Genomic DNA, 140,412 nt, shown 5'->3' on the forward strand with positions numbered 1-140,412 from the left:
ATAAATAAAAAATCCCCCAAACCCCCCAAAAATATCCCAAAAATCAAAAAGCCAAGACCACAAAACAAGCAAAAAAATCCCAAATCACACACAAAAAACACAATAAATAAATAAAAAAATCCCCAGAACACCAAAAAAACCCCCATAAAACCAAAAAGGCAAAACCACGAAACAAACGAGAAAACCCAAAACACACACAGAGAAAAACCTCCAAAATTAACAAAAAAAAATCTCCTAAAAAAACCCCTAAAAAATAAAAATAAAAAAAGAAACCAAGAAAACCAAGGAAAATAAAAAAATAAAGAAAAAAAATAAAGAGAAAGAAAAATAAAAACCCAAAGAAAAAGAAACACAAAACAAACAAAAACAAAACAAAAAACCCCCAAAACCAAGAAAACGGAGGCAAATAAAAAAATAAGGAAAAAATAAAGGGAAAGAAGGAAAGACAAACCCCCCCCAGAAACAAACGAACAAACAAACAGAAAAAACCAAACTAAGAAAACCGAGGAAAATAAAAAAAATAAAGAAAAAATAAAGAAAAAAATAAAGAAAAAATAAAGAAAAAAATAAAGAAAAAATAAAGAAAAAATAAAGAAAAAAATAGAGAAAAAAATATAGAGAAAGGAAAAAATCCCACAAAAGATAAAAAAAACCCTAAAGAAACAAAAACAAACAAAAAAAACCCCTAAACCAAGAACACCAAGGAAAAATAAAAAATAAGGAAAAAAAATAAAGGGAAAGAAAAAAATTAAAGGGAAAGAAAAAAAATAAAGGGAAAGGAAAAGAATAAAGGGAAAGAAAAAAATAAAGGGAAGGAAAAAAAATAAAGGGAAAGAAAAAAAAATAAAGGGAAAGAAAAAAAATAAAAGGAAAGAAAAAATTAAAGGAAAGAAAAAATAAAGGGAAAGGAAAAAATAAAGGGAAAGAAAAAAAATGAAGGGAAAGAAAAAAAATAAAGGGAAAGAAAAAATAAAGGGAAAGAAAAAACAAAGGGAAAGAAAAAAATAAAGGGAAAGAAAAAATAAAGGGAAAGAAAAAAAATAAAGGGAAAGAAATAAAAATAAAAGGAAAGAAAAAAAATAAAGGGAAAGGAAAAAAATAAAAGGAAAGAAAAAATAAAAGGAAAGAAAAAAAATGAAGGGAAAGGAAAAAATAAACGGAAAGAAAAAAACAAAGAGAAAGAAAAAAAATAAAGGGAGAGAAAAAAATAAAGGGAAAGAAAAAAAAATAAAGGGAAAGAAAAAATAAAGGGAACGAAATAAAATAAAAGGAAAGAAATAAAAATAAAAGGAAAGAAAAAAAATAAAGGGAAAGGAAAAAAATAAAGGGAAAGAAAAATATAAAAGGAAAATAAAAATTAAGAAAAAAAACAGACCCAAAAATCACGAAAGAGGGAAAAAAAAAAACCCCTGCTGAGGTTTACTCCGCAGACTCCAGATCCCAGTCCAGGCCACATTTTAGGCGGTGTGATTTGTCTGCTCCATCCCCATCCTTCCCTGAGTGTCTGGAATCCCAAAAATAACCCGGGAGCCGCAGGCAGCAGCGCCCCAGCCGGGCCGGGAGCGGCGGGCGGGACCCGGGCGCGCTCCCCGCAGCCCCGGCAGCCTCAGCATGCTCGGCCCCGAGCAGCAAGGTAAGGAAAAGCTTCCCGGAGCTGATGGAAAAAGAGGAGAGAAGCGAGAGAGAATTTTGATGAGGTTGTTTACGGTTCTGTTTGTGCTGAGTAATTGGGGGAGCGCACGCTGGTGTTGTCGGGATGAAGAGAATTCCATGATTTGAGGATTATGTAATAGGGATGAGGGAAGGGAACGCACCCAAAAGCGCTCGGTGGGGCAGGGGAGAGAGGAGCCGGGATTTGGGAATGTGCACTTGGGAATGGAGCTCTGGATAAAGCCGGGCTGGGTAAATCCTCTCCTTTCCCCAGAGGATGGCGGAGATCTCTTCTTGCACCCCAAAACTGCGGCTCGTGCTCTCAGGGCTGCCCGGGAGCCCCTGCGTGAAAAGAAAAGGGATTTTTTTGGGGTTTTAAGGAATAAGCGTGGCTCGTCCCCCTGCAGGAGGGGGATTGGTGGAGATGGAAGCGCACAGGCGCTGCCATCCAATGCTGATCCCAGCCTTTCCCTGCCAATCCAGCGGGAAGCTGACCTTCAACCCTCCCCTCTCTGCTATGCCGAGGCCATCGCAGGGCTGCATTCCCTTTAAAAATCCTATCTGGGGCCAAAGCCCGGCTGGAATCCGGAGGTAAATGCGGATATCGCCGTGCCCCGGGCGGCTCCGGGAGGGGACGGCGCTGCCGGGGCTCCCCACGGCTCCAGGTAGGTGTTGATCCATCCCCACGGCTGGAAAACAGCCCGCAATCCCGCCCGGCTGCTGAATTTGTGCCTGTCATTCTCGTGGTTTTGTTTTGGATACTGCCAGGGAGAGGAGGAGGAGGAGGAGGAGGAGGAGGAGGAGGAGGAGAGGGAGAAAGAGGAGGAGGAGGAGGGTGAGGAATGTTTTGGGCAAACCCTCAGGTCTGCAAACTCCCGACTTTATTCCCCCTCCGCAGCTGGACCAGGGCCTCCATCTTCTGCTATCCCTCCACCCGTGGATTTCTCTTAGTCATAGCCCCGAGGAAAGGGAAAAAAAAATAAAAATAAATCCAAATCAATCCCCTGAAAGCAGCGCTGGGAGCGATTCCCGCGGCACAGGCGGCGTGACGGCAACACCGCTGCCTCTAAATTTAGCCAGCCGTGCCAAAAGCGCCTGCTTCGCATCCCGGGATCGCTCCCGGCCCAGGGATGCAGCATTTTGGAGAGGCTGCAGCCCTTAAGGAGGCACCGGGGGTGTCCTTGAGCCGGGTTCTCGCCGGCAGAGTGAGCGCCGATGTTGAATTGCTGAGCAAACTAATCCCAGCCGCAGCCTGAGCCCGGGGCAGGTTTGGGGCAGGATTTGCTCCGATCCCTCCTGCTCTGCTGGGAAAAGATGAGTGGGAAAGGGAGATGATGGATGGGAGAGGTTGGGGGGTAAGAGGGGACCCGCAGGGGTTTGGGGTGGGAGTTGGGAGGGTTGGGGTTGTGTTTAACGGTTGGAATTGCCCTTGGTGAGGGATTTAGGATTGTCAGCACAAGAGGGATGTGGCAAAGGATGCAACTCATCCATAGCAAACATCTGGCTTCAAAGCAGGAGCTGCTCCTCTCCCAGAATCCCAAAATCATCCAGGTGGGAAAAGCCCTCTGAGATCTTTGGATCCAGCCATTAACCCAGCTCTGCTGGAGCTCCAGGGATGTGGGGATGCTCCAGATGATGCTGGAAAGCACTAGAGCTACCCACAAGATCCCAGATTTTTGGGAATGCAGCCTGGAAATTCCAGAATTCTGTAGATGGAGCAGGCAGAGATGCTGTAATTCCCATAAAAATTGGATTATAGATGTTCCTTCAGGGGTGCAGAAAGCAGCCCTGGGAAACTCTCCAATTAAAATGCCACAAATAGGATTTCATTATTTATATGAAATTATCAATAATCAATGGTTCCCACTAATATTTCTACCATGTTAATTATTTACAAGAGGTTTAGTATTTTGTTACAATTTAAAATATTTTTGTACTAACCTAGAAACAGTATTTTCTGAGCTCTTACAGCCCCAAAAGTGGATGAGGCCCTGTTTGATGGACACAAACAACATATGGGTTTCTTTCTCTTGAATAACTCCTTGTCTTCAGCAGCCAGAAATAATAAGGTTGGGAATTGGTATCATTTGGATCCCTGAATTAAGGCTGGGAGAGGGAGAGATGGAGAATTTGGGGGTGCAGGGTAAAATCAGGCAGGGACGCTGTGACCAGGGGCAGGATTTGCTCCAAATCCTCTGAAATGGAACTTTTGCCACGCAGGAAAATTTTAATTTATTCCCTTCCCCAGGTCATGATTGGAAGCAAAAAAGGAATTATCCTAAAAACCATTTGAATTCCTTTCCCAAGTAAGAGTTTTCATGGAAAACTTTGCAGGAAGAGGCCAGCAGAGGTTTCTCAATGAAGGGTGGGATGCACCAGGCTCTCCCTCCCATTCCCTCCTGGAATTCCTTTCCCACCCTGCCAGCTTTGGGAAGGTTTTTAACCCCCTCAGAGCACAGGTGAATGATTTCAGAGCTGAGGCAGCACCCTGGGGCTCCATGTCTGCAGGATTTTCCATGGATTGGTGTCCTGAGGGCTCCCCAGGAGCTGTTCCCAGCTGGGTGGCGCTGAGGAAGCCACAGGACACGGAGCTGCAGCGGGGGTTTGGTTCCTGTCCTGGTGGAAATGACACCGGGAGAAGGTGAGGGACAATCCCAGCCTGATCCCTGCCCGGCTTCACGGGGGTGGGATGTCCCCAAGGATGTTCCCAAAGATGTCCCCAAGGATGTTCCCAAGGATATCCCCAAGGATGTCCCCAGAGATGTCCCCAGAGATGTCCCCAAGGATGTCCCCAAAGATGTCCCCAGAGATGTCCCCAAGGATGTCCCCAGAGATGTCCCCAAAGATGTCCCCAAAGATGTCCCCAGAGATGTCCCCAAGGATGTCCCCAAAGATGTCCCTAAAGATGTCCCCAAGGATGTCCCCAGAGATGTCCCCAAGGATATCCTCAAAGCTGTCCCCAAGGATGTCCCCAAGGATATCCCCAAGGACGTCCCCAAGGATGTCCCCGAGCTGCTGGCTCCTGCACTGCCGGATTTTCATCCAAAGCCATGGAATTCTGGAATGGTTTGGGTTGGAAGGGCCTAAAGCCCATCCAGTGTCACCCCTGCCATGGGAAGTGACCCTTCCACTGTCCCAGGCTGCTCCAGCCTGGCCTTGGGCACCTCCAGGGGTCCAGGGGCAACCACAGCTGCTCTGGGCACCCTGTGCCAGTCAAAATCCACTGCCACACCAAGCTGGCTGTCTGTCCCTTGAGCAATATCCCAAAGCTCAGAGCAGCACATGGATTAAAACCAGGATCTGGGACAGAGTCTGTGGAATCTGTCGGAGGAACCCTCTGGAAACGGTGATCGTTTCTAAACCTGAACCCAAACTGCCTCAGGCAGGGCTGATGCAGGACCCCTAAATCACCATAAGCTGAGGAAAACACAATTTGAAAATATTTTATATCAGCCAGAGTAACAAAGCTTTAATAATAGCGTTTTTCCTGTAAATTTTAGGTAAAAACCTAAATTCTGGCGGAAGGTAGAACCACATTAATGGGGTTGTGTTGTTTCTGGCCAACTTTCCTGAGCTACCAGACCCTTCTGTATCTCCCTGCCCTAAAAATCCACGCAGGATATCCAGGAACACATCATTCCCCCTCACCCCATCCATCCTGGAGTGAGGGGTGGCACGATTTCCCTCTGTTTTCATGGAAAATCTGATTTTCCTGAGGGGTCTTTGGTCAGAGCTACCTGAGGATCACAACCTGCCCATTTCCATGGATTTCTCTGCTGCTGGACCTGACCCTGAGCTCAGCAGCTGCAGCTGATGCAAGCCCACGATGACACTTGGTTGTATAATTTTTCCTCCCTGTTTTCCCCACCAGCCATTTTCCAGTGCAGACAACACCCAATGCCCAGATTTTCCTCAGGATTTAACCACTTACAGTGAATGGGAAATGATGAATAAACAGCAGTCAGGCCACAAAATATCTGATTTTCACCAAAATACCTGATGGTGAATGGCTGTGCAGCCTCTGATTTTCCCAACATTTTGCAGGCTGGGGACTTCCTGAGCCAGCATTTCCTATTTAATGGCCTCTTATAGATCCACTTCCCATCCCTTTCTCCTCTTTCTTTGTGAACCATGGACATTTTTAGCAGCTCCAGCAGCCCTTGGCAGGCGGCTCCGCAGCTCAGCCTTGCTGAGGAGCCAGGCAAAGCCTTGAATACTCCAAAACCGAGTCCTGGGCTGGGATGAGTAAATCGTGGATCATCCCTGACAGCTTTTTAACGAGACTGAAAGGCAAGAAATAAAAGATGTGCTGAGCCAGCAGTGGAGTTAATGGGTGTGCTCTCACAGGGAGGAAAGGATGGGGGGGAAAAAAACATATTGAGAGTCGAATATTTGTCACATCCTTCGTCATCCTAAGTGTCCATCTGAGAGGGAACACTCCAGCTGCCAGCCAGGCCCTGGGAGCTGGGCTGCCTTCCACTGCAGCAAGGGCTCAAGGATTCCTCAGCTGAAGGTTAAATCGAGTTTAACGTTTAAACCCAGCCCAAATCATCTCAGAACCCACTCTGGTTTTTCTTTAGAGACAAACGAGACAGGCAGAGCCAGTTTGGAAGTTCCTGCATGTTGAGGGGGTTAAGAAGGGCTTGGATCATTTGATGCCCCTCTCTCCAGCGGGATCCCCACAAAAACCATCCCAGTTTTTCCCTGGAACACCACATCCCACACCGGGAATGTGCTTTGCTGCCTGAGGAGGCACTGCTCGCTCGGGGCAGCTCCTCGCTCCAGGCAGGGACACAGCATTCCCTCATCCAGAGGAAGGATCCACACATCCATCCCTGACTCCAAACCCCGCTCCTTTATCCCAGCAGGAGTCTGGGAGCTGCTCTGAGATGGAATTGCTGGCTCTGAACCCACATCCCAGGCTGGATTTGCTGCCACATTCCCAGAGCAGCTCCTGGAGCTGCCCAGGAATGAAGGGGAATGAGAGGGCAGGAAGGGGATCCTTGTCCTGCAGGTCACTGCTCAGAGCTGGCCCTGCCCTGGGAGATGAACTTGGAGGTTTCTCCAAGCCCAAACCATTCCAGGATTCTGGGATTTGGTGGCTCCACACCTGGGCTCGGCCACACCTCCCCCTTGTGCAGGGGGAGTTCAGCATTCCCAGGGGAGAAACTTGGGAACAAACGCTTGGTATGGGCAGTTTTAAAGGTATTGCTCCAGGTATTAAATTAATTTTCAAGCTCTATTAGCAATTCTAACAACTGTCCCCATTTAATTGTGCTCCTGAGGAACTCGAGGTGCAATATTTCACCTGAGCTGTTGAGCTGATGGGAGGAGAGGCGCAGAAAATGGAATTGCACCTCACACCAGTTGGGGTTGATTACAGCTACAAAGAGAGACTTTACCCAGGAGAGGCTGCAGCCCAGACAGAGAAAAACAGCCAGAGGTTGGCAAATCAATTTTTCCCAAGGTCAGGAATGGGGAGAGTTTGTATCTCTTGAGGCTTGAGCAACACAAAATCCTCCTTAGCATGTCCTTAACACCTCCCCAGCCCTGGTGGCCCCTGCCAGCCTCACCCCTCAGCCAGGGCACCTCAGATCTGCCCCTGCTCAATAAAGGAATATTTCTGAGGGGTTCATTCCCTCCTTCTTCCTTTTCACTTTTGAAAGTCCTGTGCAATTCAAAGTTATTTGGTTTTGGTTGGTTTTTTTTTTGTTGTTGTTACAGCATTTTTTTCTGCTGTAGCTCTCCAAAAACCAGAGAAACCACGTGGCCCTGCTTTAGCCCAGCTTACAGGGAGGAGGGAGGGAGAAGGGAATGTTATTTTAAATGTTCTTTTCAGCTAAACTTCCCACTGGATGGGTGCAGCTTCACCCAGAGGATTCCCTAATCCCATCTCCTGGTGTTTGTACAAGCAAGGCTGGCACTCTGAGGTTGTTTCCTGGAGTTGTGGATCACAACTCTGAGGTTGTGACCCCCTGGAGTGGCTGCTCTGTCCCTTTGTGCTTTACAGAACCCCCTTTTTCCAGACTGGAGCTCCAGGCTGGGGTGGTGATTCCTCTGTGATCCCTCAAAAGCTCAGACAAGGAAAGGAATTAAATACAGATTCAACAAGGAGGAGCAATTGTATTTTTTTTCCCCACAAAAAAAACAAACCAAGCTGAGGCAGACAGGCCTTGGCTGGCCAGCAGTGAGGGAGTGGCTGCTGGATTGAGGATTTGGGATTTGCTCCAAGCTGAGCCTCTGGAGCTGATGGATGCAGGGTGGACACCACAGTGATGGGTTTTAGGTTCCTCAGCTCAGCCCCTCCAGAGCAGAAGGGTTTGAGCACTCCTGGAAATGTCACAGAGCCTCCTCCTCCTGTTCTGATGTGTTTGGGCTTTACCTGAGCAAGGAAAACAAACGAAAATTCACCTCCACCCCCACAATTCCCCATTTTTATCCCAGAGCACAGGAATTGTTTTATCCTGGACTGCCTAGGATGGGTGTGATCCCTAGTAAAGACCCTGGAATCCTGGATGGCTTCAAAACCATCTTCTTCCAACCCTCTGCCATGGGCAGGGACACCTCCCACCAGCCCAGGTAGCTCAGAATACACAAAATGTCCCAGAAAATGTGTTTAGTTTTAATTTTATTAACTTGCTGCTTGTTGGTGGCAAGAGGGAGTGGCCCATCCCTGCTGGCCAGTGTTGCAATCCATGAATTGCTCCACCAAAGTATGGAAGGGATAGAAAACACAACCCCAACCTTGAGCTCAGGCTGTTCCTGCTGCTGACAGGGAGCTGCTCATGTCAGCTCAGTTCATTTTTGGTTTGCTGACTGTAAATCTGATTTTTTTTTTTTCTTTTTTCCTGGGGAAATTCTGGGTCACAGATGTACCTTGCCTGCTCCGTGCCACGAAATCTCAGGGGTTACATAAACAATAGCACATGACAAGGTATGGCTGGAGCAGATGTCTGCTGCCCCGGAGTGCTCAGCAGGAAATTTCAGCCAGGTGCCAGAGATATTTCAAGGCTTGGGTGTTGCTACACAAGTGGTTGGAATGAGAGGATCCCAGAATTATTTGGGTTGGGAGGGAACTCAGAGTTCAGCCATGGCAGGGACACCTTCCCCCATCCCAGGGCTCCCAGCCCTGCCCAGCCTGGCCTTGCTGCCATTGCTTTAGGAGCAAAGCTGGGCAATTTCTCGAGCAGAGAGCTTTCCTTTCTGCAAGAGATCAAAGGCATGCTCGCGGCTGCTTGCTGGGCCTTCCTTCCACCTTTAGTTTTCCTTAAATTACAAAGAAATCCACTTAGGAGACTTTAATAGCGCCCATTTCCTTTGGAGCATCCCTCGGTTCCTCTGCTGCGTGCAAAATGAAATCACCACGTGCAAGCCCTGCCTGAAAACCGCATCTGAGCAAGGCACAGCTCATCCCTTGCTCAGGGCCACGCTCTGGCTTGGGCCAGACTCTGTTTTCATGGGAACAGCTAAAAATAGATGGGTGACAACAACAGGAACGGCAGGCACAGGCGGCACAGGCCAGGGCTCGGGATGCTGGTGCCTCACCCCGGCAGGATCCAGCTGCCGGCATCCCCCCGGATCCACACCCGGGGATGCTCCTCAGGATTTTGGGGAGCGCTGAGCCCCCCCCCCCGCTCCCGCAGGCTGCGGAAGGCGCTGACCCTGGGAAGGATCGCACCTTCCTCTTCCTCGCACTCGGTGTCACGGGGAGAGGGAAGGAAAGCGGGGAAGGAAAGCGGGGAAGGAAAGCGGAGCAGGAAAACAGGGAAGGAAAGCGGGGAAGGAAGGCGGGGAAGGAAAGCGGGGAAGGAAAACGGGGAAGGAAAGCGGGGAAGGAAAACGGGGAAGGAAAGCGGGGAAGGAAAGCGGAGCAGGAAAGCGGGGAAGGAAGGCGGGGAAGGAAAGCGGGGAAGGAAAGCGGGGAAGGAAAGCGGGGAAGGAAAGCGGAGCAGGAAAGCGGCACCTGGGGCTGAGCCCAGCCGCTCCTGGCGGGAGCTTCCGGCGCTGCGGGGGGACGGCCCCGCTCCCGGCCCGCCCTTCCCCTCCCCGAGGGGCGGTGGGAGCGCTCGCCCTGCCCTCCCTCCATCCCTCCCTCCATCCCTCCCTCCATCCCTCCCTCCATCCCTCCATCCCTCCCTCCCTCCCTCCCGCGGCGCCGGAGCCGCTCGCCAGCCCGGCTCGCCCATGAGCCTGCTCGGGAATTACCGCAAGAAGCCCGGCGGTGACGGCTATGAATCCTTGCAGCTCGTGGACAGCGGCGCTGAGCGCGGCGGGGCCGGCGCGGGGCCGGCGCGGAGCCCCGGGCGGCAGCAGCAGCAGCAGCCGCAGCCCCGCGGCCACGGCAGCACCATGGACAGCTCAGGTACGGCGGGGCGGGGGCTGGCGACTCACCGGGAGGGCTCGGTGGCCCCGGGGACAACAATAGCGGCCCTTTTGTCCGGGCGCGCCGGGATGGAGAGGGCTCGGTGCCGGCTCCTGCTCGCCCTCCGCGCCGAGAGATAAAGCGTGGAAAGCATGAGGTAAAATGGATGGAGCGCTCTGGGGTCTTTGCTTGAATTCCCACAATTGTCCTGAGTTTTTTTGGGGTTTTTTTTTGTTTTTTTTTTTTCCTCCTCCCGCTCCTCCCTTTCCTCTAAAAGGCACTCATCAAAGTGAGTTGGATTAATTCTGATGGATGATGCGCTGCGCGCACCATTTTTTTTTTTAATCAGGGAGTAAGGGACCAGATGGTCTTTATGGCTGGTAATGGGATAGAGAGCTCTTCACCTCGAAAGGTTGGAATTTGCCTGGATAACCGGGAATGGAGAGGGGCCGTGCTCTGAAGGGATCCCTCTGGTTCTGGTTCCTTACCTGTGCCCATCTCCGGGAGCATCCAGAGCCCTTGCAGGGAACTTCTGGAGCCCGGACTGGAGCAGGGAAACACCCCGGGGGTTTGGAGGGAGCAGGCTGGTCTTACAGCATGGAATCACGGAATCATGGAGCGGTTTGGGTTGGAAAGGACCTTAAATCTCATCCCGTTCCAAACCTCTGCCGTGGCAGGGACACCTCCCACTGTCCCAGGCTGCTCCAGCCTGGCCTTGGGCGCTCCCAGGGATCCAGGGGCAGCCACAGCTGCTCTGGGCACCCTGTGCCAGGGCCTGCCCACCCTCCCAGAGAACAATTCCTTCTGTAAATCTGACCTAAATTCCCCCTCTTTCAGTCTGAACCCTTTTTTCCCTGTCCCATCACTGTAATTCCCAATGAAAACACCTGAGCTGTTCCATGAAAGGCAGGGCTGGACCAGAGGCACCACGAGCACTTCAGATACAGCATTTGTATTGAAAGAGGTTTAACCTGGTTAACCTCTTTCTGAGGGAAAAAAAACCCAATGAGCCATGGCTGGCCTTGAGCAGGGAGAGCCTTATCCTTGATGTTTCCCCCCCCACCATTTTCTATGATGTAACAAAAGTCTTAAAATCCTGGAATGGTTTGGGGTGGAGGGACCCTGAAACTCATCCAGTGCCACCCCCTGCCATGGGTAGGGACACCTCCCACTGTCCCAGGCTGCTCCCAGCCCTGTCCAGCCTCCCTGAACACTTTCAGTCATATTTTCCTCTTCCCCTTTGCCATCTGAATTTGTTTCTTTTAGGCTGCTGTTTGTTTTCCTACAACTTCTTTTTTTATTTTTACTCCTGAACTTCAGAAACGTCTCTGAAATTTGCTGCTCCAACATCTCTGCTGCAATTGCTCATAATCACAGGCTGTGCCAGCAGCTCCTTACTCGCAGTGGGCTGCTGTGTTGGAGTGATTTGGGTTTTTACAGCTGCTGGGATGCTGCAGGCAGGTTAATATCTATCATCAAGGCCATTATCCGGATGGATTTCCTGCCAGGACAGGGACCAGAGGTGGAATGGGAGGTGGTGGTGGCACCCAGGTGTGGGCAGGTGCTGGGGCTCCTCTCCAGCCTCACCCTGAATTCACCTAGAATTTGAGTGCAGCTCAATTTGGTTTTCTGGTTTTGCTGAGCAAAAAAAAAAATAAACCCCAAACAACTCTGCCCATGGACAGCCAGACAATGCCTTTATTTACAGGTTTTCTGCAATATTCAGCCATTTCCACTCTGCAGCTACTCTGATTCTAGCCCAGAGCATTAAATTGTATTAATGGCCTCTACCAGTTTCCAGGATGTTCTTCCCAATCACATGGGCTGGATCAAGGGCTGGCTCTGGGATTTGGGAGCTGATTTTTTAAGGGATCTGTCTCAGCCAGAGTTTTGTTTCAGCTCCCTCTCACTGCCTTGGTTTTCCAGGTGCTCTGAACAACACACCTGGCACTTGAGCAGCAAAAAACCTCAGGTCTTAATGTGGCCTTGCATTCTATTTATAGGATATATATATATATATATATATTTAGTAACCTCTTTATTTAATAAGGGCTGTTTGGTGGTTGTTCCAAAACAAAATTGAAAAGATTTCTGTGTTGAGTGTGATGTTCCAAACCTGAACTCCACACTTGTATCTCTCTTGTTCATCTGAGCACTTCAGGCTGATAAATTCCTAATTTCTCCCAGCTCACTGCAAAGCCATTTTTCTTTGCCAACTATGAAATTACAACAGCTTAAAGAGCCAAATCCACCCCTCAGGTGTGCTTGTGATTCCGAGTGATTTGGTAATTGAAGTTGCTCCTGAATTGGGGGACATGATTTATCTTTCACGCAGGCTGCAGATGGATAATTGGGGACAAGGATTAGGGAGCAGTGTAAGACACAGGCAGGAAAATAAGGTGGTTGGGATTTTGGCTTAATAGGAGCAAGGAAAAAAAACACCACCACCTTTTGTCCATGTTTTGTTGGGTTTTTTGTTTGTTTTTTTAATAGAAAAAAAAATATTATAAATATTTCAGGCTCCTCCCAATGATGCCAAAGTTGAAACTCCCAAGGTGGGCAGTGGCTGAGAATAATTCAGTTGGGAAAAAAGATCTGAATTCCTCAGGGAGGAGAAGGGATTCTCCAGCCCCTTCCCAGCTCCCTCAGGGATTCTCCAGCCCCTTCCCAGCTCCATTCCCTGCCCTGGACACACTCCAGCCCCTCCATGTCCTTGTCATAGCGTCCCAAAAGTGCCCCCAGGGCTGGGGGACTGGGACAGGCAGGGCCCTGCTCCTGCTGCCACATCTCTGGGTGCAGGTAAAGACCATTTCCAATGAAGCTAAAAAGCTGAACAATTAAACCTTTCTCTTCTTTCCCCTCATACTGGATTTCTTCTGCACCTGGGCGTAGGAAAATGCCCATTGCTCTGTGGAATATTTGTGTGTGGGTTCCTAGTGAGCAATTCCACATTGGATGGGTGAGGATTTGTGCTGAAGGCAAAGCACTGGCAATTTTGGGGCAAATTGCTGCTGGTTTCACTAACGGGGCTGTGTTTGTTGTCACCAGCTCCCATGAGCTGAGGAATTGAGCTCCTGTTTGGTTTTTCTATTAATTTCCTTAAACTAATGCGAAGTATTGGATCCTCAAGCATCCTCTCTTAATGCAGATTTACAGCCTCATAAACACCTTCCTGCAAGGAAAATAATCAGTGGTTGCAGCTTTGCTTGAACTCCCAAGTGCTTCTGATTATTGGTTTAATATTTTTTTGGGGCTGGCGTTGCTCGGAGTGAAAAGAAAAAAGAAGCAAAAGCCCGGAACCAGAAGCACAGGGTTGTGCTGGAAGGCAGGAGCTCCTCATGGATGGCAGGGAGCTGGCACAGAGGGGCTCCCAGGGACTCTCTGAATCCTGAACAGAATCCTGGAATTGTTTGGGTTGGACCTTAAAGCCCAGCCATTCCCACCCCAGCCATGGCAGGGACAGCTGCCACTGTCCCAGGCTGCTCCAAACCCATCCAGCCTGGCCTTGGGCACTGCCAGGGATCCAGGGACAGCCACAGCTGCTCTGGGAATTCTATCCCAGGGCTTCCCCATCTTCCCAGCCAGGAATTCCTTCCCAATATCCATCTAAATCTATCCACTTCCAGCTTAAAGCCATTCCCTGTGTCCTGTCCCTGCAGGCCTTGTCCCCAGTCCCTCTCCAGCTCTCCTGGAGCCCCTTCAGGCCCTGCAAGGGGCTCTGAGCTCTCCCTGGAGCTTCTCCTCTCCAGGTGAGCATCCCCAGCTCTCCCAGCCTGGCTCCAGAGGGGCTCCAGCCCTGGAGCAGCTCCAGGGGCTCCTCTGGACTGTGCCAGAGATGGGAGATCCCTGTCCCGGGAATTTCTGTGCAGGATCACAGCACACAGCTCCAGTCTCTGTGCTCCTGTTACCGACCGGCTCCTCCCGCAAACGCCCTGGACTTGGGATGGAGGTTTGGAAATGGATGAAGGGAGGTTCAAAGAGAGACCTGAGCTGAACCTCCCAGGACACGAAACACCACGAGTTCAAAAACCAGATTCCAAGGGAGCATCTACTCAGAGCAGCTTCTGTCTCTCCCTTTTTAAGTTGCTGCAAGTGCTCACCAGATGAGAACCAGGCAGGGAAGAAGCCAATTGATTTGGGTTTTTGCTGTGGCATTCAATTCTGCTTTCTTAGCAGCTGGCTGAGCGTTGAAAGAGGAGGTTCTAGGAAATAAGATGCAAAAGTAAGAGCAAGGATAGTTGTTATGAAAGAAAAAAAAAAAAACCCAACCCTTTCTGTGCTGTTTTGTGGTGTTTATAATCTAGATAAGATAGAAAAGAGCTTTTCAACAGTTGGGGCATAGATTTGTGCTCTGTGCTTCCTCAGGCGGGGTAACCACGAAGGAAAAACGTCTGAAAGAAACCACAAAACCGATGAAATTGAGATTTCTTGAACTGTTTTACACTCACAAACACAACTTCTTGTGCTCTGGTGATTCCTTTTCACTGAGTCAGAAGAGAGACATCTCCATGTCACTGGCACGGGGACAAAGGCCTGGCCTGACAATGTTGTCCTGTGTTCCCCGCTCGCTGCGTTTTCAAACGGGGAGGTTCTGTTTAATGACTCCTTTGTTTGGTTGGTGTGTTTTGGACACTTGAATGATTTGGTGTTGGCAGGAGTCTTGTCTTTTTTTAGTTGTTTTGACAGGGAGGAGAAGCAGAGAGAATGTCGATCAAGTTCAAAGACAGATTTTGTGCTCCGTGCTGGTGGCTCGGGGTCGGGCCTTGCCTGCAGGATGAGTTTTATGAGGGGAAAATTTTAACAAATTAAACAAATGAGGCGGGTTCTGGGTGCTAATTCCCTCCCTCCCTTCTCAATATTCCTATTCTGCTAAAAAAATTGAGTAAAACCCTCTCTTTGTGGAAATCTTCCACATTTTTGGTGCAAGCTGCATTCCTTAGTTTCCATTTCTCAAGCAAAAGCAGAAATACCTTAATTCTTCAACTTCCCATGAAGCTGATGTTCATTCATTCAACTTTCCATGAGCAGCCTCAAATGAACCTTTGGATAAAAAGCCTTGGGCTCATGCAATGTTAGCTCTGGAATTTTATCCCAGCAAAGCACAAAAAGAGGTTCTTGAGCTTCTCTGTTCTGAAGTTTGCTGCTAGAGGCTCTGAGTGCTTCCCACAGGAGGTCAGAATTATGGAATTGCTCATTTTATTTTATGATTTTTATTATAAGAATTTTATTATATGAATTTTATTATATGAATTTTATGGAAAAGCCCTCTCAGGCCATCCAGTCCTTCATCTCCCCAAGTGCCTCATCCACATGGTTTTTAAATCCTTCCAGGGATGTCTTTGCCACGCCTGGAAAACACTTTTGAGGAAGAAATTTTCCCAATATCCAACCTAAACCTTCCCTGTTTTGAGGCATTTTCCATCTTTTCCAGGCCTGGATGGGGCAGCAGCAGCTCCTTGCTGGAAAGCTGCAGTTAAAAAAAGACCCAAATAAGAATCTCATAAGCAACAACTCCCTGCTCGGTTGAATAAATTGTTGAAGAAACCTTGATGCTGGAGATGTTTCTGTGCCTCATGATTGTCTGCTGAGGAGTGAAATATTCTGGCTTTACCCTTTGGATGAGGGCCTGGAGTGACAGGAGAAGGGGGAATATCTGGAATATCCCAGAGGGCAGGGTTAGATGGGATACTGGGAAGGAATTCCTCCCTGCAAAGTGGGGAGACCCTGGAATAGAATTCCCAGATGAGCTGTGGCTGCCCCTGGACCCCTGGAATTGTCCCAGGATGGAGCTTGGAGCAGCCTGGGATGGTGGAAATGTCAGGACGAGTGAAATTTGGGTTTGAGGGTCTCAGCACTGGTTTTATCAAATGATCAGAGCCCCTTCTGCTGCTGCTGTCCTGCAGCTCTGCTCTGCACATGCTTTGCTGCTTATTTTTATGGAATAACACTTCAAGATATCCGTGCTCAGCCTCGTAAGGAACCTGACTCTACCAGGAATCTGGGACAGTGGAGGAGGAGGAGGCGACAGATGGGACTGGTGGCAAAAATTAGGTAAAAAATAATCAGTGTTCAGGGTCTGTGTGAGTCTGAGGAAGTTCCCAAGTACCTTCTGCAGGTTTTCCATGTGAAAATCACTGTTTTAGTTGCCTGTGCTGGTGGTGATTTCTGTCCCAAACCATCACCCAGCGACTGTTAAAACATTGATGTCGTTCTGACACTTGGGCTGTGTCTGATCCGGGACAGGGGGCCAGTGCCTGTAACAGCACCAATGCTTGAGTCTTGGTTTAAAGGTGGTAAAACTCAGCTCTGCAGATGTTTGGGTCTCAGGATGTGATTTTGTGCCCTTAAAACATAATCAGAAGCAGAGACTCACGGGTGATTTGGGGTAGGAGGGGTTTAAAGCCCATCTCAGTCCCATGGGCAGGGACATTCCACCAGCCCAGGCTGTTCCAAGCTCAGGCCCTCAGAGCTCTCCACTCTTGATTCTCCCTGGGTGCAGAGATTTGCTTTGAGGAGCTCCTGGCCAGGCACAGTTCAATCCCTCCTTGGAATCCTCTGCAAGATGGAATGTGGGGAACAGCAGGAGCTGGGAATGCTGAGGGTACCCAGGGATGTGGATTCTCTGCTCTGCCTGGGTGGGTCCCAACACCCCTTCATCCACCATAAACCCTTTCAAGGATGCTCCAACCCTCTCCTTGGAGGAATTTCTGCTCCAGGGCTGCTCCTTCAGCCACTTCCAAGCCTAAGGAAAGCCCATCAGGATGACCTGGAGTTGTAGCAGCCTGGCTTTCTCTCTGAAGGCTGGTGGGGAAGCACGTCCCACATGAGGCAGGCTTTGCTGGCAGTGGGGAACGTGAGCTGTCCTGCTCCTCCACTGGCTGCTGGGGGGGAGAGGCACAAAAAACAGCTTTTTTTTTTGCTGAGTGTTCTTTAAAAACAATCCAGGCTTTGTTGTTGGAGCCACAACAACAGCAGCTCGGCTCCTTTCAGTGTGGGGAACTTTAAAAGGGCGTTTCTGCCCAGACACAGGGCAGCCTCCTCCTTTATTTTAGGGGGTAAAACAAGCAAAACCCCTTCTTTCCCCCCCAAAAATACTTTGTGGGGAGGAGGAAGGCTGCAAAAAGCAGATAAAACCATCTAGAAATGGGGAATTTGGAGCACAAACACAGGAACAAACAAATTTTTTCCCATTGTAGTGCCAGGCTCTTGTGGTACCACTGGAAGAGAATTCAGAGGGGATTTGATTTTATTTTTTGGGAAGGTGGGAGATGAAGCTTTAATGCTTTTCTGTGTGGAATGGGGAGCTGGAATGAGATGCTCTTTCAGATCCCAAACCATTCTGTGATTCCATGATGAGGAACAGGGAATATTTTGATATTTCCTCACTCCACCCCTAACAAAAGCACAGGCAGCAGCTCCCTGAGCAAAAAAAAAAAAAAACCCTCATTTGACACTTAAGATACTGTCACACAAAATCTGGGCAGACTGAGGGAAACTTCCTTCCTTTCCTATGGTTTAATGTCTGTTTTTTGTCTGCCCTTGCCAGGCAAAAAGGTCTGTTCACTCCTGAGTAATCTGGGAAAGGCAGCACTTCGCTGCCGAGCCTCGATTTTCAGGCGTCTTCCTTCCACCTCTCTCTCAGGCTCAGAGTTGCTTCATCAGCATAAATATTCTGACTGGCAGGGTCTTAAATGTCTTTTAAATGCCAGCTGGTTTCCCCCTGGGCTCTCTGGAGAGCTGGAATTCAGGCCCTGTGGTTGGGAGGGTTTGTGGCTTGTCTGGGAGGGCTGCTCAGGAAGATAAGGCCTCCAGCAGTGCAGATTTTTGCAGGAAAATCTTCCAAATCTGGATTTCCAGCAGCCAGCACCTCCCTCAGCTGGTGGCAGGGTGTGACCCTCTGTTGCTGGTTACTCTGGGAGAGCTCTGGGGCTGAAATGTTGCCGTCACTCGAGGTCACACCTGTTCCATCCACCCATTTCTGCCTCCAAACCCCCAGATTTAAAGCAGGATTGCTGTGAATGTCTTTGTTTTTGAGAATAAGCACAAACACTGCTCGTGGCACTGCAGGGGACAGCAGGAGGGGGCATTTCCCTTCTGGATTTGTGGTTTCTTTCCCTGGGTAGGAATGGGTTTCCTGGCCTGCCTAATCCAGACATCTTTGGTTCTGCCACCCTCAGCACATCCTTCTGAGCTCCCCCAGGTCACTGTTCTCTTCCAAAGCTCTCTCTGCCTTGGGAGGAGAAGTTCTCCTGCACATCCTTCTCCTGATCCTCTGTAAAATTAGCACTTCAGTGCTTTAATTAAGATTTCCACACTTCTCCAGCTCCCATCCTGTTCACCAGCAGGCTGGTGCTGCCAGCAGGGGCTCCTTCAGCTGAAATCTCACTGCTGAGGGTGGAGCACGGCAGGAACGCTCTTACCTGACATGTCTGGCTTTTGGAAAGAAGTGCAGGAGCTTGCTGCTGTATTTGGTTTTTCCTTTTCACTCTCTGCATCTCCCTGAAAGGAGGTTGTGGGCAGCTGGGATCGGTCTCTTTTTTCCAGGCAGCAAGTGGCTGAACAAGAGGAGACAGCCTCAAGCTGCACCGAGGAAAATTTAGGTTGGATATTAGGAAAAAGAGTGATAAAGTACTGGAATTGTCTGCCCAGGGAGGTGGTGGGGTCACCATCCCTGGATGTGTTTAAGAAAGGATTGATGTGGAGCTCGGTGCCGTGGTTTAGTTGAGGGGTTGGACTCGATGGTCGTGGAGGTTTCTCCCAGCCTGGTGATGCTGTGCTTGGTGGCTGCTGCAGGTTTATTCTGAACACAGAATGCTCCAACCTGGCCTTGGACACTTCCAGGGAGCCCCAGCTGCTCTGGGAATTCCATTCCAGGGCCTGCCCACCCTGCCAGGGAACAATTCCTGCCCAAGATCCCATCCAGCCCTGCCCTCTGGCACTGGAAGCAGTTTCTTCCTCTACCATCCTTTCTGATTCTCTGCCTTAGGGGACACAGGAAACTCGGAATTGATTCCTGCTGCTTCTCTTAGAAATACAGTGAAAGTCTCGTTCTCTGTTTCTCCTCTCCACTTTTTAAATCTTCAGATTGATTTCTGAAGATTTTAAGTTTTCCATACTCTCAGAGCCCTTCTGTTGCTCTCCTACAGCATTTCCAGCTGTAAGAATTTGCCCAATGCTGTTGAACCTCTGATCCTTTGTCCCTTTTTCCCTGTTCCAAGGTACCACTTTCCTGCCTTCCTTTCCTTTAAAAGCTGACCTGCAGAACCAAAAGTCCCTTTTGAACATCTCCTCCTTCCACCCCTGGCTCTTCCAGCACGGAGTAACATGAAAACAAAACTTTTGAGGGGAGATCAAACACTGATTCCATGCTTGGAAGCCAACAAGCTTCTTTGATTTTTCTCCTTTCTCTTTTTCCTTTCTTTCTTTCTATTTTTTTTTTTTTTTAATTTTTCCTTTTAAAATCATACCCACAGAAAGTTTGGCAATAGGAATATTCCTGTGCCTCGAGGAGGTATCTTGTGTTCTGAAGCTGGCAGAGTGTAGAGGAGATGTGGCCTCCAATTTTACCAGTCTAGGACCTGGATCAGGCGCTTGTGGATCAGAGGAGCATCACTTTCCCAAAGGAATCTCCAGATTTATGGATAGCTCAGCATGGGGGGTGCATTTGCAGTTAAATAATCATTTTATCATGGAATTGTAGAACAGTTTGGGTTGGACATCCCATGGCAGCTGGAAGGGTTTTCCTGAAGGGGAAATCCCTGTGAGGGATGTCCCAGGGGGAAGGGAGAGTCTTTTCCTCACTCCTGAGGAGCTGTGAGAAGGAAATCTGCTGGATGCTGAAGAGCTGATCTTGCTTTGAGCTGTGCTGGGAGGTGAGGGAGCTTAGAACCATGGAATGGCTTTGGTTGGAAGGGACCTTAAAGATCATGGAATCCCAGAATTAATTTGGTTGGAAAAGCCCTCCCAGACCATTGAGCTGTGCCTGATCCTCACCTTGTCTCAGGAAGGCCTGGACACCTCCAGGGATGGGGATCCAACCCTCCCTGGGCAGTGCCAGTGTCTGACTCCCCTTTCCATGGGGAAATTCCTGCTGCTGTCCACCCTGAGCTCCCCTGGCCCAGCCTGAGGCCGTTCCCTCTCCTCCTGTCCCTGTTCCTGGGAGCAGATCCCAAATCCCCCCGGCTGTCCCCTCCTGCCAGGGACTTGTGCAGAGCCAGAAATTCCCCCTGAGCCTCCTTTGCTCCAGGCTGAGCTTTCCCAGCTCCCTCAGGGATTCTCCAGCCCCTTCCCAGCTCCGTCCCCTGCCCTGGACACGCTCCAACCCTTCCGTGTCCTTCTTGTCCTGAGTGGCTCAGAACTGGCCACAGCCCTTGAGAGCCCAGCATGGGGAGAATCCCTTCCCTGCTCCTGCTGCCACCCAATTCCTGTCACAGCCCAGGTGCCACCGGCCTCTTGGCACACCTGGGCACACCTGGGCACACCTGGGCACACCTGGGCACACCTGGGCACACCTGGCTGATGTTCAGTTCCAACCCCCAGTTTAGATATTTTCCCATGTTGTCCTCGCTGTGCTGAGACTGAACATTCAACCTACACAAAGTGCTGAGAGTTGTGAGCCCAGCTGGCAGGAATGAGCCATCCCTCATCCCTGAAAAATCATGGCTTTGAGGAGGAAAACCACTTTTCCTCATGCTCATGGCTGTTACTTGCAAGTAAAAACTTTATAAAAGAAAGGCCTTGTAAAATTAGGCCTTGCTACTCTAGCTAAGCTAGCCTGTTAAACTCCCAAAAGAAAAGAATTATAACAATCAGTTTGCATAATGATCTATTCTCACAAGGAAATAGTTTTCACCTACAAAAATAAAAAGTCTACCCCATAAGAATCCGTAAAGAAAAAATGTAAACTACCTAAAAAGAGAAAAGTTTAATTGCCACACACACTAATCATTGTCATTTAATCATTGCTTAATGAACTACATTTCAGTGGACTGCTAGACAATTCAGTCCAAACCTTCCAATACCATCTGAAAATGATGTGCAATAAAAATTCCACTATTCCACACAAAGAAACAACAGCAGCAGAATCACCAGGGCTGGAAGAGAACTCCAAGATCATCGAGTCCAACCCAGCCCTGACACAACTAAACCATGGCACCCAGTGCCACATCCAGATCTTTTTATAATAAATGGTGACTGCACCACCTCCCCAGGCAGAACATTCCAGTTCTTTATTATTCTTTCTGTGAAAATCTTTTCTCTAGGATCCAACCTGTATTTCCATGGTGCAGCTCGAGGCTGTGTCCTCTCATTCTGTCACTCACAGAGTTCCCAGAATCACCAGCTTGGAAGAGACCTTCAACATCATCGAGTCCAAGCCAGCCCTGACACCACAACCAGACCATGGCACCCAGTGCCACATCCAGATCTTTCCATAAACACATCCAGGGATGGTGACTCCACCACCTCCCCAGGCAGAACATTCCAGTGCTTTATTATTCTATCCATGAAAATCTTTTCCCTGATATCCAACCTGTATTTCCATGGTGCAGCTCGAGGCTGTGTCCTCTCATTCTGTCAGTGCCTGGAGAAGGAGCCCAACCCCAGCTGCCCAAAACCTCCTTTCAGGAGCTGTGGAGAGCCATGAGGTCACCCCTGAGTCTCCTTTTCTCCAGGCTCAACACCCCCAGCTCCCTCAGCTGTTCCTCACAGGGGTTCCAGACCCTTCACCATCCTCGTTGCCTCCTCTGGACGCGCTCAGGCGTCTCGACGTCCTTCCCAAAGCGAGGGGCCAGACCTGGACAAGTCTCAGCTCACTCCTGTCTCCAACGAGGGGATGTGTTTGGGGTGGACAGAGCAGAGGGGTGCTGGGGGTTTGTTCCAGACCGGTGATGTTGGCTTTGCTTTCGTTGCGTTGAAGGTGCCTCGTCACCAGACATGGAGTCCAGCTACGGGGGAGGCCTGCTGGACATGGTGAAAGGAGGAGCAGGGAGGCTCTTCAGCAACCTGAAGGACAACCTGAAGGACACCTTGAAGGACACCTCCTCCAAGGTCATGCAGTCTGTTGCCAGGTACAGCGCACCCAAAGCAGGAAAAAGCGGGAGAGTCCCACTGAACCAGCACGGATTGAGGGAGGAGGGGAAAAGCCCAAATGATTTCTTTGGTTCTGTCTCATAACTGGGGCTTGGCCTCAAGGAAGGGGGGAAAACCAAAGGAAAACAACGTAAACTTCACAGTGAGCATCAGCACCCTAAAATCTGGGAAATCCCTGTGAAAAGCAGAGCACCTGCTCTCCAATTCCTGGAGGATTCCCTGGGGGATCCTTCTAGAGAACCTCCACCTGAATATTTGCTTTGTCACTGGTGTTGATGCCTCTCTTTGCTGTGCTTGCTGGTGTCCCCATCCCTAAATCCACCTTGGAATGGAAGCTTTGGAATGAGGTGACTTTGCTCTGGGGACTCTCCTGCTGTTGTCCCCTGTGCCCAGCTCCAAGGGATAGGGGGCTACAAGAATTTAAGGAAATTTAATGCAAGACCCCAGAGGGTTTGAAGGATCTGCAAAGTTCAAACTTCTGGGGATTTCTCCTGGAAACTGGCACTGAAAATTAACGACAAAAGGGAAAAGGGACCTTTCTTGCAGGTTTTGCATCCAGTTAATTGCATGTGGTGAGAGGGAGGCTGGGTCACTGTCTGCACCTTAAGAATTCGTTTTAAGATGATTTTTTCCTTGCTTGATAGGTAGATTTTTCTGGGCAAACAGTGCTAACGTGCTGCTAAAGTGCCTAAATTCTGTCTCCTGCTTTGTCTCTTAGTTACACCAAGGGAGAGCTGGATATTTCCTACATTACCTCAAGGATCATAGGTAAGCACTTCTCCGTGGAGAAATACAGCCTGTCACATCCCAAACCCCACAAATCCATACAGCCCCACTCATCCTGGCCTCTCCTTGCTTTCCCAGTGATGTCTTTTCCTGCTGAAGGCGTGGAGCTGGGATTCAGGAACCACATCGAGGATGTCAGGACGTTCCTGGACTCCAGGCACCCCGACCACTACACCGTGTTCAACTTGTCACCCAAATATTATCGCAGTGCCAAGTTCCACAACAGGGTGAGTGCCTTCCATGGGGGGAAATTCCCTAGGGAAAGGGGCAGCAGCTCCTGCTGTATCCACAATTGAAGGTGCTTTAGGAGTTAGAGGTGTTTTTAAGCTGCTGGGGTGGGTTTACAGGGATGAAAGAGCTGGAAAGTTCAGGGATAACGTTGGTGTGAGGAGCCTGGGCTGCAGAGAAATAAAGAATAAAACAGAGTTTTATCTCCTACAGAATGTTGGAGCTGCTGAAGGGAAAGAATAAAATGAAAAGCCTTTGGAAGAAATTACCAATAGAAGGAGGGAGATGATTTTCTTGCAGTTGGGCTTTAATCAAGCAGGAAAAGCACGGGATGGAAATGGGATGTGAGGGGCATTGGGGCTCTTGTGACTTTAAAAAGGCACCTGAACCTCCTGGCCCAGTTTCCCTCTCTAAAAGCAGAGCAGCATCAGGAGCACTGCGAGGCTCTGCTTCATTAATGGCTTTTAGAGGAAATCTCTATCAAATGCTGCTGCTGAAATGCAAGATTAGATTTAATCTTTCCAAAAACTTCCTGTTCTTTCCCTCTCCCACAAGGGAGTGCTGTGTTTTGGTGTTGTGGTTTTTAAAAAAAAAATTTCTAGCTTTTTGGTGCTTTCAACCCAAAAAGGCTGCAGCAGTTGTCAGGCTTAACCCTCAGTCAGGGTAAATGAATCTAATCTAAGCCTAATTTAGTTTTAATTTGAGGTGTAGCTGAATTTATCTTCAGAAATTCTGATCACCAGAAACCACTCACTGACACCTGAAGCAAATTTCTCTGTGGCCATCAGCAACCAGACTTCAAAGAGGAGTAAATGAAGGGAAGACTAATTAAGAGATATTAAGAGCTCTGAATCCTCAGTCTTGATTGATTTTGGTGCGTCACTGATGCTGTTTGTGGGTGGAGAAAGATTTGTCTACTTGTGAAAGCCCAGCATTAAAGATCTGTTGCTGTGTGAGCTGGTCATAATTCCTGAATCCTGGGAATTATCTCCCACCCTGCCCAACACCTCAACAAGTGACTTTAAATGTCACTCTCAAAGGACAGCTCAGTGCTTTGGAGCCATTGCCTTGACTCACAAGGGAAGAAAATAAAAAAATTATCTTTTAATAGAATATTTTGTTTTTAAAAAAGCATTAATTTAAGAAGAAATGTTTTTATAATATTTTTTAAAATATTTATTATTTTAATAAAATATTGTGTTTTCAGTTTACGGGCTGGGAATTCCTGATTCCAAGTATTTTTCATGAGAAAGAAGTGTGAACAACACAATACATGAAATAATTCCCAGGCTGAGCTTTATATATCTTACAGAAAATACTGAAGGGTTTTGAAGAAGGTGAAATCCCAGTGAGTTTTCTGCTGGGATGAGGATGTCAGAGGGGCTGCACTGCGATACACACTTGTTCTTTGGCAGGAAAAGCTTTGGAATTCCTGCTTTCTTTAAAACTTTCTGCTCCTAAGACCAAAGTAGGTCACTGTGCTGTGTGGTGCTGCAGGAGGGAGGTGAATCCATGTCCTGCTGGGTCATTTTCCTGCCTGGGTGTGGATGAAGGGCTCAGCAAGCCCCAGGTGCCCAGGAGAGGGGACTGCGAGGGTGCTGAGCCACTGGAAAAGCTTTTCCAGAGATGATGTGGCTGCCCCAAACCTGGAAGTGTGCAAGGATAGAGCTGGGAGCACGCTGGGATGGTGGGAGGTGGCAGGGTGGGAGCAAAATGATCTTTAAAGTGAGAGGAGAGGAGAGGAGAGGAGAGGAGAGGAGAGGAGAGGAGAGGAGAGGAGAGGAGAGGAGAGGAGAGGAGAGGAGAGGAGAGGAGAGGAGAGGAGAGGAGAGGAGAGGAGAGGAGAGGAGAGGAGAGGAGAGGAGAGGAGAGGAGAGGAGAGGAGAGGAGAGGAGAGGAGAGGAGAGGAGAGGAGAGGAGAGGAGAGGAGAGGAGAGGAGAGGAGAGGAGAGGAGAGGAGAGGAGAGGAGAGGAGAGGAGAGGAGAGGAGAGGAGAGGAGAGGAGAGGAGAGGAGAGGAGAGGAGAGGAGAGGAGAGGAGAGGAGAGGAGAGGAGAGGAGAGGAGAGGAGAGGAGAGGAGAGGAGAGGAGAGGAGAGCTCCTGTTGCCCTGAGAGCAGCTTCCAAACACAGAACTCAAATCTAGCACTAAACAAACCCAAACTTCAAAGCCCCTCACGGGTCACATTCCTGGCAGTTGCTGCCCTGCTGCTAAAACCAAACAAGTGCTGAATTCCCAGAGCTGGAGAATTCCAGTTGCTTTTCCCCCAAGGTTGTCTGTGCTGAGTGCTGGTGAGGTTCTGTTTGACAGAAACACCAAGCACACATTTAATTTCCTAATTGCAAACCATCAGGCAGATGTGTAATTAGAGGCAACATAAATATGTAATTATGGACTGGTGGGAAATGTATATTATTTACCAGAGAAGTGATAATAGCTTTTCCAGATGTGTGGCAGGGAGGTCTGCTCAGAAGATTGTCAGGGGAAGGGTCACTGTAGGAATTCTAACAGGGAAAATCAAGGATGTACAACAGAAGGAATGAAACAAACTCTGGAGACAGGAGAAGGGTAAATAGGGAATGGTCACTCCCTGCTCCCCAAACTCTGAGCACTGTTTGATTTGTTCAGTGGCTTCTACAACACAAAGCTACTTTTGCTCACAGCAGGATATTCTGGAGACCAAAACTTTCACAGATCTAAAAACCAATCAGACAAATATCTCATTTGCTGGAATTTGCCAGCTTGGCCTGTCCCTGCATCCCACGGGAGCCTTTGGGATCCCTGCTGGACACGGCACAGCCTGGCAGGGCTCTGGTTGGAATCCCAGTGCCTGTTTCTGCTCCAAGATGTTGTGCAGGTATCAGACAGAACCTTGAGTGCAAGTTTTATAAAACCCGGAGCATTTCCTTCCTCTGAGAGATGAAACAGTTCTGGGGATCATGTGGCTGTTTAAGAACATCTGGGCAAATCATCTCCTTCCTCCCCTGTTCCCATTAAGCAGCAGCCAAATGTCAGCTGAGAGAGAGAGAGAGAGAGAGAGAGAGAGGGAGAGGGAGGGAGGGAGGGAGGGAGCCAATTCTTCAGCTGAGGACAAGCCTCAGGACATTTCTCTTTTAAATTTCTTCTGGCCAGAAATGCCTTTTTTTTTTAAAAAAACACATATTTCAATTAAAACCAGATGAAAGGGAGATGTCTGTCGAGGGCTATTTGATGTGCTGCTTGGGACTGCAAGGACTGAGGAATAAGAACCAGACACACTTCAGGATTTGTGGGGTTTCAGCTCTAAGGAGCCATTCATTTTCCTGGCTCATACATTAATATTCTTTCACAGATTGGATTATTATTATTTTATTTTTTTTTTTAACAGAACTTTCCCTTTCATCAGTTTAATATCTGTCACACAGGGCTTGGAAATCCTGTGGCCCAGAACGATTCAGAACAACAGATGCTCAGAGCCCTGTGCAAATCAGAGCGGTTTTTAGGGACACTTTGTACCAAGGCTTTAGAAATCAATGCGAGACCGGAGCGTTGTGAAGGAGCCCCTCCAGATAATCTGATGTGAAATGTAAATTCTGAAAAATGTGCAGCCAGGAACAACACATCAGCCTGATGTTATTTCATTGAGAAAGCTTTCCTGTCTGCCTCCTCACAACCCACGGCGGGCACGGCGCGGAGTTACGCACGAGGAGGGGTGGAGTAGGCTTCCAGCATGTAACTCCGGGTTGTAAAGGACAAGCAGATTTCTTGGCAGGGAGAATTTGTAGAGCAGGGCTTGTTCAAAGCTGTTTTTGTGGCTGGTGCCATCCCTGCAGGTGTCTGAGTGTAGCTGGCCCGTCCGGCAGGCGCCCAGCCTGCACAACCTCTACGCTGTCTGCAAGAACATGCACAACTGGCTGCAGCAGAACCCCAAAAACGTCTGTGTCATCCACTGCATGGTGAGTGCACCCCACAGCCACCAGCCCGGGGCTGGGGAGTCAGGGTCACGCTGCCCGTGGGGTGTCTGGAGTCTGTGTGTGAGGATGGGTGGGACTGACCCAGAGGAAGGGACATCATCACCCAAAGCTCAGCTGGAAGAGGATCGCTGAATGAGAAGCAGGAATGCAAAGCAACAGAGGTCAAAAATCGTTCTCTAGGAGAGGTTTGAATTTCACCCAGCTTGCTGTGACTTGCACAGGGTGTCCAGAGCAGCTGGGGCTGTCCCTGGATCCCTGGCAGTGCCCAAGGCCAGGCTGGATGGGTTTGGAGCAGCCTGGGACAGTGGGAGGTGTTCCTGCCATGGCTCTGGGTGGGCTCTGAGGTTCCTCCCAACACAAACCATTCTGTGATTCTGTGATTTGCATTTTCATCTAAGGAATGAAAGGAAATGCAGCCTTTAGACTGGAGGGGGCTGGAAATGGGGCAGAAACACAGAGCTGGGAGCTCTGAGCTGTGAGATGGAGATTGTTGAAGGCTCCTGCCATCAGGAGTGGTCAGGCCTGGCTGAAGGACCTGGCTGCCTCTGCTCAGAGGGATATAATCCCCAGGGATTATTCAGCACTGGGCAGTGCTGTGCTGTGTGAGGGCGCTGCGATCCTGGATCACTCCTAATTTACTCCATCCAACCTTTCACATTGACAGCAATGCCCAAAAGCAGAGTTCTGCTTTGCTCCTGGAGCCTAAATTAAACCAGGAGGCTGTCAGCCCTGATCAGCAGAAACTGAGGGGGAATGGAGGAAATGACTGATCTCAAATTGCACAGAGCTCCCACGTGAGCCTGTGCCATTTCTGCCTTGCACAGCACATGGCCAGCGGCTCCGCCACGTAAATTCCCTTCAAACAGAGAGAAGGATGCGCTTGATGCCTCCAATCCTGGAAATCCAACTCAAAAATCCAATTCCTTTCCTGTCCTTTGAGCAATGGATATCAGGATAATGGGATAAAGGACAGGGAGCCTTCCCAACAGCTTTCTAACAAGGCTGCAGAAACCCATCAACATTAGTTGATATGAACCTGAGAGATCTTGTCAGAAACAACTGGCAGGGGCTAAACTTGGGAAAAGCAAACAGTCTGCTCCTGTCAGCAGATTCCTGGGGCCTGGATCAGCTCCAGTAGAGAAAACCCTACAGAAAATGGCTGGAATGCCTAAAAGGTGCCTGAAAAAAAACAATTGCAAGGAGCAAGAGTGGTGAGGTTTGAGGAGTTGTGGATTGCCCATCCCTGGAAGTGTTTGAAGGTGTTTGGAGCCATTTGGGATAGTGGAAGGTGTACATCAGGAACCCAGGATGTTGGGAATACACTGATTTTCTCCTGCTCTTCCTATATTCTTGATCTCTCAATGTGACTCAGCAAACCTTCCCCCATAATCACCTGAAAAAACCCCATCAGGAGCAATCTGTAAGCTCAGAGCTGTGGAGGTGTTTGGGTGAGGGAGCCTGGATTTTTTCTTTGTTTATCTTTTTCCAGGATAAATTTCGATTAGAGGACTGACTGCAGCTGCAGGATGGGTGCACTCTGACCCCTGTGGTCACTTCCAGGCCTATGTTTGAAATAATTATAAAATTACAGTTGGGGAGCAGCCACAAAACACCAACATTTGCAGCCAAAATGTTCTTGTGGGCTTTCCAAACAAGTGTAAACCACCCTCAGCTTTGGCTGCTCCCTGGATTTTATCTTAGCTTTGATTGTTCACTGAAGCCCTGGGTGTTGAACAAATGACACAGAACTCAAAATTCCTCCCCATCTTGTGTTCTCAATCCTAGTCTTTCTGGATAAATGGTATTTTGTGGAGTACATATTCATATATTCAGGAGGAGGTATATATTCTTCAGTTATATTCAGGAGGAGTGGACAGCTGGAATTTAAAGGATCTTTCTGATACAGTTTTTCCTCTCTGTCCCTTTCCTTGCCAGGACGGCCGTGCAGCCTCAGCAGTCCTGGTCAGTGCAATGTTCTGTTTCTGTCACCTCTTCTCTCATCCTGGCCCTGCCATGCAGCTGCTGAACACCAAGAGACCTGGAATTGTACTGTGGCCATCTCACAGGAGGTACAGTAGCCTGGCTCAGCACTGCCAGCTCCGTTCCTCATGCTCAAAGCTGCCCAAAGAGCTGGCAGGTGTGCTGTGACCCCTAGGCTCAGATCCCAGAGTGTTCCTCAGAAATGACTGGGGATCAGGTGCTGGAAGAGCTTGCCCAGAGCAGCTGTGGGATTTCTTTCCTTGGAGATCCTCGCTGGGGCATCACTGCCATCACAAAATCAAGTTCTGAGATGGAGCTGGGAAGCTGCTCGTGCTCTGAGCAGAGAGCAGGCCACCTGCAGACCTTGCAACCCGAATTACTCCGCTATTTTATATTATTATATATATCTGCTCTTTGCAGAGGGTGGGATTAGATGGCTGCTGAAGGCCCTTCCAACCCAACCATCCCATGCTGAAGCTGTGGCTAACAGGGTGAATCCCTCTCCTGTGCCAGCTGCAGGGATGTTGGAGCACATGGAACACTCCCAGTCCTCTGAAATCCACTGGATTTCGAGGCAGATTTTGGGTAGGAAATGAAAGAAATGGAGATTTCAGGCCTGGTTTTCTCTGCCTGCAGGTACATAGGATACATTTGTGACCTAATAGCAGACAAACCTGTCATCCCCCACTGCAAACCGCTCACCATCAAGTCAGTGACCCTCAGCCCCGTCCCCTGCTTCAACAAGCAGCGCAACGGCTGCCGGCCCTTCTGCGACATCCTCAGCGGAGAGACCAGGATCCTCACCACCTCCCAGGAGTATGAGAGGATGAAGTGAGTTCCTGTGAGCCCCTGACCCCCTTGGCAGCTGCATGCAGCCACTTCCACTTTGCTGTGGAATATCTGAGCTGCACTCATGGCCTGGCTGCTGGTAAATGGAGATGTTCTCTGAGAGTTAGTGCCTGGGGGTGAAATAAATGGCCAGAGGGAGTCTGAGGTTGGCAGGAATGGGATAACTGTACACACATCAGGATCTGAGGCTGGAAGGAATGGGATTTACTGCTCAGACATCAGGATTTGAGGTTGGCAGGAACAGGATTTACTGTACAGACATCAGGATCTGAGGTCAGTAGGAATGGGATAACTGCACAGACATCAGGATCTGAGGCTGGCAGGAATGGGATAACTGCACAGACATCAGGATCTGAGGCTGGGAGGAATGGGATAACTGCACAGATATCAGGATCTGAGGTTGGCAGGAATGGGATAACTGCACAGACATCAGGATCTGAGGTTGGCAGGAATGGGATAACTGCACAGACATCAGGATCTGAGGCTGGCAGGAATGGGATAACTGCACACACATCAGGATCTGAGGTTGGCAGGAAGTATGATACCTTCCAGTGCTCTGTCGGTTCCTCCTGTGGAATATTTCTGTCTTAACCAAGCTGAACACTGAACGCTCCTCCTTGCTTGGCCTGGAGGAGGTGAGAGCTTTGATGTGGACACGTGGTGGAAGGGAGCTTAACCCTTCTACCTTTCCTCCTGTTCCCCTCCAAGAGAATACCGTGTGCAGGAAGGGAAGGTCCTGATCCCACTGGGAGCCACCGTCCATGGAGATGTTGTTGTCTCCGTCTACCACATGAGATCCACCATCGGGGGACGCCTCCAAGCCAAAGTAGGAGCTGGTTTCACTTCTCTTGTGGAGGCAGTGTGGGGAACTAAGAGCTGGCTAAACATGGAATCCCCATCATTTCCCTGAGGATTTAGTTGAAACTTATATACTTGAATACTTTGAGTATTCAAGTTGCAGAGTGGGCAGTGAATATTTTCCTCCTCTCTGCTCATTACTGGTGCCCTTTGCTGTGTAAATGACATTTCCCTGAGGCTTCTACTCCAAGTGAAATGGTTTTATGTTTTTATGTTTTTTGGGACACAAACCTGCTTCTCCAATGTATTCAGTGGGAACAGCTTCATTTCATTGCAGAAGTGATCCCAGAAATAAAGAGAAGCAGGGAAAGAAGGCCTGTTCCTCCTGAAGGAAGGTTTTCTGCTGTACAGAGGCTGCAGCAGCAGGGTTGAAGGCAGATGGAAATATTGGGAATACTTGGGAATATTGAGAAGGAAATATTGCCTGTAGAAGATGCAGAATGAATTCAATTATGCAGCCGTTAAGATTAACTTTGTTCAGTCTGGTTCTCTCTGCTTTTTCTTTTTTTCTTTTCAGATGACCAACACACAAATATTCCAAATTCAATTTCATACTGGATTCATAGCCCTGGGAACAACCACTCTCAAATTCACCAAGTGAGTATTTGAAGCTGAACATTGATTAAACCTGTTGCATAAAAACCTGATGAAGGCTGAGGGAGAACAGTCACAGATGAAATATGAAAACCTGAATTTACTGAAAGCCTTTTTATAGCTTTCCAGAAATGTTCTTCCCTTTTAAACTGGACCACTCTTGTCCTCTTTAGGCCTGAGCTGGATGCCTGTGACTCTCCAGACAAATACCCTCAGCTCTTTCATGTTGTACTGGACATAGAAATACAGTCTGCAGACAGACAAACTGAATTAACTCCCCCATGGGAGAACTTCACCACAAAAGACATCAATCCCTCCATTCTCTTCTCCTCCCACCAGGAGCACCAGGACACTCTAGCTCTGGCAGGTAAGAGCTGAACAGATTTATTCCCTTTCCACAATTTCTTCGTGCTGAGCTGGGTTTTGTTTAATTCCACCTCTCTGGTGCTCTGCTGTGCTGCAGGTAGAGGTGCCACGGATTCCCCCCAGGATAACATCAGGAACGTTGGGCAGAGCGCATTCTTCTCCTCTCTCAGCTGGCAAGGTAGGCAAGGCTTGCTCTTTAGAGTCAAATCTGCTCCAAAGAACACAAAAACTCCAGTTCCCCTGCCTGGAGCATGGAGTGAGCCTGAGGGATCCCACTGCAGCACGTTTGCTGTTAGATCACAGAGCTGATCACACCCTGACCTTGCAATGGAGTGGGAGTTCCTTTCCTGCAATGTCCTCTTCAAACTGAGCTCTGTGGGACCATTGTTGATACAGCTCTAGGGTGAACCTTCACCCGAGGCCTCCTTCGTGCTAAAACTTGAAATAAATTAGCCTTGATGAGAAAATTTAGGTTGGTCTTGGCAAAGGAATCATGGGATCTTTTAGGTTGGAAAAGACCTTTAGGGTCATCAAGTCCAACCATTCCCCAGCACTGCCAGGGCCACCACTGACCACATCCCCAAGTGTCACATCCTCCATGGATGGGGACCCCAGCTGTGCCAGGGCTGCAAAACCCTTTTGGGGAAGAAATCTGCCAGCTTTTATTTGAAAAAGCAAAATTATTTTAGCCAAATGCTGCTGTGCTATTCTCAGCTTTCTGTTCTGCTTGTAAGCTGATTTTTACGGGACCTTTGTGATGACCGAACTAACAGCTGCCTAATTTTATTTTCAATCATCATTTAGATCAGAAATCTGACAAAAGTAGCTCTCACCCCACCTCAGAGGATCGAGCAGCGTTGGTGCATGAGGAAAGCGAACAGTCAGATGACGAACTCTTGTCCCTTTCCAGTCAGCACAGTAACGCCAGCGGTGACAAGCCCCACGGGACACCCAAACACAGCAAAAAGCAGCAAGAGCCTCCAGCAGCACCTCCCCCTGAGGACGTGGACCTGCTGGGCCTGGATGGCAGCCCCATGAGCAAGAGCTTTCCCTCGCAGCCCAGCGCTGCCCCCTCTAACTCTGACCTGCTGAATGATTTGTTTGGGGTGGCTGGGCCAAGCTCCCAGAGCCCCGCTGGAGCTGCTGCTGAGGAGGTTTTCCACGTGGGGGGACCCGGATCTGTGCACTCGACCCCGCGGCGCTCGGCGGCTTCGGCGTCCCCGTCGCCGTCCCCGAGGGTAGGAGAAGGTAATGGTGGCTCTGCTGAGCGGGGGGACTTGGGCTTGGAGGATCCCAGGGGGGATCTGCTCTCGGCTACCCCCCTTTCACGGGGGGTCCCAAGGGGCCTCCTCTGCTCTAAGCTGGTGCATCCTCACCAAACCCACCTCTACTGGGGGTTTGGAGGCTCCTCACACCAACAGCCACTGGAGATCCTCAGTTTTGCCCTCATTGTGTGTCCAGTAGTGCACAAGAGTTAAAAAAAAAAAATCCTCTGGGGGTTTGGGTAGACCTACAGCACTATGAGTTGGATTTCTCTTTTAACTTAGGGGGTTTGGAGCTGTGAGAGTAATCCTGGAGTAGGAAATAGAGAGTTTCTGTTTCTTCCAAGACCAGGCTGCAGGAGTGGTTGGATAGGTATTAGGGAGAGGGATCTTTTGAAGGATAAAGTGGAGCAAGTGCAAAGAGAGAGGAGAAGAATCCAAGTTTCAGTGGAAGGAATTGGTCACTTGTACCTGGAGAAGGTTGTCTTGCTGTGGCTGTTGTAGGCTCAGTCTGAGAACTCTCACCCAAGAGGTGCAGCAACAGATCAGGAAAAGATTTAGGGACTGATGAGCTCTGCAGAACCAGAATCACACAGCCCAATTGTCCCAAGGCAGGAGAACAAGGATAAGCGCTTGGGAAATGAAGAGTAGTGACTGAGCAACATAAGGAATGAGCAGCATCATTACCAGAGTGCAGAGCTTCCTTCTACAAAAGATTGTACCTTTCAGGATGCTTCTAACCTTAAAGTTGTTCTGAAGCATCTGAGTGAATTCACAGGAGTTTCTTTTGGCTGAATTTGTTGGGGTTTTACAAGAAAGAGAGAAGCCTAAACAAATTGATCAAAAATGGAATTTGAGAACAACTGGATTTTTGTAACAAGTGATGTAGGAAAGATATCCATTATTTTCTAAAGCTGTTTCTAAAAGTCCTTTTATCCCCAGCATGGATCACCTTTACCAGCCTGAAATTATCCTTAGAGGAAGCAGGAATGGCAGGAATTGCAGCAGGGCAGTAAATCCAAGCTCCAGCCTGTCTTCCCCCCTGTACTGGCAGTTCAAACTCCATCTGAAGTGCCTGAACACTTTAATACTCACTTTGCCTGGCTCTAAATTCAGCCTCTCTCAGGAAATGAGAGATGGGGTCAGTTTGTTGCCATGAACAAGTTATGGGGCTCTTTAGGTGCCCAGAATTTGGGATATTGATGCTCTCCCACAGTCTCAGGCTGTCTCTTATTTGCTACCTGCAGGTATCAGATTTCCTCTCCCCACAGCATTCCCTTTCCCTGGAGCACATTCCTGGTGCAAGTTAATGATTTCGTTTTCTCAAATATGTTTTCACAGCCACTGCCTTTGATCCATTTGGAAGCAGCCCCAAGCAAACCGGTCCAGACCTCCTGGGTTCCTTCCTTGGCTCCTCAGCTGTCCCTGGGGATCCTTTCCTTCAAGCCACAAGAAGCCCTTCACCAACGGTGCACAGCGATCCCTTTCACATGGGTAAGAAAGGGGAGGCTCTTCCAGGGTGTTTAAATAAATGGAAAATGTTGCTTTGAAATAGAAATGGAACCATTAAGTACAGACTGATGCTTCCCATAAAACGACTCTAAACCGCAGGAACCCCACGGAACAGGAAAGAGCTTTTTGTCTCTGGACTTAAAGAATATTCAGCATCTCAAGTGTGGTGGGATGAGCTGAGTTGTGCTCAGGTCTCAGGCTTAATTAATAGGCTATTTATAAAAGTACAAAAAGAGGCCATGAAGAAAGTCTGCCCACATATTCCTGTGGTTCTGAGGTCTCCTTTGAACCAAACTACCGTTAATTGCACTAAACACAGCCGTATTTAGAGAAAACAAACATCTGTTGGTGGTTTTAGTTGCAGGCACCAATTTTCTTTAGCTCCAGTGCTAACCCTAACCAAATTCACAGCTGAATTTGACTGAAGAGAAGGAATTTTCTTCCATTTGTTTAAAAGTTCCCTAATTTCCTCCTCCTCACCCCAAAATTTAACGTGTAGCCCTGTCTGAAACACATTCAGTCATGGATTTGTTTGTGCTTGGTCATCTAACACGGGAGTATCTCCCTGCAAAGTTGGAAGGGATTTTAAAGATCATCCAGTGGATGATCCTGTCATGGGCACCTCCCACATGAGGCTTTTAGAGTTTGTAGGGTCCCAGTGGCTCCTGGTGGGCACTGGGCTGTGCTGGTGTTGCTGGGCTGCTTTGAGATGCTGATATCAATCATTCTCTTCAGCTTCCAGCACTCCAACGGTTTCCATCCAACCAGATGTTTCCAGTGGTTGGGACTGGCCCAATAAAGCAGGTATGTGGCATAAAATTCAGGGTGCTTAGCAAAAAAACCAACAAAACCAAAACCAAAACCTTTAAGGAGCTCTGAGAGGGGAGAGACAGAGGGAAAATGTGACAGCAAAGAACAGGCTTCCTCTAAAGATTTCCATATTAATAAAAATCTGTGTTTGTTTCCCCAAGAGCTCAGAGCAGGACAGGTGAAGGTGTCCAGAGGTTGTTCCATTCCATGCAGAGCCATGGGAAAAATTTGGGAAGTGTCCCAGGATGCCACTAAATGTTTGCACGATTCTTTCTAATGTTGGAAGAGTGTGTATGGCCTCCCAAAGTTGCTTCCTGAAGGCTTCTAGTTCTTAAAATATATCCATGTGTCACAATTCCTCTGGCGGTGCAGACAGTCTGGGAACATTCCTGCTGCTATTCCTAATTGGGAGTGGGAGTGCAACAAGTCTGAGGCTGCTGAGGAACCTGACAATGGTACACTCAATTTTAATAGCAGTCTTCTAATATGTGGCTGAGTGCTGGGGAAGAGCTGCACTCATATCAAACAGGAGGAAAAATGTTCTTTTTTCTTTTATATATATATATATTATTTTTTATTTTTTTTTCTCTTTTTAAGGTGGTCTAGGAATGGGAAGTAAGTCTGCTGCCACCAGTCCTACAGGATCCCTCCACAGCACTCCCACTCATCAGGCTAAACCCCAAACATTGGATCCATTTGCTGATCTGGGAAGTCTTGGAGCGAGTTTAGCAGGTTTGTACCCCTTATTAAAAAAAGGAAAATAATAAATTACCAGCATTCTTTTAGAGAAATAGGCTGAACAGCTTGGTATGTGTGGGGCCTCTCAATCCACCTGCGTGTCAGTGCTGCTGCCAGGCTTTCCCTTCTGCCTGATTCTCTGTAAACTCCCACAAATCCGTGCTTTTCCTGATCCCTGGACAAAAAATGTGCTGGCACCGTGCAGGGAGCTCAGCAGGCTCCACGGATTGTAAAGCACCGACCTCTGATAAGTCCAAACACGCTCTGCCTGAGGATGCTCTGTCTTCTGCTGCTACAGGCCTGGGAGGAGAATTTGGCTCTGCAGAGCTGCTGGGCTTCTTGAGGAATTGCTTCCTTCTAGACTTGAGTAATTTTTCTGCTTTGTGGGAAAAGCTGTGGAATTGATCTGCAATTGATTAGCAGTATTATCTAAAGGTGAGGTATTTGTACCCAGCTACAAAGCTTGACTGCTTAGAAAAGTCTTTTCCCTTTGTTTTGTCATAAAACAATCAGCAAACCCTCAATTCCAATGCTGAAAAGGCACTTCTGAGAAATCATTGAAGCTTTCCTTAAAGCCCAGCATTGTCTGAGTGTGGTAAATAGATTTTTCTTGCCTTTGTTGCTGCCTTCAGCTCTTTGCAAGCCCTTGTGGTTTGGTGTGATGTTTGTTTTCCCCTTTGCGTCAGCCCCAGCATGGGTCTGGAATTAGGTTTCCCAGTTCCCTCTGCTGGATTTCAGGCTGCTCTGCAGGAACAAAATAAAAAGTCTGCCAAGCCCCATGTCAGAGCCACCCAGGTCCTTTTAAAACATGCATTCTTTAGGAGAGCAGAGGGGTTTAAAAACAAACGGCTTGGCATCCCCAGGATATTTAAGCACATTTTTGCTGGTCGTGACTAAATCGAAAGCACTTCATCCAGTTTCCATGACACATTTCCAAGCTGGGAGTTGAGTGTGAAATAATAAAACATCGACCTGTGGGGTACCTCCCACAAACACCACCAGAGCCAGAGGAGCATCCCCTAAAGCAATGAGGTGCTGGGACACATCTCTGTGCATGGTTTTAATCAGCACAGAGTGAGGAGATGTGATTTCAACACCACCAGCTTGCTGTTGGCACTGGCACAGGCTGCCAGGGAGCTTCCTCATCCCTGGAAGTGCTCAGGGCCAGGCTGGATGGGCTCTGAGCAAGCTGGGCTAGTGGAGAGCGTAATGGAACTGGATGAGCTTTAAGGTCCCTCCCAAATTTATTCATTCTGTCATTCTGTGCTGCCACCATCAGCACAGAGCTGTGGCTCCTTGTTAGATACACCCAGCTTTCCCTGTTTCCCTGAGCCACCTCCAACTCCTCAAATCCTCACTCTCATCCTGAAAACTAAAGCCTTCTGACAATGTTTTCATAGTTTTATTACTTTCCCATGGAAGTTCTATAAGCATAAGTTATCACATTTCTTCTAAGAAACGTCTTTTGATGGACGTTTCGCATGACTGGTGTGATTTGGAAGGTGGTAAATTAATTATCCAATCCCTGGTCATTGTCAAGAATTTATAAATCCTGGAGTCAGAGGATGAAGGTTCTTCTTTACCGTTCTAACACTGAGAGGCATTTGTGTGAATAATTTCGTGTCCTTTAGCGACAAACAACCTCGGGGCAAAAAACCACTCTGCAAAAGGATTGCGGCAGAGCCGAAAGCAGATCTTTGGTTGGATCAGTTCCCAAAACTGAATTCCCGGCTGTTGTTCTCCACAGGTGGGCCCTCGTTCGCCAGCAAGCCCACCACGCCGACGGGCATGGGCGGGGGGTTCCCGCCGTCGCCGCAGAAGCCGCCGCCGCAGCCCATGGGGGGCAGCGGGTGGCAGCAGGGCGCGGGCTACGGCTGGCAGGGGGCACAGCCCAAAGGGCAGCCCGGAGTGCCCCACGCCTCCCCACAGAACAAGCCCAACTACAACGTCAGCTTCTCGGCCACAGGGGCGCAAGGAGAGCGCGGCAAAGGACCCGCCAACGTCGGTAAGATGTCGGGATTGAGCATCCTTCGGATGTCGCTTTGGTTCGCGGGTTAGGGCTAAGCGGGTCGGTCACAGGGATTATTTGGTGCTTTGTGCTGTACTAGATGCTGAACTTTGCTGTTCAGGAAATCCTGCATTCCAAATGAGCTTCCAAAATAACCCTGGAAGTGTCCAAGGCCAGGTTGGACACAACCTGGGATACTGGAAGGTGTTCCTGCACATGGCAGGGGGTTGGAACTGGATAAACTTTAAGGTCCCTTCCAACACAAACCATTCTGGGATTCAATACTACTACTACGACTACTATTACTACTACTACTAGTACTACCATCAATGATAACAATAATAATAACAATAAAAATAACAATAACACCTTAAAAATAGCATTAAGTAACATCTTCCATGAGAACCTGCACTTTCATTAGCACTGGGAGATTGTTAATGTGATTAACCGAAGGATGTATCTTTTGTAGAAAGCCAGTGTTAGATGCACCCATGTTATGATAATAATTTCAAATCTTTTTGGTTTTCAAGATTCCAAGCCAAAAGTGTCTGCAGATTTTGAAGATTTATTATCTGGTCAAGGGTTTAATGCTCACAAGGACAAGAAGGGCCCCAAAACAATAGCTGAGATGAGAAAAGAAGAAATGGCAAAGGAGATGGACCCCGAAAAACTAAAAGTAAGCAAAATTCTTGGTGATATTCTCCCAGTCATTCAATGTCCTCAACAGATTTAAAACTCCAAGGTCACATTTCTGTCCTCAACCAGACCACATCAACAATGGCTTGCTCAGTGTCTGGGCTGCAGCTCTTCCACAGCACTCCAGCCCTGATTAGCAGGCACAGCTAATTGAACTAATCCTCTGCCTCATTAATCCTGCCTGCTTTGGAATTCTCTCATCTCTCCTCAATAAATTGCCAAACTGCAGATCTCTTATGAAAGGGAAGGGAATTCAGTCTGTCCTGCTCTGTATGTGATACATGAGACCACAAATTGGAATTACAGAAGGAGAGAGAGCTCAGAGGGAAAGCTGCAGCACAAGCTGAGCAAAGTTCTAGAAAACAGAATGATCCTCTCAAAAATTCCCGGTTTTAGCCTTGTGGGAAGGTCTTAACCTCTGGGAAGTGACAGCAACCACGCTGAACAGCACCATCAACCACAACAGCTGGACAGAGGTCAGGCCATGGAGTGGGCAGGAGTTTTCCCAGCTCCCATTTTTATCCCCACAAAAGCTGTGGAGTCATTGAAGCTCCCAGCTGATTCGGCCTTCCCAATATAATTCTCTTTGCTCTGATGTGTTTTTATTTCATTGGGGAGGCTCAGCCTGGAACTGTAAAATCTATTTATGCTTTGGTTTTCACATTTACATTTTAGCTTAGCTGAGCTTAGTTTAGGTGTGCAATTAACCTTGCTAAAGCACCAGACAGTTAAACACTTAATTTGTCTTTTGACTATTCCATCAAGCATTACTCAGTGTTTTAGCAGGGATGTTGCTCAAAGTCTGTGTTAACTTTCAAGCAGTGATATAAAAATTAATGACAACTAGACAAAGGTTTTCTGAAGGTTTTCTAAAGCATGGAAAGAAATTGAAGATGCTCCTCAGGGACACAGCTATTCAAATGAAGAAACTTTATCCTGGTGGAATATCTAATGAGAGGCATAAATAGAGACTTACCCTCTTTCTGCAGGTCCTGGAGTGGATCGAAGGGAAGGAGAGGAATATCAGGGCGCTGCTGTCCACCATGCACACAGTGCTCTGGGCAGGGGAGACCAAGTGGAAGCCTGTGAGTATGGCAGACCTGGTGACTCCAGAGCAGGTGAAGAAGGTGTACAGGCGGGCTGTGCTCGTCGTTCACCCCGACAAGGTAAGGCCGGGCTGCCTCTGCCTTGGGGGGAAACTGTCGGCATTGATTACGAACTCTTGGATGGGATCGCTGGGTTTATTGGGCAAACAGCTCTGTAGAAAGTGGGAGCTCACGATTTCTGCTGGTTTCTGAGAAGTTGAGAGCTCTGAACTCATCCCTGGAAGTGTTCAAGGCCAGGTTGGAGCAACCTGGGATAGTGGAGGGTGTCCCTGCCCATGGAATCACTTTAAGGTGCCTCCCAACCCAAACCAGCCAGGGGTTTTGTGAAACCACTGCCAGCCCCAAGACTGTGCCTGAAACAGAAATTCAGAGCTTTTGTCACCCTCACTTTGACTCTCAGCTCAGCTGTGCTGCTGGACCACAGTTCCTGCTAAAGGAGATCCAAACCAAACTCCTCCAATGGAACCATCAGGTTGTGTGATTGCCCAGCTCGTGGCTCACACTCTGGCTGCTGCCACTTGCTGACCCGGGAGCAACAGCTCCATCTGGGACACCCCAAGGGGAGGAGGAAGCTTCCACGTGGCAGGGAATGGAGACCCTGAGAGTCTCGAGGCTTGGGAGGATGTGGGCTGCACGAGGTTTGCAGGAATTCTGATTTCATCCAGGAGCTGTGTCAGGTGGCAGCTCTTCCCCTTCCAGGCAGGTAAAATTCCTCTCCCAGTGCCAAGGTTATATTTATTATTTAGGAGGTTACATTTATTATGCCCATGGGACAGGGTTTTATCCCACTCAGAGCTGGGGGTTGTCAGCTCTGAGGAGCAGCCAAGCGAAGAGATTCTTAAGGAAAACAGAACTCCAGAGTCGCTTATTTTTGTCAAGGAAAAAGTGAAAATTCATGGAACTGCTTGGGAATCTGCTCATGTCCCAGCTGTTGTGGTTGGCCTTGGGAGCTCTGATATCGCTCTTCTCTCTCTGTTTTTATTCCAGGCTACTGGGCAGCCATATGAACAATATGCAAAGATGATATTTATGGAGCTAAACGATGCCTGGTCAGAATTTGAAAACCAAGGACAAAAGCCCTTGTATTAGGTACTTTCTCAGCCTCCACTCCAGACCCGTGCTAGTGCTTATATAGTCTCTTGTCACAAATGTCACAGATCAACCAAACTCCGGCTGGAAATTCAGACGTTTCAGAAAACTAAGAGCCTAATACTTATCATGAAGAACACGAGAAAGGTTTCCTAGTGCTTGTCTCCAGAATCCTGAGCTCAGAGGAACTCTGGCCATCTGGCTCACCTTACCAGAGCCACAGGGTTACAGTTTCTGGTAACTTTTCTATTTTAGCTTGGATTCCAGTGGGACAAGAGAGAACACATGCTGGGAAAAGGTGGAATTGGTCTGTCTCCAACAAAGTGTAGCTGGTGAATTTCCTACTTTTATTTTGGTGTGGTGTGATATGGCAACGCTTCAGTTGAGTTCAACAACTGCTGGTGAGGCCCAAACTTCAATGTACATTTTATTTTTCCTGGGTTTGGATTGAATTATCCAGTTGAAGTGCTCAGCTGTGGTTTAGGCACACTCCTAACAGTCACCATCTGCTGCTTAATTGCTCATCTAGTGTAGTCTGGCTGAAAAGAGCCAAAGCTGGATCCCGGGTTGGGTCAGTGAGGCAGCTGCCCGCTGCTTTTGCATTAATGCTGTGCTTCCCCTCACGGTCCCGCAGTGAAATGTGCAGGCAGAATTCCTCAGCAGGCGCTTCGGGAAGCAGGCAACGAGCCCTTGATTCCACAGCCCCTTGCTGGGTTTGTTTAGCGGCAGTTTTGGAGGAAAGGGTGAATCCACCTTGTCCAAGTGAGGAATGAGCACGTGCTGCATTTCCCATGGTCCTCAGCAGCAGCTTGAAACCATCAAACTTAAAACATCAAACCAACAACTTAAAATTGTGCTGGGAAGGTTTAGAAACTTCCCACTTTCTAGGTAACACTTCCCTTCCTGAGGATTCAGAACTTTTTCCCAGCCCACTTGTATCACCTTTATGCCTTCATCAGCTCCAGAGCACTTGGCCAAGGCTCTTGGCAGGCTGAAACCTGTTGCAACTTCATTTTTCAGATCATGGTGTACGAGCTGTCACACAGGCATCCACAGACCAGGTCTGATTTCTGAGGTCACTCCAGTGCAAATTGATTATCTTAAAAGTTTCTATTGGACCAAAGCAATAACATCACAAGGAAATCTCTCTGTTGCTGAAGCTGAAGCAGCTTTCCTAGCTCAAAAGAAATTCAAACTTCACCCCAAATTCCGGTGTTTTTCTGTAGAGTAACTAAAGATAGCAGTTTCTTTACCAATACCTATCTGTATTTGAGGGATACTCAGAAGATGGGTAGGAAATAATGTGTATTTACTGCCTCAGGAACAGGTTGCCATCGGACGTGAGTCTTTAAGGCTGGTGGTTTTCAAGACAATCCACTACTTGTTGCACTTACATTTTCAAGTGGCAAAGCTATTACTGCAAAGACAGTGTGTCAAAGTACATGGCTTTCTGTATAAAACTCATCCTTTTGTTGTACTGGTCCATTATTTACTGCCATTAACTGAAAATGTGAAACCAACACATAGGTCTCCTTTTATATAAAAGACCTTAAGATAATAGTAACAAACTGGATGTTATTTATTAATGTTTTGATCCAGTACGTGCTTGTCTTATTTAAAGAGATAACTGGAATGTGAATCATGTTCCTGTGATTTGTTGGTTTATTGTTTCTCATTGACATTTGTAGATATTGTGACCTATGCCAATATAATAAAAAGGATCTCATTACTATAACGTACTTTTTTTAATGATGAAAACCTCATTAGCTTTGTATCGAGTTTGTCACGGCACATAACTCTGGATACTCATCCATTCACAAAATACAAATCCATCATTAAACTTTACCAAAAAAAAACCCCAACAAACCCACCCCTCTACCCCACTTTAAGCTTTGATTACTTCCATCCCTAATGTTTTTATGGATGCATGAAAGTATTAGGACGTATGTATATCCAAATAGTTAACTAAAAAAAAACCCCATTCTTGTCATATCTGGTAGTGACAGAGGTTATCAATGTTCAGGTTTACTGTTTGACTAAATTATTGTAATTTTTGTAAATACGGTATATACTCGATGAAATTGTGACTGGTCTAAAACATTTGTATATACATTAAAAAGCTCAAATTAACATATTCAGGTATCTTTTGTGCTTGTGACCACGAGGTTCAAGTCCTACATCTGCTCCTGTGTGTGAGGGGTGGCGAGTCCTGGCTGGGTCACTTTTATCATTATCCACAGGTTGCCATTCCAGGTGCTTTTCCCAAATTATTTGGAAACAACTCGGCATTGCTGTTCTTAAGCTACTGCCTTCAGAGACCCACAGCCAAAGAAGTCAGCGAACCCACAGTTTTCAATATTTTTTTAAAGCATTTAGTGGATTAAGCCTATTTTAATAAGCCTTCTGGTTCAAAATTATTTAAAATAATGAAAAATGGGGAAAAAATATGGATCAGGAAAGGGCTGAGGAGGTATCTGAAGGTATCTGGAGGGTTATTGAAAAGGTTGCGCAAAACATCCCTCTAAAACGCTTTTCTTGGGACAAAAATGCTGTTACTGGGTCAAAAAGGTTGTTTTTGAGGAAAAACGCGAAAGGTTCTTGGGGCAAAAAGGCCATCGCTGAATTACACAGGCCATTGTTGAAACAAAAAGGCTTCTCTTGCGTCAAAAATGGGAGCTCCAAAGCGTCATCTCAAAAATCCAGGGCTTGAAAAACACGTCTCTAAAAAAAGCTGTGCCTTTCTTAGTGTGGATTAGCAGAAAGGTGGATGATTTAGGTCCTGAGGTGGCCCTGCTTGAGGCAAACGGGGCCCGGCTCCATTTTTGGGGTGAAAACAGCGCTTTTCAGGAGTAACCACAAAACGGCAGCACCTGAGGGGCGGGAGCTCTTTAAAGCCGTGTTTGTGGATTCAAATCGCGGCTGCGCACAGATAGACGTTTCTTACGCACAGCTATGAATTTAACGCACACACATATACATTTATTACCCCTATAGAGGGCTTATATATCCAACCACACCCGTTTATTTGCGAGGGTTACGTGCTTTAAACCCCACCCCGGCGCCGTCCCCTCACGACGCCCCGCCCCCTGACGCTATCCCCTCACGACGCCCCGCCCCCTGGCGCGAGCGTGGGCGTGGCGGGAAAAGGCGCTCCCGCCCACTGCCCGCCCTTTTAAAGGCTCGGTCACGTGACGAAGGAAAAGGGGCGGGGCCGGAGGGCGGAAGTCGCGGGGTGCCAACGGAGCCCGGACATGGCGGGCGTAAAAGGTACCAGGGGCTTGCCGTGAGGGAGCGCGCCCCGGGCAGCGCCTCCGCGCGGGGGAGAGCGGCCGGGATCGGCGGGGAGGGATGCCCGGCAGCGGGGGAGGTGGTACCCCGGCCCTCGCTGAGGGATGCCCGGCCCCCGGTGAGGCGGTTGCCGGTGCCCCGGGAGGGATGCCCGGTGTGGCGGCCCCGCCTCACCGCCCGGCCTGTGCCGTTGCAGCTCTCGTGGCCCTGTCCTTCAGCGGAGCCATCGGGCTGACGTTCCTCATGCTGGGCTGCGCCCTGGAGTACTACGGGTGAGCGGGCCGGCGCCCTTCCCAAAGCTTGTCCTGTTTAAAATCCATTAATGAAGGCGTTGCTCTCATTTAATGGAGCTGTTGGGCTCCTCCTGCAGCCCCCACCGCGCTCAGCCTCTTGGCACGTGGCAGTTTGTTGTGATTACACATCACTTCCTTGGGCGGTATTTGCATTTCCATTAAAATAAAAAGACTGCAAGCAGCTCTGTGCTGCCTCTGGAAAAGCGGTGCCACCTTGCTAAAGTGCCTATTTTAATCTCACACAAGCATTTCCATTGATTTCCTGTTGGTTTGAACAATCCTCCTCCCACAAGTTTCCATTTGGGATGTCCCCACCCATGGCAGGGGCTGGAACTGGGTGAGCTCTGGGTTCCCTTCCAGCCCTAACTCTTCTGTAATTCCCTCATTTTGTGTCTGTAACGCTTTAAAATTCGGAGGAGGCTTATGATAGCTCTGACACAGGGATGAGATGCAAGGGTGTGCCTGCTTTATCCCTGGAATTTGGGAGAGCTGCTCCTGGCCTGCTCCAGCGCATTTCCTGCTCCCTCTGTGGTCAGAGTTGAATCAGCAAAATGATTCAAAATCAAATTCAAAGTAAAAGAAATTAACACTTGCTCGTGTGAGAGGGTGCATGCTGCTCTATCAGTGCAGGCACAACGAGGTGGAATTGCCCCATTTTGGGTGGATTAATCCACTTTTCAAGCCAAAAACTAGGATTAGGAGTATTGCACCAGCTTTCTGACTGAAGTATGTGTTTTAACTGCTGATACATTTCTTTTTTCCCCCCCTTTCCCCAGTGTGTACTGGCCCCTGTTTGTGTTAATATTTTACTTCATCTGCCCCATTCCTCACTTCATTGCCAAGAGAGTGGGTGATGACAGTGATGCAGCCAGCAGTGCCTGCAGGGAGCTGGCCTATTTCTTCACCACAGGAATTGTTGTCTCTGCCTTTGGATTTCCTATCATCCTTGCACGGGTGGAAGCAGTAAGTCCTCGTTAGTTTTTATTCTCAGACACCACTCACTGGGTGTCATCTTCAATCCTGCTTTTGTTTCGTTATTGTGGGAATGATCTGCTGAAATTTCCATTTTTGATCTGAAAAAAAGAACTCAGTGTGACTGAAAAGTTTCTAGCTGGTTTTGTCCCTCCCTTCAGCCTTGTTTTGGTCCAACAAAAGATAATATCTCCTCCTCCACCTCATGCCTCTCTGTCTCATGACCCTTTTGCATCACTTCTTGCTCCAGCTTCCTTGTTTTTCTCTTGGAATGACTGCTTTCTCCATTTAGGATGCTGCAGACTTGGGGACTAGGGCGTGTTAGGAGCTAAAAGATATAAGGCCAAGCTTCCAGAGCTGCCCTTGTAGCTCTTAAAGCATTTCCCAAGCTTTGGCCCCTCAAAACCTGAGGAAACTCTGCCTGAGTTCTTCCCTCTTTGCTTTCTGAACTCTTCTCTGGTGGTGAGATTTTGGTCACATTTGTCTGAAAGGCAAAGAATTTCCCCTGTCCCATTTCTCAACCACCCAGTGATGTTTTACTGAGTCCTGCTGGATTTCCCCTTCACTTTCAGTCCTTTAAATTTTGTGTACTTGCTCTGAATTTATTTGTAATGCCCAATTCCCCTGATATTTTTATTTTGGAGTTGTGGCCTGGCAGCAGCAGAACAACCACGAGAGGGAACTCTCAGTCATGTATTTAAAGAGTAAATGTTGCTTATTTAAGTAAATTACTTGTGCAGCTCGTTAGGAAAAAAAAACCTGTTCACTTTTAAATCCACGTTTTCCATGCCTGTTACTTATTTGAAAGGAGAACTTTTGATTTTGTTGCATGGCAATGAAAGGAGAGCATGAATTTCACCAGATTTCTCTCTGATTTAGGTGTGTTTTAATGATTTGTAAGGCAAGTCATCATTTTCTTCTAAATCCTAGCAGTAGCTTGGCTGAAGTGTTTATTAGTGATACGAGTGGCTGCTAATTGAATAATTAGTCACACAAATTGAATTATTTATTGTTTGCCTTTTCTGCTTTTAGCCTCTTTCTGTAGTATTTTGATTTATTTTTTTTTTAGTGTTTTAGCTGATCTAATGCCTAGAATTAACTGCCCTGAGCATCTCTTCCAAGAACTGCTTTGATTGTTCCATTTCTTGCATTTCAGATCAAATGGGGAGCCTGTGGCCTGGTGCTGGCTGGCAATGCAGTCATTTTCCTTACTATTTTAGGCTTTTTCCTTGTGTTTGGCAGAGGAGATGACTTTAGCTGGGAGCAGTGGTAGGAGCTCACTGTGGTGCTGGTAATTTGGAATATTTTACAGCTTTTTTTTCCCCCTCCTGTTCTGTGTGTATGTACAGATATTATAACGTGTGTGGTATGTTATAAAATTCACGTGGCTTTACATTATCACGTAATAATTTGCTTTTTGAAATGTACTTCAGCCAAAGGGACAGTGCTGACAGTTGGCTTTGAAGTAGTCACTAAAATCTGGGATTATTATGAATTTATCCTTGAAGAAGTTTACAAAACATAAGCGGATTTACCCATTAATTTTTGGTTTAATTGCAATGTCATTGAGCCATTGGTCACTATTCCTGTTGGGTTTTTAACCATATAATCAAAGAATAATATAAAAATTATCCTCATTGGGATTGCTCAACTTGATCAATCTTTCTGCTTTAATTGGGATGATTAGGTTATTATTTCATTTACATCTCATTAATTGTAATGTGAGAAAAAATTGTAATTTTTCTTAATGATACAAAGCCAAACATAAGTGATGTCAACTTTTATTGCCTAATGAAAGCAAAAGAAAAGAACTCTGGTTAAAAACCCTTCCACTTATGTTTGTTTAAAGATAATTTTTCTCCCCACAGAGATATTTTCTGTCCCTATTCAGTTTAAAAATTGTGCCTGTATTTGGGGAATAATATATTTTAATGCATCTTAAAGCTGACAGGACTTCTGTGGAGGTTCACAAAAGGAGAAACTACCCTCAGGACACTTAAAATCACAATTTAGTGCTCAGCTCTGTATTTTTATGGGTGTGAATTGCACCCAGAGTGTTCTGCTGGGTAGGATTTCTTGTTTCCTCCTTGCTTTTAAAACTTCTTCAACTCCTATTTTTTTTTAAAATCTGGAATAAGGTTGTTATTACATTAAAACACTATATTTTCAAATAGCATTATCCTAGTAAATGTTCACATAATCACACTTGAGAAAATACAATTTTATTACTTTAGTTTTGTAAGAACAGAGGGAAAGGTCAGTAATTAATGACATGAGCGCTCTGAAATGGGGACAGAAATAATTTTGTGGTCCCCAGTCGTGGGATAAGGCTCAAGCAGGAATGGAAAATGGAATTTCAGGAAGGTTAATTCCATGTTTTCAATGGAAATTTCAGCTGTGTGGGAAGGAACAGCTGAGTAGCTGTATTTTATATTGAAGGGTTTCCAGGCTGTCTCCTGCTAAAAGAGGAGTTAACATTAAAGGACGGGTTTTTTCTGGATGTTAATGCTCCATCCAAGACATAGCAGGACAAACTTAAAAAATCCTGGGAATAACAAATTATCTGAGTGACTTCTTCCTGCTTTTTGCAATCTGTTGGAACTAGGGAAATCCCTTGTTTTAATGATAAATCAGGTTTTTCAGATTAAACATCATCTCCATGTTTAAATCCTGCTTTGTTTTTAAAGAAGATGCCTTTTTTTTTCCTATACAGTGGCATTTTTCACGCAATAATGAGGTAAAACAGTGAAATAAAACCTGGTCAGGTCCTGATGATAAATTCTTAATTCCATTGCTAACAATTCCATTTAACTCCTCTTGGCTTGGGGTTGGATTCTGGAAAGCTTTTACACCATTTATATACCAAAGGCTGTGAAAGAAATCCACAAAACTACTCAATTACTGATGGAGTTTTGGGGAGGAAAACCAACTGAGATTGAATTTTGCCTTAAAATAAATCATTCTTTGTGGGCTCTGCTGTAGTGTGTGACAGGAACAGTGGACAAGGACAATCTCAAGTGGCCAGGAGGAGCAGAAAATGCTGTTTTAAATTGCTTTTTGCCAAATTTTCCCGTTGTACTGTATCCCCTTTGGGCTGTGGTTGGTGGGTACCTCATGGAGGTTGAGTGGAGAAGGTCAATGCTTTTTTTATTATTATTTTTATTATTTGGAGGTAGCTAAGTGCACTAATCCCTAATGTGAATTTCATGCTGTTTTCACATGGACTTTAATGTTTAAAATTTTGTTGAAATCATGGAGATCTCCCTTAACCTCTGTCAAGTAAATTTACTTTGTTATCAAATATGGTAAAAAATAATACTTCAGTGGGGTTTCTTTCTCCAGAGCTTCACTCCTGCTAAGCTCTGATGTTCTGTACTGGGAATTCCGTCCCATCCCTCTGGAATGGTTTCTCTGGAATGGTTTTCCTGTGTGGAAGTGAATACTGTGTATCCAAAGTGCCTTAAATTTCCACACAACGCTGATTTTTGTGACTGCACCTACCTGGCAAGATCAGTGTTCCATAATCAGCTGGAAATCTGTGTTTTTTCCAAAGCTTCTTTGTCAATTAATGCTGTTTGCTTTCAGTGGGAATTCAGTGCAGCTTTTGTACCTTTTGTAACCAGTTTTTATCTCCTGTGATTGATTCCTTGACATGATGAAGTATTCCAACACGGACATTCAAATATATTCTACTTTTCTTTCCGAGTTGCCTACTAAAACTGACTTTTGGAATTGTCTAATAAACATATCTGATGCTTCAAAATTTGTCTGCCTTAAATTTCAAGAGGTGACAACAGATGGGTGTGAGGTAAAACACGTCCAGTGCTGCTTTCCTGATAGTGGAACGGGAAATTCCAGGAGCCATGGAAGAGGATTTCATGTAGGATGTGTTGGAAAGGTAAAGGATCATCACTTATCTCCTGTGTACCTAGTGGATCTGGGGGGGTTTTAAAAGCATTCCATAAAAAAAGATGGGATGTGAGGTAGTGCTTGAGCTTTTCCACATCCCTTTCTTCCAGGGGGTCTGGAGTAAAATCCTCAGGGATGCAGAGGGCATCAGAGCTCTCCTCTTCCAGATCACTTCTCCTGGAATTAAGGTGATGAAAATACTGAAGTGGGGAATTCTGATCTCCCCAGAGCTTGGGAAAATGGAGTTATTGAATCCCTCACCATCAGGAGCAGCTTGGAAGAGCTGGAACTTGATTTTCACAGCAGTGCCTTGAGTACAAGGCCTTGGGGAAGGTGAGTGTGGATCAGAGAGCTGCTGTGCACAGGGAATGTTTGGGAATGCTGTTCACCTTTGGCACAGTCACATCAGCTCTAGGCTTGAAGCTCCTGTTTTTAACCTGCTGCTGGATTTGGGGGCGGTGTCTGTGTGGGATAACTTGGATTTCCTGTCCCTCCCACCCTCGTTCAGCTGATTTATTTTGGTTATTTTGTCACATCCACTGAGTTGGATAAAACAAACCAGCACTCCCTGTGCTGGTCACGGTCTGGTTTTGTGGGTTCTTCAATCCTCTCAGAACTGGTGACCTTCCTGAGCAGTTGTTACGACCTCAGGTAACTTCCCAAAACCTTTAAACAGCCTTTAATCCCATGAAATGAGTGTAATGAGTGATACCCAGACAAAGTGACACGTTTCAAATCGTGATGTTCAGCTGCAAATGATGGAGAGCTCTAAAATGAGCTTTATAACCCTGATCTCATTCTGAAGGCAGCAGGACTCTTCAGATCCTCCAGCCTTTGCTCTGCAGGGAATGTTCCTGGCCTCTGATGAAGGATGGATGGACTCTCATTAAGCTGGATGCTCATCAGGTGCTAATGAGCCATTGATTTGTTAAAGTGGCCCCTGCAAACTCCTGGCCAGTTCCTACTGCAGGGCTTTCCAGGGAAAAGCTGATAAAATGGATAAGGGAGCGTTGGCTGCTGAATTGGGATCAAATTTTAAAGATCAGCTGGAGACATTTCCTCCAAAGGCCCATCCTGTATTTATCTCTTTTTATTGGTTTGTTTTTGCCCTTTATTTTGAGGTTGGGTTACATTAAAAATGGGTTACAGGTGTTTATTCCCCATGACCAGTACTTATTTTTTTTTAATGGAATTATTACTTCCTACAGAACAGTTCTAGATTGAAATATTCTGGATATTCATCTTTCTAATGGACTGGTTGGTCCCTGCTCCCTGTGCCTCACCTTGTCTGCCTGTGCAGGAGATTCCACACTTGTCTGGCCACCTCTGAGGGAGATCCTGCTGGGGAGACAGCAGGGATTATAAAATCATCCCTCTTTTCCCTCAGAAAATTCTTAGGGAACAGGTAAAAGATTGTTTTCAAGTGAGACTCAACCCATGGCTGTATTTAGTAGAGTAACTTGGATGTAGTGACAAAGTGACACATGGTATTAATAATAAATCCACCTAATGTTGATAACAAATACACATTATACATGATAATAAGCCTTCCTTTTGCAGATTTTCATTCAGGGAAGACTTCTGTGCAATGATTGTAGGAGGAATTTCAAATCTGTAGTTACAGCAGCCCACCTGTTGGCATCAAACCCCTAATATTTTTTTAACTCTTTGCCTGCCTGCAGCCAAACTGGTGGGAATTCTGGGGTGTTACTTATTTTTAATTGCTTGTTTTCATGGGCAGTGCTGAGAAAATGAGTTGCTCACTGTTGTGGAGTTAAAAGAACACAAAGCAGAAATCATATTTGGGCTGGAGTTTTAAATTATTTGAAACCCTTAAAAGGAGAATAATTCTGAGGTACTAACAGCAATGCTGGGGTCTCCGGTGGGCCCAAGGGATCATTTCAGATTATCAATACCTTTGAATTTTGATTTATCACTGCTTGGAGCTTCATTTCCCAATACCCTGACTGTGCCACTTTGCTTTTCTTGGTCCATGTGAACAAATGGCAGATGCTGCTTGGGTGATTTAGGCTTTTTGAGGATTTGGGGACAAGTTAAAGGGTGTTTAAAGTGCTTTTGAAAGCAATACTTGGAATAAGAGTAGTGAGGGTGACATTTGTATGTAAAACTGTTTCATTATAACAGATTAAGAAAAGCAGAATATTTCTCCTGCATACAGAAAGAAAATTTATCTTTTAAATCAGATTATACAAACTAATATAACTTAGTTCAGAGTATGCTGGCTTTTCTTTTCATTCCTTTAAAGATTGCATTCCTAATAAATATTTTGCTGCTTAATTAAAATTTACAGCAGAAAATAAATCAGTTTTCATGGATCTCTTAATAGCAGCCAATCATTAGAAACAATTTCCAAATGTGGAGCCTTTGTCTGGGAGTCTCAGAAGTGAGAAATGTGGAAAGTTAATTAGGATTCAGCCAATATCCTCAATTAAGATTGGGATTATTTGCCTCCCTTTGGACACATGAAGATCATCACAGGTTTCTCTGTTTCTCTGCTCTTTTACAGGGCTTGATTTGTCATATTTGGAAGGTTTTTAATGTCAGAGGGATTTTTGTGAAATAGAAACCCCTCATTACTAATTTTATGAAAAGAAATGTGCTTGTTTTACTGTGTGGTGTTTTGAGATGGTTTCTCAAGCTTTGTGGGCTGTGAGGTATTTTTAAAATGTGGCCTTTGATTTGGTGTGAAAAATTGCCCAATTAACTTAATTTTAGTCTCATTTTCTTGTTGATGCAGTGACGCCTCTGACAAGTGATGGAAGTGACAGTGAGTGACAGCACTGCTCCCTTTTCCTTTAGTGTTGGGAAGAATTAAAACAGAAATAAAGTCAGTTTGGGATGATCATTTCCAAATAGTTCCCAAACTTTTGGATTCTTTGCAGAATTTTAAGTAAATCAAAGGGCAAAACCAATTTTCTGCCACCTGTTTGTCTGACATTGAAATGTTTTTATTGCCCACAACCCTTCAGTTTTGTGTGAGGTGCTCCAAGTTCCTGCAATAATTGTATTTTCTGCTCTGTAATGGGCAGGCAATGAGGTAAACTCATTTTGAGGGTCAGTCAATGCCTGATTTCCTGTAGCACTTTTAGTAATCGGATTAAATTGATAGTTGCTAACTTTTAAATGGCAGTAATAGGTCATTCCTTAGGGCTGTATTTTTATTTGGATACTGAGTGTGGCAGCAGGATTTGGGCTGGTTTGGTCCCATTTAAACCTCACAACTCCTGCCCTAATATGAAACCTTTTGAAATTAATGTTATTAATCAAGTTTAATAGTCAATTTTATCTCTTATTAAGCCATGTAGAAAGAAGTGGGAGTGGTGATGTGGAGGGAAGGAGCTGATGTTGAACTGGGATGATTCAGGGGTGCTCGGATATCCAGATCCAGGATGGAATAACTCTACATTAAATAAATGTGACCTTTGTGAAGGGAAAACCTGTCTGCACTGGATAATCCAATCAGGTTTGTGTTTGACAGCCTTCAAGGGGAGACCTTCTGCCACAAATTCCTGATCAATAAGGGAGAGTTTGGAGATGCAGAGCGTCTCTGAAGGTCCAAAAATGACATTTTAAATGGCACAGAGCCTGGGATGTGAGTGGAGACTGGAGTGTGTTTGAACCTCTGCTCTTTCCTGGTGTGGAAGGGCTGGAATTCCCGTCTGATTTCCTTGGAATTCTGCTTTTTTTGGGGAGATCCTTGCCAAGTGTGGGAGAGCTGATCCCTGACCTGCTCATTTCCACCTCCTGCAGCCCCAGCAGTGCCTCGGCCTCTCCCTCCTCCTGCAGGAGCACCTGGAAAAGGTTCCTGGGGCTGGAATATTCCCAGGTGGAATTCCTGGGGGAAAGGCACACAGAGCACCCCTCTCCATCTTCCAGGTGCTTCCAACCTGCTCCAGAAGCACCAAAACCTGGGAATGGCTGTCCCAGGCAGTGCTGAAAACCTGGGAATGGCTGTCCCAGGCAGTTCTGTTCCCATTTTTCTGCCAAATAAAGAGGGAATAACTTCAGAATCCAGCATCCAGCTGTTCCCACCATCCCATAAATCTGAGGGCACAGCATCCCTGCCAGTCCCTCGCACAGATTTTACCCCTTTTTGGTGGGACTCTGTGTCCTTGACCCTTTCCCTGCTGCCAGAATTCCAGGATCATCCCTTCACTCACACTTCCTCTGTGCCAGCACTATCTGGACACATCATTCCCACCCCAGAAGGATCCATCTGCTTCTTGTTCTTCACTCTTCCCATATCTTCCCTTCCTAGCCCAGTTTTTCCTGTTTTCCCACCACACACTCATGATCCCTGTATTTTTTCCCCTCATGCAATTCCTTTTCAGCTGTTATTATCTAGAAAATAAACAGAAAATCAACATCATCCGGCCATTCCACACTCCAACTAAAGAAGGCTTAAATGCTGCCAGATTTTGGACACTGAAACCCAAATTTTCCAAGGATTTACCCCAAAATTAGTGCAAATTAGTGCCTAAACCTGTGCTTAGTAGAAGCTAAAAAACAGACACTATTCCAGCACTTTCCCTTGCTGTTTAGGTGAAATAATCTGATTTTTAAGAATAATGCAGCTGAAAAGAGCCACAAAAGATGTGTGAGTTTGTCTCTTATTTAGGAATGTTTTTTTTCTCTTTTGGGATGAAAGATGTGTGAGGTTGTCTCTTATTTAGGAATGTTTTTTTTCTCTTTTGGGATGCTGGGACAAGGTGGGGGAGGATCCTTGTACCCATTTTCGAACTTCCTCTGCTCTAATGAAAATATGGTGGCATTTTAAAAAAAAACTTTAAGGCCTCTTCCATCCCTTCCATGATTTTCATTTATTGTGGGTGTGAGTAGGTGGGGTTTCTATTTCATGTTGGATGGAACTCATCACTGAGATATAAACATTTAAGTAAAATCTTCTCTCCATAGCCAAAACCACAAAAAGCGGCCTCAATTTGGATTAAACCACCCATCTGGTATTTTTTTTCCTGAGTCTGTGACTATCACAAACTGAATTTTTGACAGATTGAGAAACATTTAAATTGATAAAATCCTAGAATTTATTTTTTTTTTTTTAAATGAATGCATTTATTCAAAATACCTTCTCATTTTCTGCAGCATTTCTCTCTCCATGCTGTAAATTCCTGGCCTCTGTGTGAGATCCCACTTGAGAACCCAGATTGGTGCCAGCTTTTCTGAAGTGCTGCTGGAAATAGATTCCCACCACCACCCCCTGAGGGAAAAAGTCGTGGTGTTTGCTTTCTCCTCGCTGAGATGGAGCTGAGTGTGTCATCCTGGCAGGGATTGTGGGGATAACAGACCAAACAGTGCTTTGGAATCTAAAGTAAATCCCTTTTTGTTCATGGTTATGACATCAGCAAAGCTGCCTTTCCATGGGCAGCAGCGTTTGGGTTGTCCCACACTCCCATCCACGCACATTTTCACTAAAATCTGATTTCAAATGATGCTCATTAGGAAGAAAAACACAAGGAAAAGTGGAGTCAAGCTGTTGGAGAGGTGTCTGAAGGCTCTAAGTTCCCTTCACCTTTCCCCTTCCCCTCTTTATTTTCCAGCTGCTAATTCCTGTTAAGGACATGCATGACTAAAAAGTCTTTTTTAGGGAAATTGAGAGCCCTGGGTGGTTTCATTTCCTCATCCAAAGAGGGTCATGTTTTGCTGTGTAAATATTCTGGTGCTGTTGAGTGAAAGCAGAGTTGACCAGGAAAACCTCCTGGAGGAGCAGAAAAGCAAAATTTGTTATCTTTATGGAATTGTAGAGTCCTGGAATGGTTTGGCTTGGAAAGGACCTTAAAGCTCATCTCATTCCCATGGCAGGGATATCTCCCACTATCCCAGGCTGCTCTAAGAGTCCAACCTGGCCTTGGATAATTGCAGGGATCCTGCATGGATTTCCCCACGCTGCAGTTTCCTTTTTATGCAATCCTTGTTCTCCCTGGCGCCAGGAGTGTGTTCCCACACACAGGGCTTAGTCACTGCAAAGCCAACCACCTCAAATCCATCCTCATTTCCAAGCTGAGATGGAAAATACTCTGAAAAAAGGAAGTTATTTATTAGAAAACAGGTTTACCATGTAAAATATCAGCGTGAAGCACAAAGGTGAGCAGAGCAGATTGGTTTCCTGTACCTCAAAGGCAGCATGAGCACAACCTTTGATGTAAATGTTACTATAGTAACAGTGGTTTTATTTAAAAGCCCATTAAATAGACATATCAAACACATCCAGCCTGTCAAAATGAAAGTTAAACTGCACAGCCTGCTGCTTCAAGGACCACTTTTCTTTTTTGCCAAACTTGTATATTTTGCTGCAATTTCCCCCTTGTATGCACTCAGGATCCTTTTCTTGCCAAATGATGCTGTGGCACTTGGGAAATAAGCTGCACTAATGGTGACAGCACTAATTAACCTGGGACCTCTCGTGCAGCCATGTGAAAGCTTCAAAAGGGATGGAAATTCCTTCTGGGGAATTTGCTGTAGATCATTCCCTTCTGCCTCCCTTAAAAACTTATTCCTCACTTAGCTTAACTATTAAAAAATAAAGAATATATGATGACATATTATCCATTCATCCTTCCTGGTTCAGCTGACCTTCCCTTGGGAAGCCAATGCTGCCACTTGGTTTTCCACCCTTTTTTCCCTCTCCCCTGCCCATGAGCAGCTGCTGTGGCTCTGCCCCTCCTGGCCTGATGTCATTTCTGCCTCTCAAACCATGCTTTGATTCTAAAACAATCATAGATTTGCAGAAATGAAGAGTCCTATCTTGTGAATATCAAGGGTTTTATGTGCTCATATTTTTCATTTTGGAAATGAAAAAACACCCCTGTGTCTGCTGCAGTGTAAACTCCTGCTGTTCTTTGCCTAAACACGAGTAGTTTGGGCAAGGGATGGAGGGACAGGAAGAAATGGCTTCACATGGAAAGGAAGTAGGTTTAGATTGGATAATGTGAAGGAATTCCAGGCTGTGAGCATGGAGAGGCTGTGGAATAGAATTTCCAGGGAAGCTGTGGCTGCCTCTGGATCCCTGGAAGTGTCCAAGGCCAGGTTGGAGCACTGTGGGACAGTGGAAGGTGTCGCTGCCCATGGTGGTACTGGATGGGATTTAAGATCCCTTCCACCCCAAACTCAGCTTGGCAGCTCTGATCCTCCTTAGATAATCTACATGGATGTAAAACCAGGCAGGAGATTATTGACTCACGAAAAAGCTGAGCAGGGGATTAGGAATTTTTATTTGTAAGAGATCAGGGAATTATTATGATCTGCCACACAGAGGCTCTGTGACTGTATCCAGCATAATTGGTGGAAGGAATTGCTTTGATGTCACATTTTTAAAATAAATAAACCCTAAAGGCTGAAGTTTTTCTCTGTTGGAGAAGTTCTGTGCTTCTTGCTCACACTTAAATTCAAAACATGCACATAGGTCACTGAAATCTTCTCATGTGCTTCGCAAAACCACCTGGGGCTTTGTATTTTGTGATATTTTGTTGTTTTTCAACACAAAACTTGTTGAAAGGCTTCTGGCCCCTTGTTATTTTTATAATGCTTTGAGGGAGAAAATCTGAGGTGAAACGTGGAGGCTGAGAGGAAAAAAAACCCACATTTCCTTGTTTGTATTTCTAATAAAAGCCTCTCCAAAAGTTCTAATTCCACAAAAGTGGGAGGCCCTGAGCAGAGGGGATGCTGTGCTGAGGCTAGAGAACATCCTGGATCCTGCATTTCCATATCCTAGTGAATAAAGCACAGAGAAACATTAAAATCTTGGAGTCAAAATGGCAAAATAGAAACTCTGTGAGATAATTCAGGCATGGAGAGAAACAACAGAACAGCGATGAAAATATCTGAGCAACAAGATGTCAATAAAGTAATAGAACCCTGGAGTGATTTAAGCTGGAAAAGCCCTCCAAGGTCCAGTCCTGATCCCCACCTTGTCCCCAACCCAGAGCACCCAGTGTCACCTCCAGGAATTCCTTGGGCACCTCCAGGGATGGGCACTCCAAACTTCCCTGGGCAGTTCCAGTGCCTGAGCTCCCTTTCCATGGGGAAATTCCTGCTGCTGTCCACCCTGAGCCTCCTGTCTGGTCCTGTCTCTCTTCCCTGACTCCCACCTGGTTCTCCAGTCCTGTCAGGGATCAGCCTTGGGAGGCCTCCAGGGAAGCTGATCTATAAAGAAAGACAGAATAACCTGGAATTGAAGTTTACACAAAGGATGATCAGTATGAAACATGTAACACACGTCAAAGAACTCTGAAAGGAGGAATTACCTGTCTTCTGGCTTCCTCAAGAGGATTAAGCTCAAGGAAGTTTTAGCTGAGGTATTAGGTAGGGAGAAAAAAACCTTCAAAAATAAATAAATATGCATTAGTGGAGGCTTTGTAGGGGATTTCTTTTTCCTGGTTGGCTGAACAGCAGCGGCACATGGGGAAGTGAAAGAAAACTCTTGTCAAATGTTTGTCTCAAGATATTCTAAATAAAGGGATTTTCTAGTGGCAGCTTTTGACAGCTTTTGCTTATGCTGTGAAAGTCTGGGATACGAAAGCTTCGGAGGCTTCCTAACCTCAGACACAAGCTGTATTTAGTCAGATTTCCCAAACTGCCATATTAGAATCAGGAAATGTGTCGAAAATAGAATTTATCAATTAAGAGAGGGTTATTTCAATAAGGAGTGAAATTGGCTGATGCTGCTTTGAAGAAATGGATTGTGAATTACAGAAAGTCAATAAATAAATTAAGGCCAATGAGTGGGTTTGCTCATGGGAGAAGTGTTTACATCACCCAAAAGATAGTTCCAGTCTGGTTACTCTTCCAGAAGAGTTTGCAATAAGAAAACAAAAATATTTGTCTTCATACCTCATTGAAGCAGAGATAGTGGGTTTGCATTTCTTTTAAAATAATATTGCTGAAAAGAAAAACCATTGTATAAAACCCTCAGTTTTAGGCCTGACTGGGACTTTCTAGTTCACTGGTTTGAAATTTTTGCTGCCTTTTACAAAAGGATGAGCACAAGCAAAATTAAAGGGCTCAGTCCTTGCTTGAAATTCCTTGAAATAATTTTTGGGTGTTGTTTTTTTAATTGCAAGTTCCCGTTAAATACGCGATATTGCTTTACAACTGTCAGCTCCTCAAATGCTGAAATGCAAAAGGGTCAAAAATGTGATTTAGTCCATTACTTGAGGAGTAAAAGGTAATTTTTATCAATTGCACTTAAATTAGAGCCAGCAGATACTGGATATCTGCATTATAGCACAACCAGGTCATGAGATATTTGAATTAATTAATGTCATTAAGAGGCACCAGGCAGGTTGGATGAGCCTTAGACAACCTGATCTAGTGCGAAGTGGCAAGGGTGGAATGAGATGGGCTTTAACTCTTCCAAGGTTCTTCCTCCTGCTGTGTCTGTAGGAATTTTAGTTTCCTGTTTTATTATTATCCTTCCTGCTCCTGGTCACCCTCGGTGTTTTTATGCCAAAGAGAAGATCCCAAATCGCCCCGGCTGTCCCCTCCTGCCAGGGACTTGTGCAGAGCCAGAAATTCCCCCTGAGCCTCCTTTGCTCCAGGCTGAGCTTTCCCAGCTCCCTCAGGAATTCTCCAGCCCCTTCCCAGCTCCCTCAGGGATTCTCCAGCCCCTTCCCAGCTCCCTCAGGGATTCTCCAGCCCCTTCCCGGCTCCCTCAGGGATTCTCCAGCCCCTTCCCGGCTCCCTCAGGGATTCTCCAGCCCCTTCCCAGCTCCCTCAGGGATTCTCCAGCCCCTTCCCAGCTCCCTCAGGGATTCTCCAGCCCCTTCTCGGCTCCCTCAGCCTCTCCTGGAGCTCCAAACCTTTCCCAGCTCCTTCCCCGCTACCCCGTGTGAGGATCCCGGTGTTTCAAACCTTTCCCAGCTCGTTCCCCGCTATCCCGTGTGAGGGGCCGGGGCGGGCGGGGCGCTGGGCCGGGGCGGGGCGGGGCGGTGGAATGGTCGGAGCTGAGGGGAACCGGGGGAAGCTGAGGGGAACCGGGGGAAGCTGAGGGGAACCGAGGGTAGCTGAGGGGAGCCGGGCTGGGGACGGAGGGATCGGAGCTGAAGGGAGCCGGGGAAAGCTGAGGGGAGCCGGGCTGAGGGCTCGGAGCTGAGGGGAGCCGGGCTGAGGGCTCGGAGCTGAGGGGAGCCGGGCTGAAGGAAGCGCCCGTCCGGGGTTCGCCATCAGAACAACACCGTGGCAGCGTCTCTTCAGCCGCCAGTCGGAACCCCGAGAGGAAGGAGAAGCAGGTTGGTTAATTTACTTTTTATCCGCTTTTTTTTCCCCCCCTCTAATTTCCTGAACCGTCTCTTTGAACTCAGCTCGCAGCCGGTCCCACATCCCGCGCACAGATCAGGGAGGTTTCAGTACACCCGAACCAGCCCTTTGTCTCCTTTATATTCCCTGAGATTCAGTGTCAGAAGCAAAAAGAAAAATTAATCTCGGTGACTGTGGGCTGTGAGTCCCTGATGCTGCTGGAGCTGTGATAGAAGAGAACTTCGGAAAGTTAATGAGTGGTGCAGCATTTATAAATGAGTTTCTAATGAGCGCACGGAGAGCCCTCAACTTCTAAGTGTGCTTATAACGTGGATACAAGCTTTAAGTGCTAAGGAATCCCAGGAGCTCAGCACGTAAGGAAGAACAGACTCACAGCATGAAGGAGAAGTGATTTCACTACAAACAAGGGAAATCCCACGATCTGGAGAAACTCTGTAGAGTTCGGGACCTTTTGCTGTGGAGTCTTGAGGGAGAGGCTCCACCAGCAGGTTTAGAGCTGGATTTGTATCTGTGCTTCAGCCCAACTTGGGTTAACTTTATTAAACCTTTAATTTTGGTAAAATTATTCAGTGTGGGTCATAATAATTTCTATTTTGTGTGTATTGCTTAGTTAGAACTCTTTATTAAGAATGATTTTTAATATATGGGAAAGGGAATTCTGTGCTCAGAGCAACAGGACTGGAAAGCCCTTGGCGCCCTTAAAGAACAGGTCAGAAGATGCTGTATAATAGGCATTATTAATAAAATATTTTTATGCTTTCTAGAGATTTTTAATATTTAAAACCAGGTATAGTGCAGTGCTTGCAAAATCTGGGGTGGTTTATATGGTTTTCCACGCTCAGTGCAGGTGGTGTGGGTCCTGCTCATTTCAGGTTGTGCTCAGCCTGTTTTCCATGCTGATAAGCCAGGGAATTCCATGATTTCTCACCTGTCCTGTAAACAAAAATAATAATCTTATTTCTTTATTTAATTATTCTCCTCCTTGCCTGTCAGATCAGTTGTGTTTTGGTTTTAATCCCAACTCTTCTTGCTGAGCTATTCTGTGATTCTGTTGTTGATGTGGAGAGGAATATAGTATTTAGCTAAGAATACAGAAAATTTCTTGTACACAGCAGCAGCAAAATCAGTGGTTCCAGGGTAATTCGAGATATATTTGTTCAAAAGGACCCCAATTCCTTTATTTTGTATGGACACTCCCCCAGCCACAAATAAACCAATTTGTCCTGGCTGTGTTAATTTATTCTCTCCAGAACAGAGCTTACAAGTTTTAATAGTTCTCTTTATTTAACTTCCTGTTCCCTGTAAATGTTCCTGTAAAACTTATGTTCTTTCTTACTATGGAGTAAGGAATCCTGGCAAGTTCACTGTTCTCACTGGAAAAAAATTTTGGAGAATCCTGTCTGTTCCAGCTGTGCATTTATCCTGCCCTGGAATTTATCTGTAGATGGCTCTTTTAACCCAGTTCTGCCAAGTTTACACAAGGAAGGCTGAACTTTGAACAGAAAAAGGGCTGATTCTGTGGCCATGCAGCTTACAGGGCTTTTGGGTGATGTAGAGCACGGGGTTTGGTCAGGAATGTTGTTGGAGCTGGGACTGGAAAAACACCTCTGTAAAACCAGCCTAGGTCGATGTGATGGGAGGTTCCAAGCTGGGCTGAAAAGTGGTTTTGCCTTCTGCTCCAAATATCAAATTAGTGCTGACATCAGAATCTCTGATTGCTCTGTCTGGCCATTTATTTGTCAGAATCCCAAAATCATTAAGGTTGGGAAAGCCCTCCAAGACCATCAAGCCCAACCTTGTCCCCAGGCCAGAGCACTGAGTGCCAACTCCAGGAGTTCCTTGGACACTTCCAGGAATGGGAATTCCAAACCCCCCTTCCAATCCTGACCACCCTTTCCATGGAGAAATTCTCCCTTAATTATTTTTCACTTCCATCAGGAAATTCAAAAGCCTTTTACCTTCACTAAACTACATATAAATTATAATTTTTCTTCTGTATTCTGGAGCTCTGTGGTTGTTTTCTTCTCAGTGTAAATGGGTATTTCATGAGGGAAACTCTCATGGATAACCTTATAAATTCTGGACATGGATTTCCAGTTTTCTTGGAAGTGATCTCTGATAGTTTCCTGCTGGGAAGTGGTTGAAGGATGGACAGGGAATTTTCATTGCACCTGTGAAAGAGCAACATGGGCTGTTTCTCACTAAACCATTTAATAGTGTGAATAATGCACATTTATGTCAAATAAACTCTTTTAAAAGGTACTTTTTATTTCTGAAATTAGGGAGAAATCTAACTCATTTCAATTATTTGGAAACAATTCCTGCCTGTATCTTTGTGAAAATGACCTGATAGCTCCATAATTCCTCTGGCCCTCATGGCTCTTTAATAGGAATAAACTAATTAATTTAAATAAATTTAAATAAATAAATAAATGTGATAAATAATGTTTGTAATAGAAGAAAATATAAATGATAAAATATAAAATATAAAAATTAAAATTACATAATATAATAAGATATATAATAGAATAAATATAAATATAAGAAAATATAAATAAATAAAAATAAATATAAAATAGATAGATATAAATAAATATATAAATATAAATAAATATAAATAAAAATATATAATAAAAATATATATTAAAAAAACTTTTTAAAAAATAAATAAAACTAAATAAACTAATGGAAAAGGAACAGGTACCACCCACCAGCTGTGAGCCAAATTATCCCCTGAAACAGGGGCTGGGAAAATCCAAGATTCCCTCTGTAATTGCTGAAAATGGAGCTGAAAAGCAGCCAGTGGATGGGGAGAAAAGTGGATGGGATTGACTGATCCTGCAGAGCACGGTGCTGGAGAAATTCAGCTGAATTTGTGGGAGAGCAGGCAGGGAGACAAGGATCTGGGAATTGTCACTTCCCTGGGCAGCTGGCTGCTGCTTCAGGTGGATATGGAATATGTAAAGCAATGTATTTTCCAGGACATGCAGCCCCAAACTGCGAGGCCATTACATAACCTTGGCACTGCCTCTTTTGGCTCCTGGGATGTTCTCAAGGAAACTGTCCTCAGAAATATTTCAGGAATATTCAGAATATTTCAGGAACCCCTTGGAGAGATTCCCTAAGTGGAATTTCTCACCCTGGCATTTGCTGCCTGACTTTAGGCATGGGTTTTACTCAGCACTCAGTTCTTGACTACAACAGCAGCCAAACTCTCCTCTGTGGAGCTTTAAGCACAAAAATATATTTATGTTTTAGCAGAATTTATGTAACTATTGGATGTAAACAGAAAAGAACAAAGTATGTGAAATGAAGGAACAATAATGAAACATTGCCATAAAGTTTAGTGAAGTCTTCACTGTTGAAATGGGTGAGTGCCTTTGTGTATGCAGCACTTGGAAAATTCTGATTTTTTTCTGCCTTTTTGGCCTGTTCTTCCCTTCCTGGTGAGGAGAGAAATGTTTCTCCCCATCCCAGAGTGTTGGACCGAGATGATTTTTAAATTCCTTTCCAAACCATTCTGGTTTTCCATGATCCTGCTTACAAAGGTATGAGCATCAAATGAACTGAAATGCACCAAAATGAAATAATAGACTGATAATTATAATTATCATTATATGATAATTATATGATTATAATCATCATTAATTTTCTGTGTGTTTTTCAGGTCAGTTCTACCAGATGTGTTGGCAAATCATCCCAACCACGTTTGTGCTGATGGGTAAGTCACTAAAAAATATCCCAAAAAAACAGTTTGGGATAGGGCTAGGGTTAGGGAACTTTTCAGCTCAGGAAACATCAGTAAAAATAAATATATTGACTCAGAACACATCCAAAGAAATGCCCTGGACAGATCTGATAAAATTAAAATGTGTGGGGAGTTTGTTTTGCTGCCCTAAAGTGGAAGGAAAATTCCTGTGCTCCTGGAGGATGCTGCCATTCCTGCTCCCTATGGCGCATGGCCAGAGGGTGCTCAGCTCTCTCCAAATGCTGCATTCATAAACTGGGAAATGCCTCTGACAATATTGGCATCTGCTCTGCAAGGACAGCTGGTATTTGCCTTTCTTTTTTACATTTTTTTTTAATTAAAATAAGGACTGTTTAAAGGGTTTCAATGATGGTGCTTAGGGAGAAAGCAAACCCTGTAATCCAGTGGAGTTATTTGGAAAATTGGTGTTATCTTTACAAGATATGAATCAAAAAGATGAATAAATCATTAGATTTAGGTACCTCTTATATGCATAAACACCTTTTTATCTTGCTCTATATGTACTTTTATCCACTCACTAGCAAATATTGCATTGTTGAAATTCTTTTGAAGCCTTTTGTGATCTGAACATATTGAGTAGCTTTAACTGGAAAACCTGGATGCTCCAGGCTTCCTGGGATTTCTGAGCAGTTTGTCACCATCTGAAGGCCCTGCTCACCCAGCCACGCTGCTGCTCTGGGGACAGAGCTGCGAGTCAGGCCTTCCTCTGGGTCATTGAACTTCATTTTTTCTGTTCCTGAAAAAGGAGCTGGGCACATTTTTTAACTTTATGAGATTTAATTAATCCCTCGAGATGATCTGTGAGACACGAGGTGGGTGTTCCTTGACAAAGAGATGAGCTGGGGACAGTGCTGACTCTCTGTCCCGCTCTGTGCCACCTTTTTTGTCCCTTTTTTCATCGTGGCTTGTGGCCTGAGAGTTTGTTTGCTCCACTGCTCCTGCTGGAGGCCTGATGAAGCTGGGATTTACAGAGGCACAAACTCTGCCTAGTGGAAGAGCAGAACCATGCAGGAGTCTGGCACCACAAAATCTCTGTGGAGAGAAAGCAAAACCCTCTGCAGAGTAATACTCTGCATCTTCTGTTTTCAACAGCTGTTTTTACAGCTCTCATTTCATACTTTGGTATTATTTAACTCATGTGCTAGAGAATGATGAATTTCTACTAATCAAACAGCGCCAGAGATATTCTGGGATTTCTTAGTTTGGCTGTTGCAAGGCATGGAGCATCAATTAATTTCTATTTAATGAACTGCTTAAAATTTCTGCCCTTCCTGAGCAAAATACAAAGTGCACCAATGCCCCTGTGCCTTGCTGCAAGTAGAGCTTTAATCTTTAAATTCAGAATGTTTTACAGGAAGTTGTTTCCTGCTCATCCTTCTCTAAACCATTGTGAGCACGACTCAAGCTATGACATCAACAAACGTGCTCAGAGTGGTTTTATTTGGAGTCTGATGGGAACAAAAAAGATCATTTTCCCGCCTCTCACTTCCCAGATAATGCCCTGGGGTGGTGCAGTTGCACCCACAGTAATATTGGCGTTTTTTATTTAAGAGTTACAGTGGGACTGTGTTTTATATTTACAACAGGATGATATTTTTATTGAAATGGAGCTGTTTTAAAAGAGCTGGAGGGGATCTGTTCCAGCATTGCATGGGAAGATGAGACTCACAGGCAGTTTAGAATTCACTTCAGTTTAGGATTCACTGTAGTTTTGGTTATTAAAAACAAATTTATCCCCAAGAGATGCTTTGCCTACAATCTTGGCCTTGACTTTTTTCAAGAGTTTGAGAAAACAAGTTTATGTGCAGTGAGGTTGGGGTAAAGGGCTGGAATCTGTCACTTGTGACACCATTCAGAGATGATTTTTTTGTAATTTTGTCTTTACCTAGAGGGGATGTTTTCATTAATTTTGTCTTTACCCCTGGAAACAACCTGAGTTATACCTAAAGAATACATTTCTGTACCACATCAACCACTCCCTTTTATTGTTTAAAAATATGAACTTTTCCTTTTATTTCCAATACTTTTCCCTTTATATTTGCAGATTTCCTTCAGATGGCAGCTGCCCATTGCATGGTCCATCCAGTTTCTCCCAGGAATTTCACACTGCCCTGTGTGCTGCTGAATGAGACCTTGTTGAGCCCTTTCTCAGCTGGGAGCTGGTCTGGTTTGAGGAGACAACTTGGAGCATCCAAAATCAAACCTTTAATGAATGAAGAAAATTTTCTGTGTTGCCTTTGGAGTGCCAGCAACATTGATTGTTCTTTGTACAAAGCAAGCATGCAGGCAAGGAAGTTTATTCCTTCAGAAATAAATCTCTCTGCTCCTCAGCAAATAGGTGGGTTTAGCACTCAAGAGAACAAGGAGTTAATTCTTGCAAAAATATTTGGGTTTTTTTGTATTTTGGGAGGAGAGGGGTGGGTTGGATTAATGGGGATTCACTTTTATCCTGGGCAGGCAACACAGTGTGGAAAAATGCTTCCCCAGGGTGGCAAAATCCTTCCTCAGGGTGGTAAAATCCTCCCTCAGGGTGGTAAAATCCTCCCTCAGGGTGGTAAAATCCTTCCTCAGAGAGGCAAAATCCTTCCTCAGGGTGGCAAAATCCTTCCTCAGAATGTAGAAGATGGAGGAATTGTACAGCACAGTTTCAAAAGGGAAAAAAAGTTGTCTGTCTTTCCAGAGGGATTGTGAATAAAATATGGAGCACTGCATAAGAGGACATAAACCCAGATCTTCAAAGGAGTTTAGACACTGTGAAGAATACTTTAAATATTTTTGGTGGATATGGGCTTTAAACTCCCATCAGCAGGCAGGGGAGATGGAGAGCAAATGGCATCATTTCTACATGAATTATGAGGCTTTAAATAATAGATATGCAGTAAATATCTGTACATGGGTTAGGATTTTTTTTTCCCAAGGTTTTTTTCCTCCTCCTGTCTCTGAGGAACACAGAGCTGGCATCCTGCTGCCAGGAATCTCATTGACTCAGGAGGTAGAATTTCATTTCACAAATCCCCAGCTCAGGCTGTGCCACTTCCCAGGACACAGCAACCACCATCAGCTTCATTTTTCTTCACCCTGCAGCCTTGTCCCTAAATCCAGGTAAAAAATATTCCTTCTTTAATCATGACAGTGCAGAACCACATGGATTTGGAGCCTTGGAAGTGTTGAAGGTGCCCAACTCAGATTATTCATAAATATTTTTCCATTTGTGGTACAGCCTCTCTTTCAGGAATATCTGTTCCTCCTCTCTTTGTGAGTGAGTTCTGTCCAGATGTTTTATTTTGTTTTAATGCAGTTCAGAAATGTGTGATCCCTTTCTTTTGTCCAGATTGGAGCTGGAACATGGAATGCTGGATTAGAGGCAAGCTGGACCTGTTGGTTTGTAACCTGCAACTTTTGAAGCTGGACCTGAGAGCTGATCTGAAGGTGAATCTTTTATACTCTGGGTAAGTACAGGCCCTGTTAAATTTGTCTGGGAAACTGAAAGCATTTCCTAAAGCTTCCAGCATAGTGGGAGCTTCAGCTCTGCAGATTTTACTTTGTCCTGTCTCAAAGTAATCCTGGATAATATGGAAAGTTTATGGCTTTTTGAATGAAAAATGGCTGGAATGGAGAGTCCCCCTTCTCTGTCCTTCCCATGTTTCTTAAAATACTGTAATGAAATCAGCATTGACTTCTTAAAGTATCTTTGTTGTTAGAATTTCTTAATTTTAAATCCTGGTTCTGCTTTTTATTTGTTTTTGACCATAGTATTGTCTCTCTTGAGGTAACTGTGGTGCTTAACATGTGATAGAATGGCAAAGACTGCTCTCATCTCGTTGTCACTGTGGTGAACATTCCCTGGAATGCTGAGAGATGGAATCATCCTGCCTGTGGCATGGGCAGGTCTTGCATTCATTGGTTATAAAAAGATCTGTTTGATTCCATAAAACCACCCTGGGCTTTTTTCTGGATTATTGATAGAGTTGAAGGATTGGTATAAACAGCCAGATTTCATTTCCTTATGAAACAGGATCAGCTGAAATAGTTGAATGAGCTGAATTTATAGAGGAGGACTTCCTGAACAGCCAGACATCATTTGGCACAAATCATCCCTGTAATCAGAGTAGAAACCAAGTGTATTATTTAGGAATAAATATGGTTATTTAGCTGACACAATATTTGAATCCCATTTTGGTGAGGTGGGTTCCCATTTCCAGTGTTCCTCATGACTCTGATTCCCGAAATATCATTCCATGGGTGTTTGTGGGGGAAGCAGCTCTGGCTTTGCTCTGCTCCATCCAGGCTCAGCTGCACAGGAAAAGCTTTGCCAGTGATCCCAGGGCAGAAATCTCTATTTTGAAATTTTTGGGGATGCCACCAGATTGGGTGGAGAGGTTTCCTCGTGTTAGGAAGGGAATTCAGTGAGTGCCATTCACTTCAGGAATGTGACTGTGGACTCACCAGAGTCTCTATTTGATTCCTCTCTGATGCAAAGATGAGAAACAAAGCAGAACCTTGGAGAACTCATTTCCCTCCCCACATTCCATATTAATATTTCCCTTCTAGGGTCCCTGTGATCTGGGGGAGCAGCAAGCACAAACATTTCAGCCTTTGGGAAGGTGACAGCTTTCCCTGTTGGCTCTCTGATACCTTAACATTTTATTCCTGAGCCAAAATACCTTGAAAACATTCCCAGTTTTAAAAATATGCATTCCTGGCATGTGTTTCTCCCTGGGAGTCTGGAGATCCAGCCAGGATTCTCACATCAGGGCAATGCACAAAAATAATGATACAGGAGAATCTACAACAGAAAAGCTTGGGTCTCTCACAGATTTTTTTTATTTTTTTTCAGCACTAGAGAAGTCTCCTCTTATTTACCACATCCACAGTTTTCCTGCTTGGAAATATCAGGAATGGGAATGTTCTGCCCATGGCAGTGCTCAGTGTGAGAGGTTCAGGTGAGGGAGAGGATGCAGCTTTGAAAAGATTATTCAAAAAGAATAGAAGAGAAAAGGTTATTCCAAAGCTTCATTAGACAAGTTGGGTTAATTGTCTACCAAACATCTTTCCAGCTGTCTGATCCCAGGAATGCTGTAAAATCCATGGTGAATTCCATGGAATCTTCAGCCTCAGGGATCCCCTTGGAGAATGCTCCCAGTTCAATTTTGAGCACTGATTATCATTTGCCCTTTGAGCTCATGAGGCTGCATTCATATTTTGACTTATTTGAAGTACCTGGGAAGCTCTCCTCCAGTTCTGGGACTAAATTCCCAAGTTTTTTAAGGACAAATCATGCAATTTTCCTCAAGTGCATCAGTTGTGCATCGAGCCTCTCAGTCAGAGCAAATCAACCTCTCATTAGAGGTTCATTAGAGGCAGATCTGCTGCAGTTTAATGGGGCAGCTTCTTCAAACAGGGATTTTTCTAGAGCTACCCTTGATCAAAAACATTGGAAAATATTTATGGAAAAATCCCAGACAGCTTTGCTCCATCCATTCCAAATAAAGGCAGTGCTTGGAAAGGATATATAATATATATATATATATATATATATATATATATATATATATATATATATATAATGTGGCAGCAGAGTTACAGGGGTGACCCTATTTCACAACCACCTGGTTGGGATGAACCTTTCCTGAAAATTCAGGTAATTCTTCCTAAAATAAATGTCACTTTATTTTTTTTATTTTTCTTTTTCTTTTCAATTGCAAGAACAGGATTGAAATTCAGCCAGGACATTTTGCAGCATCTCATTGAAAGGCTCCAAGTTCCCCATGGGGCCACAGATGAATTTAGCAGGAGAAGCATCACCTTCTGAAAGGAGTGGAATATAAATATAAAACATTTAGGATGTCCTAAATGTTTTTTTTCCTGAGGTTTTCGAAGGTGTTGGGTAAAAGAACTCTCTGTGACAGGATTTGGGTGCAGGAGCCACTGACCTCTCCTCTGATTGTGAGGGTTAATAAGTCAGGAGAGGAGGTCTTTAGCATTTTCCTCCTTTTACACTGCTTTTTTTCTTGGTGCAAACAAGTGCATTTGGATGGTTAAAAATTGAAATAATTATTAGGAATGATGAGGGGCTGGTGTGGTGGTAACCACTTTCCAGATGGATCAGATCAAAGACACGGTTTGGAGGAAAAACTGCATTTTCATGGCTTGATTGTGGCTTTTGGAGACCAGTAAAATCTGTGAGCTGCAGGAGAAGGCTTCAAAGAAAATTCTGAGAAGTCTTTGAAAGGAAATTCAGGAGGAAACATGTAGAAAAACAAAATTATTCCAAGTAATTTCAGAGCTCTATGTCTGCCAGATACCATCAGCATCATTCCTGCGCCCTAAAGTCTGCGATTCCTGGTGAGAATTATTTTAGGAATGTCAGGATTGGCTGTCTGGGGGATGAATAAATGTAAACCATACCTGGATATGGAGCTGCTCGGGGCTGTTCCTGCAGAGCACAGGAGCTGGGAGGGCAGCACTGCCAGAATTCCATGTTCTTCCAGGTTCAGAGCATCCCAAGATGCAGGAAGATCAGTGAGGGATGAGGGGAGTGGGGCTGGGATGATCCAGGATTGGTTTCCCTGCAGTCCCAGCCTGAGCTCTTCCCCATCCTCCATAGTTCTCCTCATTTTTTTGACCTTTTCCTCTCCGAGCAGGGCAGGATATGGAAATGGAATTGGTGAATCATGCCCAGTTCCCTGTGCTGTGCTCTCAGATAAATGGAGCAGATAACAAATGGACTAAACCCAAAAAATAAAGCAGCAGATCTCGTCCTTCCCTCTCCTCCAATGCAGAGATCTCTGCCCTCCCTGAATCCAAGTGTTCCAGTGACTCATGCCAGCTATAAAACCATTGGAAAAATGTACAGAAAGGCTCTTATTCCATGAATTTCCATTTCTTTCTCTGAATTAGTAAAACAAAACCCTTACTGGAGACAGATACAAGTCCAAAATCGCTTCAGAACAATTCCAAACAGGAGCTTTTTGTTTTGTTTTGTTTTTGGGTAAGGATGAAAGGTGAAAGGCAGGAAAGGATCCGAGGTGATTGAACTGTCAGGGTTTGTCTTGGCTTTGCTGCTGGGAGAAATCTGGCCACAAATGATGTGCACTATTGAATTCCTTGTCCTTGACCTTGAGGAGGCCTTAGTCACTGGATACCTGCAGAATTCCATAAATGTGGGTTTCTGGAAGAGCCTGAAGGGTGGAGATGAGGAAGAATCCTTTGGGAACTGCTGGTTCCAAAGATTTAGATGGAATATTGGGAAGGGATTGTTCCTTGGGAGGGTGGGGAGGCCCTGGAATGGATTTCCCAGAGAAGCTGCCCCTGGAGCCCTGGAAATGTCCAGGGAGGGAGTTTGGAGCAACCTGGGATAGTGGAAAATGTCCCTGTCCATGGCAGGGGATGGGATTGATGATCCCTCCCAATCCAAGCCACTCCGTGATTATGATTTTCCCTGCAATGCTCCATTGTGGCAGGAGCTGGAGGGAACATTAAATTGTTTTGTATTATTTCAGTACCTCATGAATGGGAATTAGAAACTCATCTCTTTTGGGATGGCAGGGAGCTGCCATGGCAAGGTAAAACCACACTGTGTGCCTAGAAAAGATCTGGGAATGCTTTCATGGAATTGTTTTCGTTGCTTGCAAACCATTTAAAAAGAGAGAAGCAGCAAAGTTAAAGCGATTGGTTACGATTATTATTATTTTTCATTCATTCATTGAATTTTCTGATCAATAAACCATATCCAGATAGCCAAACAAAAAAAAAAAAAAAATTATGGAATTGTTTTGTTTCCTGGTTTGTTTTTCCCCCCTGCAGATCAGAGCTGTCCCTGGCAGCTGCATCCACCAGCTCTCTGCAGGGGACAGTGCGGGTGGCTCCGTGTGACTGCGGGGACCGGGCCACCTGCGAGTGCCTGGTGGCCTTCCCGAGCCTCAACCACACCTACCTGCTGTGGCTGGAGATGGTGGCAGGTGTCACAGCCCTGGGCTCCCCGCTGCTGGCCCTGCAGCCCACGGACATTGGTGAGAGCCCCGTGTCCCGGGATGGCTCTGCTGGGCAGGAAAAGCTCCCTAATCCCTGTCCTGGCTCCCCTGCAAACCACAACCAACACTCAACATGTGATTTCTCATCTTGCTCCTTCCTAATCAGGACCTCTCTGTGGTGGAGCTTGTTGCTGAGGACTTAATTTAAATTTAAATTAATTAAATTTTTAAATTTAAAAAGTTTCCCAAAGTTGCTTAGCAAAGAATCCCACCCATTTTCCCCAGCAGCTCTCTGATCCTGATGTTTTCTTTAGCAAACCCCAAGCTGGAAAACATTCCTGTGTGTTTGATCAAGCTCAGACTCTCCTGACATGGTGAATTTGATACATGTGTTGCTATCCAGCTTGCCCAGTTATTACAGATTTGGGCAGATTTCATAAAGGCAGGAGCCGTCAGCTGCAGGGAAAAAAAATAATTAAAGTTTTATGAAAATCTTATTAACTTAAAAACTTAGGAATTTTATAAACTTCCTCCTAACTGATGTGCTCTGCAGACAGAACCAGTTAAAATCTCTGGGTGGGCTTATTTGGAAGATGAGAGCTGGCATTTTTCATCCTGCTGGTTTGAAATGATGCTGCAGGCAGAAATTAAAAATTCAGGCTGGAGTCTGCCAGTATTTAAAAACGACACAACCAGTTAGCTCTGCTTAGTGAAGCATGTTTTAAAAATGCACAATATTAATATATGTTCTGCCAAGATTTAGCTCAGTTAAAACTATTTTGAATTTAAAACTCTGAGTGCTTGTGTCACGTGGATTTTATTTGCTGATAGTGGAGCAGGTGGCATCACAACCCTCATTATCCTTGGGATCTGATTCAGGGAAATGTGATGGAAAAGCCACTGATTTTTTTGTTTGCCTCCTCCCCAATCACTCCCTGCTGGCCTTCATGAAGTTAATTGCTTTGAAATGCTCTAGAAGTAGAAATTAAATAAAATCTGGTTTGGTGTGGTGGATTTACGCTGAAAACAATAAGAGATTTTTGCTATAAATAATTAAATAAAATCTGGTTTGGTGTGGTGGATTTCTGCTGGAAATAATTAGAGCTATTTGATAGGACTGGGTGATATTCCAGTAACTTAAATGGGACACTTGGAGAGCTGGACACCGGTGCAGATGGAATTTGAAGGGAACATTTGCCCACTGCCCAGGGATTTTGGGAATGTTTTCCCTTCAGTTTCTGCATGCCCTGCAGTGGTTTGGAGCAGGGTTTCACTCTTCCATGGGAAAAACTTGGAATAAGGAATGAGGACACAGTCTCAGTTCCAGGTAGAAACAGGGCCTTGATTCCTTGTCTTTGTCCAGGGAATGGAATCCCAAGGATTTCCCATCCATTCCCCACTCCAGAGTTCTCTTCATCCTCACGGGAATATCCAAACTCTCCATTTTTACTTTGCCCTCTTATTTTCTGATTAAAATAATCAGGAGATTATTAAAATAATTATTAATTATTAATAATCTCCTGGTTATTTTAATCAGAATTTTAAAACTTCAGTTGTGGGAGGAGACAATCCAAAGGTCATTCCTGCACCTCCAGTTGTTCACAGGAATTAAAAAGTAGGAACTGGATACCTCCTGGAGCCCTCCTTTCACAGCCACAATCCCTGTGGAAGGATGGGAATCAGTTTAAACTCTGGAGCGAGTTCATTTTGTGGCAATACAATAAAATTAGTTCTGGAATACTGAACACACCAGCTAATTATTCAAATTAATATCTGCATTTCCTTTGCATTTTGTCTTTACTCCTAGAAATTATTACAGTAGCTCCCTAAGGTGTTCATTGTGTGACAAAAATCGATTTTCTCAGCATTCCCATCCCTCTCTTCCTCATTCCCTCTTTCCAGCAGGCCAGGGCTTGGCTACTGGGAAAACTCATGGCCAAAGGGAAGAAATTCCTGCAGATTTAAGGGAAATGGGAGGTCAAACAGCATTTCTTGATAACTGTGACAGCACCAGGGTGACTTTTCCAGGGATGTTACACAACCCCACTGCCATGCTGCTCTTGAGAACTGAGTTTAAGAGAACTGAGTTTAAGAAAATTGAGTTTAAGGCCTGGATTGTGACTCGAGCTGGGGTTAATTGTTGATTAATTTGTGTGCAGTGAGGCCTGAAGCCCCCGGGAAGCTGCACCTGGAGCTGGCTGAGAGGGGCCAGGTGAAGCTCTGCTGGTCCAGCCCTGCCCTGCTGCCCTTCCCTCTGCAGCACCAAGTGAGGATCTCTGCTCCTCCAGGACATGGCCACAGCCAGGTGAGGCAGCTCCGTGCCTTCCTGGGTTGGGCATTCCCAAATCCCTGCATTCCCAAACCCCAGCATTCCCAAACCCCAGCATTCCCAAATCCCTGCATTCCCAAACCCCAGCATTCCCAAATCCCTGCATTCCCACCGATCTCCTTGGTCTTGGATTGACAGGGTGGCTGTTCTGGTGGGGTTGGGCCTGGCACGCTGCTTTTTCCTGGGATAGCCAAGCTTAGCACACTGCTTTTTCCTGGGAAAGCTGGGCCTGGCACACTGCTTTTTCCTGGGAAAGCTGGGCCTGGCATGCTGCTTTTTCCCAGGAAAGTTTGGCTTGGCATGCTGTTTTTTCCCGGGAAAGCTGGATTTCACATCTGCCCACACTTAGAGAAGCCCCATCTCCTGCTGGATCCCACAAACAAACTCCAGTTTTTCTCCTTCTGTGAAGTCCAAACCCCTTTTCTTTCAGCATTCTGTATGTTCTACAGCTCATCCATGTTTAACATTTATAAATGTTAGTATAAAAATGATTTTTTTTTTTTCTGTTCCTACCACGCAAGTGGCTCTGGAATAATAAGCAGCTGTTAATTAGCAACTCATAATGAAACAACTCATTTTCCACAGAGTTATACAACTTTCACCACTCTCAAATTGAAAGGAAATTTAATGAAAGAAGATTTTTTTTTTTTACCCATCTTGCTACCTAAAAACCTAGAAAATCTTTGTGTAGAATATGAGGACATTATCTCTTGTCTCTTAAGGAGCAAATTGATTTACTCAGCTCTCCCAAAAACTGAGTGTAAAGAGAAGGCCTGATAAGGGAATTCAGGGAATTTTGACTCCATACAATTTATTTACATTCCCTCTGTCTCTTCTCCTGTTTCATTTTACAACAATAATGGGTTTGGATAATCCAACAGATGCTTCAGGTCGCTCTGGAAAACTCAGTGGCCATAGACAATGCCCTGCTGGACTCTCCATCCTCAGTGCAAGTGAGGAGCAGGAATCTCCGTGGTCCAGGCTTCTGGAGTGACTGGAGCTCGCCCTACAACCTCACCTTGGCAGGTAGGACACCTGCAGGATTTTGGAATAAAGCTGATTTTCTAGTTTTGGGATTGGAGAACTTGAGTTGGGATGAAAATTCCTGTGGAAGCTTTTCTTGCCTGGCTTTTCCTGAGGCTCAGCTCCTTCCCTGTGCTGGGCTGGCATTAGGAATTCTGGAGAACACACTTCTGTGGCTGTCACTCCCTCAGCAGCACCTGCTCAGACCCACAAAAAGCTTTTTTCCTCAGAGCTTTTCCATTTCCAACTCCAGTTGGCAGCACTGAATCTCCCCTCAATTCAAGATTTTGCTCCTGATGCTTTTTCTCACTTCTGGTTTTGGTTTTGTAGCTGAACTAAAGCTAATGTTTTTCCACAGAGCAAAATCAAATGTAATTTTTACACAGTCCATAAAGTATGGACCCCTTCTCCTTTTCCTCCTTCTCCTTTTCCTCCTTCTCCTTTTCCTCCTCCTCCTTTTCCTCCTCCTCTTTCTCCTTCTCCTTTTCCTCCTTCTCCTCCTCTCCATGCAAAACTGACTTTCTGATTATTTTGTTGTATTTTTCCATGCTCTGCTCAGAATTCCCAGGGAATATTTTGGTCTCTGAATTCTCTGAACTCTCTGCTTTTCCTGGGCCTGCACCAAAGAAAGAACTAAAGCTTGGAAAAAGAGCTTTTTTTCCCAATGAAACCTTCAACAACAGATCCTGAATCTGCTTTACTGCCTGAGAAAGGGGAATTTGGGGGAAATCTGAAAAATCTCTGCCTGGTTCCTCAGTGGGGGAAGCAAACCTGAGCTTTAAAGGATTTAATGCTATTTTTTGCAAACAGCTCCATCCCAGCTCCAACTGTATCTTCCCATAATCCCCGAGCAATGGGGGCTGAGTTTAAACTTCTTTAAATCCTTAGAAAATTCAGTGTCTTTGAGCCTGGATTGGAGCACTGCTACAATTTGGTGTTAATTGAAGTGTAAAATCAGTTTTTGGGACTTTAATCTCCAGCTGACTTCAGGAGAAGGAGGAACAGCAGCTCCTAGAAGGATGGATTAATTTTATTTTGTTCCCCTCATGCTGCTGTGTGTTGTTTGCACTGCACCCTCCAGGGGTTTTCTGCTCATTTCACTCAGATTTACCTGGGGAGGTTAAAGATTATTTAAATCAGAATTTAGAAACTTCAGGTATGGAGGAAGACAGCCCAAGGCTCATTTCTTAATCTGTACTACTACTAATAATAATATAAAAAAACGTTTATTGTTATTATTATTTTTATTATTATTTTATTGACAAATGCTTTTATGTTTTTCTGGTTCAGATTCAAATCTCAATAGATTTTTTTCCCCCCTTTTTCCCCCCTTTTCATGCAGCTCAAGTCCTGTACTTCCCTCCCAAGACCCTGACCAGTGCTGGCTCCAACATTTCGCTTCTGTGCATCTATAAAAACAGAAGCCAGCCCGTGGAGGCCCGGGAGGTGGTTTGGTGGCTGAATTTAGCAGAAGAAATCCCAGCCAGCCAATATTCCCTAGTGAGCAATCGTGTCAGCAAAGTTACTCTTTTCAACTTGAAGGCAACCCAGCCTAGAGGAGGTTTCTTCTATAACGCCCTGTACTGCTGTCACCAAAGCAGGGAATGTCACCACAGATATGCTGAGGTCTATGTAGTAGGTAAGATTCCAGAGGATTTTCCATTCTCCTTCTGGGGCACTTTCCTGGTAAGGATGGAATATTCCCTTCCCCTTCCCCTTCCCCTTCCCCTTCCCCTTCCCCTTCCCCTTCCCCTTCCCCTTCCCCTTCCCCTTCCCCTTCCCCTTCCCCTTCCCCTTCCCCTTCCCCTTCCCCTTCCCCTTCCCCTTCCCCTTCCCCTTCCCCTTCCCCTTCCCCTTCCCCTTCCCCTTCCCCTCATTAATTAAGCTTTTCACATCTTTTAATTAGACATGGATTTTAATATCTCCTGTGAGACTGATGGATACTTGACTAAAATGACTTGCAGGTGGTCTGCAAACCCAACCACCTCTCTCCTGGGGAGTCTGCAGTTAAGATATTACAGGTATGGATGGATTTTAATTCTCTTTTTATGTTTGGAAAGTGTTGCTCAAGATACCATTGTGTGAAAGAATTCTGGAGAAATGTAATTACAGAATGAACAGGTTCTTTATTCTGTGTGCAGAAGGGAACCAGAGATACCTGAGTATGTAACTGATCTTATTTAAAAAGTTTTGGCAGCATTTTTCAACCTGTTTGGGAGTCAGTTTTCTTCAAGAAGATTTCTTGGATCAGTAAAAAAATTACTCCAGTTGCTCCTGTCTACAAGCTGTAAGGAAATACGGGAAAAGCCCATTCCCAGTGGGAATGTCTGTCCTGGGGGAGCTGAAGAGTCCGTGTTCTTGTAGACTTTCAGATCCTGACAGCTCCATCTGATTTGGATTTCACTGCTCTGAGGCTGAGATTGGACTTGAGACCTCCTGAAGCTTCCACTCAGTCTTTGACTTCTCTGTAATTCTATTATTATAATTCTATAGAATTCTATAAATAGAATATATAAATATATTTATATAATAAATTCTATGAATAGAATTCTATAATTCTGTATCTTTTTTTTCTCTGTGAATACACAGGTAAAAATAGAGAATGAAACAAATTCAAAATAGGAAAAAATCTCTCTTAAGAGAACCAAACCTTAGCTCGTGAAGGGAATATTGGCTTTGTGAAGGCAGCAGCTGGGACTGCAGCAATTCCCAGAATCCCAGCCTGGTTTGGGTTGGGAGGGACCTCAGAGCTCATCCCATTCCATCCCATGTGTTGAGCTTGATGGTTTCCTAGAACCACTAGACAGACAGACAGACAGACAACTCTTCCTGAGGCAAAAAATCCATCATTTTCCTGCTCTGCTGGGCTGGAGATGCAGAAATTTTGGCGAGCAGCTTCCATCAGCTCTGAGCCTCTAATCCTTTGGAAAGGCAGCCCGTCTCCTCTGGTGGAGTTGTGGATGATCCTGGTGCCCAGGTGAATATTTCCCAGGTTTTTGTGGAATAACTGGAATGCTTGAAAGTTCAAGTGGAGGCTTTGGGGCAGGATTAATTCCTGGCTGAGTGCTGAGGTAGCTTTTGTTTCATCTGCCTTCAGAAATGTGAATTTAAGAGTGCACTGCTGGGCAGGGAGCTGGGAATAAACCCCATGCTGCTCACCATGGCTTTTATTCCCATTTTCTCACTGCTCAGGTTTAGCTAAAAATGTAATTTTCTAGTAGGAGGTGATAATGTGGAGATTTGTTCTTGTTCCTGCTAGATCAAACAGTGACATTACCACTGCCTGCAAATCCTTCCCAGATGCTGCTGATCCTTCTTTTTGTTCTGACTTTTGTGGTTATTTGTTCAGAGTAAGACCTGAAAGACAAAAATGCAATAAAATTCCCGCTGCTGTTCCCATCGGCACTGCTGTGCTGATGCTCTGGCGTGGGGTTTTTGTTTTGCTTGGGTTGTTTCTACATCTTCCTCTCCTGGCAGTGCTGAAACAGCTCCAAAGGGATCATCCTGTGGGAGCAGGGAATGTTCCAATCCCAACCTCCAAAGCACCAGGCACTGCTTTAATCCTGGGCACAGGAGGAGGAAACTTCAGCTGAGTGTAACTCTTCAGCTGAGTAACTCACACCCTCTCTGGCCCCCCTCCTCACAGGTCTCAGGAGAAAGCTGAAAAATTCCCACTCCAAGAGTTTATCCAGCTCCACTTCATCCACAATCCAGGGTTCCTCTCTTCTGCTGCCAGGTGTGGTAACTGGACATGGGATTTTTAACCCAGACTTGATGTTCTAATGGGATTTCCATCTCCTCACTGGGTCTCTGTGGCAGCTTCCCCCTGGTTCCCAGCGGGGATTTTGGAAGTCATTCCCAACTGGAGTCAATTCTTGGCAGATTTGCCTTGCTGTGTTAATTGCCAATCCCTAAAATCCCACACCTGATGAAGATTTGGAGCTGCCTTCTCTTGCCATACCTGTTGCTTTTTGTCATTTGCGCTGCTTGTTCCAGAGCCAAAGCTTTGAGGAGTGACACTAAAATGTTTTTTATCCATTCAGTGCAGATTCAGGTTCAAGATCCAAACAATCCTCAAAATCCCAGGACATTTCCAGTGCCACCATTCCTTTTAATTCCCTCCAGATTTACACTTGCAATGTATCAACGTGGGGTTTTTTTGTTTTTAATCTCTTTTAAGGAGCCAAATTTATTGCTCTGACTTTCCAAGCCCATCTCCAAACTCAGAGGTGAAAGAATGCCATTTGCAGAGGAATCATTCCTATGAGTGCACATTCCAGCCCATTTTCCTTTTATCTGGATATACCCTGTGGATAGAGTTTAAACATTTCCTGGGAACGCTGGAATCCTCCCCGACCTGTGTCATTCCAGCAGATGTGGGTAGGTTGAGATCCATGAATCTCTCTTCCCTTGAGCCCCTGGATTTTAAATGGTGTAGAAAGAATTTTTCCACATGTTTTAAATAAAACCAGGTGAGTTTTGGTATTACCTTAAAAAAAATAAATATTGGATTGAATGTTACTTCTGTACAGGAGCAGATTTTAAATGAAACATCCACTTCTGCCTGGTATTCCCTCGACAGAAAATGCAAGTGTTGTATTGCAAAATGGAGCTCTTTTTTAAGGTTTTGGTTATTTAATTGGTCAGGCTGATTTGGCTTCAATTAATGAAGTTTATACTTGGGTACAGTGTATTGTTTACACAGTTATAAATCAATTTAAAATCATGAGGATTGTCCCTGCTCTTCCATGCTGCTTTTGTGACACACAGAGCACTTAAATTTGGATAAAAACAAGAGCAGGAGCAGTGTTTGAGTGTTTTAAAAACTCCAAAATGTGCAAATCACCTCTTTTTATCTGCTCTGTGGCAGAGAATTCACTGGGTGTGTTTTTGGACACAAATGTGAACATGGAAACAAGGCAGCTGGACCTTGAAATAAAATGCTACATGAAATAAATCCGAGTGCTACATGAAATAAATTTGAGTTATATAATTATGAAAGAAATCCAAGTTATATAATTATGAAATAACTTTGAGTTATATAATTTAAAAATACATTTATTATGTGGTGGCAATGGATGGAATGATTTATCCTGGATGCAGGGTTCTCTGCATTGTGGTAAAGCAAAACAAACCCATTCAGCACCATCCAAAATGAAAAAAATATTAATTTCTTCTTGTTGTTTTCTCCTCATTCACATTTGATTATCCAAAATAAATTTATTTCAATTTGGCTTGATTAACAAACAAGGGTTTTTGGGAGATTCCTGTTCTGGAGAAGCTGGATTAATTTCCAATTAATACAATAAAAACGTTTCCATTAATCACTGCACAGTGTCTGTCCCCAGCCCTTACAGGAGCTGCTGCTTTCCCACAAAAATAATGGAATCATGGAATTGCTGAGGTTGGAAAAGCCCCTGGAGATGGTGGAGTCCAAGGTGCCCAGGCCACCCCAAGTGCCACATCCCAGGGCTTTTAAACCCCTGCAGGAATGGGGACCCAGCACTGTCCTGGGCAGCTGTTCCAAGGCCTGACAACCCTTTCCATGGAGAAATTTTCCTAAATATCCAATCTAAACCTCAAAATTTCTTGCCAGGCTCTGTTTTCTGCTCTTTATCCCAGGGCAGGTAGCAAGTGCCAGCACCAAAAGAACCTGTTGTGCTTTAAATGGAAATAAAATACATGGAAACATTCCCGTGGGGTCTGTGTTTCCAGTCCTGCTTTCCTGGGAATAGCAGAGGCCGTGTGTGACCCACCACCCTCAGGACAAGGAAAAGCCATCCATGATTTGATTTAATGGGAAGGCTGTTTTAAATTCATGTTTTAAATTTTCCATTTCCCAGTGAAGCCTCTCCCCCCTTCCAACGTGGGAGCAGAACTCACCAGGAATGTGGGGCTGCTGAACGTCAGCTGGACCAAGCCTCTCTTTGCCAACAGGGATCTGACGTTCCAGATCCGCTGGAATTCAGGGAACAGGGAGGAGATTCCGTGGCAGGTACTGTCTGTTCCATCTGGGTTGGAGCAGGGGTCATTGCACTGCTGCCCTGTGGTGTGGGGCTGGTTTTTATGGGATTTATCCATGGAGGAAATCACAGTGTCCACAAAGGACATTTGCGGTGTCCACAGAGGAATATTCCTCACAATCCCACTTCCTCACTGGATTAATCTGCAGGAATTTTGTCTCTAAGAGCTGCCTAAACATCCCTTTGTTCTCACTCGGAGTTTTTCCCCTTCTTTCCCAGCTCTGTGAAGTCCCAAACCCCGCAGGCAGCTGGGCTGTGATAAAAGTGGAGCAGCTTTGTGTGGAATACACGGTCCAGGTGCGGTGCAGGGAATTGGATGGATCTGGATTCTGGAGTGACTGGAGCAGAGCAGCCCAAACCCTGGTTCAGGACATCAGAGGTCTGTGCTTCCAGGGACATCCTGAGGGCTGGGATTTGCCAGACTCAGGTGTGACTGTCCTTCCCAAATTGCTGTTTTGCAGCTCCCTTGCAAGGCCCGGAATTTTGGAGGATCATTTCTGAGGATCCAGCAAGGAAGCAGAGGAATGTTACGCTCCTGTGGAAGGTGGGAGCAGCTGCATTTGGGCTTTCCCTTTGATCCTAAAACCAGGTGGGATTGCCAGAAGGGGAGGCTGTCAGGCACGTGAGACTTTTGGGAATTGGGATTTGCCTTTTTCTGTGCTCCTGACAATTGCATGGCTCATCCTAGAGGCAAGCGGTGAATCCTGGTGGGAATTCTGGGATGAAATGGGAGATGGTTTTGCCTTCTTTGCCTTAAAATGTTAATGCAGGACAGGAAAAATTTCCTCAGTGCCCACTCCTGTTTGCTCATGGGCTGCTCTGAGGTTTGAACCCTGCAAAATGTATAAAACAGGGAATTGCTGTGGGAATCTGAAAGTTTGGCTTTCCTTGTCATTCACTTCCTTTTGATGGGAAGAGAGGGAATAAGAGTCAGCTCTCAGAGAGGGAAATGAAGCCTTTGAAAGGACTCCAGTCCTTGGCTGAAAAGACAGAAGCCAGAATATCTTTAGTGGGTCCTGTTTCCTTAAAATTGGAGCTTCCCTTAAAAAGGATTCCCTTTGCTCTGGAAATCAGGGAGTGGGGAAGGAATTCAGGAATTAATGCCTGTTAATTAATTGCTGCAGCCCCTGATGGAGAATCACTCCTTGTGCAGCGTGAGCAGATACATCATAAAGCACCAGACCCCAGGGAACACCTGGGAGGAATTTGTGGATCATGGCACCAGCTGGACTTTTCCATGGGTTGGGCCAACCCACACCATCACCATTTTAGCCATGAATTCAGTTGGAATTTCTGCAGTTAATTCTAATTTAACTCTATCCCAGCAGATGAGCACAGGTAAGAGCAGCAATGTGGGAAATGCCAGGAATCCTTGGGATGTTCATGGGGAAAGCTTGCTTTGGGATAAAATTCCCTTTATTGGAATAATGAATAAGGAATTTTTATTAATTTATTAGAATTTTTTTATTAGAATAAGGAAGTTTTATGGGGATACATTCAGCATCAACAGTTGAAAAACTGAGATTTCCATCATGAAAATCCTAATGATTCTGGGGTTGGGAAAAAAACTTCCCTGGCTGTCTTCTCTCTACTAATAAAATTAGTTTAAAAGTAATTAATTTAAAAGAAGTTAATAAAAATAAAATCCTGCTGGAGAACCAGTCTTTCATCTCCTTTGATTTGGGAACACCCAACATTCCTGCTGGGGAATGTTTTGTTGTTTCCAGAATGAAATGGGGTCATGTTTTGGGCTGCCAGGGTACAGAGTCCTCCGACTTTCTGAGCACAAATTCCTGGATTTGGCTGCACTCTGCTTAATTAGTCTCAAGAATTCAGGAGTTTTTAACTGTTTGGTTAAGGAAAATTAAGGAATTGCAGGTGGGAATTAGGATATTTGATGTCTGTAAGAAACTTGATCTGTTTAGTGCTTGGGACTGGTTCAGTGTAACCCAAATTTTGGTGGATTGAAATAAAAAAAAAAAAATCTCTCTGCTGATGTGGCTTTATTCTACAAAAGATAATCAGAGTGATGAAGTGGTGAAACTTCAGCAGTTTATAGGATGTTTCCCTGTTTTCCCAGTGGATGCTGTGCAGTCCCTGAGTGCTTACCTGGTGAACAGCACCTGTGTGGTTGTGGTTTGGAGCCTCTCCCCCCACATCCCTGGGATAAAATCCTTTGTGATTGAGTGGAAGAACCTGAACAAAGGGGAGCAGCTGAAATGGCTGCGAGTCCCTCCACATCTCAGGAAGTATTTTATTTATGGTGAGTGTGTGCTTGAAAATATAATTCATGCTGTTAATTGGTGTGGATCAGAAAAATGTTGAAAAGCTCTGAGCCCTTTTTCCCCTTCCCTGTTTCTAATCACTTTTATTGACCAATAAACCAAATTTTGATGCTCATTACAGGATTGCCTGTTGCATTAATAATCAGTTTAAGCTCTGGAGCGAGTTCATTTTGTGGCAATACAATAAAATTAGTTCTGGAATATTGAACACACCAGCTAATTATTCAAATTAATATCTGCATTTCCTTTGTATTTTGACTTTACTCCTAGAAATGATCACAGTAGCTCCATAAGGTGTTCATTGTGTGACAGAATAATGCTGGATTAATAGCTGGAACCTTGGGGTTTTGAAGTAGGGATCTATAAAAGATGGATCCATCATTGCCCTCTCTGGGCTGACCTGAGCTCTGATCTGTGCCCAGAGCCTCTGAGGAGGGAATTGTTTAAAAAGTGGATAACAGTGGATCCCAAAGGCTGATTTCCCCTTTCCAGATCACTTTATCCTGATTGAGAAGTACCAGTTCAGCCTCTACCCTGTGTTTGCTGGAGGAGTTGGCAAAGCCAGAGCCACGGATCAGTTTGCCAAAGGTGACTGACAGGATCTTTTCCCTGTTTTTTATGAAGTAAAAGTGACCTTTAAGTGCAAAACCTATCTTATCTGAAAAAGAAAAGTAGCAATAAAGCCTCTGTAATGTACTTACAAACAGTGAACAGACTTCAGCTTTAATTTGAAAACTCTCTGTGGGCTGAGCTGAGTGAGGGATTAAATTCCTATTTAAAATAATTCCTTTTTGTCTGTTTATTCCCAAGGGAAAGGTTTGTCCATGTGCAATAAAACCATTGCTCGAGGTTATTTCCCCATCTAAGGTGTTGTTTCTACCATTTGTTATTTCCCTGCTGCCAACTATTTGCTCCCAGACCAATAATTTTTCTGCATTAATAGGTGAACTCCTTTATTTCCAGGGGGATTTGAAGCTGGGAATAGTGGCAGCCTCCACGTGCTCCTGCCAATTGTTTTTTCCACCTCGGTTTTGCTGCTGGGAGTGTTGCTGCTTTCACACCCAAGGTACCTCGTTCCTCCTTATCCAAAAGTGGTGCAGCTGCACTGGTGTCACAGGATCCCAAACTGGTTTGGGTTGGGAGGGACCTTCAGTCCCATCCAGGGACAGCTCCCACTGTCCCAGGCTGCTCCAAACCCATCCAGCCTGGCCTTGGGCACTGCCAGGGATCCAGGGACAGCCCCAGCTACTCTGGGAATTCCATCCCAAGGCTTCCCCACCCTCCCAGCCAGGAATTCCTTCCCAAGATCCATCTAAATCCCCCCTTTTCCAGCTTAAAGCCATTCCCTGTGTCCTGTCCCTGCAGGCCTTATCCCAAATCCCTCTCCAGCTCTCCTGGAGCCCCTTCAGGCCCTGTGGGTTGTGCTCATTCAGCACAGCCTGTACCCCAAACTGCCACCTGGAATGTCCCTTCTTTATGTTTTGGATTAAATTTGGGCCATTTATCGTCTCTGCAGTGATTATTTCATGGCCATAGTGTTGTGGGTAAATAAAATGGCAGAGATTCCTTCCCTGCCCCTGTGGGAACAGCACCAACTCCAGCATTTCCCTGACATTTCAGGATGAAGAAGCTGCTCTGGGAGGACGTTCCCAACCCCAAGAACTGCTCATGGGCACAGGGCATTAATTTCCAGCAGGTTTGTACTTCCCTGGGGCTGCTGCTTCCTGCACCCAGGGCTGTTACTCCAGCTCTGTCTCCAGTGGGAATCCAGCCCCATTCACCCCTCTGGCTCCATCCAGAGGTTCCCATTTCCCAGGCCTCTGGATTATGCATTGGATGTGAGAAATATCTGCCAGTTTTCCATAGGTGACAGATGGTGGCCTTTGCCAAAACACCCCTGGCCTTGGCTGGGAGGGGTTTAATCTGTGTTTGCTGTGGTGTCCATGGAGAGGAGAAGGGATACAAACATCTCCATTAGGGATAAACCACATGCATGAGGAGAAAAAAAATGTTATTTTCATTGTTTAAAAGCTCCCTGTTCATTTTGATGTGGGAAGATGATGGGTTTGTGTGGGAAAAATCCCAAATTCGGGGCCCAGGTGTCACCAACAGCGAGTCTGGATTGAGTAGAGCCCGAGACTTTTATTCTTTGCTCTGATTTCCCACTACTCTGAGTATTTTGACATTTTCCTCGTTAGTTTGGCAGCTTCCCTGCTGTAAAACATGGTTTATTAATCCACAAAAAAACTGGGTTTATCTGTTCTGTCCTGAATTCATTAGGAAATACAAGGGAATTTTCCTTTGGAGCTCTTGTGCTGCTGTCAGTTCATCCTGGTGGATAATTTACATATTTTGTTATAATTTACACATGCATTTATTAGGGAGCAGTAAATCCTACATTTACCCCAAATACAGTTCAAACATGCAGCTGCTGCTCATGTAGGAATGCTCCAAAAATTCCATGGAAAAGCTGAATTTGACCAGGATAATCCAATCCTAGCAGGGAAAGTTCCTTCAGCTTCTGTATCAATGATTAAATCTGTCAGGGAAATTTTGTCACAGAGGATTTTCAACAACAAATTCTTAAAAAACCACGTGTGAATTCCATGTGGCAAAATTCCAGGCTCCTGGGAATGACCTTTGGTGTGGGATGCTGCGATCCATAAAACCTGGAGAGTGAAATAAAGCTGTTCCATGAGAAATGAGCATTAAAATCTCTCTTTTCTTCCAGCCTGAAACTCTGGAGCATCTCTTTGCCAAGCACCCCGAGCCAGTGTCGTGTGAGCCGCTTCTCCTGGAGGCACAGGTGGTGCTGGAAGACATCAGCGTCACCAAAGCCTTGGAAAAAGAAGAGCCAGGGGATTTTTTGGGAGTTGATTCCACCTTCCCAACCCGCCAGGAGTCGGAATGTGACTCTGCATGCCACTTGCAGAGCAGCAGCTCCTCCAGGAGCTCCCAGGATGGAGAAAGCACGGCTCAGTGCGACCTCAAATACGCCACCCTCCTCAGCAATTCCCGATCCAGCGGGCTTTGCCGACGGAAAACAAATCCAAGGAGCTGCTTGGATAGGTGCTCCCTAGGGGAAGATTCCATAGTTTTAGGTGCCTTCTCCAGTGGTGCTTGGGAAGCTGGGAATGGGGCATTCCTGGTGTTCCCTGGCTCCCAGCCCAGCAGGGCTCTGCCCCCGATTTCCTCGGAGGGATTCTTGGAGCCCTCGGACAAAGCTTTCCCAGCCGGCGGCGAGCGGAGCCTGTGTTACCTCGGGATAACATCCCTGGAAAAAGGACAGAGGGACATTTTCCAGACAGAAAGCTCTGGGGGGATGTGTCAGCTCCAAAGCACGCATCTGCTCACGGAGCAGGGGCTTTTCCAGCACATCCCAACAAATGTCAAGGAATTTCTCCAAAGCAGCCTCAGGCCTAAAGCCACCGTTCCCTACGTTCCACAGTTCCGGGTGGCCACAGCCAAAGGGCAGGAGGCCACGGAGAAAAAGTGACATAATCACCCCAAAATTGGATATTCCTGAAGTTTTTCCAGGTGTTGATGCATTCCCCTGTTCCCCCTCTCTTGATTTGTCCAGCCACTTCTGGTTTTAGGCTTCACCTGGAGCCCCCAAGGGTGAGAGAGCTGATCCATGGCCTGGAATGTTTCTGTGGGGGAAGAGCTGGAATGTGCCATTTCCCTGGGAATGATTTGTGACATCGAGTCAGCCTGGATGTGGTTGGAAGGAATGGATCAAGCAGTGAAAGGCTCAGGGTACTGCAGGAAGAGAATCCAAATTCCTGTGTCTCCATTAGCTGGATAAAATGATGGATTTAAAGTATCCGCCTTTTATTGTGGAACACGAGATTCCAAACGGTGCAGTTTTACACTGACATCTCTTCCCAAAGATTCCATGGGAGAAAAGACAGGAATTTGATCCAAGCACCCTGCATTTTTGATTTTGGGGGATCCAACCTGTCTGTATGGCCTTGGAAAAGTCACTTTGCCTCTACAGCCCTGCCAGGAATCGGGTCTGGATTTTCTGGGAGAAGCGGGAAAACAAACCCACACCCATTTGCAAACCAAAGCTATTTTTTTAATTACTTTTTTTTAAATTTCAGAGTTCATAAATATTTTTCTACACCTGCCTTTTCAGAGAACTATTTTGAGGAGTGAAGGAGGATGAATTTATTGTGTATTCCAAAGAATAAATGTCTGACAAACTTCAGAGAGACAAAACCAAAAGGGCAAAAGTGATGTTAAAAACCAAAGCAAGGGTGGATTTAAACCCAGCTTAGCACAAAGCCCCACTGCTGGTTTGTGTTGAGCTGCTGCCCTGGCTCTTTGATACTGGATGTGACACAGATCTGATGCCCTGGTGTCCAAAATTTTGTGTGGGGTGAGGAATTCAAACCTGGTTTGTGTTAGGAGCCAAAACTCGTCCCTGTGATTGGAGATAAACCTGCGGGCTCCTGTAGCATTCCAGGCTAAAACTGTGATGGATGCTGGGTTTGGGATTCACTTCCTGCTGTTGGGAAGGGACAGGAGAGCCCAGTTCTCTGGAGAATGGAATGATCCTTTCATGGAAGTGTCCAGAAAAACGATTTGGTTGTGTTTGAAGCTCATCTTGCTCCAGAAATACAAAGCTGATGTTGATTTTAGCCTGCCCAGTCCTTTCCCCAGGAATTCCATACAGAACTTAACCATGGGCATGACCAGCTGAGGGACCAGGGAAGGTTTTCCTGGGAAGATGGGAAAATTCAGGAATTAGGAGATGTGCAGGAGGTCTCTCCTCAATGGACATTGGCAGATTCCCAGGTTTCACCTCCTTTGGGAGCCCAGCCTGTCCTCCCATGACATCCCATGGTTTTCCTAAAGGCCAGAGCAGGTGGTGCTCCTCAGGAAAACCAGTGGATCTCCTCTTCAAAAATCCTGCAGGAAATACAGCAAACCCCAGCTGCTTCAGCAAAAAGAGAAGATTTGAGGTGTGTAGAACCAAGGGATTGGATCCCTTCCTGGGCTCCTCCTGCCCACACCTGCAATCCCAGTGTTCCTGAGGCTGCTGCAAATCCAGGTCCTGACCCACAGCACGGGCCAGGCCCCAGCTCCATAAATAATTCCTGAAACTGGCATTTCCATCCTGAGGGAAGGGACATTCGATCCTGCTCCTCACCTCTCCGTGCTCCCACAGAAAGCCAAAATCTGCATATCCTGAATGCTCCATCTGCTGCCTCTGGCTCCGGTTGCGGCTCCGGCCGCTCCCTCGGGCAGCAGCTGCCTCGGGGAGGGAAAATTGGGAGCTGGGGAAAACTGGGAGCTGGGGCCAGTTATTTTCCATCATTATTTCCCCCCTCAGCTTCAGGTCAGGTTGTTTCCCTCAGCTGAGCCTTTCCCAGGCCGTGAGGGATCGCTGTGTTTGCAGCCACGGGAGCAAAATCTCCGTGGATTATTCCTGGCTGAGCTGGAGATGGGAATGTGCAGTGCCGGGGGGTTTGGGAAGGTAAGGACATTTTTGTCAGAGCCACAAGAAGCTCCAACTCATTCCAGAACTGTCTCTGCAAGGTGTCACCCCAGGGAGGGGGCTTTGTTCCAGGAGCTGTCCTGGAGAATGTCTGGAGCAGGGAATCTGCGCTCGCTGCTTCTCCCAGGCTCCGCTTCCTTGGCAGGAGAGCTGGGAGAGCCCTGCCAAGGAGCAGGGAGAAAGTAGGGAACAGGGTCATGCCAGGATCTGTGCTGGGGGAAAAACGGGTTTCAGGTGATGATTTTGACCTCCAGTTCTGCTCTGAGGGCTCTCCTCCACTCCTGCCTCAGTGCCTGGCAGATCCAAAGGGATTCACCTGCCCCTGGGCTGGGGAGGGGAGGAAAAACCTATGGAATTGCATTTGGGAGCATCCCAAGAGCAGCCACAGGAGTGACCCAGAAGAGTTCCTGTTTCCTTCCCAGGGAAAATGTTGCTGCTTCTCCAGAAATGTTCCTGTGGTACAAACAATCCTGAGCCAATTCCCAGGGAAGACGGGAATTTTGCAGAGAAATGGGATTTTTTTGGCCCTGGCCTCACACTCCCCAGGAAAGGCCTTTTCAGTTGGAGCCACACAATTTTAGGAACCATGTGCAGCTTCTCAAGTACTAATTAAGATCCTGCAGATTCATTTTGAAGAGAATTCAGGAGTGCAGATCTTTTATGTAAGAAAATGAATCAAATGTGTCGTTTTCCCTTTTCCATGTCACTTGCAGCTACAGTTAAATTCCCTCTCCCTTTTTTTAAAAAATCTGGGATTGATGTTTGAAGCAACAAAAACTTCCCGTGCCAGGGATTTGGAACTTGATCATCTTTAAGGTTCCTTCCAACCCAGGGAACTATTCCACAATTCCCTGATTTAAAAGCACAGAAGGGATCAATACATCCTTCAAACCCTTATCCAGACCATGATTTTGTCGTGGATATTCCAGATTTTATGTTCCCTGTTGGAGAAAAGACAATTAAAATTCAGGTTTCTGGTGGGAATTTCTGCAAGAGGAAGAATCCCATTCCTCCAGTCTTCCCTCTGCCGGGAAAGGAATTTATCTGAAGATTTGAATTAAATCTATTTGGGGTGTGCATCCAGGTTTTTCCAAGTAAAACAGCGGGAATTCAGACCCTGCTGTTGACAAGGCACACACAGCCCCAGCAACACCAAAAGGACCCAAAAAAACCCCTCGAATTCCTTTCAAGAAGAGCCAAACTGGGAAGCCACAGCATCCTGGTGGCTGGAAAAGCAGGCGGGTTTGGCAGGTGCCATTGCTCTCGCTAATGATCCCAAACAAAAAACTGGGAATTGTCTGTAGGGGCCTCTCATTAATTAATGACTCCTCATCAGGAGCTGCTTGTGCCAGAGCTGTCAGCAGCAGAGCAGGGCCGGGCACTGAGAATTCTCCGCAGGAAGCTGCAAACCAGCCCTGATGGCTCCTGGAATAACGCAGGGTTCCTGCTGGGAGGGGATGAATGGGAAAACAGGGATGGAGGAAGGGACAGCCCGGGGAGGGAGGGAGGGATGCTGATGAAAAGCCGTGGGCAGCGAGGTCCGTGGGGCTGTGAGAGATAAAGGTCACGGCAGTGCCACCTCTGCAGTTCAGAGCTAATTAAGGGCTCTCCTCTGGCCTTTTCATCACCTTTTTTACGCACAGCCTCCCTTTCCCCCCTTTTCCCATCGTCCTGGATGGGCTCTTTTGGGATGCAAATGAAGCTCGTTCCCTATCCCTGAGAATTCCTTCGAAAGCAGCCATTTATTACCTTCAGATCCAAGAGGAGAGTTAGGGACGGGTGACAATCACAAACCCACCCGGTGCTGCTTTCCCAGCGAAGAAAACGATTTCCATGAGGATCCAGCACTTGGCAAAGGAGAAGGAGCAGCCTGGGGAGCCTTGGGTGAAACGAGAAGGGCTTTAATCTCCATTCAAATCCAAACCGTTGTGGGATTTTAGAATTCTGTGAGTTCTGTGAGTGGGATTTTGGAATTCCGTGAATGGATGGGATGGGAAAGCCAAGGAACAGCCTCTGTTAGATCTCCCAGATCCATCCAGGACACACAGGTGGGCAGGAGAGGCAGCTCAGGCTGCAGAGGAGCACTCAGAGCCTTGTCTCGAGCTTCCAACCATGATTAAAGATCTGGCAGGGAAAGAATTATTCAGTCTTGTGCCTGCCTAATGTCAGGAGCTCGTAAGAGACCGGCTGCTGTTTGCAGGAACAGCTTGGAATCCCTCTGCTCCGGCTGGGTGGTCAGGAAAACTCCAGCTGGGTGGCTGGGAAAACTCCAGCTGGATCGTCAGGAAAACTCTGGCTGGATCATCAGGAAAACTCCAGCTGGGTGGCTGGGAAAACTCTGGCTGGATCATCAGAATTCCGGCTGGATCATCAGAATTCCGGCTGGATCATCGGGAAAATTCCAGCTGGATTGTTGGGAGAATTCCCTCTGCATCATCATCAGGATAATTCCAGCTGGATCAGCAGGATAACTCCAGCTGGATCATCAGCAGGATAACTCCAGCTGGATCATCAGCAGGATAACTCCAGCTGGATCATCAGCAGGATAACTCCAGCTGGAACATCAGGATAACTCCAGCTGGAACATCAGGATAACTCCAGCTGGAACATCAAAACCCCAGCCAGGAGAGGAGTGCCTCTCCCCTCAGCACAGGGAGCAGCAGGGACAGTGATGGGCTCAGCTCCCCCTGAGCCATCCCAAACATCCCGGGAACAACTTCTGCCTGGAGCAGGGATGGTTCTTCCAATAGCTCCAGCTGAAGTGAAGGATGTTTGGTTTCTTTTTGTTTTCAGTCGACAGAATGTGCTCTGAAAGCAAAAAGATTGTTTCAGGTTGCTGCTTGTCTTGCAGCTGGGAAGATCTGGAGCAGCAGGTGGAGGTGGAGAAGGGTCTGGAGCTCCAGGAGAGGCTGAGGGAGCTGGGAAGGGGCTGGAGAATCCCTGAGGGAGCTGGGAAGGGGCTGGAGAATCCCTGAGGGAGCTGGGAAGGGGCTGGAGAATCCCTGAGGGAGCTGGGAAGGGGCTGGAGAATCCCTGAGGGAGCTGGGAAGGGGCTGGAGAATCCCTGAGGGAGCTGGGAAGGGGCTGGAGAATCCCTGAGGGAGCTGGGAAAGCTCAGCCTGGAGCAAAGGAGGCTCAGGGGGAATTTCTGGCTCTGCACAAGTCCCTGGCAGGAGGGGACAGCCGGGGGGATTTGGGATCTGCTCCCAGGAACAGGGACAGGAGGAGGAAAGGTCTTCTGGTTACTCCAGGGAAGGTTCAGCTTGGATATTATGGAAAATTTCTTCATGGAAAAGGTTTTCCAGCACAGCTGCCCAGGGCTGTGACAAGTCCCCATCCCTGGAGGGATTTAAAATCCCTGTGGATGTGGCACTTGGGGACGTGGGGCAGTGCTGGCCTTGGCAGCGCTGGGAAACAATTGGACTTGATGGTCTCAGAGGACTTTTCCAGGATTTGATGGTTTTATAACTGTGGGAGCCTTTTTCTCTTTTTACCATCTGCTGGATGTGGAAATGGGTGTGGAAGCAGGAGCCCTGCCCTCATCCCTGTGAGGCCTCCAATCCAATTCCCTGTCTGGAGCTGGGAGAGATTGCTCTGAACCCCTCCGAGCTCTGTGGCCTGTCTGGCTGAAACAGGGAGGTTAAAACTGCCCAGATGGAAATTCAGGAGATCTGAAGATTATTTCCCTGCAAGTCCTGCTTTGTGTCACCTGCCCAGACCCTTCCAGTGGTGACAGCACCCAGAAACACAAGCCAGGCTTGCCAGGCTAAAACACAGAAAGGTTTCTTGTTGGTTTAAAAATCTGCTCTTTTTTTTGTTTGTTTTGTTTTTTCTTTGTAGGCAAAAAGACAGTGGAACCTTTCCTGCCAATTCGAGATCCTTTTCCCAACTCCAGAAACACCAATCCCAGGATTAGAGGCTAAAATCTTTGTGGCCACTGCTTTGGTTTGGTTTTAGGGAAGTGATGTGAATTAACTCAGCTCTTTACAGTGAGGAAAATCCCTTCCCTGGGCACCTCCCAGACTCTCCCTGTGAGGGTGGGCATGCCCTGGCACAGATTTCCTGTCCCTGGGAAGTGTCCAAGGCCAGGTTGGAGCAACCTGGAACAGTGGGAGGTGTCCCTGCCCATGGAGAGGGGACTGGATCATCCCTGAGGTCCCTCCCAACCCAAACCATCCCAGGATCCTATTCCATGAGGAATTCAAGCTTCAATGTCAGGACTTCTTCTATCTGTTCATGTGTTACTTGTGTTTATTTAGACAAAATTTGAGCTGCTTCCTTCACCAAATCCAGGGGCCTTCCAGCCTTGGCTGTTTTGCAGGATGAATAATCTCAGTGGCTGTTTATTCCCAGGATTCATCAACTTCCAGACACAAATCCTCCTCCACTTGGATAAACTGGGCTGGGGACAAGCTGTGGGTTCAGGGCTGGCAGCAGAGAGGAGAATATTCCCCAGCAGCTCTCAGCCCTGACCCACAGCTCCTCCTGGACCCTCCCAGGGATTGGGATGCTCACAAAGAACTCGGTGGGATGAGTCAGCTCCGTGTCTGCCAGGCTGGTGCTGAGGGGGAGGAAGAGCAGTGAGGAGCTTGTGCTGCTCCGGGGAAGCTGCAGCACAGGAGAAAAGTGACAGAATCTTCTTCCTTTCTCAATTCCTTGCCTGGAAAATCCACCTTTTCCTGTCCTTCCTGCTAAAGCCAACACCTGATCCCTTGGTGGCACCTTTGGGGCTGCCAGGAAAGCCGAGGCAGTGGGAACATCCAGCTTTTCCACAGCAGGTACAACATAATCCAAATCCACCTTCCTGCTGGTATTTTTTCTGCTCTGTTCCATGTTTTTTTTCCAGAGCATCCAGCACTTCCCAGCTCTTTCAGGGATGATGTCCATGGTTAAGGATTCATGCCCATCCTCCCACCTAAAGCCCAGGCTACAGAGAAAATTTGGAATCTCAGCTCTCAGCCTCACATCCCAGGAAGTGCTGCAATGTTCCTTGCTGTCATCTTTAACCAAAATATCTGGGTTTCCAGGTTTGTTTCAGAAGGGGGAACCATCCATGGAATTACCCTGGTTGTTTTGGGGCTATGACAAATCCTTCCCAATTCCCATCTCCTGCACCTGCCTGCTGCTTTGTGGATGAGAAATTCCAGCGGTTCCATTCCAGCCCTGGCATTGCTCCAGGGAAGTGTCTGCCTTTAAAAGCTGCCCAGCATTTTCAAAGGAATAAAAAGCTGCAGTGGTTCCTGCCCTTTTCCTGGGAAGGCTGGGTTGGTCTATTTTTGGGAAGCCACGCTGTTTGTCCATTCCCATGCAGGATTTGGGAATCCACAGCAGCCTCCTCAGCCGCTCCTGAGAGTGAAAAACCTCCTGCACGCCTCCCAACGGGATTTTTGGAGAGGTGGGAAGCACATCCTTCACTGCACAGCTGCTGCTCCATGCACTTCTCCCAAATAAATCCCTAATAAAGCTGCAGGAAGCAAAGGAGGGATGGAATGCCCTGCACCCATTCCCTCCTTGCTCAGCTTCTCTGTCCCTCTTGATATCAAACCCAACAATTCTTCTACTCCTGGTATGAAATGGGGAGGGGAAATTCCACTGCCTGATTCCAGCATCTGTTATATCCCATTTAATTCCTGTTTATTTGATATCCATGATCTTCTTCAGCTCCTTCAGCTGGAAGGACAGAGAAGGGAGCACAAGCACTCATTAATTCTGCCCAATTAATTCATTAATTCACGGATCTCTTACAGTATCCAGGGTATTTGTTTCCTTTCCCTGTTTCCATCCTGTCCCAGTAATCTCCCAAAAATCTGCAGCCTCCCTCAGTTTTCACCTGAATCCCTTTTCCTGGCACCGAGCTCTTTATGGAAGAGGGAAGATGACAAAGACGTTTGGGATTGATGAGCTTAGGGCACAGAGGGGAAAAAATCCTGTGGGGAGCTGCTGGCTTTGCTTGGTGTGGGCAGTGCCAAGAAATCTCCCAATCCACCTTTAAAAGAGGGATTTTGGAGGAGGGGAAGAGAGCAGAAAGTCCAGAGTAAATCCAGAAAATGATGGAAAATGGTGTCAGTGGAGGTTCTGAGGCTGCCCTGGGGGTGCTGGAGGGCACAGGAACCAGGACCCCTTTCTGTTTATATCAGCCATTCTCATTCCAAACACATTTCCTGCTGCTCCCTTCCTGCTTTTATGGGAAATGTATCCTTTGACAGGACCTCACCGAATCCATTTATCCTGTTCTGTTCCAGCTCTCCTGCCACATTTATCACCCAAGGATCTGAGTGCATTCAACACACAGACATCTGCCAGCTTATTTCTTTTTTTTTCCCCTCTCAGACTCCTCAGGAGAAAAACTGAAGTGAGTGCAACAGTTTTCCTATTTTAGGAGGTTGGACTTTTCCCCCAGCCTCTCTCCCACAAACATTGCTGTCGTTTTTTTCTAGTAGAGAAAACAAATCCCCACAGGATCCACATCCTCAGGTCTGATCCTGAGACAGTTTTACTTTCCAGAAACAAAGCTGGACCATCCCTCCACTGCTCAGCTCTAGGGAAGGGCTCAGGAATATCGGGAATACTCTTCCTCTCACCAGCCAGCTTTTGTTTTGGCTGGAGGATTGGGAATGTGGAAATCTTGCACCATAATGGGACAGGAATGGTCACAAATCACAGGGAAATGAGGAAAAACATCACCTGGACTGGTGAGAACTCCATGTCAACAATGAATCCCGAAAACCCTCCTGAGTTACTGCCCAAAGTGATCCCTGTGCATCATCTCTGTGGTGCTGGCACTTAAAAAAAAAAATCATGGAATGGTTTGGATTGGGAGGGACCTTAACCCCACTTAATTCCAAACTCTGCCAGGGCAGGAACACCTCCCACTGTCCCAGGCTGCTCCAAACCCATCCAGCCTGGCCTGGGATATTCCAGGGATCCAGGGGCAGCCCCAGCTGCTCTGGGAATTCTATTCCAGGGCCTGCCCACCCTGCCAGGGAACAATTCCTGCCCAAGATCCCATCCAGCCCTGTCCTCTGGGAATCATTCCCTGTGTCCTGGCACTCCAGAGCTCTGGAACACAAAGCTTCACCTACAAATGTTCATCCCCTGCCTGGTTTTGGGACCTTCCCAGGAGAGGAACATGGAGAAGGGAATGTTCCCCTTCAGGGAGCAGCCTCAGCCTCGTTGTGCATTATCCTGGGAATTCCCGTGGAAGGCAGCGGGATCCCAGGTTAAAAGTTGGGAAGAGAGAGGAGGTGCCTCGCTCCCGCCTGCTGAGGGAGCTGTCCAGCTCCTGACTGCCCGCAGAATTCCTGCATCCCCTTTTGGCCCCAAATTGTGCTGTCAGAGATGCTCCTGCCTTCGGGCAGCTTCCCTGGGGAGTCTCCCAGGAATGGGAGATTTGGCCAGGAAAAGAAGCTGGATAACCAAAAATCTCCAGGATTTTTGAATCACAGTTTGGGTTTTGAATCAACAGTTTGGGTTGAAAAGGACCTTAAAGAAGACCTCAAACTTGACCTCGGAGCTCCTGCATGCGACTGCTGCGTGTTTGAGAGCTCAGAGCCGTGGGAAGGACAAAGGCAGGGAGTGCACTTTGTGCAAAGTGACCTTTTCCCAAAAAGGATTTATGGATGTCAAAGCCCTTGGGATGGCCAGAGCTTCTCGATAGTGAAAACCCGGTGCCTGTGAGTGGCATTTGGTAACTGCAGCAGGGCAGGGAGTGCTGCAGCTCTCAGGATTCACTGTGGTGTGGATCAGGAGCGCTCAGGACCTCTGGAATATCTCAGTGCCAGGAATGACTCCTTGGGGCTGGCTTGGCAGACTCAGCGGAGGGAGAGAAGAGTAAGGAACTCCTTACTCGAGCCCACAAGCTCTGAGGAGTTCCCTCATTCCATCCTCCCGCTCTCAGCATTCCCTCCCAGCATCCAAACATTCCAGGAGGATGTCAGGGAAGAGAGGATGAACCCTGGGAGCTGCACACAGCCCCGTCCCTCTCAGCAGGGCGAAGCTCTGCTGCTGTTCCCGGCCTCTGGAATTGCATCCATGGCTCTAAATTCACTGCCTGAATCAGGATTGCTGATCTCTTCTGTTGCCAGGGAGTTGAGAAGCTTGGATGTGCTGCTTGAAGGCTGGGAATGACCAAGAGCAGCGTTTGGATTTCTCTGCCCTTGTAGCCTGGAAGAGCAGAGTTTCTTTCAGGTGTTTGGGAATTCTGTATCCTGCCCTAATTTGTGTTCAGTGCTTACAGATAAGAGACAACTCCTAAATATTCCAAAGATTTGCTTGAGCCTAAACCACAGGGTTTACACCTGGAATCCAGGGAAGGATTGCAGCGGTGACTTCTCTGTGGAGTTTCACAGAGTTTAGCAAGTTTAACACCTTTGCACACCAAACTCTGGACCAGATTCCTGGTCCAAGGCAGCAGAGAAGGACAAAAATTCACCTTGGTTCTCCTCACTGCAGCCCAAATTTTGTCAAACGGTATTTGCATGTTGAAATTTGATAGATAATTTTATATTTTAAAATAAACTTCTGTATGTTATAAAAATCTGTCCATAAATTATTAACTCTTAATTTTACTGAGTTGGACAGACAATCTTTTCTCCTCTGTATGATGAGGTGGCACAGAACTTTCATTCAATATTGTTCTTTTGTCAAATAAAGAGTGTTTTATCGAGATCTGCTGCGGTCTGGTCTGTGGGTCTGTGGGATATTGAGCCACGGGACGGGACTTGAGCAAGAATCCCAACACTGCAGCCTTCTGTGCACTTTTCAGAGGCTGCAGTCATGAATCCCTAGAAAAAATCAAGGGGTTGTGTGTCATCCACAAATAACCAGTTTAACTCTTCATTTAGAAGGTTTTATAATGAATAGATTTTATTTTTCCCTGCTGGACTCTGAGGTTTTGGGGAATCGATGTGGGTTCTTTAAACCTTTTAAATGCTGCTCCTCAGCCCTGAAGACCAGAAAATTCCTCTTTTACCACGTGAGCCAAGTCTTCGTGTTTTCCTCCAGAAACTTGGCCTTTGATGGGGACATCAAACACCCAAAGATCTCATATTTAGGATGAAACAGAAGTGACAAACTATATAAAGAGAATCACCCTTTATCTGCTGGGTGTTTGGGGTTGTGTGACATTTGACATTAAACGTTCCAGCTGAGCATCTCCTGTTTGCCAGGGCCTCCCCAAAATCCCATCCCAGCCTGGCCCAGCTGTGCCCCATGGTTTGTACCTTCTGCTTCCCCCAGGTGTGGAGTGTCCTCTGCTCCAGCCAACATTCCCTGGGGAGACTTCTGCTTTTCCCTCTCCTTCTCTGCCCCATGGATGCACCGATCCCGATCAATTTGTGTTTGACTCATTGGAATCCCAGACCGGTTTGGGTTAGGAGGGACCTCAGCTCTCCCCTCATCCCACCCCTTCCACGGGCAAACGATGCCACGCACTAGCCCAGGTTGCTCCCAGCCCCATCCAGGCTGGAATTTGGCTGGATTTGCTGCAGAGCCGCTCCCGGAGCTCGCCTTGGCTCAAAGCCGGCCGGGGGGGACCCGGGGCCGGGGCTGCGGCGGGGGAGGGACGGACGGAGCGGGGCGGGACGGACGGAGCCGTGAGGGGAGAGCGGAGCCGTGAGGGGAGAGCGGAGCCGTGAGGGGAGAGCGGAGCCGTGAGGGGAGAGCGGAGCCGTGAGGGGAGAGCGGAGCCGTGAGGGGAAGGAAGGAGCACACCGGAGAGGGAAGGGAAGGAGAAGAGCAGGCGGGGAAGGAGAGGGAAAGGAAGGGGCGGAAAGGCAAAGGAAGGGAAGGAAGGGCGAAGGAAGGGAAGGAGAGGAGCGGGGAGCGAAGGGAAGGCGGGCGAACAGCCGAGCCGAGCCGCCGGCGCTCCCCGCGGGGCCGGCCCCGCTCGCTCCGCAGCGCCGGGGAAGCGCGGCCGCCGCTCCGCCACCAGCGCCGGGGCCATGGAGCGCTGAGGGGCTGCGGGAGCCGGTGGGGAGCCTGAGGAGAACCGGAGGAGAGCCGGAGGAGAACCTGCGGGGAGCCCCCGGAGCCGCCGCCGAAGGTAAGCGCTGCCCGGTTGTGGGGCCGCGGCCGCCGCCCGGGGCCGGGGCTGAGGCGACACCGGGCTGTGAGGGGACCCGGCCCTGCCCGGCCCTGAGGGGGTCCCGGTGGGTCCCGGTGGGTCCCGCTCCGTGCCCGGGGCCGATGGAGCCCAAGCACCCATTCACTTGTGGGGTGTTTGCGTGGCCCCTGTTAAGTTTTGTCGTGGGCAATCACATGGCCTTAAAAGAAAAAATAAAAAATAAAAAATAAAAAATCCCGAACAAACAAGGATTGTGGTTTGCCAGAGAGCGGATATACACTTTAATCGGTTTTTAAAAATGACTTGATTTCTGCGCTCTCTGCACCTTGCAGGTTTTCTGTGTATATGTTTATTTCACCTCTGTTTTTGCCTGTATTCGTTCTGCCTCGGGTTTCTGTTGGGATCGCTCATTTTCTCCTGGCCGTGCTGAGGCTGCCGTGTGGCAGCGCCGTGTTCCACACAACCGCATTCCCGGGATTTGCCTTCCCAGCGCCGTGGGATGGGGGCTGCCCTGCCGGATTCCCCTGCCCAGACAGCCCAGCCCCATCCCAAAAACCTCGGGAGCGATCTGCAGCCTGGATCCTCGGAACTCCGGCTGGGATGAGCCCTCCCGGTGCTCCTCTGCCGGAGACATTTCCTCTGCATCATTTCCCTGCCATGTGCTTTGAGTCAGTTTGTTTTTCCTGAGCCTCCTTTTCCCAGTTCGGAGCCTGGTGGGAGTTGCGAGTTCAAAGAGGATCTGGGAGCTGTTCCCTTGGTGTGGCTCCACAAAGAGGAGCTTCTCCCCCTCCTCAGGTGGAGGTTGATGAGTCAAAAATCAATTTTGCTGAGGAACGAGGTGTTCGCTGTGATCTCTGGGGCTGGGATGGAGCCACGAGGGCACTGAGTTGTTTCGTGTGATGCTCAGCATCTGTTGCTACAGGAAACATCCCAAGAGATCCTCCACTAAAGAGAGAATTCCCGGTAGATCTCTCCTGTGTGAGACTCTTTCCAGCAGAATCCATAAAATACCTTTTATTTTTTTCCTCTGGAATCCTGGTATCCATAAGAAGCAGCAGTGAATAAACTGAATAATTGCATTTGCAGGTCATAAATCCAGGGGAACAGGGAACTTTTTTAGGCCACCATGAGCGAGATGCTCGTTTGTAGTGTCCCTCATTATCAGCTCTGGAGAGGGAACCGATGGTTAAAGAGGTTATGAAGAAATCTGTGATCTATAAATCATCTGGAATAAAAGCTTGTTAGCACAACAAGTGCTTTTCCTGGCAGATTATTCATTGGAATTCTCCGTTTCTCTTGTCATCTCATCTATTTTAATGTCTCCTTGTGCCTGCTCAGGTGCTCCAGGAACAGCTGTATCCTACTTTATTCTTGGATTTGGACATTTTAGATTCCAGGAAATAAATTTTAGTGCAGTGCTTTAATGTGAAGCTGAAACAAAGGATGATATTAAACCTTTTTGGCTGTTTTTTCCAAAAACATATTCAGGTTTTTTCTCCACCACTTCTGTATTTACTTCCCAGCTCTTCCCACGTCACATGGAAACCTCTCCTTATTCAGCATTCAAATCCTGATTTATCCATCAGGGAGCTTAACCCAGATTAGCTGAGTAATCGTCTCTGGGAACACAAGGCTCCTTTAAAAAGTCATTCCAATCAAATCCATGGAATTTCCATATTTGAAATGGATAGCCATGGATAGAGCTGGAAAATCCTGCCTAAAATGGCAGTTTTTAATTGGAATGATTTGTTTTACCCAAACATCCTTTCCTTGGAATGATCCACTTGGAGCTGTCCATGGGGAAATGTGGGAAATTTTAAACATTTGGGAAAAATAGTGACAAAGCAGTGCTTGGAAACACCTTTATTTCTTTAAATTAAGTGCCTGTCTTTTCCAGTTTTCAAGCTTTATATGGTTCCCTCTGCAAATAAAATTGGATAATTACGGGAGTGGGATAAATACAGACTTGGCAGATGGGGAAAAAAAAAAAGTGAAGGTGTAGGACAAATAATGAGGTGAAAAAACTCCCTTAAACTTGATGCCTGTTGCAAACAAATGAGTGGATATTTATATGAAATATTGCTTTGAAGGAGAAGGATTTTAACCTGATGTTATTACTCATGCTCTGGGTTTTTTTTTCCCTTTTTCCCCCAGTTTTAAGAATGGAAATAATTTGTCAGCCTCACTTTGGGCTCCTTGCTGCAGCAGAATTTTGGTTTCAGGCGATGCAGGGCAATGCTTGAGCTGGGGTAGGTGAATTTCAGCAGAATTTCTGTAATTCTGAAAAGAGCTCTCAGCTTCAAGCTGGTTTTTACCAAAAAAAAGAACAAATTGTTACCATCCTGTTGCTGCTAAAACATGCAGGGAAAGCCAGGCTGTGCTTCCCTGAGTGTTCCATTCATCTGTGAGCCCTTCCTATCCCAAATAATTCAAGGACATTGCCATTATTCAGGTTAAAATCTTAGAAAGAGCTTGATGAATGGTACAGAGAAAATAAATGAAGAACTTTTCTCTTGGTTATGCAGCAAAATTGAAAAATCCAAGCCTTGGAGTTTAATTTTTAACTTCATTTTTTATTAGATGTCTAATTAGACCGAGGACCCATTTGCCAGAGTGTTCTTGAAACACAAAACTTACCAAAATAATTCCTGTCAATCACAGGAGAAATTTTACAAAGGGAAAAAAAGGCAATTTTTAGAGAACAATAAAGATAAAATGGTTTAACCTTTGTGTTTTAGACCAATCTGAGAGCTGAGGGAACTTCCTGGGAGAGCAGATTATTCCATGTTTGCCTCCCGTGGAATTCCTGCACTTTCTGCTGCAGCATCTGGCACTGCTGGCAGTGATGAGAAAATAGATTAGAGGATGAGGCTGGATTAAATCCCTGCTTATTCAGGTACTTAAAAAATGTCATTTTGTACACCCTGAGTTCAGCTTTTCCTCATGTTTGGCCACTTAAGGATACACTTTGTTTATAAATAACTCAGGGGAGGAAAAGTCAGAAAATTCCCCTTTTTTTTTATACCTTTGTTTCTCCCTTTTCCCTCTGTCCATGTGGAGTTTTGTGTGTGGATTCTGGGATTTTTTTCCTTTCCTCCATCCATTTTCTCTCCTGAATTTCTCTCCTCTCTGGAAGCCTAGCAAAGAGGGTTGTGGATATTTTTACCTATGGGGATGAAGTGGAACCAAGGCAGATCCAGGGCCTGGGAGAAGTTAAGGACAATCTTGGCAGTGCTGAAAATATAGGTTGGGAATTGGGACAGTGTGGAGCAAAGATACTGCATGGAGTGAGAGATTTTATAGAGCAAAATTGGAGAAAAAAATTGCTTATTTGGGGTAAAATGATAAAACTTGGTACCTTCAGGGCTGGACACCAGAAAAATGATGAATTTTGTTCTTTAAATTCCCAGGGGTTTTGTGTTCTGTGGGAGAGCTGAGCTCTGCTCTGATGGGTGGTTTTGGAGGAATATTTGGAATATTCCTTTGCACACAGCTGTTGAGAACGTTCCTCTGAGCTGTTCAAGAGTTAACTCAGCCTCGTTTGCTCTCTAATTAATTTGCTGGGGGATAATTCCCCACGTTTGACCTGATTTTGGCAGCAGATTTGGTGGGAGCAGCTGCTGATCCTGGCACGGGCTTTGCCTCCCGTGCAGGAGGTGTTGGGGAGCAGCTCAGGACCACGATGAAGGCACCAAACGCTCCTCAGGGTGCTGCTCCCTTCCTCATCCTCATTCCCGGCCTGCAGGAAGTAGGACAGGGAATGTTGGCAATAAAAGGATGGTTTTTTTCACCGTTTCAAGGCAGATCTTGTGGAACAACGGGCAGAGCTCGCTGTGCTACAAGAGAAAGTGTAGGAAGAGAGGAGAGGGGAAAGGGAGGTCAGCTAAAATAAATCCAAGGAAACAACCCAGCCTTGGAGACTGCAGAGAGCCAGGGAAGCACAGCAGAGAGGGAACAGCGAATAAACTGATGCCAGGGGGGGTTGTAAACCAGAGAATTCACCTGAGCTCTCCTAAATCCAAAGGGAATTCTGTTCCTGCTGTAGGAACAACCATCCCTGCGTGTTTGTGGCACAGGGGAGCTGAGTGGAGCTGCCAGAGGATTTGCTCCTCGGGATTTTTGGGATGATGTGCTTTTATTTCAGTGGTTCTGAAGCTGGAAACAAGGAGTTGACCCTTTGCTGGAGTAAATAACCAGCGGATTTTCAGTTCTGTTTCTGCCTGGGCTCCTCTGTGAGCACATCCAAGGAATTGTGTTTCTTCTGGGAGCTGAGGCAAATAAAGGCACTGCCTGGAGCTTAGAAGGAACCAGAGACTCATTGGAGTTTTCTTCAATGTGCAGGAATCAGCTTTGGTGCTTAAAATCTGAAATGTAAAGAGAAAAAGGGATAAATTTCCCTTGATGGAAGAGAACCTTCCCTAACCTTGTTGCTAAACAAAGCTCAGCTTCTGAGTCACTCCCATGGATCTGGGTTGAATATTTGCAGCTTGCAGGATGGGCACCGAGGGATAAAAATCCCTCCTGAGCTTTGGGGGAAGGATTAGGACTGTGCTCCGATGGAAAAATAAATTCTTGCCATTGATTTTTGTCCCATTCATGCTTTTGTAATTCAGCAATTGCTGGAGGAAGCCACAGACAGGATCCCGCTGGAATAAACAGCACAGAAAATCTGGGATTGCCAGAGCTCTCGGGAAATGTGGGGGATAAATCTGGAGAGGAGCTCCTTACAACAGGGACACTTCCAAGGGTGCAGGAATAAATATAAATAGTGGGGGCAGGAACCTGGGGAAGAGAGGAATCCAAAAGGATGAATCCTCAGGATCAGCGTTCCTGAGAGCAGCAGCTGAAATGATCCAGCAGCGCTGGAGCTCTCGAGGAGGAGATCAGAGTGAGATACTTGGAAACCCTCAGGGTTTCTGTGTGATGGGATTGTGCCCAAGGAACAGCAGATCCTGGGGATGCACCGCGTGCTCGGGAATGCTGACCAGGAATCCCCCAGGACCGCTGGTACCGGGGCCAGCCCACTCCTCCCTGGAGGAAAAACCATCCCATTTAACACTGGAAAAGTGTCCCTGGAGCAGCACAGGATTCCCCGTGTTCCATCTGGGAATGGCTGCTGGGGGTTGAGTTCCCAGGAACACCAGCTTGGGCAGGAGCAGAGCAGGATGTGGGATGTTCTAGGAGAGCCTGGAAGCACAGCACTGCTCCTGCCTGAGGTGCTGCTCTTCCCGCTGGAAAACTCTGTGTGGATCTTTTGGGATCCTCAGAGGAAAGCAGGGATCTTGTCCCACATAATCCTTGGAGAGAGGAGTGGCTTTGGGGCAGGAGGAGCAGAGCTGGGGTTCCATGGGGGGAACTGCTGATCCCAAGGATTCCATGGCAGGCTCTTGTCTGGACAATTCCAAAAGAGGCTCCTCATGGCAAACTCCAGGAAAAGTGTCTCCCCCTGCCAAAATTATTCATCCAAAAGGATTGTTGGGACGTCCTTTCCCATTGGTCTTCCCAAGCTGGGGGAAAGGAATATTCCTCTGTTGTTTTTGTGGGCCTTTTTCTTTCCCTTCTTTCTTTCCTCTGCATTCAGTTTTCAATTCTGCATTTCCTTTCTGGAATTCATTCCAAAATTCCTATTCCAATCCCCTTTCCCTGCACTTTCCTAAAGAATCCATGAAATCTCTGCCTGTTCTTGCATTGTTTGATGTGTTATTGGTGTGTGTCCAGTTCTGGGGGAGAACTGGGCCCTTGCTTTTCCATTTTCCTTATTCCTGCAGGAGCCACAGGAACATCGTGAGATTTTTGTGGGTCACTGATGAACCAATTCCATTAAAAATGGAAGTTTTTCCATGCCTTTTTCCCAGAAAAGCAGGAACAAGGCAGTGTTCAAATCAAGTCAGGCAGAAGAACTATAAACATTTATTTCACCTCATTTTTCATTTCCTTCTGAAGCCATATTCCCAGAAATCCAGTTATTTTTTTTTTTTAAAAAAAGGGGAAAATAATCCACAGGCACTGAAAGAAAATAGAAAAAGACTTTTTTTCATCTTTTCTTGTTTTTCTATCACCCACTCTCAGCATAAATACATTTAGTGCAAGACTCCTGTCATGTAAAATAATTGTAATTAATTCCTCGAGTCAGGACTGTGTAGGAAAATTCAGGAGGAAATTCCTAAGTGTAATAAGGGATTTATTTAGACTCATGGAAAACCAGAGAAGCCTTATGATTAAAAAATGATGATTTACCTTTGAGTAGACTCTTCCTGACTTTTAAGAAGCTTTAGTGAGTTTTCCTGGATGAAATATTGGATTTTTTCCATGATTTCAGGTGTGTTCCTGGTGTGGGTTATGCTGGAGAAATGGAGGAGGCATTTTTGGGGTTGATTGTTTACAAAACAGGAAAAAGCAGGAGAAATCTCCCCAAATCCTCTCATGGAATGGCAGCCAATCCCCCAAAATTCCCTTTTCCCTTCCCATAATTCACTGGATGATCAAGCTGGAATATTCTTGGCTATTCCTGGAATATTCCTGGCTATTCCTTTTCCCATTTTACTCATCAGAGTTGTTGAATTATTCCTTTTTTTGGTCCATCCTGTGCTGTCTCATGGATCCAACACCAATTTGGTGCTGCCCATTTGCTTCCCACTACAGCAATTCCTACATTTTTTACTCGGATAAACCAGATTCTCTTTAACTTTCCAGGAAACCAAAGCTATTTTGGTTTTTATTCTTGATATTGTGCAAGCCTGAATTGATGCTGGGAATCCTGCAGCTGCTTGGGTTTGAATTTCAGATCCACATTCCATGAATTTTTATTTTTTTTTTGGAATTGTGCTTGCACTGATGGGTTTTTAAAGGGTATTTGTAGGTGTGTAACAACTGCTCTTTAATCAGAGGGATGAAATTCATGGAAATTTGTCATTTGAGACGGGAAAAAATTGGAGGCAGCACAAAAATGTTCCTCCTGTGTTTATCTGTGACTTGGTGACTAAAGCAGCGAGGGTTTTCACACTGGAAATAGAATCAAATCGTCATTTCCATGATTTTTTAAAGTCTGAAATATCTGGAGAGGGCTTCTTTCCTAGCTGGAATTCTGTGGGCTCAGATCCTCTTCCCTTTTCCTGCAGAGGAGGGGGAAAGGAGTGTTCTCCATCTGGCTGGGGTTTAAAATGATCCTGCAGATGAGTTTGGTTCTGCATTCCAGGCCTAAAACTGGGGAATTCAGTGGAGAAGAGAGCAGGAATGCTTCATTCCAGAGCCATCCCAGCTGCAGGAAGTCCAGGTTCTGCTCTGCACCCAGTGGTTTCCATCTTTTGGAGCTGGAATTTGAAGTGGGACTTTATTTTCTTTCAGAGAGCAGGAGACAAATTCCTAAAAATAAATGGATCAAGTGATATTGGAATTTTCATTTATAAATTCTCTGGGAATCTGCCAAAACTTCCATCAGAGACCTGCAGTCATTTGTGAGGAGGCACAGGCTGTTCCCAAGCCGAGGAAATTCAGGTGGGAGGGATTTGGTGAGGGGGAGAAATTCCTTACTGAGGGGAAAGTTGAGGCTTTCCAGAGGATCTTTGGCTGTCCCTGGATCCCTGGCAGTGCCCAAGGCCAGGCTGGATGGGTTTGGAGCAGCCTGGGACAGTGGGAGCTGTCCCTGCCATGGCAGGGTGGGATGGGATGGGATTGAAGGTCCTTCCCAACCCAAAGGAGTCTGGAATTGTGTCATTCCATGGGGTCAGTGCTGTTTGATCCCTGTGGGAATGGAGCAGGAAATGCCCTCTTCCCCTGTTCCCCTTCCCTGTTCTCCTTCACTGCTCTCCAGGCTGAGGAAACGTTTCCATTTTCCCCATCCCATCCTATGGGAAAGGGGAAGGGAAGGGGAAGGGAAGGTGCGGGAAAGGAAGGGGAAAGGGAAGGGGAAAGGGAAAGGGAAAGGGAAAGGAAAAGGAAAAGGAAAAGGAAAAGGAAAAGGAAAAGGAAAAGGAAAAGGAAAAGGAAAAGGAAAAGGAAAAGGAAAAGGAAAAGGAAAAGGAAAAGGAAAAGGAAAAGGAAAAGGAAAAGGAAAAGGAAAAGGAAAAGGAAAAGGAAATCAAAAGAAAGAAAAGGGAATCCCTCTGTTCTCTGGGGTAGAGCTGTCCCTTCAGGTCTCCAGCTCCAAAGCTGATCCAGAGGAAAACAACAGGGACACACTGTGCTCACTGCAGCACCTCGGGACTGGCCTGGAGCCGCCCTTTGCTGCCTTTTCCAGCAGCAGAGGTTTCCCTCTCACACCCGAGGATGTGCAGCTCAGCCCCAATAAATCACATTCCAGCTGCTCCGGCTCTGCCTCCCAGCTCTGCTCCCAGAGGGCTCATTCCCTCCCTGCTGGGGTGGATTATATTCCAAGCTGTTCCCTGCTCCACATTTGCTGCGGGAAAACAGCTGAGGGCCCAGATTTTGCAGTTTTATTTCGGGCAGCTTGTTTGTTTTGAGGAAAAAACCCATTTCCTTCTATTCTGAGTTTTCAAAGGGAGGAATATCAGCATTTCCTTATCTCTGTGGCAGCAGATCCATGAGGGAAGCACCTGAATGTGGGAGCGAGCTGGGAATGAAAAACCTTTGGAAGGGAGAAGGGAGAAGGGAGGAGAAGGAAGAAGGGAAAACAGGGAAGGGAGAAGGGAGAAGGGAAGCTCTCCTGGGGTTCCTGATCCTGGAGCAGCCGATTAGGGCTGAGTGTAATTAATAAAGAGAAGAAATCCATGAAGTTGTTATAGTAACTGGGAAGTGAGGTTGGAATTTATGATCCAAGTGACTCAGCTCTGGGGGAAGGGATCTGGGAGCCCATGGAGGAAGAGCTGGAGCTTCCCTTTCCCTGCTCCCTCCTCTGCCCATTCCCAGGAAACTGCAACAGGCGTGGACAAGGATCTTCCAAACCCTCAGCAGGAAAACCAACTCGTGCCATCCCTCTTGTCTCTCTGCATGTCTTGTGATCCTGGAAAAGTTGGGAAAACTCTCCCCAAATAATCCATGTAGGAATTAAATCCCGCTGTTTGTTTTTTTCCCTAGGAATACAAGAATGTCCTTTAGTTTTCCAGCAAAGTAATGGCAAATAATGAGAGCTGTAAAACTCCTCTCCTGTTGCTCTTTTGGGAATTCAGGGAGCTGGGTGGGGATTTCGGGATCTGGGAGTTGTGCATCCTCTTAATCTGCATTTTTTTTGTCCAAGGAAAACACACCCTAATGATAAAATAGGAAAACCTGTGGAGAAGTTGGGTCGTTCCTGTGACTCGGAGAATTTTTGTGTTATATTTTTATATTTGCAGCACTGAACAAAATATTTGGGTGTTGTTGGGACATTGTTCTTTCCAAGTATCCTCCAGTTTAGGTGGAAATATCTCCTGGATTAGTTTGAAATGGTCCTTTTATCCCTCAAGGCCTCAGCCTGGAAAATCCCAGAATTCCAAACTGGTTTGGGTTGGAAGGGAAATTAAAAATCCTCAAATCCCCACCGTCCCAAACTGCTCCAACCTGGCCTTGGACACTTCCAGGGATCCAGGGGCAGCCACAGCTGCTCTGGGAATTCTATTCCAAGCTCTCCCCCCACTCCCAGCCAGGAATTCCTTCCCTATATCCCACAGAATTCCATCCTCTGGCAGCTTTTTCCATTTTCAGTCCCTGTCATTCCCCAGAATTGGGATTTTCCTGGTGAGGCTGGACAGATCCAGGTTGGGATTCCTCATGGAACACCCTGGCACGCTCCTACATCCCAATATTTCAAAATTCCCACTTTTTCAATTCCCTCTGCAACCTCAGCATGGAATAATTGGACCAGAAGAGGCAGATTTTTTTATATGGGATGGCACACAGAGACCCTGACCCGGAGCTGATCCCTGGGAAATGAGAATTCCTTGTGGGAAGCGCTGGGATTTTGGGAGCAGGGGTTACTGAACAAAGCTCTCCTGGTTAATTGCAGCCTTTGAAGTGATGGAATTGGATAAAAACTTCCCAAAATGTTCAGCAAGCGGCAGCACAAGGATCACTCCACTTAATTAAAGGAATATTTTGATAACTGGGAAAGAAATTACCGGGAGAAATTGGGAGAAAATGCTGGAATTGCCACTTTCACCTCACTTCAGAGCACTTTATTTAGGAAAAAAAATCACAGAATGAGCTAAATCACTTTCTCATTAAAAACCAAAAATGCTGATTGTTCAGCCTGGCATCAAAAAAAATACAAATATTTACCCAAGAAGCAAAATACCAGATCCAGAAGGAAAGAAAACAACCCCAGTCTAAGGAAACAGGAACATCTGCTTCAGCTCCGAGGAAAAATCCTGGAATAAGAGAGCTGAAACATCCCTCTAAATCAGGTTTTTTCCCTTTAATCTCCTGTTATAAATTAGTGCTGTCCAAGATGCCACTTCAAATATCCAAAATAAAATATGGAAGTTTTTGCTGGAAAACACGGGAGCATTTCCAGAATGCCAAATGCTTTTTCTTTAATCTTAATTTCCTTTTTTTTTCTTTTTTTTTTAATTGGATGGGCAGACAAAAATTTCAGTCTGGAAATTGCTGACATGATAAAAAAACCAAACACTGGGATAAATCAGATTTGGAGTTGGCCACGGTGCTGTCATGTCTTGTTTAATATTCCTAAAGTCAGGTTTTGCAGTTTTGGGTGAATATTGAGGAAAATGTAATTTCTCTCCAGAATCCAGAATCCTTTTCCTGGGAGGGACACGAAGGGCAGGATTTAAATTTGTTGCACCACAAATCCTCATTTTCCCTTTTTATTTGGATTTTGCGTGTGCCTGCGGTCAGAAAAGCTGGAAAAATCGGTCTGGAAGTGTTTGTTCTAATTAACCATGGAATGAGTTTTTCCTCAGGAACTGGAATTGTTGCGTTTGGGAATCTGGGATGTGGGAAAAGCAGGATTATCTTGGAATAAAAAAACCCAGGATGCTCCATCCTGGAGAGCCCTTTTCCCATTGTCAGCTCCCATTTTCTGGGTGTAAATCCTGGAATGATTCGAGTTGGAAGAGACCTTAAAACTCATTTTTTCCCAACTTCCTCCAAACCCTTTCCTTACAGGTCTCAGCTTTCACTTGGTTTTCCATGGTTCTCCTAAAAACAAAATGGATTTAAAAGCCTGAAAAAATGGGGTTTGGTGGCAATTTTTGGCTCTTCAAAGATGGAATTTTGGGTTTAAGGACTTTGAAGTTTCAGCCTGGAATTCCATGATGGAATTCTGATGTTCTTGTGGTGTTCCCGAGGGGGGTTGAGCTTGGGAAGCCCATAAAGAGGAGATTAAAAAGCCAAAAAAAGTGGATTTTAGGGCAATTTGTCTCTGCAGAGGTGGAATTTTGGGGTTAAGGGGTTTGGAGAGTCATCCTGGAATTCCATGACGGAATTCTGATGTTCTTGTGGAGTTCCCAAGGGACTTTGAGCTTGGAAAACCCAAAAAAAGTGGATTTAAAAGCCTAAAAATGAACTTGCTGCTCTAATTCTGGATTTCATCCTTCCCCACCATTCTTAGTGGTTTTTCCATCAGGAAAAATGGGCGAGGTTTGGAATATCTCTGTTTTCCAAGATTCTGGAGAAGGAGGGTGGGCTCTGTGGGCTTGGAGCTCTCCTGAGGTTCTTGGGGTCATTGCTTGGCTTTGCTGCTCAGCTCTAAAATAACATTTCAAAGGAAAAAAAGGGAAAAATTCCTTCTTTTCAGGCAATTTGGCTCTTCCCAGAAAACCTCTTGGAGAAGGAGATCTGAGGATTTAAAAATCTTCTCTTTTGGAGAAAAAGTTCTACAGCTCAACTTGTGGGAGAGTTTAGGGAGGGAAGAAATAAATGAGGGACAGGAACCTTTTATTTTTATGTTTTATTTCTCCAGTGTTTATCCCATAATAATCCCAATGGATTTTCTGGGAAGCCCAGCAAAGCTTAGGGATGATGCTTCTTTCCCAATAAAAACACAGAGGGAGCATCAAGAAAAAAATCAGCCTAAAAATCTACATTATTACTATTATCATTATTACTATTATTATTATTATTAATATTAATTATTATTATTATTATTACTACTACTACTATTACTATTATTACTATTACTATTACTATTACTATTACTATTACTATCTATATTATTATTTTGTTTTATTTTATTTTATTATTATCATTATTGTTATCTATATCATCGTTATCATTATCATTATTATCATTGTCACTATTAGAATATTTATATTTATATTTATATTTATATTTATATTTATAATAATGATAATATAAATTATAAGCAGTAATAATAAAAGAATGGAAAATAATAAATTAAAAATAAGATAAAATAAAAATTTAAATAATAATATATTAAATAAATAAATATATTTATAATAGAGGTTTTATACATTATATGTAATAGTAATAATAATAATAATAACAACAACAACAACAACAACAACAACAACAATAATAATAATAATAATAATAATAATAATAATAATAATAATAATAATAATATTTCTGAGCTCTGAGAGCTGCTCAGCCACTCTAGAGTGGGAGGCTCTGCAAATAATTTGCTCAAGGAACAAGAAGGAGAGAAATTGCATCTTTTAATAGTCTGTCTCATTTTTCCCTGTAATTACCTTGGAAATCCTGATGTGGGGAACACTTGAACCGAATCCTTTGGAGCTGTCAGAGCTGATTTTTAATTTCACTTCATTTTTGCACAACAGGAGATGAGCTTTTCACAAAGAGATAAGATTAAAATTCCCTGCCATAATCAGGAAAATGGAGTTGTTTTTCTGCTCAAGCTGTGAATATTTGTCTGGAAGTTTCCTATAAAAACAGAGCCAGTGAAAATTCCAGAAGAAATCCAAGAAAATTTGTGAAAATTTCCCTCCCAAAAATGGTTAAAATTTATAAATTGTGTTTTGTGGGAGTTTGCAGAGCACGTCAGCCCTAAGGACAACAAAATATGGATTATTTTTTTAATTGGAACTGAAAGAAATGAAGAGAAATGACAACCAGGTCATCTCCTCTGCTGGAAATCCAGGAATTCCTGGAATTTCTGGGACAGACTGACTGGGATATTCCCAGCTTTAAAGCTTGGATTGACTCCAGAGAAAGAGGAATCCTTGCAATCCTCTTAATCTTGCTGATATCCCAGGAAAGTGCCTCCTAATTAAAGTTGAGGCCCAGTTTTAATCATGATTAATTATTTAAAGGTATTTTTTTGGCCATTCCAAACTTGGTTGGAATTTTCTCAAGCATCTACAAGGATTATCCCGCCTTTAACGTTTTTTTACTGGTAGGAAAATTGGTTGGATTTATTCTTGGAGACGAATTTGTGGCTTTATCCCAATGCCTGATGCCTTAAAGCAGCAAATTTGGGATTTAAACTCAGCCTGGCAATTAGGACAAAGCTCAGGGCAGCCTTGGGAGAGGCCAAACAGCAGGAATTCCTTCTCCAGAACCTTGGGAGACACAAAAATGGGAAAATCCCTTCTCCAGAGCCTTGGGAGACACAAAAGTGAGAAAAGCCCTTCTCGAGAACCTTGGGAGACACAAAAGTGGGAAAAACCCTTCTCCAGAGCCTTGGGAGACACAAAAGTGAGAAAATCCCTTCTTGAGAACCTTGGGAGACACAAAAGGAGGAAATTCCCTTCTCCAGAGCCTTGGGAGAGGCCAAACTGAAGGAATTCCTTCTCCAGAACCTTGGGAGACACAAAAGTGGGAAAATCCCTTCTCCAGAGACTTGGGAGAAGCAAACTGGAGAAATTCCTTTTCCAGAGCCCTGGGAGAGGCCAAAGTGAGAAAATCCCTTCTTCAGAACCTTGGGAGAGGCCAAACCACAGGAATTCCTTCTCCAGAGCCTCAGGAAAGGCCAAAGTGGGAAAATCCCTTCTCCAGAGCCTCGGGAAAGGCCACAGTGGCCAATCCCGTCTCCAGCTGGGTGATTGCTCTCAATCAGCAAAGCTGTTAAGACAGGAATGGCAGTGATAGGAAATAAAGGCTGTGACAGCTCTGAGGGAAAATCCAGCTCATGGAATGCAGCAGAGGAGAGATGTGGAGCTGCTGGGAGGAACCCAGAGGCTGGAAATCCCAAACTTGCACGAGAAGATGTGTTTTAGGAATTTCTGTGAATGGTGGATTTCACAGCGGATGAGCTGGGCAGCTGTTTGCTGACCACTGGGCAGGAAAATGAGGCTGCATCCCGTTCATCCATGGGATTTTATCCTCCAGCTCCAGGATAATCCGAGGGATGGAGCAGCTCTGCTGGGAGGAAAGGCTGGGAGAGCTGGGAATGTTCACCAGGAGAGAAGAAGCTTTGGGAGGATCTCACTGTGGCCTTGCAGGACCTCAGGGAGCTGCAGGAAAGACAGAGACAGACTTTGGACAAGGGATGGGGGGAATAGGACACAGGGAATGGCTTCCAGAGGGCAGGGCTGGATGGGATATTCTGGGGAATTCCTCCCTGTGAGGGTGGCGAGGGGCTGGGATGGAATTCCCAGAGCAGCTGTGGCTGCCCCTGGATCCCTGGAAGTGTCCAAGGCCAGGCTTGGAGCAGCCTGGGAGGGAGGGAGGTGTCCCATGGCAGGAGTTAGAACTGGATGAGCTTTAAGATTCCTCCCATCCCAAACCATTCCATGATTCCATGAAATCCCTCTTTCCTGAGTGGCTTTTCCCAACTTCCAGCCACCGGTTCTAATAGATGCCCTTGCTTGTATTCTGCAGAGCTCTGCGAAATCTTCCCAGCTTTTGCTGGAAATGGGAACAGCTTGGGTTTTCTGAGGAGGAGGGAATTTCTCAGAGCTGCCAGAAGCTCTGCAGAGCACTTGAGCTGTTGCTGCTCACAAGAAATGGGAAAAGGTCACGGAAAAGAACAACATTTTCCTCAGCAAATAAGTAATAAAAAGAGGAAATTCTTAGGGATGTGTCCAAGGAGGGCTGGAGCAGCTGAGGGAGCTGGGAAGGGTTTGGAACCCCAGGAGAGGCTGAGAGAGCTGGGAAGGGGCTGGAGAATCCCTGAGGGAGCTGGGAAGGGGCTGGAGAATCCCTGAGGGAGCTGGGAAGGGGCTGGAGAATCCCTGAGGGAGCTGGGAAGGGGCTGGAGAATCCCTGAGGGAGCTGGGAAGGGGCTGGAGAATCCCTGAGGGAGCTGGGAAAGCTCAGCCTGGAGCAAAGGAGGCTCAGGGGGAATTTCTGGCTCTGCACAAGTCCCTGGCAGGAGGGGACAGCCGGGGGGATTTGGGATCTGCTCCCAGGAACAGGGACAGGAGGAGAGGGAACGGCCCCACAGGAGGTTCAGGTTGGATATTGGAAAACAGATTTTCCCTGGAAGGGTGGTGGGACATTGGAAAAAGTTGCCCAGGGGTGACTGTCTGGAGCCTTTCCCTCCTTTCTCATTGCCCAGAGAAGCTGAGGCTGCCCCTGGATCCCTGGAATTGTCCCAGGCCAGGCTGGAGCAGCCTGGGATAGTGGGAGGTGTCCCTGCCCACGGCAGGGGTGGAACAGGACGAGTTTAAATTTCTCTTCCAACCCCAAGCATTCCATGATTTGATGGGAAGCAGGAGCCCATCTGTTCCTCCTGGGAGAGCCAGACCTGAGATTGTCACTTTTTTTTGGTGGCTGTCACCTTGTCTGAGTCGCTGCCTCTCCCTGTGAAGTTCTCATGGATTTTAAGGAGAATCCAGTTTGAATCCCAGCTCACCAATGATGCAATTCCCTGTGGGATTAGATCATCTCCTCCATCCCTTTCCTTAGAAAAGCTTCTCTGGTAATTCACAATTCAGGTGCCTGGGGTTTATCTCTGAGCATTTTCAGGGTCAGGATTTTGTTGAGAGGAAAAATGCTGCTCCAGGAACGCTGTGGAAGTGAGGGAGAAGCAGGTGTGGGACTGTGGGATGTGCCACATTGGAATTTCACTGGGATTTGTTGCTGTTTTTCACTCTGTGTTTGTGTCCTGCCTCCGTGAAAAGTGGGAGGAACTGGATTTGGAGCCTGAGAGGAGCTGGATAAACAGCTCTGCTTCCCAAACCTGCTGTTCATCCTGGGAATGGAAAAACGGGATTCTGACCCAGCCTTGGCTGTGTTCTGTGGGAGAGGGGAATCTTTAGGGGTGAGGGGATCAATCTGCTCCTCACACCCCCCCGGAGCTTTAATCCTGCCCACGGAGAAGCCCAAAGGGGTGGGAAAACACACGATGGAATGTGGGTGCATATCCCAAACCTTCCCCAGCCTGCAGGTGAGGATGTGCTTTTGGAATTTCTGACAATATTTCACACGGGATGAGCTGGGCAGCTGTTTTTTAACCAGCTGGAAAATCAGGAAAAGCAGTGCATCCATGGGATTTAATTGATAAATATAATTCATACCTTTAATTCATACCCTGCCTGGATCCCTCTGGAATTGCTGGAGTGTTTTCCCACCAGTTTTGAAACACACGGACGTGGAACACAAAAACCTTCAGGTGGAAGCTTGGTGTGAAGAGAAAATTCCTATTCCATGTGGGGTATATTCCAGGAAAATGGATCAGACCCAACTGTGATTTTTCATCACAATTTATTAACAAATGCAAAGCTTTGCTGCTGTTCAGCATTCCCTGACCCCAGACCCAAATGATCCTCTGGGATACAGAGATTTTTGGGGGATTTGGGTGCTGGAAATGTAATGAATGAGAAAATGTTTATCAGGAAAAAACTCCCAGGAAGCCACTTTGGAGTGTTCTGCTCTGGTTGATTCTCCCCTGAAATGTTCATCCCAGGTGTCAGATTTTTCTGGGAAGGCACAGGAAAGGATGAGTCAGATTTGAGTGGTAATTTAGTCATGGCTAAAGGAAAAATTGGAATTTCTTCAGGCCTCGGAACCTTGATTCCCACAGAACAAAAGCTGGATTTGATCATTATCACTATTCTGCTACAAATGAATAAATAGTTCTGAAATTCTGCTGTGAGAGGAGTCAGATTTTCACAGAAAGGATCTGCTGACCCAATCCTCCACATCCCATTTCCAGCCTGGTCCTGGAGTTCCACAAAATTCAGGAATTATTCCTAAACTCTCCTTCCTTTCGATTTTTTTCCCAAAGAATGTGTGGATTGAGGTTTAGTGGAGAATATGGAGGTGGTGCTGGTCAAAATTGGTGGTTTTAAAGGTCTTTTCCTGGCCTTTATGACCACCAATATTATTTATATAATAATCCTAATTAGCATATAATTATTAATATAATTACTATAATACATAAATATATTAACATATTAATATTATAATAATGTATACTATCGAATATATAATTTTATATAATAAGATATAATTTATTACATATAATTACATAGATAATTATAATTTATTATAATTACATATAATTTATTATACCTCTATATACATAATTATGTATTATATATAATTATATCTAAATAATTACTACATATTCATATATATGAATTTTAAGTCTATAATCAATATATAATTGCATATAATTTATATACATAATTATATAGTATGTATTTAAATATGATTATATAAATATACAATTTAGATGTGTTTATAAAGAAAAATATATAACAATTTTTTTTCTTTCAGGTTTCCCCTCTGAAGAAATTCTATTTACCAGAAGTTTTTTTATCCCTGGCTGCACTTGAATCTCGATAATGAAGAAAAGCAGAAGTGTCATGACAGTGACTGCAGATGAGGTGAGTTCCTGCTGAAAGTTTATTTTCCCTTATTTTTCTTTCCTTTTCCTTTTTTTTACATCGTGAAAACGAGCTAAAAAGTTGATTTTGTCTTCTTTGGTAAATATAAATAATATGGTTATAAATAAATATGTAAATATTAATAAATATATAAATATAAATATGTAAATATTAATATATACATATAAAGAAATATATAATAAATATATAAATATAAATAAATATGGTTTGGCTTTGCTGATGGAACATCTCAGAGGATTTTTAGATAAGAAGCAGAAAATAAGAGCAGCACATTAGAAAATGAACAATTCAACTCCTGGGAAAGGTTTGGAGGAGTTTGTCCAGTTTTTTTTGCTCTGGTGGTTTTTGGTCAGTGTACTGTGGGCAGGGAACAGGGAATGTTGCTGGGATTTATGGAATATTTGCTCTGGATTCCACCTTTTTTATGTGCAAAAATCTCAGTGCTCAACACCTGCTGTGGTGATGCATTTTTTATTTCATTATTACCCTAATAATCACCATAATTCCCTAATAATTAACCTCCAGTTCCCATTCCCTGGGGAATTGTCTCCATTTGGAATAATGGAACTAACTGGCTGGTTTGTCCTAGGTCTCCCAAAAAAATGGGAAATCACTTGGAATGTGTAGGAAGAGTGGAAAATAAGAGTTTGGGTATCCTGGGGCACTTTTCCAATAAATAAATGTTGTTTTCCACTCTTATCCCAAGTTTTGCACAGCTCCATGAGCTTATTGACCTTGGAGGTCTTTCCCAACCTGTGATTTTCTGATAATGGAGCACCACTCACCAGAGTGAGAATTTTCCTGCTTTCAGTGATGATAAAATAAAAAACAATCAGGCTGTGCCAGCTTCTGGAGTTGTGGAGTTCTCATCTCCCAGGATAGTTCTGGCTGGAGAATTGAGTTTTATCCTTATGGAGGAAATCCTTTGTAGAATTTAGTTCTGAGATAGTTCTGCCTGGAGAATTGAGTGTGGTTTATCCTCATGGAGAAAATAATCTGTAGAATTTAGCTCTGGAGTTGTGGAGCTCTCATCTCCTGGCATAGTTCTGGCTGGAGAATTGTGGCTTATCCTCATGGAGGAAATCCTTTGTTTGCAGGATTTAGTTCTGGATTTGTGGAGTTTTCATCTCCTGGGATAGCTCTGGCTGGAGAATTGAGTGAGTTTTACCCTCACGGAGAAAATAATCTGTGGAATTTAGTTCTGGATTTGTGGAGTTCTCATCTCCTGGGATAGTTCTGTCTCCATGTTTTTTCCTCATGGAAGAAATCCTTTGTTTGTAGAATTTAGTTCTGGAGTTGTGGAGCTCTCAACTCCTGGGGTAGTTCTGGCTGGAGAATTGAGTTTTACCCTCATGGAGGAAGTAATTTGTTTGCAGGATTTAGTTCTGGATTTGTGGGTTAGGATTAAGGTTCTGGATTTGTGGAGTTCTCATCTCCTGGGATAGTTCTGTCTCCATGTTTTTTCCTCATGGAGGAAATCCTTTGTTTGCAGGATTTAGTTCTGGATTTGTGTAGTTCTCATCTCTCAGGTTAGCTCTGGCTGGAGAATTGAGTGTGATTTACCCTCATGAAGGAAATCCTTTGTTTGCAGAACTGGGGAATTTCAGAGGTCTCTCTGTTTGCAGAACTCCCTGGATTACCTGGAATGTGGGCTCAGCAAATCCTTCAGCACCTCCAGCCACACCCTGGGCATTGACCTGTGGAGAGGCCGCAGGTGCTGCTCGGGGAACCTGCAGCTGCCACCGCTGGCCCAGCGGCAGACGGAGCGGGCCAGGACCCCCGAGAGGGACACGGTGTGCAGACCCACCACCCTGCCCCTGCTGCCCCCTCCCAGCATCGCCATCACCACCTACCACGACTGGTGAGCCTCCTTTCATTCTGCTTTTAGTCATTCATTCCTTGCTTTGTTCCTTTTCTGGTTTCAAATTGGGGTTTTCTCCTTCTTTTTTGTATTATAAACACACATCTAATTAGCTTCTCTTTGATTAATCATCCTCTAGCAGTTGTTGTAGCACCGATGTAAGTTTATAAAACAAATTATTTTTATATTTTTTTGAAATTCTGCTTTGGTCAAAACCTCTCCCGAAACTTCTGATTCTGGTCTGAACCAGAGGATTTGTGTTCCATTTGCACCCACATGAGTTCAGGGTGGTGCTAAATTTTCCCACAAAGGATTGAGGAAAAGGCTTTGACTCTCTGGGTTTCCCATCCCTGTGTGAGGAAAAAGGCCTGGAAAAACCCCATTGAGATCCAAAGTTAAGCTCAAGATAAATCCCCAAGAAAACATCAGAGAGCTGAGTGAATTCCAGAATTGGAACTGGGGTGAAGTGCCAAAAGAAGGGAATGAATCCAGAGAGAGAGAGAAGAGTTTTCCTGTGCTGGAATTGGATCTTGTGGCAAAATAAGGATGTGTATCCTGCCTGTCGCAGGGATATTGAGGTGACATTAGCGTGACCTTAAATTCTGTGCTCTTAACTCCGGGTTTAGAGTCAGATTTAGGTTCTAGTCTATAAACACTGCACTCTTAGCTACATTTGCTGGTCATGTTCCCATCATTATTCCAAGCTGGAATCCAGGTTTCTGTTAAGCTCAGCACTCTCTGCATCTGAGCAACTGCGGAGGATCCCATAAACTCGAGATAAATCCCAAAGAAGCCATCAGAGAGCTGATTACAAAGGGGTTCCTCCGAGGTGAGATCCAAAACTGGAACTGGTGTCAAGTGCCAAAGCAAGGGAATGAATCCAGAGGGAGAGGTGGAAGGCAAAGCCTTGGGTGCTCTGTGCTGGGACTTTATGGCAAAATAAGGATGTGTGTCCTGCTTTTCATTGGAATATTGAGGTTGTATGAATTGCACTTTAAATTCTGCGCTCACACTTGGGTTTAGGACTGGTTTTAGCTTCTAAACTTTCCTCTCTTGGCTCCATTTGCTGCTTCATGTTCCCATCATTATTCCAAGTTGGAATCAGCACTATCCATTTGAACAGCTCCAGAGGACATCCCAAATCCATTTGTTAAAGTCCTTTGGAAAGAGTTTTCCTGCTGAAAATAGGATTTCTAATCTACCCTGGAATAGCTGAGGCAGAGGAATTGCAGGAGCTTTTGTCCAGGTTTTGTGATTCATTGCTGGGATAAATGCAACCAAACGAGTTCCCTAGTTTTAGATGGATTGGGAATTTTGGCAATAAAAGGGTTGGTTCACCTTTGTGGGCATTGTGGGGGTGGGAATTTGCATTCCTGACAGCGGGAGCCTTTCCATAGGGTGGGCTTGGAAGGATGGATTCACTCTGAGCTTGGAATGCGCCTCTGTCCATGGTTTGGGAGAAACACAAGGAATTGCCATGGATTTGTCATGGATTTATCTCTTGGAACACAAGAGGGCATTGCTGCTCCTCGTTCCCACTCCAGCAGAATCCCTGGATGTGGATTTTCCTGGAGCGGCGTGTGCCGGTCACAGCGGATCTGACAGCGCTGCTCAGGTTGTTGCTGCTTCTGTAGTGCTGTAAAATTCCCGGTTTTCCATAGGAACTGGGAGCTGCTGGTGTGACTGGGATGCAGCGCTGTCCCAGCTCCTCTTTCTGCTCCTCCTCACCTCCCTGAGCACTTACACTGGCTGATCCTACAAAAACTGGGCTGAACATTCCCATTTTTTATTGAAGTTTTAGGCATCGAGAGGTTCTGGACCAGGTTAGAACTGAGCTCTACCCCATTCCAGGCAGTTCTTCCCTACAGAATTCCCAGGGCCTGCCCACCCTCACAGGGAGCCCAGCCGTGGAATCATGGAATGTTAAGGTTGGACAAGATGATGGATTTGGGATAGAAATGCAACAGAGCTGCAAGCTCAGTGCTTATTTATGATCCAAAAACCAAATTAATCAAAGATTTGAAGGGAAAAAAATAGTGGATAAAACATGAAAGATGTTTCTGGAGACAGCCAGAAAAATAAGGGAGGCTGATCCCAAAGCAGTAATTCCAAGCCAGGGAAAGGAATCACACAAACCAGGTGGGATGTAATAATATTTTCTGTGGAAAAGGAAGGGAATATTCCCACAAAACAGCTTTTTCTGGAAGGCAGAAGGGATATGGGATAGAGATCTGGAATGGAGAAGCCTTCCAAGCTTCTTTTCCACAATTTTTGTCCCTATATTTTCATCCAAGTTGTTCAAATGTTTCCCCAATCCTGCTCCATATTTTCTAACTCCAGCTTTGTGATGAGAAATCCAGGCAGGAGGGAAGAGCGAGGGTGTGAGGAATAAATTTGTAGCTACACTTGGAGCATCCAAAAGAGTTCTTTTCCCAATTTTTTTTTTTTCCTCCTTAGCATCTCCTGGCTTAGATTTGGCAGCTGGCCGCTCATTCTCACCATTTCCCCATGTTTCCCTCAGGTGTGTGGGGCGTTTTTGGATATTTTGAAGGGTTGGAAGCAAATTTTGATGTTGAAATAAAAATGGGATTTTTATTTCATTGGATTTGGAATCCCAAAGCGTGAGGAAATCAAGGCTTTAAGAATTCCATGAGGAGTTGTTCTTGTTTAATATTAAATATTGGAATGCACTTTTTTAGGGATTAGAGAGGCTGGTAAATATTTAGGATATGGCAATAAATACTTTATTAAAATATAGATTTGCTGCCTTATTATCCCTCATTTATGGCTTTTTTCTTCTGGAATTATTTTATTGTGGAACCTGAAGATGAGAATCTGTAAGGAAAATATGAAGGGATTGATCCTATTCCCCACATCCACCTGGAAACCTTCCTAGAATTGGGATAAATCTACTCAATCTCTACTCCTGTAGTACTCCCGTTGTTCTCCAGATGGTGGTGGTGGGCAGCAAACTAAAAACAGCCTTAAAAGTGAAATCAAACCGAAATTCAGGATAATTTTGGGATCTTGAGTTACTCCAAACCTTCCTCGGGAATTCTGGATTCAGCCAGAGCCGGCTCAGCCTCCCTGGGAAGCTGTTGGGAATTAATTGAGGGATTGATAAATGGGAATTAATTGAGGGATTGATAAATGGGAATTAATGGAGGGATTAATAAGTGGGGATTAATTGAGGGGTAGATAAGGAAAGTGAGGACGATAAAGGGGATGAGATTTGCATGGAGAATTAAGGATAACAAAGCTGGAACCAGGCTGGGAAAGGAAGCTGATGCTCCTTCCATGTCCCGTGGATGAAAGGAAATATTTGGGAAGCTTTAACAGAAATTGTTGGATGAACCCCAGAAATTCAGAAGGAGATGATGTTCTGGAGAATTTTTTTTTATTTGTTTATTTTATTTTATTTTTTCAATGTTGATCCAGACCTTGTGATAATTGGATAAATTTGAGTTCTATTTCTTAAATAATTTCAAATTCCAGGAGATAAAACCTGAAGGAATGTGCTGCAAGCTTGGAATAAGAAAACAAAAAAATCGACAAGCTGGCTTCCCATGTGGTGTGAAAAATAAAAATCCTGAAGGAAAAAAATACTTAAAACCAGGGGTTTGATTTTTATACTGATAATGAAAATTATTTAAATCACAGAATGGACATCAGCTGGTTCAAAATATGGGTGATTTCCATAAATCCCATCAGTTTTTGTGCTAATGAGCAGGATCAATTATTCTGATTGAACATCATTCCCGGATTTCAAAAGCCTGTTCCACATTTCCAGGGGGCATTTCCTTACCTTGGAAAAGGAGGTCAGTGGTGTTCCTCACAACATCTCATAATCTGCAGGAAAAAGAGGTTTTAAGTATTGCTTGCTGATTCTGGGAAATGTCTGTGGAAACTTAATCCTGAAACTCAGAATTCCTGGGATTTTTCCGGAATTTCCTAATAATATCGGAGATATTTTGGAGAAATCTTGGAACAGCCATGAAGGATTTTCTGCTCTGGGTTTTGTTTTTAGTCGGTGGAAATATTTCCTGGTTTGTTTATAGCTTTTTCCTGGGAATGAACTCGGGATTTGGTGGGATCTTGGAGAGCTGAGATCCCTCAAAACAGCGGGAAAAGCTGAGAACGTTACTGGGAGATGAGAGCCCCTGGATTGTCTGCAGGTGGATCATAAAAATTAGAGATTAAATCCATTTCAAATCCCCAAATAAAATAAAGTGGGAAGCAGGGGCCTTGTTTGGTGTGGGAACAGGAAATTCCTTGGATTTCAGCCTCGTTGCCGCCATTTTAACTCCTCACGGAGACCTGGAGAAGGAAATGGCGGTGGAGAATTTAGGGAAACAAATTCCATAAAATTCACTGTTTCCTCATGTTGTGAAGTATTCCCACAGGGAATATCCCACATCCCTGGAGTGGTTGGGATTGGTTATTCCTGAGTATTCCCACAGGGAATATCCCACATTCCTGGTGTAGTTGGGATGGGTTATTCCCAAGTATTCCCACAGGGAATATCCCACATTTCTGGAGTGGTTGGGATGGGTTATTCCCAAGTGTTCCCACAGGGAATATCCCACATTCCTGGTGTGGTTGGGATGGATTATTCCCAAGTATTTCCACAGGGAATATCCCACATTTCTGGCATGGCTGGGATGGGTTATTCCCAAATGTTCCCACAGGGAATATCCCACATTTCTGGCATGGCTGGGATGGGTTATTCCCAAATGTTCCCACAGGGAATATCCCACATTTCTGGCATGGTTGGGATGAGTTATTCCCAAATGTTCCCACAGGGAATATCCCACATTTCTGGCATGATTGGGATGAGTTATTCCCAAATGTTCCCACAGGGAATATCCCACATTTCTGGCATGGTTGGGATGAGTTATTCCCAAATGTTCCCACAGGGAATATCCCACATTTCTGGCATGATTGGGATGAGTTATTCCCAAATGTTCCCACAGGGAATATCCCACATTTCTGGCATGGTTGGGTTGGGTTATTCCCAAGTGTTCCCACAGGGAATATCCCACATTCCTGGTGTGGTTGGGATGGATTATTCCCAAGTATTCCCATAGGGAATATCCCACATTTCTGGCATGGTTGGGTTGGGTTATTCCCAAATGTTCCCACAGGGAATATCCCACATCCCTGGCATGGTTGGGACAGGTTATTCCCACATGCAATGGAGGCTCAGAGCAATAACCCCGAGCCGTGGCAGCGTGTGGCACTCCGGGGTTTGAGGGGTCACATCCAACATCCCACCCCAAATCCTGGAATTCTTCTATCACACCAAACCCCAAAAATCCTTTCTATCCAACAAAACGCGTGCAGGCCGAACATCCCAAGGTCACCGCCGCCGTGTCATTCCAAATGCCAACCTATCCCAAAAATCCTGGGGAATAAAGGTAATTTTGCTCTCTCTGACTTAACTCTGCTGTTATTTCTCAGCCAAAAATACCCAGAGAAGTGTTTTGTCTGCCTATATTTAGATTTTGGCTGGTGCCATCCGTTTCTGAAGCTCTTGCAGCTTCAAAAACCTTGATTTTTATGTTTTCTTGGAGGTCTAAATAAAAGAACGATGATTAATATGAGGTGGAGTTACCCAGAGGAATTTTAAGATGGATTAATCATAGGTCAGGAATTAAAATGATGGTTATTTTCAAAATCACTTTTTGTCCACAACTTTTATTTTATTGTTGCCACTTAATCTTTTAATTCTTTTCCATTTATTGAATTAATTGAATTTGACTCAAAATACTCCAGACAACATCCCCTTTTCGTGTGAATTGCAAGGCAATCCCAATAATTTTATTAAGGATGAGCCTGGAAATTTGGATCTGCAGGGTTTTGCCTGGAGATAAAAGTGGTTGAAAACAGAAACGTGAAAAAAAAAAAAAAATAAAAGGCTTTTAATGATTCAATTTTAATTATACACCTCAATGCTGAGTGCAAAAAGACAGCTTGGGATGTGTGTGGAAGGGGAAGAAATGAGTCACCGTTAATCAGCACAAGACAACGAAGCTTCTGAAATATTTTCTTCCAACTTCACCCTCGCTAGAAGAGAAAATAAATGAAAATTATGGAAATAGAATTGATGGAAAAGCTGAATCAGACACGAGCTTGGCAGGATTTTCTGAGTAATGATAAATCATCTGTGAGGAGAGAGCGAAGCTGGTTTGTTTTTACCTGGACACCCTGCTGGAGCCTGGAACTGGGAGTGAGCTGAGCTCAAAGGGCTCTCCCAACCCAACTCTTCCACAATTCCATGAATCCCTTGGTTTCATTCAGGATTTGGATGGTTTCGTTCAGGATTTGGGTGATTTTGTTCAGGATTTGGTGGTTTTGTTCAGGATTTGGGTGATTTTGTTCAGGATTTGGTGGTTTTGTTCAGGATTTGGTTGGTTTTGTTCAGGATTTGGTGGTTTTGTTCAGGTTTTTGTGGGTTTTGTTCAGGATTTGGTGGTTTTGTTCAGCTTTTTGTGGGTTTTGTTCAGGATTTGGTGGTTTTGTTCAGCTTTTTGGTTGGTTTAGTTCAGGTTTTGGTTGGCTTTATTCAAGATTTGGTTGGTTTAGTTCAGGATTTGATGGGTTTGTTCAGTTTTTGGTTGGTTTTGTTCAGGATTTGGTGGTTTTGTCCAGGATTTGATGGTTTTGTTCAGTTTTGGTTGGTTTTGTTCAGGATTTGGTGGTTTTGTTCAGGATTTGGTGGTTTCATTCACTTTTGGATTGGTTTTGTTCAGTTTTTGGTTGGTTTTCTTCAGATTTTGGCTATTTTGCTTGAGGGTTTTTGGGGACACAGTCAGTGATGGACATGGAGGTAGTGCTGGCTGAGGGTTGGACTTGCTGATCCTAAAGTTCTTTTCCAACCTTAATGATTCTGTGATTCCATGATTTTGTGATTTCCCAAGCAAAACTCCCCCAAACCCACCTATAAATCCCATTTTTAAACAGCTGTGGCCACGTTGCTCCCTCAGCTTCCCAAACTCCTCATGGTCCATCTCCACCTGGGCCTGGGAGTCTCCGATGCCTTTGGACCTTTCCCGATGTGTTCTCAGTACCTACATTTGGAATATTTCCAGATTTACCTTTTGTGGCAATTCCCTGCTGGAATATTTTGAACAGAGGCCTGGATAACCCTGGGAATGCCACTGGAAGGAAGCAGAGGATTGGGAACACAGGATTGTCCCGTGCTGCTGTTCTCACCCCAAATGCAGCTCCAGAGGCTTTTTACCCATCACTGGAGACTTTTTATCCCTTAAAAAATCATGGAATTTTTTATTTGCTTGGACAGGCCACAGCTACCTCCTCCCTGACTCTGTTTGTGTTGGCAGTGGCACCGAGCTGCTCTCGAGGATTTTTTCCTGTGGATTTATTCCTTCAATTAAGCCATAATGGACAAAGATTTCTGGGAATTCTGACAACAAATCCTGCTCTTTCCCAGCTCCAAAACACGAGGCAGTGGCAAAGCTGGAGTTGTTGAATGGGGAATGTTGTGAGTTTTGCCTGGAATTCCTTAGGGAAAAACAGCTCTAAAAAAAAAAAAATCCAAATTATCAACCTGATTCTGGTTCATCCTGAGGGAGCTGATAAGGGAGAGTCGATCTGAGACACAAAGAAATCAAATAACTGGAATAAAAAGGGAATTATGTTCTGCAAACCACCAAAAAATCTGGAAAAGCAGGAGGAAAATACAAAATATGGGATTAATGGTGGGATTTTCTGTTCCTCAGCCATTGTGGGAGCAATATCAGAGAAATTTTTGGTTTGTGAAGATGATTTCAATCCTTTTGGGTGCTCCAATATTCCTTTTTGTCCCTTTTTTGGTGCAGTTTTCCATGGCAATCCATGGCAGGATGCAAAAATGGTGCCTGGATTAGATCCATGGGATTATTTGGGAGTACCAAGAAGTTACAGAGCAATATTTGGGGTTTTTTTTTCGTTTTATTAAAAAATCATGGAATTGTTCAGGTTGGAAAAGTTTCTGAGGTCATCAAATCCATCCATGTCCCCACGAGCCACATCCACACAGCTCTTAAATCCCTCCAGGAATGGAGATTCCACCAATTCCAGAAAACACTTTCCAGAAAGGAATTTTCCTTTTCTCATCGAGATATACGAAATTTTCAGATGTTTTTCCATCAGCTTCTCCTTTCTCCAGAGTCATCCTGGAGGTCTCTGCCTGTGAGGAATAAATTGAATTTATTCATTAATATATTACAAATATCTTCTCCTCAAATTAATTTGTAATCCATACCTGTGAGATGAGGAAATAATCACAATTAATACAGATTGCTCTGCCATATGGGATTACTCACTCTGGATATATAGAAGGCATTTCAGTGTTCTCTGGGAATAAATCAGGCACAATCCCAAGTTGCTAAGCAAATTCCCTTCTTACATCACGCCCTGGTGGCTTATATAATTTGATAATAAAAGTCTAAATGATATAAATTTACAATGATTTTATAAATATCAATTTATTCCCAGTTACTAAGAGGGAACAGCAGAAATACCTGTGAGAAAAAAAAAAAAGGGCATGGCAGCGTGGTACAAAATGGTATTTTTTGGCAGATAAATTGTGTTTTGTGGGGGATTTAATATGGAAAAACCTGTTCCAAATGCAGTTTAGGATAAATGGGAAAGGAAAGGCACCAGGTTTGCTGTTATTGCCAAATCCTTCATGCGTGTTCTGAATGCAAATAATTTCCTTGTGCCAGGGAACACCTTGTAAAGCTCAGCTCAAACAGAAGCAGGGCATTAATTCAGGGTGAGCAGATGAGCATCCAAACCACTCCAACCTCCCAGGGAATATTTCCTAAAGATGGAATTGATTTTTTTGGGGCTGATCTGGGAATTATTCTGGGCCTTCTTAGCCTTGTTGTGAACCTGGGTGTCTTAATATTGGAAAATTTATGGTTTAGTTTGATTATTGGATGGATTTGTTCTGGTTTTGGTTGGTTTTGTTCTGTTTTTGGTTGGTTTCCCAACCAAAAATTCCTTTCCCAAAAATTCCAGGAGCCCCTAAATCTGTGGGAATAGAGATCCAAACTGTAATTTTAAACTATTAAATATAGAACAACCTTATCTCCCAACAGGAATCTAAATAACAGTGGATTGTTATTAATTATTTTTTTTTTTGCCTCTCAAACGTGGGGAATTTGTCATATAAACCTATAATTAGGGATGGATTCCTGCTTCTCATGCAGCAGGAAACATTCAGAGAAGGAGAAGGAAAATCCTTAAACATGTAATTTCCAGTTTTCTGTGGTGGAGCCATCCTTCAGGAGCTCTGCTGTGAAGCAGCAGATGCAAAGGCAGGTGTTTTTTTGGGATTTTTCCCTTCAAAATTGACCAGCTGAACACCATGAAACCTTCTGCTTTTGGGCTGGAAAGATTTTCCTGGGATTTCTTCAGCCTTCTATTAAAAAGAGATGATTAAGGGAGGGTTGAATATTTTTTTATTATTATTATTATTTAGAATTCCAGACTGGTTTGGGTTGGAAGGGATTTTAAGGATCATCCCATTCTCAGCCCTGACATGGGCAGGGACACTTCCAGAATTCCAGGTTGCTCCAAGTTCCATCCAGCCTGACCTTGGGCACTTCCAGGGATCCAGGAACATCCAGGGACATCCCCATTATCTTTGGGAAACACCATCAGCATCTATTCCCAGATTAAGGGATAATGCTCCCAAAAATTCCTTTGCTGTTCCTTTTTCATTCCTGTTAAACCCTGGAGTTCTGTTGTGTGCTCTGGAAGAGGGGATTTGCTTTCCTGCCTTGCAGGGGGATGTGGCTGATCCAAATTCCAATGATGAATTCCTATTTTTCAGGTGAAATCACCATTTTTACCCCCCAGGATGAATAAAATGCCAGTGGGGTGTTTAGGTCAAGCCTAAGATTTGCTGCTACTCTGAGGGAGCCAAATAAAACTGGGACTAGGATGGGGTGGGATTAGCTGGGACTGCTCTGTCCCCGATGGAATTAGTGGCAGTCACTTGGGATGGACACAGGGCATCTCTTGGATGGGATGGAAGGGAAATAAGGGAAAATTGAATTCTATTTTGTATCATTTCCTCTCTCATGCTGGTCCCTTCCCTGCTCCTCTCCTGTCTTTTCCCTTTTTCCCCACTCCTGTTGTGTTTCCAGAACTGTTCCATCCCTGCAGAGGTTCCAGCTCTGTGCCACAAACACCTTTCCCTGCAGCTTTGGGTTTCCTGGGAATATTTTCCAGCTTTTCCAGTGCTGCTCCCAGCTCTCCTTTCCACATCCCTGCCACCTTCTCCTCTCGTGCTCCAAGCCTTGCTTGTCATTCCTTCTCCCGACATTTTCATCCACTTCCAGCTCCATTCCCTGGCTTTTCTTCTCCTGCCTGCTCCCCTTCTCCAGCTTCCAGTTCCTTGATGTTTTCCTTGTCTTGCTCCAGACATTTCTCTCTTTGATTCTTTTTCTTCCTCTCTCCTGTCTCCCGTTCCCAGGGTTGCTGTGATTTATTCCCGGCTCATCCTGGCAGCTCCAGCTGCTGCCTCAGGGGCTGAGCTCAGGATCACATCCCTGTCTCTCCTGTGACATTTCCATCGCAAATTTATTCCGTGCTCTGCTGCTGGCTCTGGACCCGAGTTCTTTTCCAGTACAAATGACAATTCCCGTATTCTCCGCTCTCTCATTCCTTCTCATTCCCTCTTTTTTCTCTCCTGTCACTGCGTGTTGGTTTAATCCAATAAAAAGTCGTCGTTTTATAGGGTTTGCTTTTCCTCAAAATCTCATTTTCCCACCCTTTCCCAATCCCAGACATTCCTCTTTTCCTTTTATTTCCTACTGGGAATGTGCTTTGACTGATTTCCCTGTCTCCAGGCTCATGTTGATCTCCCCCAGAGCTAATGGAGCTGGTTGGCTCCTGGAGTTTCTCTCCTGGAAATCCATCACGGATCCTTTCCCAACCCATTTGGCAGAAATCCGCCTTAAGCAGGGATGGTGCTGTGAAATTCCATCATGTCCTGGCCCAATAATGGGGTTTTTTCCCATCAAATGCGGTCTAATTTTAGTCTGAAAGGGATTTTATGGGTTTGAATCCTTCCCTTGTGCATCCTCAGCTTTAATAAATGTTCTGGAATTGTCCATCTCTCCTGACCTTTCCAATCCTGGGCCTGATTTAAGCCAAGGAAACCCTGCTGTGTGTGAGGAACCTTCCAAGTAATTCCAGAACTAATGAAGGAACAGCTCCTGTTACTCCAGGAGCGCACAGATATTCCATGGATTAAACAAAAAATCACTGACCAGCAATTAAAACACACAGAAGGGTTCTATGATTTTTATTTTCTAAAGAAAAATCTTCATTTTCACATTGTTTGGAAGTTTAATGAAGATTTTATTTTTCCTGTTAAAGAGGGAATTCTATCAGCCAGGATTCCTGGGAAGGAGACTTTGCACTTGATTAAAAATATGAATTTCCTTGCTTGGAAAAAGAAGCCCAGAGTAACATCAGCAAAGCACAATCCCTTGAAATAATTTCTCAAATTAATTTGCTGTGGGGTTGGTGGAATCCTTTTGGAATACCCTTGGGATGGATGGAACAGAAATAAGAGAGGGGAGTTCCTGCCTGCTTTTACCTAAATGTGCTCTGAGGAAGAATTCTCCAATTTCTCTGTCCCTGGCGGAAAGTGCTGGGAAAATCCAACTAAAAGCTTTTCCTTTGCTACTGGAGCGTGTAGGACACTTCAGAATTCCCTTTTCCCTGGTGTTTTTCCTCCCTCCCAGCTGTTAGGACTCGGGAACAGGTAAATAATGGTGCTGCTAAAGAAAAGAGATGTCTCCTGTTGCTTAGCAATTGCTCTCAGCACGCTCCAGATCAGCTTTTGATGAGGAGTTGCAGGCTTGGAAATGTTGTTTCCCACCTTATCAGTTATTTTAGTCAAATATATTAAAACTTCCAGCACTTCCAGACTCCTCAGTGAGTTGGGAAGCGGGGATGGAATTTCACTTCTGAAAGTTTCCTTAATTGTTCTTTTTCATCCAAGTGGTCTCATTTTCCTGCCAGGCACTTTCCTTCAATCGTCTTTTCTGCCTCCTCAACAATTCCTTGGTATTTCTGGTCCCTTTTCCGGTGGAATCGTTATCCTGGGCTGAACAATAATCTGTGTGTGGACAGATCAGTGCAGCTCCTGGGGTGTTCAGGGAGCAGGGATTTGCCTGGGAATCACTTTCATTTGTAAACCTGGCCCTGCTCTCCCAGGGTCAATCCAGGCTTGGGATGAACGGATGGAAAACGGCCCTGGGAGAGGATTGGGAGCGATGCTGGGTGAGGCTGGGCTGGGTCCTGCCCCATGCAGGTGAGGCTGAACCTGCAGAGCTGCCCTGGGGCACAGGGATGTGGAGCTGCTGGAGAGATTCCAGAGGAGCCCCTGGAGCTGCTCCAGGGCTGGAGCCCCTCTGGAGCCAGGCTGGGAGAGCTGGGGGGGCTCACCTGGAGAGGAGAAGCTCCAGGGAGAGCTCAGAGCCCCTTGCAGGGCCTGAAGGGGCTCCAGGAGAGCTGGAGAGGGACTGGGGACAAGGGATGGAGGGACAGGACACAGGGAATGGCTGCCAGTGCCAGAGGGCAGGGCTGGATGGGATCTGGGGCAGGAATTGTTCCCTGGCAGGGTGGGCAGGCCCTGGGACAGAATTCCCAGAGCAGCTGTGGCTCCCTGGATCCCTGGCAGTGCCCAAGGCCAGGCTGGATGGGTTTGGAGCAGCCTGGGACAGTGGCAGCTGTCCCTGCCATGGCTGGGCTGGGATGAGATGGGATTTCAGGTCCTTTCCATCCCAAACCATTCCAGGATTCCATGAACCCCCCCCAGAAGCTCTCATGCCCTGGGTGCTCTCTATTCCCTGCAAACACAGAGAATTCCTGCCAGGATTTCCCGATCCCAGCTTTCCTGCCAGTCAGCTCCAGTGTCTGGTTCTCAGCTCCTCTTGGCTCGTCCTGGAGTGAGGCAGCGTGTCTGGCCAAGAATTCCAAGCTCTGAATCCATGGAGAATTCGGAGATATTGGCTGCAGGGTCCTGTGTGTTTGTTGGCAGCATGAGGGGTGGGAGCTGGAGCTCCTGGGACCTTTCCCAGGGAATTTTGTCCCAGAACTGTGGATCCATTGGCACCAGGAGCTGGAAGGTGTTGGAAAACTTTCCCGTGCTCAGGATCAGCCTTCAGAGTGCTCCAAGCAACCTCAGCTTGGAGGAGCTCCTGCATTCCAGCACTTCACATCCCTCCTTTCCTGCTTTCCCGAGGGAATGGAGCCTTTCCTCCTCCCCCAGGCTCCTCTCCCTCCCTCCAGGAGGGAAAAGCTTTAGGAAAAGGCACGGCAATTTCTCTAACACCAGATGTATCCTCACAAACCCCCTCCCATTCGAGTTAGAAAGTTCACTTTTATTTCTGTTTGGAATTCCGTATTTCCTGAATCATCCAATTCCCATTCTGCTGCTGCCTGAACCTCTCAGGATTAAATCCCACTGCATTTCCCCTGTCCCTAAGCGAGGCTTGGGCAGATCTTTTGGTTTCTTTTGGTTTTTAATGACTGGGAATAGGGCCTGGGGCAGCTTGGGTGGGATGTCTGGGAGCTGCTCTGAAGGGAACTTCTCTATGGAAAGGCTTGGCTGGTGTTCCTGTCAAGTGTTTTGGGATATCTGATGGAAAACCCGCTGGGATGGACAGGGATTTGCTCTGAAATTGATGCAACAGAGGCACTTTCCCTGTCTCCTCCTCCTTTAAAAGCATTTATTGTGTTTGCATTTTTGGCCACCTCATTTTACCCAATTTAAAAATAGCTCCTCCCTCAGGGATTTCTTGTGCTCTTTCCCTCATCTCCTTGGCTTTAACTTCCTTACCCGAATGTTGCTTTGTATCCTTGGAAAAGCAGAATTTGCTTTCATGGTGTTTATATCCGGAGATAAAATTCCTGGGGGTTTATTCCGTTTTAAATAGATAGACTGTAAAAATGATCGGAATTAACTTGGCAGGGAGCTGGCAGCTCCCCCATCCTTTGATTTGGCTGAGGTTTGACCCTTTGGCTCTGCATCCCAGGAACCTTTCCGTGGAGCAGGAACCCCTGCAGAATAAAATCCCTTCCCTTTTAGCCTTTATCTCCGCTCCCAGCGCCCTCCCATCCCTCCCAGAGCCGGGCAGTGCCCGGGAGCAATATCGGGATGTTGCACGGGTCCTTCAAATTCCCTGGGAATTTTACAACGGAGTCCGGTCGTCAAAACAACCCCGAACCAATGAGCGCGGCTTGGGAGGAGCCGCGGCGGTGCGGGCAAAACTAATTCTCAATGGAAGGCTGGCCTGGCAGCGCCGGGCGGAGCGGGGCGCGCCGCTCCCCATCCCCGGAGCTCCTCGCTCCTTCCCGCAGCCCATCCCCGGAGCTCCTCACTCCTTCCCGCTCCCCATCCCCGGAGCTCCTCACTCCTTCCCGCTCCCCATCCCCGGAGCTCCTCACTCCTTCCCGCAGCCCATCCCCGGAGCTCCTCACTCCTTCCTGCTCCCCATCCCCGGAGCTCCTCACTCCTTCCCGCAGCCCATCCCCGGAGCTCCTCACTCCTTCCCGCTCCCCATCCCCGGAGCTCCTCGCTCCTTCCCGCAGCCCATCCCCGGAGCTCCTCGCTCCTTCCCGCAGCCCATCCCGCCCGGACACAGCGGGATGCTGCAGCACAGCCACATGAATTTTTCATGAGCCGCCGCAATAACCCCGGGAGCATCTTGCCAGGGAGAATCGGGCAGATCCTCCTCCTCCCGCGGATGCTCCGGGTGGGATTTGCCTCCGGAGCGCGGTGAGCGAGCGGGGGCAGCTCCGCGGTGCCAGCGCCGGGGCTCGGGGGATGCGCTCCCGTGGCCATCCCTGAGCGGGGACAGCTCGCCCAGCTCCGGGGCTCGGGGGATGCGCTCCCGTGGCCATCCCTGATGCGCTCCCGTGGCCATCCCTGAGCGCTCCCGTGGCCACCCCTGAGCGCTCCCGTGGCCATCCCTGATGCGCTCCCGTGGCCACCCCTGAGCGCTCCCGTGGCCACCCCTGAGCGCTCCCGTGGCCACCCCTGAGCGCTCACAGCTCGCCCAGCGCCGCAGCGATGACGGCCAGGGAACCTTCCCGGGAAATCGCCGCTCCCGAGGCCGAGGTTTACATCAGGACTTTCAAGGAGCAGATGCACCTGGAGCTGGAGCTGCCCAAGCTGCCCGGGAACAGACCCACCTCGCCAAAGATTTCTCCTCGCAGCTCGCCCAGGAACTCTCCCTGCTTTTTCAGAAAGTTGCTGGTGAATAAAAGCATCCGCCAGCGCCGTCGCTTCACGGTGGCACACACATGGTAAGCTCTGCCGGCTTTCGAGTGCCTTTAAAGAGGGTTTCAAAGCAGCGCAGCTGTGGTTTGAAGTGGGGAGAACGAGCGCGGATCCTCCGCGGGTTCTCCGGGCGGCGAACGGGGCAGAAATGAAATGTTTAAATGATGTTTAATGCGGGGCCTCGTTCAGCCGCCGTTCTCCGGGAGAAATCCAGCCCTTTATTCCCGGGAACAAAGGCAGCAGCCGGCAACTTTCCCAGGCGCGGTGTGCTTGTGTGGGAGAGCCGGGATTTCGTTGTAGAGCCCAGGAATTGATTGCAGAGCCCAGGAATTCATTTCGTGACCTGTGAATTTATTCCGAAGCCCATTAGTTCATTCCAGAACCGATGGAATAATTTTAGAACCCAGGAATTCATTTCAGAACCCAGGAATTCATTTCAAAGCCCATCAATTCATCTCAGAGCCCAGGAATTCATCTCAGAGCCTTCAGGACACATTTTTTTTGTTCACTCTCTCAGCTCAGAGTGGTTTGGGCACTCCCAGAGTTAAAAGGCTTTGAGACAGTTTTTGCTGGCTACAAATCTCCCTCTTTTCCACCTTTTTTTCCAAGGGAATCCTGGCTGAGAAGCTTCTTTTCCCTCCTCACAAACCTCTAACCCCAAACAATCAATTTGGGTGCCATTACAGCTGATTGGGGCCGAGGGTCACTTATCCTGCTTAAACCATAAAAAGCCATCAAAAGATAAAATAAAATCCAGGAAAATCCATGAGGATCTCACTGGTTCATTTCCTAAATTTCCTCTGGATGTGCCTTGCAGGATTCACCTTTAAATCCCAAAACATGCACCAGTTGAGTGTGGGAATTGAAGCACAAAACTTTGAGTAATGTGGGTTTTTGTAATCCCTCCTCACACAGTCATGTATCCATTACTTTCCCATTCCTTTAGAATTCTGGAATCCTGAAGATTTCCTGCTTTTTTGTTGTTGTTGTTGTTGTTGTTTTGTTATTTTTTGTATTTAAATCCAAGCAGTAATAACAAACTCAAGCTGGTCATGAGCTGTAACAGCTCCAGAGAGTTCTTGGGGATTTTAATTGCTTGGTGTTTGGGGTTATTCACATTAATTCCCTGGAACATCTGTCATGGAGCTCATCTGATCCCAGCAGCCTATCCAGAGAAATGAGGGAAAAAAGCTGGGAATTAGGGGAGCAGGATGGGACCACACTCAGCATCTGTGGTGTTTGGTGAACAAAAAAATTCAAATATTTCATTTGGAGATGGAACTTGGATCAACTTGTAAAGGAGGTGGGATCCCTCTAAATGGAAAAAAGGGAAGGTTTTCAACTCAGTTTTTAGAAGTTTTTAATATCAGGTGATATTAAGCTGGTTTAAGCTCAGATCAGAAAGAAAGAAATATAAATAAGAAAGAAAAATAGATATAAATATATAGGAAAGAAATATAGATAGAAAGAAATATAGATAGAAAGAAATATAGATAAGAAATAAATATAGAAATTAAGAAAATCACTCTTAAAATGTTCCAAGAATGTTTGAGTGTGAGCACACCCTCACCACAAACCGCACCTAAATGTCATTTAAATGAAATTATTAATTAAATAAATACAATCAATAAAAAGAAAATAAATTAAAATATTAGATTATTAATTAAAATATCTAAATTTTAAATATTTCCCTGTGCTCCAGCGTTTCCTTGGAATGTCTGGAGGGTTTTCCACGTGTGCTGGGGAATTTTGGGATTGGGATGCAGGGTGTGGAGCAGCCTCACCTGTGCCCAGGGAAATGCCACTTACGTAACGTGCCCTTTGTGGGAGCTGGGATTGCCTCGGGAATAAATGGGCAGTGAACACATCAATGCCAAGCCAGGGAACTCATCCATGCCGGATTTTATGGAATCTGTAACTTTTCCAGCTTCCTGACCAAGTGAACTTCCTCCCTCTGGCCGTGGAAAATCAGCATTTTCACCACGTTGATGCCATTGGTTGAGGAATCTTCTGCTCCCTTATTTCCAGTTTTCTGCCTTCCCTCATTCCTCCTTCTCTTTGGAATAATGGCCTTTTCCAGGCGTTTTCCTGCTTTCCTGACAATACATGATAACTTCCCTCTCCTGCTGGTGCTGATGGAATCTGTGTCACCACAGATCTTGCCCAGAAAAAAAAAGGAAAGCAAATGTTGAGGGTTTTTTTTTAAGAATGAGGTCATGATTCAAGTGTTTCCATGATCCAAATGATTCTTTTCCTCAGGGAAAGGCCGTTCCCACTGGCCACGATCCACATGTCACCACAGTGACCCCCAGACCTGTGGCAGTCTCATCCCTGCCTGCTCCAAAGCCTGGATCCCATCTCCAAATGCCTCATTCCCATAAAAGAAAAGCACAAAACCTTCGGAGCTTTGGGATTTTCCTCCACCTGAATCCACCAAGCTCGTTCCTGTCTTGTGTCTGAGAGTTTTGCCTTGGAGATCCTGGAATTCCACACATTCCTTCTTCCTTTGATAATTCCCATCGTATCCCTGGGTGCATTTTGGGAAGATTTTGTGGGGAAAAAAGCCATGGAAATTTTGGGCATGGTGAGTTTCCTCTGGAGGGCCTGGAGAGGGAACAGCATCTCCTGGAGATGGTCCTCAGCTCTTTTCTCCTGCCAGCCCAATCCCAGCACATTCCCATCCCACATCCCACAATCCGCTCTCCCTCGCCCCATCCGTACCTTGAGGATTCCAAAGGAATCATTTAGAAAATATCTTTGATTTTTACACCTCTTCCATTTTATTTTTGCCAAGCAGGAACTCTAAAGCATCCATTTTACCCCCACAGGGAGGTCCTCGCCAGCAATGTCTTGGAAGATCCCAAAATTCAGCGTTTTCCAAGTGCACTCTGCAATTTATAACACAATTCCTTCATTTTGCTGGATTTAGCCTCAAAATTATCAATAGTTCTTCAGGGCCAAGGCTTGGAGCAACCTGGGATAGTGGGAAATGTCCCTGCCCATGGGAATGGGATGAGGTTTAAAATCCCTTTGAACCCAAACCATCCTGGAATTCCGTGAATATTTCTCCAACCTAAATAATTTATTCAGTTTTTATTTATTCAGGCTCTGCTGAGCTTTTAAAGAAGGGATTTCCACAGTATGATGTTGATTGGCTTTTCTGAATTAAGATTTTTATGGATTTTTCCCAAATTAATTCACGTTCAGCTTCATTAATTTAATAATTTTACCTCATGGATGAAGAAAATACAGGACAGAACAGAAATTAAATCTTAGCAAATTCTCCTCTGATTTTTCTCTTGGTTATCCTTCAGTGAAGCTAAAACACAGCCAGCAATTCACTTTTCAAAATATAACCCCAAATACAAACAATTTGATTTTATATCCATAATTTTTATTTCTCTTTTTGGAAAACACTCTCTATTTTCACGGCACAACAATTTCCCACAAAGGAATTCAGGCAGTTAAATGAGATGGAACAATCCAGTTGAGATTTTTCCAAGCCTGGTGAGTAATAACGGAGCTCTTGAATTCCTGGGAGCTGTAAAAAAATTCATGGAGGTGAATGGAAATGACCAAATTATTGCGTTGGGTTTTGATTTGTGATCATGGAGCCCAACATGAAAGAATTCATGTGGAATGGTGCTTCGGAAAGATGGAATTTTGGAGAGTATTTACTTGGAATTGCTGAGGAGAACAGAAACTGATAAAATTCATGAATTTCTTGGTGGTTTGGTGCTGGTGGAGTTGGCCAGATCCATGAATTTCTCCCATGGTTTGGTGCTGGTGGAGTTGGCCAGATCCATGAATTTCTCCGGAGGTTCGATGGTGGTGTTGGAGGAGCTCAGATGTTCCTGATGGGTCCCTGGGATTGATCAGATCCTTGAATTTCTCTGGAGGGTTTGGTGCTTGTGGTGGAGAAGGTCAGGTGCTCTTGGTGGGTCCCTGGAACGGATGAAGATCCATGAATTTCCTGGTGGTTTGGTGCTGGTGGAGTTGGCCAGATCCATGAATTTCCCAGTAGTTTGGAGCTGGTAGAGTTGGCCAGATCCATGAATTTCCCCCATGGTTTGGTGCTGGTGGAGTTGTCCAGATCCATGAATTTCTCCCATGGTTTGGAGCTGGTAGAGTTGGCCAGATCCATGAATTTCTCCCATGGTTTGGAGCTGGTAGAGTTGGCCAGATCCATGAATTTCTCCCATGGTTTGGAGCTGGTGGAGGAGCTCAGGTGCTGCTGGTGGCTCCCTGTGCCACCCCTGCGTGTCCTGCCCAGCTGAGGTGGCCCTGCCCAGCTCTGGCATTCCAGAATCCCAAATCCAAGCTCTCCTGGCCACCTTCTCCCAGGATCTGGCCTGGAGGAGCTGATTCCTGCGTTTGGGACAAACCCAGCGCCCGTCACTCGTGCCGGGTGATCTCAGAGGTCTTTTCCAACCCCGGTGATTCTGGGATTCTCCAGGATGTGCTGCTGGAGCCGTTTCCACTCTGCTCCATATTTAGCAGGATGCATTCCCGTATCCCAGTGTTGGAAACACCCTCGGCTGTGCTTTGATGAGCTGCTCTGCTTGTGTTTCTCACCCTCTGTTGATGTGATTTCTTTTCCCAGTTTGGAAAAAAGCAGGATCATTCCCGTGTTTCCTGCAGTTCCTCTTCCAGGCTGGGGCTGGGATTGGAGACGCTGTGTTGCTCAGCTCTCCACAGAAAGTTCCAGGAGAAACAAACTGAAGGGAGTAGGGAAAAGGATGGGGGGAAAACCAGAAGGTTCCTCACTTTTTCTCAGCTGAGCGTGTTCTCCCATCTGTCTCCATCTCCAAAGAGAATTCCTCAGCGCTTGGAGGAGGGATTGCGAAGGACACGGAGGTGAGGAGGAGACAGAAACAAGCCCACACAACAACCACAGAACCAGCTGTGCCATCCCTACATCTGCTCTCTCCAGGGAAATTGGCTCCCAGCCCTGGCTGAATCCATGGAAAACAGAAAGGAGCAACTTCCTTCATCCCCCAGGCACATATGTGGGGAAAGATGGTGTTAAAATAGTGCCCAGCTGTTCAAAATTCCAACAAAACACAACAGATCCTTGGATTAATAATTGGAGTTTGATGGATTCAGCCATTCCTCGGCAAGGGGGGAGAGAGGAAAGGAGCAGATTCCTTCTCAGAGAAATTATTTCTGGAGTTTTAATACCTTTAAATACCTTTTAATGCCTTTAAATAAGTTTTAATCCCTTTAAATAAGTTTTTTTTTTAATGTTTGCAGTGTCCAAATCCCTGAGGAATAAACATTCCCAGAGGATCCATGGTGGCTTGAGAATCCCTGGCTTCCAACCCTCGCACGTGGGCTTAACCGAAGTGAAATTTTCTCTGGCAAGAATGTTTTTTTCCAGGAGGTTTTCCCTCTGGATTTGGCTTTGTTGGAAGTGTTGATGTGTGGAGCTTCCCTCGTGGCAGCATCCCCACGTTTGGGCTGGGTGTTTTTGGGATGAGCACTTGGCTCATCCCGGGTGCCAGGACAGACTGTGGTAGACACGTTCCTGGTTTGGCGTCATTGAGGCACCGTGGGCTGGCTTCTCTGCAGATCCTGACATTCTTTAATCCTTTTGGGGTTTTTTTGGGTTGTTTTTTAAGCTTTTTTGGTTCTGAATAACCCCAGTGTTTTATTTGGGTTGTGTGGCATCGCCTCAGGGGTTCCATAGGGATCAGGGGATCGTGGAATCGTAAAACCAGGATGAGAGGGACCTTAAAAATCATCCCATCCACTCCCTGCCTTCCACCAGGGACACCTTCCATCACCCCAGGTGGCTGCAGGCCCTGTCTCCACTGCCCTGGGCAGCCTTTTCTGACGGATCACAGGTCTTTCCATGAAAAAATTACCTGGATGTCCAACCTAAACATCAGCCTGAGGCCGTTCCCTCTCCTCCTGTCCCTGTTCCTGGGAGCAGATCCCAAATCCCCCCGGCTGTCCCCTCCTGGCAGAGCCAGAAATTCCCCCTGAGCCTCCTTTTCTCTCCCTGTTTTTTTCCCTAGGATTTTCTGTGTATTCCTGACATGTTTTGTGCTGCAGCTCCGTTTCCAAAAGCTTTCATGACCCCTGCAGGTAAAAACTGCAGAATGATGGACAACTTCATTTGGTGAAAGTCGCCTTCCCTGACAATAAGGGAAAATCATCTTTTCCATGTTATTGGATCCGTTATTCCTGAGCTAACTGGAGAGGCTGAGCCTGGAAAAGCATTTCAGAGCTCATCCCACAAAAATGAGGCTTAAGGGAACTCAACAACCTCCAAAGGCATCCAGGCCTTGTAGGTTCAAAGGTATTTTCAGATTTCTGTCCTTTAAAACGTCATAGGAAATCAAATGATGTATTTTTAATTAGAGTTGTTGATGAGCAAGCCTTGGGAATGTGGACAGGCTGGAATTCTGGGGTGTTTGTGCAGGGCTGGGGGTTGGACTGGATGATCCCTGTGGGTCCCTTCCCACTCAGGGTATCCTTGGATTTTATCCTGCTTGGATAAATGGCCCCTCTTGCTTATTTTATTGGATATTATTATTATATTATTTTATTTATTGCATTCTTTTATTCTGTGGGGATTTTTTTCTGAGGAAGGTGGAGAAAGAATGGAAAAGCATCAAATATGAAATGTGGGATTTTGGGAAGGGGTTGACAAGGAGCACGGGACAAGGCAAAGGGAGAAAGGGAGAAGGGCAAGTAAATCCAGGTCTGGTGCTGTTCATACATCCTAAAATTTTGGGAAAATAAGGAAAATTCACAGCACGAGAAACTCGTGTTCCTCATCCTGCCTTATCTCCAAAACCTGGGAATTTATCCTGGAATTGTGCTGGGTATTGGAGTGCTGGACAGCATTTTATATTTTATATTTGAGTTTTTCCTTAGTGGCTGACTGAAGGAGAAAAGCATT

At 45.8% G+C, this 140,412-nt stretch overlaps 4 protein-coding genes and 2 long non-coding RNA genes across 18 annotated transcripts in view; 4 read left to right on the forward strand and 2 right to left on the reverse strand.

Annotated features, from left to right (window-relative positions):
* Positions 1-1,537: 1,537 nt before the first annotated feature.
* DNAJC6 (DnaJ heat shock protein family (Hsp40) member C6) lies at positions 1,538-43,070 on the forward strand. 6 transcript variants are annotated; one of them, XM_086841627.1, is made up of 20 exons: positions 1,567-1,633; positions 9,895-10,012; positions 21,930-22,080; positions 22,821-22,870; positions 22,967-23,115; positions 26,928-27,050; positions 29,004-29,137; positions 29,685-29,879; positions 30,606-30,723; positions 31,273-31,352; positions 31,523-31,716; positions 31,813-31,893; positions 32,520-32,963; positions 34,319-34,471; positions 35,225-35,293; positions 35,897-36,031; positions 37,785-38,042; positions 38,576-38,721; positions 39,731-39,907; positions 40,835-43,070. In XM_086841627.1, exons 2-20 carry the CDS (start codon positions 10,000-10,002, stop codon positions 40,934-40,936), a joined length of 2,772 nt encoding a protein of 923 aa, XP_086697753.1. In that variant the 5' UTR covers positions 1,567-1,633; positions 9,895-9,999; the 3' UTR covers positions 40,937-43,070. The 6 variants fall into 6 exon arrangements, with proteins under 6 accessions (XP_086697751.1, XP_086697753.1, XP_086697752.1 ...); XM_086841626.1 differs by lacking the exon at positions 1,567-1,633 and adding an exon at positions 2,186-2,315; XM_086841625.1 differs by lacking the exon at positions 9,895-10,012 and having other exon boundaries at positions 1,538-1,633.
* On the reverse strand, positions 26,324-33,124 carry LOC147651772 (uncharacterized). The gene is made up of 2 exons (XR_015273688.1): positions 30,149-33,124; positions 26,324-30,104 (listed from the first exon to the last, which is right to left on the reverse strand). It is a non-coding gene; the product is annotated as an uncharacterized LOC147651772 (long non-coding RNA).
* Positions 43,071-44,157: 1,087 nt separating the features above from the next.
* On the forward strand, positions 44,158-49,252 carry LEPROT (leptin receptor overlapping transcript). Its single transcript, XM_086841628.1, has 4 exons — positions 44,158-44,203; positions 44,421-44,496; positions 45,294-45,480; positions 46,646-49,252. The coding sequence occupies exons 1-4, from the start codon at positions 44,188-44,190 to the stop codon at positions 46,760-46,762; spliced, it is 396 nt and encodes a 131-aa protein (XP_086697754.1). The 5' UTR covers positions 44,158-44,187; the 3' UTR covers positions 46,763-49,252.
* A 22-nt stretch (positions 49,253-49,274) lies between these two features.
* On the forward strand, positions 49,275-91,438 carry LEPR (leptin receptor). Of its 5 annotated transcripts, none has more exons than XM_086841618.1 (20): positions 49,275-49,387; positions 49,509-49,731; positions 63,359-63,412; positions 65,505-65,798; positions 66,792-66,909; positions 71,267-71,472; positions 73,593-73,738; positions 74,644-74,788; positions 76,128-76,424; positions 76,692-76,806; positions 78,966-79,165; positions 80,629-80,780; positions 81,028-81,187; positions 81,270-81,352; positions 81,933-82,146; positions 82,889-83,071; positions 83,586-83,681; positions 84,057-84,159; positions 84,714-84,789; positions 85,825-91,438. In XM_086841618.1, the coding sequence occupies exons 3-20, from the start codon at positions 63,373-63,375 to the stop codon at positions 86,587-86,589; spliced, it is 3,393 nt and encodes a 1,130-aa protein (XP_086697744.1). In that variant the 5' UTR covers positions 49,275-49,387; positions 49,509-49,731; positions 63,359-63,372; the 3' UTR covers positions 86,590-91,438. The 5 variants fall into 5 exon arrangements, 4 of the variants coding, with proteins under 4 accessions (XP_086697744.1, XP_086697745.1, XP_086697746.1 ...); XR_015273685.1 differs by lacking the exons at positions 49,275-49,387; positions 49,509-49,731 and adding an exon at positions 59,331-59,663 and having other exon boundaries at positions 85,825-88,575; positions 89,019-89,236; XM_086841619.1 differs by lacking the exons at positions 49,275-49,387; positions 49,509-49,731 and adding an exon at positions 59,320-59,663.
* LOC111932964 (uncharacterized) lies at positions 54,447-60,001 on the reverse strand. 2 transcript variants are annotated; one of them, XR_015273686.1, is made up of 4 exons: positions 59,287-59,357; positions 57,681-57,754; positions 57,375-57,579; positions 54,447-57,144 (listed from the first exon to the last, which is right to left on the reverse strand). It is a non-coding gene; the product is annotated as an uncharacterized LOC111932964 (long non-coding RNA). The 2 variants fall into 2 exon arrangements; XR_015273687.1 differs by having other exon boundaries at positions 55,574-57,144; positions 57,525-57,579; positions 57,681-59,019; positions 59,083-60,001.
* A 6,732-nt stretch (positions 91,439-98,170) lies between the features above and the next one.
* Positions 98,171-140,412, forward strand: part of PDE4B (phosphodiesterase 4B) — a 165,478-nt gene continuing 123,236 nt past the window's right edge. Inside the window, exons 1-3 of one of the 3 annotated variants that reach the window (XM_086841630.1) lie at positions 98,171-98,638; positions 116,198-116,307; positions 117,954-118,189. In XM_086841630.1, the coding sequence (XP_086697756.1) occupies positions 116,266-116,307; positions 117,954-118,189 (278 nt within the window). In that variant the 5' untranslated portion in view covers positions 98,171-98,638; positions 116,198-116,265. Of the gene's footprint in view, positions 98,639-116,197; positions 116,308-117,953; positions 118,190-132,462; positions 132,679-132,811; positions 133,529-140,412 lie in introns of those variants that run through there. The other 2 variants (XM_086841631.1, XM_086841632.1) reach the window with 2 other exon arrangements.

The sequence above is a fragment of the Cyanistes caeruleus genome, chromosome 9 (genome assembly GCF_971803275.1).
Source record: "Cyanistes caeruleus chromosome 9, bCyaCae1.hap1.1, whole genome shotgun sequence".
Classification (NCBI taxonomy): domain Eukaryota; kingdom Metazoa; phylum Chordata; class Aves; order Passeriformes; family Paridae; genus Cyanistes; species Cyanistes caeruleus.

Coding starts and splice junctions, on each gene's coding strand:
- LEPR (XM_086841618.1), top strand. CDS start 63,373: ATGTGTTGGCAAATCATCCCAACCACGTTTGTGCTGATGG. Junction 74,789..76,127: donor CTACAACCTCACCTTGGCAG/GTAGGACACCTG, acceptor CTTTTCATGCAG/CTCAAGTCCTGTACTTCCCT. Junction 81,353..81,932: donor ATGTTACGCTCCTGTGGAAG/GTGGGAGCAGCT, acceptor TAATTGCTGCAG/CCCCTGATGGAGAATCACTC.
- DNAJC6 (XM_086841623.1), top strand. CDS start 9,835: ATGAGCCTGCTCGGGAATTACCGCAAGAAGCCCGGCGGTGACGGCTAT. Junction 30,724..31,272: donor GGGGACGCCTCCAAGCCAAA/GTAGGAGCTGGT, acceptor TTTTCTTTTCAG/ATGACCAACACACAAATATT. Junction 31,894..32,519: donor CTCCTCTCTCAGCTGGCAAG/GTAGGCAAGGCT, acceptor ATCATCATTTAG/ATCAGAAATCTGACAAAAGT.
- LEPROT (XM_086841628.1), top strand. Junction 44,497..45,293: donor TGCGCCCTGGAGTACTACGG/GTGAGCGGGCCG, acceptor CCCTTTCCCCAG/TGTGTACTGGCCCCTGTTTG. Junction 45,481..46,645: donor TCCTTGCACGGGTGGAAGCA/GTAAGTCCTCGT, acceptor CTTGCATTTCAG/ATCAAATGGGGAGCCTGTGG.